This window comes from Schistocerca serialis, chromosome 3 (genome assembly GCF_023864345.2).
Source record: "Schistocerca serialis cubense isolate TAMUIC-IGC-003099 chromosome 3, iqSchSeri2.2, whole genome shotgun sequence".
NCBI lineage: Eukaryota > Metazoa > Arthropoda > Insecta > Orthoptera > Acrididae > Schistocerca > Schistocerca serialis.
Window position 1 is genome coordinate 833,942,099 of NC_064640.1, and position 144,179 is coordinate 834,086,277.

Sequence of the window (144,179 nt, forward strand, 5' to 3'; positions counted from 1 at the left end):
AACTCAGAATCCCAGAAATTTCACTGCATTACCACCGATGGTGCAAGCACCCAGATTGATGTGGATTCTGTAGTCATCAAAACTTGGGAAAAGTGTAAGTAGATGTCTTTCATATTTTCCTGACGATGACGATGTCCGTGTATGCAAACCAGAAGCCTAGTCCCCACAAAATCTCATCGGTAAAGTGTTAGAAAGTCTGTGCTGTATTCCATAGGCCATATGACATTTATGGGAAGGGATGTAGTAACTGAAGTTTTATGGGCAGTCTTCGTTGCCACAGATGGGTTTTAATAAGTTGGTACTCAAAATCTTTGATGTGGTGCACAGGTTAGAGGTCGGCAGTTGTCCAAGCGTTAAGTCCTGTGTAGGTGGCACAGGGGCGTCAGCTGTTCGGTTTATTTGGTACTAGATGAAAGGGAGAAGCCCATTTGCAGTCTGATGGTCATGCCGTGCTTGCCTGGATCATTGTGTCGAATTCCGCTTTTGTGATGAGGAGTTTGTTGTGAGCCAGTCGTTTGGACCGCGAGAAAACAGGAGGCCCCTCGCGTTGTCCTGATGTGATGCACTGTAGAGTGGTGTGGCGGCGGGCGGCGCGTTGGGGAGGGGGGGGGGGGGGGTTGTGTTTGGGGGGGGCAATGACTCGTTTTTGGCGGGTCGCGTAACTGATGCAACTTTCAATTACGTGACCAGATCCAAAACAGACATGTTCCTCACATCATGGTTGAAGTCACAGGAAGACAGGAAAAACACCCTGATGGTAGTGTGGGTCTCATCTACAGCTACAAATCGCCACTCGAAATACTTCTATAGATCGATATTCAAATTTAAAGTCACGAACCCATATGTAGGTATGAGTGAACCATTTGTGCGTGACCACGTAAGCTACAGCAGGCACCTGAGAAACACACAAATATCTGTGACTGTAACCACCAGAAACTGCATCTTAGTGGTTCTAACTGTTATCAATACACGTTGCGATAGTTGCCTGGGCTGATGTTGCTGGCAGAATTGCCCGCCAGGCGAGTGAGGCTACAGTTCGCTTTTCGTAGCCAGGAAAGCGGCGATTGCACCTCTGTGTTCTGTCGCCAAAACGACAGAGGAAAAAGCACTCATGCCAGTCTGGCGAGAGTGAGGTGCGCACGCTGTGTTGTTCATGTAATGGCGTGCTATCTTGTAACTGCCGCCTGCCGAGTCAGCCTGTCTCTGGCGGGCGTTGCAGTAAACACCTGAGGAATAGCAGCCCCGGATACCTTGTCCGTGATCTCTGTCAACTTGCAGAACTTCACCTCTTGAGTTACAGAGAGAGACTTTGATACTTTACTTTCCGTGCCCAGGAGAAGGACATCACACTTTTCCTCTCCAGAATTCCACAACCTTTGTGTGATCTACTGTGGCATTTAAAACATATTTCTGAGTACAGGCTGCGTCTGTGTCTTAGCATACTAGTAGTTGCTCCGCAGCTCTATATAACGTCTTCCTCATTCCACATGAGATCAAATTTTTTCCTTTCTGTGAGACTCCTGTTCTTAATCTATTATGGGTTCTCCAAGTAATTTAGAGTAGGTGGTGAGCACAACTCATTTATTCATTTTGAGTGTAGCCCTCTTGCTTAGGAGCACTTTACTGTCACATGTATAAAGTCCGGCTTGATGTCTAATGGGACATCTAATGGTTGAATTCGCTGCAAAAGCTTTTTCTTGACTTCAGTGGACGTAGTGTAGGTGTGTAACTGTACATCAAGTGTTTCGGGTTTTCAGTCTGCTTCTTCTGTTCTATTTCTCCCCCCATTCTGTGTCTTATGGGTGGGGATGCAATGCCGACTGAGTGGTTGATCTTTGGGACTAGGACTGGTTTAACACACAAAATAGACTGACTTTTTTATGCAACGACCACATGCCTGGTATGGATTGATGGTCCACAAAACTGTGCTCTATATTCTCCCACAAAGAAACAGAGACCAGCGCTATTGACTGGAGAATGTGGGGAATTTTTTCCTGTGTAAATCTTGTCGACTGTCTCAAGATGTTGTTTCTGCTGCAGATTTTTGCTTTAAAACCTATACAGTACGTTATAAAAAAAAAAAGGATGCGATCCAGAGTAAGTCTCAGGCATATTAGGACCTCACAGGGTTGAATAACCCATAGTCTCCACTTAGTATTCAGTTTTCTTTCAGCGTCTCTGTTTCTTAAGTGGAAAGCACATCCTTGAGTCTTCTCTAGATTGAGCTTGAGATGAGTCTCCCCATTCTCAACCATTCAAGTGCGTTGCTTTTTTTAACTTCAACTTTCCATAGGTCCTCCCTTGGGTCGTCACAGCTGTTATCTTCATACATAATTGCCTTGGATCTGGAAGGTCTTGTTGATCAACATTTGCATCATACTCCGCAAGCCACCTAACGGAGTGTGGCGGAGGGTACTTCTCGTACCAATAACTGATCCGCCTCCTCTGCTCCACTCGCGAATAGCGTGTGGGAAGAATGATTATCGGTAAGTCTTTGTAGTTGCTCTAATCTCCCGAATTTTCTTGTTGTGATCATTTCGTGAGATGTATGTGGGACGAAGTAATATGGTTTCCGACTTTTCCCGGAAAGTGTCTCTCCTAATTTCAATGCTAAACTTCTCCGTGATGCACAACGTTTCTCTTTTAGCGTCTGCCACCAGAGTTTTTTGAGCATCTCTATATTATTCTTGCACCGACCAAACGATCCCGTGATGAAATGTGCCGCTCTTCGTTGGATCTTCTCTCTCTCTTCTACCAGTCCTAACCCAGCAAAGGATCCCAGACTGATGAACAATATCCAAGAATAGGTCGATAAAGCACCTTGTAAGCCACTTCCTTCGTCGATGTGTTACATTTCCTTAAGATTTTTCCTGTGAATCTCAGTGTGGCATCTGCTTTTCCTCCGATCTGTTTTTTGTGTTCATTCCAGTTAAGGTCGCTCTGGATAGTTACTTGCACATATTTTACAGTAGATATTGTTTCCAGCAATTTGATCTTTCGTATAGATGTTGTGGTCTAGGCGTAGCGTCTTTGATTCATAATCGAATACGTCTTCTATCCCGGGTTCGAATCCTGCCGCTACATTAATTCTGATTAACAATCAGCAGTGACAGCCGAAGAATTCCGGCATAAAAAGTCACCCTAATTCTGCCAACGGCCTTACCAAAGAGGGCGGAAGAGCGGACAGAGGTTCAGAGCACTCTCTGTCCTAGGGATTGGAAACTGCTGCCAAGGTCGGAACAATCAGCAATGATCAACGGCATGAGGATGCAGAAGGCATTGGAAAACACTGCATTCAAGACGCGTAACATGTATCCACAGGACATGTGGCCTGTAATTGAAGAAGTGTCATGATGATCTCTCCAGTGGCAAAAGATTCCGGAATAGTCCCCCATTCGGCTCTCCGCGAGGGGACTGCCAAGGAGGAGGTTACCATGAGAAAAAGGCTGAATAATTAACGTAAGGATAACGTTCTACGAGTTGGGGCGTCAATTGTCAGAAGCTTGAACGTGGTAGGGAAACTAGAAAATCTGAAAATGGAAATGCAAAGGCTCACTCTAGATATTGTAGGGGTCAGTGAAGTGAAGTGGAAAGAAGACAAGGATTTCTGGTCAGATGAGTATAGGGCAATATCAACAGCACCGGAAAAGGGTATAATGGGAGTAAGATTCCCTATGAATAAGAAGATAGGGCAGAGAGTGTGTTACTGTGAACAGTTCAGTGGCAGGGTTTTTCTTATCAGAATCGACAGCAAACCAACACCGACAACGATAGTTTAGGTTTACATGCCGACGTCGAAAGCAGAAGATGAAGAGATAAAGAGTATGAGGATATTGAAAGGGTAATAAAGTATGTAAAGGAGGATGAAAATCAAATAGTCATGGGGGACTGGAATGCAGTTGTAGAGGAAGGAGTAGAAGAAAAGGTTACAGGAGAGTATGGGCTTGGGACAAGGAACGAGAGAGGAGAAAGACTAATTGAGTTCTGTAACAAGTTTCAGCTGGTAACAGCGAATACTCTGTTCAAGAATCACAAGAGGAAGAGGTATACTTGGAAAAGGCCGGGTAATATGGGAATATTTCAGTTAGATTACGTCATGGTCAGACAGAGATTCCGAAATCAGATACTGCATTGTAAGCTGTACCCAGGAGCAGATATAGACTCAGATCACAACATAGTAGTGATGAAGAGTAGGCTGAAGTTTAAGACATTAGTCAGGAAGAATCTATAGGCAAAGAAGTGGGATACGTAAATACTAAGGAATGACGAGATATGGTTGAAGTTCTCTAAGGCTATAGATACAGCAATAAGGAATAGCTCAGTAGGCAGTACAGTTGAAGAGGAATGTTGGTTCAAATGGCTCTGAGCACTATGACACTTACCATCTGAGGTCATCAGTCCCCTAGAACTTAGAACAACTTAAACCTAACTAACCAAAGGACATCCATGCCCGAGGCAGGATTCGAACCTGCGACCGTAGCGGTCGCGCGGTTCCAGACTGAAGCGCCTAGAAACGCTCGGCCACACCGGCCGGCGAGTAGGAATGTGTATCTCTAAAATGGGCCATCACAGAAGTTGGGAAGGAAAACATAGGTACAAAGAAGGTAACTGCGAAGAAACCTTGGGTTATAGAAGAGGTACAAAGAAGGTAACTGCGAAGAAACCGTGGGTAACAGAAGAAATACTTCAATTGATCGATGAAAGGAGGAAGTACAAAAATGTTCCGGGAAACTCGGGAATAGACAAATACAAGTCGCCGAGGAATGAAATAAATAGGAAGTGCAGGGATGCTAAGACGAAATGGCTGCAGGAAAAATGTGAAGACATCGAAAAAGAAATGATTGTCGGAAGGACAGACTCAGCATACAGGAAAGTCAAAACAACCTTCGGTGACATTAAAATCAAGGGTCATAACATTAAGAGTGCAACGGAAATTCCACTGTTAAATGCAGAGGAAAGAGCGGATAGGTGGGAAGAATACATTGAAAGCCTCTATGAAGGGGAAGATTTGTCTGATGTAATAGAAGAAGAAACAGGAGTCGATTTACAAGAGATAGGGGATTCAGTATTAGAAACAGAATTTAAAAGAGATTTGGGGGACTTAATATAAAATAAGGCGCAAGGGATAGATAAGATTCCATTAAATTTTTAAAATCGTTGGGGGAAGTGACAACAAAACGACTATTAACATTGGTGTGTAGAATGAATGAGTCTGGCGACATATCATCTGACTTTCGAAAAAGCATCATTCACACAATTACGAAGACGGTAAGAGCTGACAAGAGCGAGAATTATCGCACATTCAGCTTAACAGCTCATGCATCCAAGTTGCTTACAAGAATAATATACATTATAATGCGCTAGATGATGATCAGTTAGGATTTAGGACAGGTAAAAGGCACGAGAGAGGCAATTCTTACGTTGTGGTTAATAATGGAAGCAAGACCAAAGAAAAACCAAGACACGTTCATGGGATTTGTCGACTTGGAAAAAGGGTTCGACAATGTAAAATGGTACAAGATGTTCGAAATTCTCAAAAAAATAGGGGTAAGCTATAGCGAGAGAAGGGTCATATACAATATGTACAACAGCCAAGAGGGAATAATAAGAGTGGATGACAAAGAACGAAGTGCTCGTATTGACAACGGTGTAAGACAAGAATGTAGCCTAAAGCCTGTACTGTTCAATCTGTACATCGAGGAAGCAATGATGGAAATAAAAGAAAGGTTTAGGAGTGGAATCAAAATTCAAGGTGAAAGGATATCAATGACACTATTTGCTGATGACATTGCTATCTTGAGTGGAAGTGAAGAAGAATTACTTGATCTTCTCAATGGATTGAACAGTCTAATGAGTACAGAGTATGGCTTGAGAGTAAATCGAAGAAAGACGAAGGTAATGAGAAGTAGTAGAAATGAGAACAGCGAGAAACTTAACATTAGGATTGATGGTCACGAAGTAGATGCAGCTAAAGAATTCTGGTACCTAGGCAGTAAAATAACCACTGACGGACGGAACAAGGAGGACATCAAAAGCAGACTAGCAATGGCAAAAGGGTATTCCTGGCCAAGAGAAGTCTACTAGGATGAAATATCGGCCTTAATTGGATGAAGAAATTTCTGAGAATGTACATCTGGAGTACAGACTTGTATGGTAGTGAAACATGTACGGTGGGAAAACCGGAACAGAATTGAATCGAAGCATTTGGGATGTGGTGCTACAGACGAATGTTGAAAATTAGGTGGACTGATAAGGTAAGGAATGAGGAGGTTCTGCGCAGAATCGGAGAAGAAAGGAACATGTGGAAAACACTGATAAGGAGAAGGGACAGGATGATATGACATCCGTTAAGACATGAGGGAATGACTTCCATGGTACTAGAGGGAGCTGTAGAGGTCAAAAACTGTAGAGGAAGACAGAGATTGTAATACATCCAGCAAATAATTGAGGATGCAGGTTGCAAGTGCTACTCTGAGATGAAGAGGTTAGCACAGGAGAGGAATTGGTGGCAGCATCTATGACAACACACCGCCTTAGGTAATCCACTCTTCTGGTTTCTGCAGCAGCTCTTCTTACCTTTTAGCGTTTGTCATGTCATCTCTGTTTCACCATTCTTATGTAGTTGATGAGCTATTTCATTCGGCGTTACTCTCGTGAATTCCTCTAGTGACTTTTTAGGGTCGTTGCTTAGATTTTTAATTAGTTTCCATGCCCTCCTACCGTTTTGATCCATATCTAGATCAGCTAAAGGATCTTACCCTTTTTACCTTCTGTGATATGTCAACAGTTTCACCTGTTGAATGGTGTTTTCAGCTAGTGGATATCTTTCATATTTATCTTGATAGGTCTCAAGTAGGCTAAGTATGTCTGGTTTAAGGCCTGTATGCTATTGAGTTCGGCACCCACGAGATATGTGTTTCTGAGCGATCTTTTTTACTAGGGCTGCGAAACCCTCATTCGATTTAGCAGTCGCTTTAAGTTTTGGAGCTGCACTATCGAGTCCTTTTCAAAAAGTTTCCCAGCGCGCCTTTTTCAAATTGAATTGTCATTTAAAGGAACTTCTTCTGGGCTGATAACTCCAGCCACTGTACAGATTATGGGATTTTTTTTGGTTTCCATTCCTCGACTGTTGTTACCAAAAGTTGAGCTGCTTGCGCACTGATAAAACATTATCCGGATTATAGCCCTTGCGCCATCTTCCACTTCGAAAAGAAGGTTTCAGTTTTGGGTCATGTATGAGTCTCAGGCTTTCCCTTTCCACCCAGCTCTCCAGCTCAACTCCATTGTTGTCTGTAAACCCAGCTTGAGCGTCTGCAATTGAAATCTCCCAACACAATCTTGATACTCTTTGAGTTGCATTTAATGGGTTCATCGAAACTGAAGTCTGCATTATGTGTTTTGTAGACAGATGTTATTATGCAGCTTACTAGCTCTGTTGTTAGCAGTTCTATATTGTCCCAGCATGTCAGACTTTCAGATTTAACGAACCCTGGCATTATAGACTCATCTTCCATATTGTTCATGGTGACTTTCTAGGACAAATCAAGTTCCTTCAATTTTTGCGGATCTCCACAGAGGCAGGTGGAGGCAGGGTGACGACTGTGGCTCTGGTAGAACTGATGTTGACAGTTGGTGAGCGATCAACAGGCAGGATGCCTGGGCACGCACTTCCCTAGAACAACTCTTGCAGATAAGTTCATAGTTGTTCCTAGTGCCGCTGCTGCAGCGTGCCCATCTCTTTCATGTGCTGCACCTACAGTAGCAGCTGCTGTTGCCGTACAGTTGTTCCTGGTGTTGCAACTGTTGCTTTACTTGTTGCATTGTTTTTGTTGCTGTTCTAACTGTTACACGATACTGTCCTCGAAGTGACCCCTTTTTAGGACATAATAAATGGCACTCTTCACCTAAAGATAAGTTTCTTTATAGATCTGCCAAATAACAAGATAGATGACAACTGTTACATAAAATAAAATTCCCGACAAAAATAGTGAAGCACCCAGAAGGCATGGTTAGATCTCAGCAGGGCCGACGCAAGCCCAAGTGCCGCTCCGTGCGAGCTGCTAAATTGCCGCCCCCCCCTTTTTTTTTTCTTTTTTACAAAACGTGTGTGGTATTTTATTTAAACAAATCTGTAGGAAATGTCAGCAATCAATAGCAATTTTTGTTTGTACTTTTCAGATCTACCTAGATTTCGGCCACTGAGTGACCAGTCTAAAAATGGTTCAAATGGCTCCGAGCACTATGCGACTTAACTTCTGCGGTCATCAGTTGCCTAGAACTTAGAACTAATTAAACCTAACTAACCTAAGGACATCACACACATCCATGCCCGAGGCAGGATTCGAACCTGCGACCGTAGCGGTCACGCGGATCCAGACTGAAGCGCCTTTAAACGCACGGCCACACCGGCCGGCAGTGGCCAGTCTCAAACCTTTTAATATGTGCTTACATCCAAACCGTCATGTTGACAGTTACGTTCAGCATGACAGTATAGATGTAAACATAACTCAAAGCATTGAGAATAGCCACACTGTGCCCGAAATCTATGTAGATCTGGAAAATAAAAACAAAAATTGCGACTGATTGGTGACATTCTCTACAGATTTGTACAAAACAGTCGCTGGGCACCAGTTCAAAAATGGAGTCAAACCTGATTGAAGAAATCTAGGTTATTTTAATAAGCCTTGTGAATTTACAAAAATGTTCAAATGTGTGTGAAATCTTATGGGACTTAACTGCTAGGGTCATCAGCCCCTAAGCTTACACACTAGTTAACCTGAACTTGAACGAAAGCATATTTTGAAACCTGCAGAACAGAAGAAAAGTTTGTGTCTTTCTTGACGGATTCCAAAGAATTGGCTACAGAGTTAGAGCTAGACGATCTAACATTACCACGGATAAGTGTTTCCCGGCGATGAAGTAAGAAGTCAATACACTTTACCTATGAAGGAAGGCATGAGACAATAGATGACCCAACAAAACGTTACAAGATTGAATTTTACTATTATCTTTTAGATATAATAACCACATCTTTGGATGAAAGGTTCAATCAACTGAAATCTCATCGTGATTATTTTGATTTTTTCTACGACATCGGGGAGCTGAAGAATGCACCTCCTGACAGCCTGGACACAAAGTGTAGAAACCTCGCAGCAATTTTGCAAGATCATGAGTCAAGCGACACTGATGCATTGGAGTTGAGGGAAGAACTAAAAGTGCTTTCAACATTGTTGAAACCTGGAATAGGTCCAAAAGAGACTCTAAAGTTTATAGAAAGATATAATTTTTGCCCTAATGTTAACATTGCTCTGAGAATTCTCCTAACACTCCCAATGACAGTAGCGAGTGGAGAGAGGAGTTTCTCAAAACTGAAATTGATAGAGAATAACGATGATGTGATGTTGGGCTTATAGATTTGAATGATGGACGTGGATCGGTAGTACTTGTATGTAGTTTGGGAACGCACAACAATGCGAGCATATCCGCTGCATGGTCAAAACACAGTCCTGTCACAGTAACTCAGTTCACTCTGTTTCTAGACAGGCTGCAGAAGGTGGCGGATATGGCTTTGTCCGACTTATGCTCAGTTCCGACTTAAAATGTCATGATCACATGCGCAAAGCTGTATAAATGGGAGCAGTTGCAAGATGTGTAGGGACTAACTAAGACCTCGTTGGATTTTTACTGCAGCAGATAGGTTCGAGAAAGGTGGCTCATTTCGAGATATGATTCAATTGTGGCTGTGATCCTTCTCAATGAGTCATCGCGTTTAACTCAGTGGATATATATAACGGAACATCTGACATGGTATCGAGGCAGAATACGTTACACATACTGGATAAATATCTAGCGGCGTGAGGGAGTTGCAAATACTGGTCACATGCTGTGTTCCTTAGCCGAATGACTTTCAAAATTCATCGGGCGGGTGTGTGATATGTCCACATTTGAGGATCAGGTTTATAAAATATATCTGTTTGCGTAAAGGATATGTCTATGTGCTGTTGTAGGGAGGGTGTGGATTTGACTTAGGGTACTGTGATAACGATGGGAAGAGTATGTCTAGTGCTAAGGAAGGTACAGGTATTTCCAGAGCCACAGCATTCAACAGAGAGTATTTCCAATACTTCGTTCATTGCTGAATACCGTACATTTTAGACCTAGATCGTAAGACTTAATTGTAAGTATAATGATAGAAGAAATATGTGAGGCATTTTATAGAATCTGTTCGCGTATGCAAAGTCTGTGGTGGTACTGATTCGCGTTCCCACGTTAATGATAGTGGTCTTCCGATGCAGAGGCCTGTTGGAGTGTAGGAATGTATGATAGTTAACTTTACCATGTTCTAGACGACTGAATAGCGAACTAAGTATGTGCTAGGATGCTTTCGTGATCAAGTGTAACTTTGAGAAGATGGCGCGTTTGGGGTGGAGCGTTATTCCCTCCCATGTAAATTGTTCAGTCAACTGCTTCTGCACATTTGTTGCCTTTATTTAGTTGAGGGAATATGGATTGTGGTGTGTTGGACACACGTTTGCCTGTTCTCTAGACGTGGGAAAGACCGTAATTAGTTTGTAAACAAAATTGATCATGTGGAATCTGTTAAATCACTGACGTCGGTATGCGAGAGTGCGAATATCAGTTTACTCTACTCGTTTCTAGTTAGTCAATGGTTTACAGCACACTGCGCCTCGCTAATGTTTGGTGTTTATGGAGAAATAATTTACAGTCTACATCTGGCGCATTATGTTGCGTTAGCGATCGGGTGGCTAGTGCTGTGTGCTTGATATCGAGAAGAATGGTGGAAATTGTATAATATTATGGCTAAAATACTGGTGTTATTGTAATCGACTAGTCTGGAGATGACTGTAGAAATGCGAGCAAGAAAGCAGAAAGAGTAGAGCGTTTATGCCAAGGGGAAATGAGCATGTCTTTGAACGTCAGTTCTGAGAGTGCCTTCAGTTCGCTGATGTAAAGGGGGTGATTTGATATGGTTGGGGATATGAATTGCTCCAGTATTCTTGCTAGTATAGTACCTATTTGATGACTTGTAGACAAATTTCCCATGTTTAGTTGTCGGTGCAAAATGGTGATCAGTGTAAAATAGTTTATTACTACTGAGTGTAGCATCTGTAGAAAGAATGAACAGGTTGGGGGTGTATAGATTGAGGGAACTGTCTGTGAAATTCAGCAATCTTTGCAAAATAATCGCTGGAAGTCCGAGAAAGAAAAGGTGGATGATGCTTCAATACCTGCGGCATAAATAATTCTACTGGTAAATTCGATAAGAGCAAATGAGAATGCTCGATTGATTGTGGTGGGATATAGAATCGGTGAGAACATTTGTGTATGTTGAGAGCAGGAAGGCTATCACGTTATGTCCGGGAGGAAGACTGGATTAGGCGATATTTTGGTAAACAGGTTCTGTTAGGGTGAGAATTTCCGTGCATATAAGCTGAGGCATGATGAAAGTGGGCGTTAACTGTTTCTGGGACACTATACAATTCCTGAGAGGAAGACTTGGCTTTTTTTTTTTTTTTTAATTATATGAAGAGATGAGACGTAAGATTGGGAAGGTTGTTACATGAGTTTGTAATTATGCACGTGCACTTGGTGGTGTTGCGTCGGTCATGCTGGGGGGGGGGGGGGGCGGGGGGGGGCCGGTACTTGCAGTTGATCGCATCTGTCAACACACTCTATGCTCTTGTGCATTCAATGGTAAAGACAGGTGGCGCCTGAAGATGCCTCGAATATGAGACTGGTGTAAGCGCTGCTTGGAATGCAACTTTCACCGGTGTTCGGTGGCAGTGGCTGGCAAATGCGACGGAGCGGATGGGGCCCGAGCTGTGGCTGCCTCCCTACGTGGGGATTTGTGGCGCACAAGATGAAGCGTCAGTCAATCGTCACTTACGGTCCGTTAGAATCGCTAAGGGGGGAAAGCAGGTTCTGCTATTGTGGAATGGAATTCTGAAGTGTCTTCGCTGGACCGTAGTTAGACTGAGGGTAGCAAGGAAGGCCAAATGCATGTGGCTCTGCTTGGAGTGCGCATTGTGTAAATAAACGCCTGGTCATTCGCAGCGCCTACATACAACTCTGGCCTGCGTTCGGTTGCAGCTCACGGTTGCGCTCCCACCCAATCACATCAACATGTGTGTGTAGTCAAACACGTATTTGGATAGGAATTTCCCAGGTATTATGTATGAATGGGAGGTGTGGCCACCTCATGCTTGCAGAAGCCAAGCAGGGGCTGTGCGTGGTTTGACATCTGAGGTATATGTCACTTATCACTACTTCCTGTGTACTCAATGGACTGGGGGGTGTGGACTGTCCTTGCGTGTGTTGATTGCATTATTTCAGGAATGGGTCTGTAGGGCTTCATATGCGCTATTTGAATAGTTTACGAGTACTTAGCATGTCTACACATCATTGTGCTGTATTATTTCGGAGCAGTTTGCAGGTCTGCACTGAAATTATTACTGAAAATTAAGAGTTGTTTGGCTATTTGGACGTAAATGTTTTGCATTATTTACGAGCAGTTCGCGTGTCTGTAGGCTGTGCGATGTGTTATTTTTAACTGTTTACAATTAGGAAGCGTGTGTATAGAGCATTATACATGAGTTATGTAGGAGTGGTTTGCAGGTCTGTATGGTGTGGGACATGTCAGTGCATGTGTTCTGTGATACATCTACTCCATCCCTAAATAAAGTACATTTGTTCGAACATTCATGGGCCTAGTGCAGGCTGAGTCCTTTTACCAGAAACCCTTGGGAGAGGTTGCATCCTGGAGGCTTAGTTTAGTGGTGATGAGCTTTGTTTGCAACCATTTTCTTAGGTTGGTGGCAGAAGAGAAAGTGACCTTTCTTTACTGGCAGAATTCGAACTTGATGCTGGTTCCTAGGCGGAAGTGGCGGTGGGGTGGCTGAGGTTAGTACAAGTGTCCCTTCTTTCCAACAATTTTCTTAGGTTGGCAGAGAAAGTGCAAGTGACCTTTCTTTACTGCCAGAATTCAAACTCAGCGCTGGTTCCTAGGAAGAGGAGGCAGTCTGCACATTGAAAAGTAGTTGAACGTCTTTTCATACTTATATGAATCTGTAAATTGAATTATTTAATATGATTAAAACTGAAATGCAATTAAGTACTTCGGCAATTGATAGCTTAGATACACAATGTGGGTGTTAGCATATTTACAGAAGACTATGTCCGGCACGTGTATGGAGGTGGCAACTGATGGTGTGTGGCGTAAGCGGTCGGACGCCTGTAGGGTGGCGGCACGGCAGGTGTCTGGTTATAATGCGCACGCGAGAGAGAGGGAGAAGATGATCTTGAGTCAGTTAACTTAGCGAGAGCCTTCTTTGTCGAGCACTCCACATGGTGGACCAGTGGTTGTGTGACGTCTGGGCAGATTCCACTCTCCAGCAAACAACTTTGGCGCCAAGTGTGTTCTTTGTCAGCCATGCAACCACATAGTGGATCGCTAACCGACCACTGTGATGTCGTCATTGGCAGGTTCAAACCTGTCCAGGAAAACAATTTTTGCGCCATAATTGTGGCAGGGCGTTCTTTTGTCCACCAAGTGCTGGACCAACAGACTGACCGTTATGTGACATTGGGGGAGATTCCACTCTTGGGTGACCAATTTTGGCGCAAAACATGTGGGAGGGACGAATACACTTGATGAACGGACAACCTACCATTGTGATGTCAGAATCGGGAGGTTCGAACGAGCAGAACATTTTTACGCCACTGGACCCACGCTGTCCTAGTGGCCACTTGACCAGTGACATGCGCGTGGGCTGCCGCCGACTGGTGGCGCCAGGGGTAGCCTCCTCTGCTGGCGACGATTTGAACTAAGTCAATTGGAGTTTGGACCTAGTGGCAAGCGCACTGGATGTTGGCATCTCAAAGAAGTGTACTAAGTCTGTTGGAGGACAAGTGATGACAGAACTGCTTGAAATAAAGACATCAGTCCTTTTTCCCTGTAAAATCAGAGGATGTGAATTACGTTAGTACAAGTGCAGTTTATTATTTGACGCAATTTTGATAGGTTAGCAGTAAAAAAACATAAGTGATAGTCAAAGTTCATAGGATATGGACTATTTCATATGCATGATCGATGATGGTGTTGGAGATTTTTGTTATAGATGTAAGGCAAATGGTTTTCTTCGTGCCGAAATTGTACATCTTAATTAAATAATAAATGGTAATAATAAATAGAAGTACAGTTTTCCAGACATTATCGTGTTGGAATTTGAATTTGGCCCAATTTTCTAGTGGAGGTAGACCAATAATAATAATAATAATAATAATAATAATAATAATAATAAATAATAATAAATGATAATAAACAATAATGAATAATAACGAATAATAATAAAGATAAGTATGGTTTTGCAGCCATTATCCAGTTGGAATTTGAATTTGGCGCCAATTTTTTCTGGAGGGTTTGGTTAGTGGACATAGGACAATTGATCTACTTTCCCGCCAAAATTCGAATTACGCGCCAGTTTTGTGGGGGTTAGGTTAGGGGATGTAGCCCAATTTTCCCTGCCAAAATCCGCCATCTTCAATAACATCACGGCAGCGCTCTCTGGTGGCAGGGGTATGAACTAACACAGTTGTACTCTGGTCCTCGTAGTGAACACATGTGCATGGTGTAAATAATAATAATAAATGATAATAAATGATAATGAATAATAATGAACGATAACAAATGATGATAAATGATAATGGATAATAGTAAAGACAACTATGGTTTTCCCACCATTATTGTGTTGGAATTTCGAGCCACTTTTTGCTACCTTAGTGGGCATAACCCAATTGACCTATTTTACCACCAAAATTCATATTTCTCGCCATTTTTCTGAGGTTTAGGTTAGTGAAAATACCCCAAATGACCTATTTTCCCGCCATAATCCGCTATGTTGAATGACGTCATACACCATTACCAAATCAACACGCCACCATCTTGGATGACGTCATCGCCGCCATCTTGAATAAATTTGGCAAAAATGCAGAGTGGAACAGAATGAAGGTAGTCCCACTACTGGCACAGTCCTTTCAATGTTCGTGGTAGGGGAAGCTGTTGGCTGTAATTCACTTTTCTGGACAGAGGTATGATTACAGCTTTTGAGACATTGTATCCCAGGAATGGTAGTTCTTGCTTGGCAAAAAAACGTTTATCCAGATTTACCATGATTCCAAAATCTTGTAACTTGTAAATAGTGACAATGGTGTTCGAGGCTGCGGGGAAAAATCAGAATATAATCCATGTAACAACATGAAAACATATGGGAACTGAGGCTCCGATAATCACCACCTGGGCGGGATGTTCCGTTTTTCGTCTCGAGCATGTGCAAAGTAGAAGCCTATGAGGATTGAGATCTAGATACTGAACCATCTGATAGCATTTTACTGAACTCAGACTGAGTTGCTTGTAATTTATCAGGAGGTAGGCATCGTGGGTTTGCGGCCACTCGATGCCCAGTAGTCGAGGGATTGAAATGTCGTGTAGAGTGGCAGCGGTTTTTTCAGGCGAGCGCTGGATCAGTAAGCACAGGATACTTGCTTAGCAGCTGTACACCAAGATCGTTGGCCTCCAGCGCGCGGGCAAGCGAGGGAGGGACAGCGGAGCAAGGGTTCCTCATAGCGGTTGCACGCTGAAGGTCATGAATTGAGGCGTGTGTGGTCGATAAAGTCTTCAGCCATGGCAGGCAATTCGCAGCGTAATTCTGCATTACTGTCGCGCAAGCTAGCCCTGGCACTCATTATGGCATTGCTGTGGGATTATATTTCAGATATTTGAGCTACTCACATATGACAGTCCTTCTGTAGCTTTGTTGTCTCAGTGGAAGAACGAATCGACACCTTCCTGCATGCCACGTGGATGTGTGGTCTGAGTGGATATGGAAACGGTAACGAATCCTGTTGATGCACTAAGTCTGGTGGGGTTGTTGTGGTCGTCTTCGAGTGATGGGGCTTGGTGGTATCACTCAACAATGCAATCTGATTTGGCAGAGGTAGGAGGAGAGTATGACACTTTGTAGAGACATTGATGCACTACATCTAGAATGACAGAAAAATGACGCTAAAAACCCGCGCCTAAGATTGCGTCTATGACATCAGCGACCACAAAAGTCCAGGTGGATTGTAGCTTACCGCCAAAATCCAAAGTCAACTGCACTTTTTCAAATGTTCCAATGTGTGAGCCATCAGCTGCTGTGAGAATAGGTACTTGTTCACTAGAATGGCACACAGTATGTGACTTGTGCTAAACGCTAATTTCAGAGCCTGAATCCATCAAGAAAGTGTCTCCAGTGCACCTGACCATTAGGAAAAGTCTTTGTGATCCTGTCACCTAGGATACTTTTCTGTCGTGTTTGACTTGCAGGTGCTTTAACTGACCTCGAGAAGTATGTGCACCTACTGGCATTCGTCTGGGAAGTTTGGGTAATCATATGGTTTGGTACAATGTTGAGTTGCTTTTCTGAACCGTTTGTGAAACCAGCACCACCTGAATAAACAGCTATTATTAGAAGGTGGGCGAGTGGTATCTTCATGTCGCTGCAACTAGGCGTTAAGACCGGCGAGTTCAGTGATGAGATGGGCCATAGACAGCATCAGAGTGGATAGCAGCGGAGAAACAGTGCCCCTTGAAACAAATGAGGCCACAATGCTTGGTTCAGGGCTGCCACCATAACTTCAGAGTTCATTCACACAAACTGGATCTGCATAAGCAATCGCCACAGAGTCTGCTTTTCACGCTAGTTCACCAATGGGAAGGTCAGGGAAAAGCTGATAATATTATCCGAACATGTGGAGGCAAATACTGGAACCCGAGAGGCTTCAGTGATTGTTGAGATTTCAGGCCTTGTCCTGCCAACGTGTGTAGGGAACAGAGCACTTTGAAGGGGTAAGTACCAGCTACTACCTCACTCTCCGTGTTTTTTTGTAAAACGCAATTCTGCAGATGGCATAAAATGTTCCAAATTAGCATCCTGAAAAAAGGCAAAAGATTGTTTGTCAAATACATCCGCCAGTTGTTCACTATATAATCATAAGATCTACTTGCCAAATAACAATTATAAATTTCTGCATGTCAGAATCGACACCGCAGAAGCAAAATATGGCGGTGACTTGCATTAAGCACAACTGTGCGATGTTTAGCCAGGAAAGTGGAATTTTTATATTCCTGATTCTCATGCGAATACTGTTATAAAGAACTGTAACTGGTGGCTGAGTTAATCCCTATTGTGAGGTCTGAGGCTCTTCTTTCAAAAATATGGTTCAAATGGCTCTGAGCACTATGGGACTTAACTGCTGTGGTCATCAGTCCCCTAGAACTTAGAACTACTTAAACCTAACCAACCTAAGGACATCACACGCATCCATGTCTGAGGCACGATTTGAACTTGCGACCGTAGCGGTCACGCGGTTCCAGACTGTAGCGCCTAGAACCCCACGGCCACTCCGGCTCGCAGGCTCTTCTTTAATAGAGATGGTGGGCTCCACAGTGGTGCATAGTATGTATCGGAATGCATGTAGAAAGTAAACCGATGAACTTGGGGTCACCACTTGTGGGAGGAAGGAAAATTGGGTTTAAGGTTCTGTCGTCTTTGTCCTCATTAGAGATGGCGCACAAGCTCAGATTGTGTCAAAGATGGCGAAGGAAATCATCCATGCCCTTTTAAAGGAACCATCCTGGCTTTTGCCTGGAACGATTTAGTGAAATTGTGGGAAACCCAAATCTGGATGACCCAATGGAGGTTTGAACCGTTATTCAAATGGTTCAAGTGGCTCTAAGCATTATGGGAATTAACATCTGAGATCATCAGTCCCCTAGACTTAGAACTACTTAAACCTAACCTAAGAGCAACACACACATCCGTTCCCGAGGCAGGATCCGAACCTACGACCGTAGCAGTCGTGTGGTTCCGGACTGAAGTGCCTAGAACCGCTCGGCCGCAATGGCCGGCTGAACCGTTGTTCTCCTGAGTTCAGTGTGCTAGCCACTGTGACACCTCGTTAGGTACGGTACCACTTGTGCATTCCAGTGGTATACTATTCATTCGAAGTATGCACACAATTTAATTACTCACTAAATACACTGATACAGAAAACACCACACATGAGACACCCATGTAATAGTGTGTCCATAATCCAGTCTCAAAGAACACAAAACAGAAAAGATAATACACTTTATGCAATAGTCTAGCTTTTGATGGTCCATCATGTCAAATCAAGCATGCTGCAGTAGCTAATAGCAATCGTCAAGTACTGTTCACAACAAAATGTGCAAATTCTAAAACTTTCACGTACAGAATGTCACTTGAATTCAATTATTTCTGTCAATAACAAGTTGCTAACTGTAACTCTTCAAGTTAATGAAGTGCCAATAAATTTTTAAATTGAGCGGGGTTGGCAATTTCAATTGTTAACCTGTAGGCATACTATAAGTTAGGAATGTCATTATTAGCAGACTTTCAGTGTTTCACTCAGGCTATAGCAGTGAAAGGACTGTTTACATCTGATGTTGTATATAAACAGTACATGAAACAGGCTTCATTCGTAGTTGTACAGTGTGTAGGTTCCTGGAGTATAGAATACATCTTGTGTGTTTGTCATACTATATGAAGTTGCAACCTAACGATAAAGTGGTGGTTTACATGCCTCATTGATTTGAAGGATAGATATACTAGCTTGTTATCATCTGAGCATTCATCTTAATTGATTCAGGGAGTTTGCAAAGAATTTCAGTCTAAATATGAATGTGAATACAATGACTAAACAGTTTAGTAAAACTGTTCTAGGGAGGTACTCCTAAACACCTGATGGCTCTGACTGATTCTAGAGACTAAATGCCAGTCTCATACTGACACAGTATCCAATATATTTCACATATTTACATGTAGTATGCTTCATTCACGTTGAGACTCAACTGATAATCTTCGCATCAATCTCTTACCATCTATAGTTCTAATAAATTTGTAACAATATCATTTCTGTGTGTACAAGTATGTTATCTGCAAACAGCCTCATGTTTAACTATTAGGTCAAGAAACATGGCACAAACCTCATCACTATTAACTACTATCTTCTGGATTTCAAGAATGAACAGAGGGAGCTGAATTTGAGGAAACAAATAAAATCCCACCAGATGACTGAAAATCTTGACTCTGAAGATGAATTTGCAATTGACCACCTGTTTGAAGCTCTATTATATAAATTAATAAATAATAGGTATATCATCTGATATATTTCTTCTTAGAATTAGCATGAATTGGAAAATTTTCCTATGTTTTATTAGAAAAAATTCAATATGTCATCAATCTGAAAACTGATTTGAACAGCACAGTGTTTTGCTGGGTAAATATGGTACTATTAGAACTGCTACCTTCCTCTGACCTTTAAACTGACTTAGTATGTTATAGGGGGACCTGCAGTACAATTCTGACTTCAAAACACATAGCAACTTGGCAATTTTTGTATGTACATTTCATTGCCAGAGATTAAAGATGAGGCAAGCAACAGAAAAAACCTGAGTACCAGCAGAAGTTTGAACCTTGGAGCTTCACCTCTGACACTTACCCAGTTCCTCATCAAGCCGCACCTCTTACATTTATTTTTTATTTATTCATCCAAAATGTCTTTTTAGATTGTTGGATAAACTATTTACATACTTGTTCAGTAACCCCACAAGATGTGTGAATGGAATAGACAGACATACTGATATGTGTAACATTGCCCATGTCCAGCAGTGGTGCCTGTGATGTGAAAACTGATGATATCACAAGCTAGTTACACAGATTTCCTGACAAGACACATGTAAGGCCTCCTGACCACAGATTTTTTCTCAGTTGCTGTTACCAGACTTTGCTCACACAGGTGAACTATGACCACTACTGATGTTTACTTGGACTGATTTAGATTTATGTTACATAGTGCTTTTCTTATGAACATGTGGTTTTACACCACCACCAGGCTTCATGGAATTTTGTTGAATATCATACTTACAGAATGTATGTGCAGCAAAATTAATAGTACTTGGATTTATTTTAATTTCAATCATGATAAATCACATATTAATTTCTATCTGGAACTATGGCTTATAATAATTTCTCTTGTAACACAAGGCGCTTGTGCTCAATAAATGTTGCTGGCTTAGAAGTGAGGATTACAAGAGCTTTCAGTGGCACACCTTTCATAGTCTTGTTTCAAGTTTCCTGTATTTCAAGTATGCCAAAAATTCTGCTGCTGAATGGGAGTGATCTAATAACATTGTTCTTATGGTTTTACAAAGAATTATTATCTCCTGTAGAAAACTATTGTAAACTTGTATCACACTATTTCTAATGGAAGTTTTAAAAGCTGATCTCCTTACGGACTCAACACAAAACCTTTTTTACTGCCTTGTATTATGTTCATAGATATTAAAATATTTACTTATTTGTTTCAAATTCCTTCTGATATATTTACAAGTTTCTAGTATATACATAGATAGGAGTGGGAGGATTGACAACTTTTGAAACAGGGGCTTGCAAGGATCTGTTTGGCTTGCATGTTACCTTGCTCTTAAAATTCTCTTCCGAATTAAAAAAATGACTGTACTAGAGGGCATATTACCCTACTCCAATCACCCTTATCCATACGTAATTACGTGCAGTAGGATGTTGTGGAACTAGGGAAGCAGGCAATTCAGACAGTGTGAACACTTATTTCAACAGAAAGTTGGGGCTGTTCCGGTTGAACCGCCTCATGTATGGCATCACTAGTGCACCGGTCATCTTTCAACTTTACTTGGAACAGCTCTTGTGGGATGTTCCCAGATGTATGAACTACCTCAACAACATCATCGTCACCGGCTGTACTGTGGATGAACATCACAGTCATCTGCGACAATTATTCCTGCGCCTCTGGACTGCAGGCCTAAAATGCATCCTTGTTAAATGCTCCTTTTTTCAACCTGCTATGTCCTACCTGGCTCACATCATTTCCCAGAATGGCATATCTCCTACCTCCTGCCACGTCGCCACTATAGAGGCCCTTCCTTGTCCGAGTGATGTACACCAATTGCGGTCTTTCCTGGGTAAAATTGTGTACTGTCGAAAGTTCACATTGCGGCGACCTTCTATCGCCTATGCTGAAATACGGTGCCTTTTCATGGGTCCTCGGCTTGTGTCTGCTTTCTCAACCTTAAAGCGAGGATTGCACTCGGCAGAGAGTCTCATGCTGTATACCCCCTCTCTTCCTCTTCTCTTGGCTATGGACACCTCAGACTTTGGTATTGGGGCTGTCCTTTCGCACCATCTACCGGATGGATCAGAATGCTCGGTGGCGTACATATCTAAATCCCTTACCGAGGCCCAAAGCAAATATTCCCAAATTGAGGAGGAGGCCCTCACCATCCTGTTTGCCTGTACCAAATTCCGCCTGTACCTTTATGGTACCTATTTTCGTTTCATCATTGACCATAAGCCCCTTGTGGCCTTATTTTCACCAGCAGCCCAGTTACCCATGAAGAGTTCCCACCGTCTGCAGCGATGGGTCCTATTCCTTTAACGTTTTAGGTACACCATCCACTTCAAGCCCACTGCCCAGCATGCCAACATCGAAGCCTTGTCTCGACTCCCCTCCAGCCAGGATTTGACGTTCGATTCATTGGACATCCTAATTTTTCAAGTCGATGAAGACATACAGGCAGCGTTGGCGGCATTCCCCATCACAGCTACACAGATGGCCCCCACGACGGCCACAGATTCACTCCTGCAACTGGTGCAGAGCTATATTCTCTGCGGCTGGCTGACGCTTCCTCTGCCTCACACCCAGGCTGACCTCCGATTCTTTTTCTCCATCTGCCATCAACCGGTAGCCATGCTCCTCCATGTGGAACATGACACCTATCCACAAGTCATCATACCAACATACCTGTGGTCCCAGATTCTCAACATCTTACATCAAGGTCAATGGGGTATTGTCCGGACGAAAACCCTCACACCTTGCCATATCTTCTGGGTTGGCATGACAGTAGACGTGGAGAGCATGGTCCAGGGTTGTCAGCAATGTACAAAGGGCCTTCCCGCTCTGTGCTAGTCATTCCAATACTGGCCTGCGGCTTCCCTCCCATGATAACGCATCCAGGTGGATCTTGCGTGACACTTCATTGGCGCTTACTGGTTGCTCATCATGGATGCCTACGCCCAATTCCCTTTCATTGTCCAATGCTCCTCTATCATCACAGAGACTACTATCATGGCCCTGTGCAAAATATTTTCCATTGAAGGCCTATCAGTCACCTTGGTCACTGATAACTGCCCGCAATTTCGCAGTCAAGAGTTCGCCAAATTCTGTCACGATAATGGCATCCACCACGTCTTTACCTCGCCTTTTCATCCACAATCCAATAGCAGGGTAGAGAGCCTTTTTTGCACCTTTAAAACTCAGATGCAGAAGTACACAGAGGACCATTCTCCGGAAGACGCTCTGACGATATTTCTCAGTTTCTACAGGACCACGCTTGTGAGTGACAAGCCTACTGCTCCATGGTCACCAGCCATGAACCCTACTCCATCTCCTCCTGCCTTGCGCCCGACCCAACGCTTCCAGATATTCATCCGGCTCCAAGGTGTGGGCATACGGTTTTGGGTCCCAGCCCTGCTGGCTGCCAGTGGTCATTCTCTGGACCTGTAGTTGACAACTGTTCGATGTCTGTCTGGACGACAGGGTGGTTTTGCATCACCGCAACCAATTCCGTCCTCATTGCCTCGACCAGCCGCAGCCCCAATCACAGGATTCTCTCTCTCTCCCATTGCCGTCCTCTTCCGTGAGGCCTATGTTGCTGCCCTCTCCTCAGTTAGTGGGGGATCTTTGAGGAAATGGCCAACAGTTGCGGGCAGCTAGCCCCACATTGCCACCACCTCCTCTGGACCTGGGACAACCCCGAGACCATTCCCGGGATCCACTTCCTGGCCCCTCTTCGGCGCCGCCCTGGTTGGACAACACAGACGTTCCCATGCTGCTTGCCCAGCCCACTGTTGCCTCGCAACTGCCATCTCTTCGACATTCCCTCAGCATCATGTGGAAGGCGGTGTCCTACGCACCAGCACTCGGTTTTCACTGCCTCTGTCAGGACGACTTTACTACCGATCAGCCTATGGCACCAGGCCACATTGGTGCTCTCTCCCGCACAGTCACCCCTGCTGCACCAGATCTTCCAAGGGGGGACAGATGTTACGCTGTCGTCACGGTAGCCCGTGGAGGCTGGCAACACATCTAACACCACACAGGACTGAGGTTGTCCATGCCCAAGGCGTAAGCAATGGCAAACATTGGCTGTGATTGTGTCTTTTAGCTGTTATTCAGTCATTTCCATTTAGACTCCCATAAATAAAAGTTGTTTTGTAACAACTTTCGAATTGTCAGTTACAACAGTCTGAAAAGCGGATGATGATGTAGTATACAGAGACGTTGGAGCATTAGAAAATTGCAGCAAAATGCAGGAAGATCTACAGCGGATAGGCACTTGGTGCAGGGAGTGGCAACTGACCCTTAACATAGACAAATGTAGTGTATTGCGAATACATAGAAAGAAGGATCCTTTATTGTATGATTATATGATAGCGGAACAAACAATGGTAGCAGTTACTTCAGTAAAATATCTGGGAGTATGCATACAGAACGATTTGATGTGGAATGATCATATAAAATTAATTGTTGGTAAGGCAGGTGCCAGGTTGAGATTCATTGATAGGGAGAGTCCTTAGAAAATGTAGTCCATGAATAAAGGAGGTGGCTTATGAAACACTCGTTCGAACTATACTTGAGTATTGCTCATCAGTATGGGATCCGTACCAGGTCGGGTTGACAGAGGAGATAGAGAAGATCCAAAGAAGAGTGGTGCGTTTTGTCACAGGGTTATTTGGTAAGTGTGATAGCATTACGGAGATGCTTAGCAAACTCAAGTGGCAGACTCTGCAAGAGAGGCGCTCTGCATCGAGGTGTAGCTTGCTGTGCAGGTTTTGAGAAGGTGCATTTCTGGATAAGGTATCGAATATATTGCTTCCCCCAATTTATACATCCCGAGGAGATCATGAATGTAAAATTAGAGATATTTGAGCATGCACAGAGGCTTTCTGGCAGTCATTTTTCCTTTGAACCATACGCAACTGGAACAGGTAAGGGAGGTAATGACAGTGGCACGTAAAAAGCCCTCCGCCACACACCATTGGGTGGCTTGCAGAGTATAAATGTAGATGTAGATGTAGAAAAGTCAGCAAACTGGCAGGGAGAGCAGTATTGCTGATTGCATCCCTGTCTGCACTGCATCCACATGACACTGCATTACAGAGACAGTTACAGATACTGGTCAATGTCCTTTGGAACCCAGGGCCTGGCTCAGGAGCTGATTTTTTTTATTATGCTCTTGGCATACAACAAAAAAGTAATTGATATTCTTGTAATTTGGAATAAGACAGTCAGAGTAATGACAAGGGCTGATAAAATTATAAAGTGTATGATTTTGTTCGTTAATATAAAATCTTAATAGTGATCAATTTATACATTTTGGGAGTTTTAATTACATATGTCTTGAACTACCTAAAATGATTGTAACAATTCAAAGACATGAGTACAGTGCCAGATCATGTACATCTCTACTCTTACCGCAGAAAATATTAGCAAGACCTAAAAACAGCACAGGTTATACGGCAACTGAAATAGTCCATAAACCACTTTTTCTAAATACAAAGAATGGCAATAAAACTGTTAAAGAAAATGCTGCACTGTCTCTCATTAGAAACCTCATTCTATTCACCAGAAGAATTCTAAGAAATGTCCAATAGAACATAACCACATCAAACTATGTACATAAAATTTTGCATTAAAAAGATTTAATATTTCAAGCATTTACATGAAACCGTACTTATTCCAAATGACTAACCTGAAATCTGAATAGTTGAAAAAAAGTATCAGTTATCACATTACTCTCCTCTTAAATGTTTTGAGAGTAACAGCAAGGGCATATAACAGAACATACTGTAAGTTTTCATTCACTAAATTCAGTTGCAAACCCGAAGGAACCACCTCCTCTTCTCATACTGCACCCATATGTTCAGAGAGAAGAATATCGAGGGAATAAAATTTGATTAAGTAGAGTTTGGGCAGAAGTATAGTTCATCCAGATGTTCCTTTTGTAAGATGAGCAGCAAGAGTACTTCAGGTAAATCTTACTCTGGCATGCACAGTGACAGAGTTACATGTTACGAGTGTTGTGTCTAGTAATCCTGCATATTCGGTTCACTAGACAAACAGTCAAACAACTTGCATTAATGAGTTTTATTTACAACAAGACAAGTACAAACACTTAACTTCGATCTGAGAATTCTTGTAATGACTGCTGATCTCTATCTGTGTGAAACAGAGTTTGCTAATAAAGAGGCTACAATGTGATGGCTAACAAAGTGGCTAATGTTGAAGCTACTATCAAAGTAGTTGCCACCAGTCGGGCCTTCCCTTCATTGTCGTTTCAGACTGGCACTGAATTTACACCATAACAATGAGCATCTTCACTAAATGCAGAATGACTTCTTTTCATCTCATCCAGTGCACACATAGCAGTGAATCACAGTGCCATGCAGAGAGTGAATTGTACCAATTCTGCAGTAAGATGTTCAGCCGAGGTGGATACGTTACTGATGATAATGCTGTGACTAATTGAGTAGTATGGAACTGTACACAGTTCCTTTTACTCCACAGATATATACAAAACATTATAGTTCACATACAAATTGTTGCTTCTCTCAGACTGGGAAAGCACATAGTGACACTAATACATTGATAAAATGTAACTATATACGTGCATAATGATCAGGTTTTTAAATTACTAACAAGGGAACCTCCCCATCGCACCCCCTCAGATTTAGTTATAAGTTGGCACAGTGGATAGGCCTTGAAAAACTGAACACAGATCAATCGAGAAAACAGGAAGAAGTTGCGTGGAACTATGAAAAAATAAGCAAACTATACAAACTGAGTAGTCCATGTGCAACATAGGCCACATCTAGGCTAACATAAGGCAAGGACCGCTGTGGTCCCGTGGTTAGCGTGAGCAGCTGCGGAGCGAAAGGTCCTTGGTTCAAGTCTTCCCTCCAGTGAAAAGTTTAATTTTTTATTTTCAGTTTATGTGACAAACTCTTATGTTTTCATCACTTTTTGGGAGTGATTATCACATCCACAAGAAAACCGAATTCGGGTAAGGTAAAAGAATCTTTTTACCCATTCGCCAAGTGTACAAGTTAGGTGGGTCGACAACATATTCCTGTCATGTGACGCACATGCCGTCACCTCTGTCATTTAGAATATATCAGATGCAGTTTCCTGTGGAGGAATCGGTTGACCTATGACCTTGCGATCAAATGTTTTCGGTTCCCATTGGAAAGGCACGTCCGTTCGTCTACTAATCGCACGGTTTACCGGTGCGGTCGCAAAACACAGACACTAAACTTATTACAGTGAACAGAGACGTCAATGAACGAACGGACAGATCATAACTTTGCGAAAATAAAGAAATTAAACTTTTCACTGGAGGGAAGACTTGAACCAAGGACCTCTCGCTCCGCAGCTGCTCACACTAACCACGGGACCACGGCACTCCTGAGCTCATGTTAGCCTAGATGTTGCATATCTTACACATGGACTACTCAGTTTGTATATTTTGCTTATTTTTTCGTAGTTCCACACAACTTCTTCCTGTTTTCTTGATTGATCTGTGTTCAGTTTTTCAAGGCCTATCCAGTGTGCCAACTTATATCTAAATCTGAGGGGGGTGCGATGGGGAGGTTCCCTTGTAAGAAAGATGATCAATATCACTCTGTATTATTTTTTTAATCACTTTGCTGATTACTAATGACTGAAAGACTATAAGCTAAGGTGGACTTTGTGGGGCCCTCAGCTATGCACAGCAAAGGATGATGAGGAAAGTCTCACAGCATCAGAATTTCTACTAATCAAAGCTGCATTCCACACTATCTCTGAAAAATGGTCATTTGAAAACAGCTGACATATTATTCATTGAGTATAACACAATACCAAACTCATATTCAGTAGAGGGATCAAAATCTAAGACCAGTCTTCACAGTTTATGGTAACATGGTTTTCTACTCAGCACTCTGCAAGGTACAGTATCGAATGTGGGATATGGTACACAGTATCATTATAATTCTCTTCTGGCACTCATATGTATAATTATACACAGACACAGAATTAGCAGTTGTTCCTTGTATCTTTACAAGGGTTCACTAATGTTGGTAAATTCTGTGTAGCATTTCTTATACATTACAGATTATGTACATGTGTGTGTGTGTGTGTGTGTGTGTGTGTGTGTGTGTGTGTGCGCGCGCGTGTGTGTGGGTATGCGTGCGTGAGTGTGTGTGTGTGTGTGTGTGTGTGTGTGTGTGTGTGTGTGTGCGTGTGTGTGTGAGTGTCTGTAAAGGGGTGGGGGGGCTGTTCATAGTAGAAAAGAGTAAGCAATCATAACAGTGTCATGAACTCACCTTTCTTTTACCATTTCTTATCAGACCTTGTGAAGAAAGTGTATATTATACACAGTTCTCTTTTAAATTTTATGGGGGAATGACGGGTAACTACAAGTGATGAAGATATGAATAGCTGAAGGAATGTTATTTTGATTGCAATGTAAACTTTAATCAGCTTCCTGACAAAGGAGCCATAGAGAAATTTCATAAGCACAGGATGAACAACTATGTATCACTTAATTATATTTAAGAGCTTTACGTGACTGCAATGGATTCTCATGGTATAGAGAAGCCATGTGGAGCTGAAAATTGGATTATTTGTAAGTTTGCAGTACAAAATTTATTACATGCATCGGCCAGTGCATATGAAGTATTTATTGGCAATGTAGAAAAACCGGCGACTTTGCCAGCAGATGCAACATCGGCACAAATACATGTGTTTTCCACTTCTTATCAGACCCTGCAAAGAAAATGTATGTTATACACAGTTCTCTTTTAAATTTTACAATGGAATAAGGGGTAGCAACAAGTGATGAAGATATGAATAGGTGAAGGAATGTTATTCTGATTGCAATGTAAACCTCAATCAGCTTCCTGACAAAGAAGCCATAGAGAGAATCCATAAGCATAGGATGAACAACTATACATCACATAATTATATTTAAGAGTTTCAATTTGAAATTTTGAATGTTCTGATTATAACAAACCACTGATACTCCACACAGTGATATAATAATCATTATTCAATGAATTGACATTGTCCTTATAGCAAACTCATTTATTTTATTATTACATTTTCTTTACATAACATTAAACCACCTTTCAACACACATTACGTAGAATTGACATAAAGGGAAATCTCTTTGCCATCGAACTGATTGACCCGTACTAATCCACCAGTAAGTAGATAGCTTCCTGTGTACCTGAAACACGAAACAGTATTGGAGCTTTCTCACACACAAAGCACTTGTTCTATATTTCATTTTTAAAAACACAAGAATTGGGAAATAGGCAACAACTGAAGAAACCAGAGTGCCTTACTGAAATGATACTGGCTAAAATAAATGAGTCAAAGTATTATACAGAGGCTATTAATTCTGTAGACCATGAACACTGGAGAAGAGCAATGGAGGAAGAAATGAGTTCATTGCTCTTCTCCAGTGTTCATGGTCTACAGAATTGAGAAACTCTGTATAATTCTTTGGCTCATTTATTTCAGCCAGTATCATTTCAGTAGGGCGCTCTGGTTTTTTCAGTTGTTGCCTATTTCTCAATTCTCCTTCACTACAACTTTCTTTTGTTGAAGTTAATTGTTTATACTAATCTCTCGGCTGAGTACTATATCTATATCTTTGATTGGAGTCATAAAATAAAATACATGAGTCTTATTATAGCAACTACGTCATGTGTATGCTTTATGTAGTGTACTTTAGTTCTTGGCTCTGAGCACTATGAGACTTAACATCTATGGTCATCAGTCGTACTTTAGTTCTTTCCTGAAGTTTCTGCAGCAGGTTATGGGCCCAGTACATGATTCAAGAAAGGAATTGAGTATTACAATTTTACATTTCGTGGCATGAGAAATGTGTTAGCGTGTGTTGTGTGCTATAAATAGTTTGTATTGTATATATAAGAACAACTGCTGCATTTTCCTTTTGTGGAATTTTTGGGCTTGTAAATCTGAACTGTTTTAAGGGACTGCAAAGGATTGTCATGGTATAGAGAAGCTGTGTGGAGCTAAAAATTGGACTATTTGGAGGTTCACAGTTCAAAATTTGTTATGTGCATCAGACAGTGCATACAAAGTGTGTATTGGCTTTGCCAGTGGATTCAATATCAGCACAGATAGATGTGTTTAATGCTGCACTAAAAACATGGGACAAAGCTGATAGTGCAGTGAATCAGGTTATTGTTAGAACTGTGGAAGAAAAAGTCATGGCATTGTTGGTTGCATGTGAGACTGCATGGGATAAGCTACATCCCATGTTTGAATGGAAAACAAAGCAAGCTGCGTATTCTGTTCATCAGAATTCCTAAATTTTTACATGAGTTCAGGCGATGACACGGTGACACATCTCACTTGCTATGAAAACTTGGTTCTTCGAATGCAACAACACAATGTGAAACCTGATGAATCATTGTTAATGGTTTGACTACTTGACACACTGCCTGACAGTTATGAAAGTCTGTGACAGTCATGGTGAACAAGATCTGAAGATCAACAAACACTAAAACATTTGATGGACATGTTAACTTCTGATGACAGTCCTCTGCTTGTTGGAGGGAGAAATGAGACAAGGTAGTTGCACTTTCTGTTACCAAAGCAAACATTAAAAATGCAGACTGCACCATTATGACGAATGTTACTTTGTCAAACAAATACGAAAAGTCTACAAACAAAAAGAAGCTCAATGTTTCAGTTGTGGATTTCGCCATATTAAAAAAAAATTTGCAAATGGGAAAAACATGCAAAAAAAGAATCCACAACCAAAATAAAAGTGATTTGCCTAACCAGGCTTTGATTGGTGAAGTAATAAATGCAGAATAGGGTGAGGGCTCATGGATCGCTGATTGTGGAGTGACGAATCACATGCTAAGAAAATTGAGTGGTATACATCATTTACTAAGTTAGCAACACCACTGCAGATATGCATGGGCAAATATTCAACTATGAACACACTAGGAAAAGGGACTATTTATTTTGAAGCCTTTGTCAATGGAAAATGGAAGTTATGCCATATGGATAATGTTTTGTATACTCCAGAAGGGTGAAGAAATCTCTTTTCTGTACCATCTGCTATGGACAAGGAATTGGACTTTTATTCATCGAAAGACAAGTGTGAGTTCTGAAACAATGGCATTGTAAATGCATGTGGCATACGTAGTGGCAACCTATTGAAGAAGTTGATTCAAGTGACAAAACAAATTCAGCCTTGTGATCCTGAGATAAGTCTTGCATCAAAGGACTCTCTGCAAATTTGGCATGAACACTTGGGTCATCGAAACAAATGTCATGTCCAACAATTCTTGAAGCAGTGTGGTGTTGAAGCTGAAGATGTTGGTGAAGAATTTTGTGAGGCATGTGTTAAGGGGAAGCAGCATCACAGCAATTCTCAGTTAGGACAGCAGCGTGCCACACAACCTGGAGAAGTGACTCATGCTGATCTGTGTGGACCTATGGAGTGTAAATTGCTGAGAGGAGCACAATATTTTCTTTGCTTCACTTGTGACTTTTCAAGATTATGCATGATATATTTTCTCAAGCAGAAGTCTGAGACTGCAGAGAAGATTGCATAAATCGTGAGCATTGTGAAAAATTTTTGTGGTCAACTACCTAAAGCATTTCAATGTGATGGTGGACGAGAATTTGATAATACTGAAATTAAGATTTGATGAAATTAAATGGCATACAAATCATCATCACAAATCCTTATACTCCAGAGCAGAATGGATGTGCTGAGCGCACTAACAGAAAAGTTGTCGAACTGGCTCGAACCGTGTTGCAAGCTCAGGGCCTGCCTTAGTTTTTGTGGGCAGAAGCAGTAAAAACAGTTGTTTATGTGTTAAGCAAAACTGGCACAAGTCATGTGCATGGCAAAACACCTTATGAGGTATTCTCTGGAAAGACAATACAGCTAAATAAACTTCATATTTGTAGAATGAAGCGTTTTGTCCATATTCTGATAGAAAAGCTAAAGAAATGGGATCGAAAGGGAAAAACAGGAATCTTTGTTGGTTATTCTGATGGCATTGATGGCTTTTGAGTGTGAATTGAATCAGAAAAACGGATTATTTGGAGTAAGGATGCTGGCCAATGTGGCCGAACGGTTCTAGGCGCTTCAATCTGGAACCACGCGACCGCTACAGTCGCAGGTTCGAATACTGCCTTGGGCATGGATGTGTGTGATGTCCTTAGGTTAGTTAGGTTTAAGTAGATCTAAGTTTTAGGGGACTGATTACCTCAGATGTTGAGTCCCATAGTGCTCATAGCCATTTGAACCATTTTTGGAGTAAGGATGTTATTTCTTAACCTGAGAAAACTGGTAAGACAATGGTGTTACTCCAAAGTGAAGCAAGCAATGAAGGACTGAAGAATCATGAAGACACAAGTGTGTTAAAGGAACCTACAAAAGAAAGTTCTAGGGAAAGAAAATTGAGAAACAAGCAACTACTGTAGAAACCAGAGTGTCTTATTGAAATTATGCTGGCTGAAATAAATGAGCCAAAGAATTATACAGAGACAATTAATTCTGTAGACCATGAACACTGGAGAAAAGCTATGGAGGAAGAAATGCCTTCATTGAAGGAAAATGCTACGTGGACTTTGGAACCTCTGCCGCCAGACCATAACCCTATTACAAACCATTCGGTTTATAGAATTAAACATAAGACGGTTGGTAAAATTGACTTTAATGAAATGTTCATTCCTGTTGCTAGATACAACACAATCAGAGCAATTTTGAGTGTTTCTGCTAGTGAGCAACTTCAGTTGGCACAATTCAATGTAAAATCTGCTTTTTTGAATGACTTCTTAAAAGAAGAAATATATATGGAGCAGCCTGAGGGATTTAGTGATGGACCAAATCAGGTATGCAAATTTCATAAAAGTTTATATGAACTCAAACAATCTCCAAGGTGCTGGAACCAACAGTTCAAGGACTTCCTAATAAATCTTACGCTTGTGAAAAGTAAGGCAGACCTGTGATTGTTCTATTGAGAAAACTGCAATGACAAGTTGATGGTAGTTCTGTATCTTCATGATGGATTAATATCTGCAAGTAAGAAGAAGCATACTGAAGTTTTCCTAATAGAAATTCAACATGAGTTTAAAATTACTGTTGAGCCAGTAGGGTATTTCAAAAATATTAATGTTGTATGTCATGATAATGGACCAATAGAGATTAATCAAGAAAGTTATGCTAAATATATTCTTAGACGGTTTAACATGACAGAGGGAAATCCTGTGACAACTCCAACTGAGCAGTATCTGCAGCCAAATGAGTTAACCAGTGATAAAGCAACTAACACTCCATATTGAGAAGCAGTTGGCTGTCTATTTTATTTATCTGTTGGTACAAGGCCCGATACAGCATTTGCAGTGAGCTATGTGTCAAAATTTTTAGAGACTCCCTGAGAAAATCACTGGTTTGTGGTAAAAAGAATCCTAAAGTATATAAAATTTCAGTGTCACTGGGTATAACATGTGATGCTAGCCATGCAAACAGAAGCTGGAGATATATACTGATGTTGATTATGCCAGTGATCCAACAATCTGACGCTCAGTTAGTCGAGTGGTTGCAAGATTTTGCGAAGGAGGAGTTGCCTGGGCTAGTAGGTGGCAACATTGCACGTCAATGTCAACAACATAGTCAGAGTATGTGGCTGCCAATGAAGGGGCAAGAGAAGGAATATGGCTATCTAAGCTCTATGAAGAAATTTCATCACTGGAGAGTGTTCCTGTTCTTCTTGTTGATAATGCAAGAACTATTAAACTGGCCAAAAATTCTGAATTTCACAAGAGGTCAAAGCATATTGACGTTCACGTGCACTACATCCTTCAGAAAATTCTAGAAGGCCAGCTAGCCATTGAGTATGAACCAGGCAATCAGCAAGCTGCAGATATTTCCACCAAACCATTGCCACATGTTCAGCTTAAATATTTAAGATCATTATTTGGAATGTGTTAAGTACTGCATTTAGCAAGAAAAACATTTAAGGGAAGTGTTGAAGTGAAACGTTTATATTAATCTCTCTTCTGTGTACTATGTCTTTGTTTGGTGTCATATAATAAAATACATGTGTCTTGTTATAGCAACTATGTCATGCGTATGCTTTATGTTGGGCCCTTTAGTCCTTTCTTGAAGTTTCTACAATACTGTACACAGTACCTGTAATATCAGTTAGAAATTTTGAAAATTTCCAACCCACACATTAAATTTAAACTACTGTTGGTATCTAGTATCACTGTCCCATGCAGGTTTTAATCTATCCACAATAATGAGTTTTGAAAATTTGCTGCTTTATATCTTTAGAAATTTTCCTTGTCTGCAATCAAGTTGGAGTATACAAACAATGGATTTTCACTTTTGTAGCAAACCTTAGGCAAATGTTCTCCTATAGTCTAGTTGCTGCAGATCCAAGTGAGACAATATCATAAGGTCATAAACACCCCCACACCCCCCGCCCCCCCACCCCCACCCCCACACAAAAAATAGATCAGTAAAGACATTTATATTTTTACCTATACTAATTTCTAAATTTCTCGGGAAACTTTCAGGGAATAAATTAGAATGACAACCAAGCACCTTGAAAATTACAAATAAGGCTAGGGAATGACAAGCTTCATTTAACACAGACTGTTCTTTTGTTGTTAGCCTATAGAAATGGGATGTAGGTTTGACCAGAAGCAGAGAACATTCCAGTTGGATAAACAGGCCCATTCACAAAATGACTTTACCTGGTGCCAACATGAAACCTGACATGGTTTGTTAGCACACAAGTAGAGCCAGCGAACTGGAGGAAAGTAAGGAAGGCAAGACAGAAATGGAAAGGTGCTCCTCTGAGTGTGTGTGTGTGAGAGACAGAGAGAGAGAGAGAGAGAGAGAGAGAGAGAGAGAGAGAGAGAGCGAGAGAGAGAACATATTGAAACAAATGAAAGAAGCAGCTTTCCAATTATTTACGTGCCTGTATAGCTATAGTCTCAAGAGTTTTGTTCAAAGTAAAAATGCTAAGTGAAATACTGTTAATGGTGGGTACAGGCTACAGTTTCATATTACATAAAATATCACACTGTTAAAGTTGTGAGATTTTGAAATAATATCATCACTGACATGTAGTGACAGCAATATTGATTTTAATTAAAAAGCTACCACCTGATATACAAAGCATTTTTATTAACGTATGACTAGTTTCAATAATTGAAGCACCATACTCTGACATAAAATACTTGACTATCAGTACCCCATCAATGTGAACTGTAGTATAATACGCATATCATACTATAATTCACATTGCTTTGCTTCTGTCATGTGAAAGACATATATCTTCTCCAGCAAGCTTCCTTTTCAGGTCTACAAGCAAATTTTGGCCTACTTATGTTTTAAATTATACAGGGTGAGTCAAAAAAAAATCCAATTAAAAAAAACCATGACTGTTATGTTATTTGAGATGTATGCATGAACAACTTACCATTTAAAGAGCAAATTCTCTCGAGTTTCACATGATTCCTGCTAGCCCCCCCCCAGTTCTGGTAAAATGTTATCAGGACAACAGCAAGTGTTTTCTGTTCTATGATTTGCGCAGTGCCAGTCAATAATAACGGTTCACCATGACTTCTTTTGTATTATGTATGGTGTGGATCCTCTTACAGTACAGAGCATTAGATGATGGCATGAACAATTCCAAGGAACAAACTGTTTGTGTAAAGGTAAATCACTGGACATTCCCAAGTGTTTGAGACAGATCTCGAACACATCTGTCATAGTTTCCCAAGGAGTTCATAGAAATCAGTTCACCTTGTACCTCAACAGCTCGACGTGTCCCCAGTGTCCATCTGGCATGTGTTGCGTTGATGTTTACACATGAAACCACACAAAATTCAGCAAAGTACAAGCCCTTCTTGATGGTGACAAGGCATTTACTTAACGATTGAGAACAGCATTGTTTGCTTATAGTTGTCAGTGCTAGCAGACAAGCAACACTGCGCAAAATAACTGCAGTAATGCTTGTGGGATGTACAACAAACTTATCTGTTAGGACAGTGCAGCAAAATTTGGTGTTAATGGGTTATGGCATCAGACAAACAACACGAGTGCCTTTGCTAACAGCATGACATCAACTGGAGTGCCTCTCCTTGGCTTGTGACCACATCAGATTATTGTAAAACTATGATCTGATCAGATGAGCCCCAGTTTCAGTTGGTAAGGGCTGATGGTAGTGTTTGAGTGTGACATAGATGCCACAGAAACCATGGATCCAAGTTCTCAATAAGGCACTGTGGAAGCTGGAGGTGACTCGATAATTCTGTGGGCTGTGTTTACATGGAATGGATTGAGTCCTCTGGTACAACTGAACCGATCATTCACTGTAAATGGTTATGTTTGGCTAGTTGGAGGTCATTTGCTGCCATTTGTGGTCGAATTTTTATGGGTAACAATGCACCATGTCATTGGGCCACAATTGTTCCAAGTGGTTTGAAGAACATTCTGGACAATTTGAGCAAATGATTTGGCCACTCCAATTCCTCAACATTAATCCCATCAAAGATTTATGGGACATCATTGAGAGGTCAGACCATGCATAAAGTCCTGCACAGGCAACATTCTCACAATTATGGCTATCTATAGAGGCAGCATGGCTCAATATTTCTGCAAGGGACTTTCAATGAGTTCTTGAGGTCTATGTCATGATGAGTTGCTGCACTATGCAGGGCAAAAGGAGGTCCAACATAGTATTAGGAGGTATCCTTTGACTTTTGTCACCTCAGAATAATTAGCTTCTCACAGTATGGGCTCAGGAATATCTGTTTGAAGCACAATGCAGCTGAAAGCATGAGACTGAATGTGCACAACTGCTTTTAAAATAAAGAGATCTATGTATACATCTGTAATCTCACTCTGCAAAATACTGTGAAGTACATACCAGAGGGTACTCCCATTATGCCCCGTATCTGGTTCTCCTACCATTCCTTTCACTTACGTGTCTGTGTGCTCTGTAATAAGTCTGATTTGGGCTATAGGCCCCCTCAGGAACAATGCACAGTCCCCGAACTAGCTCTCTACACTTCTCGCTTAATACTGTTGCCTGAAACATGATAAGTAGGCTTTTATAGGATAGTTGATGTCTATCTTCAGGCATCTGTCAGGTCAGATTTTACAGCATTTCCATTATGTAACTACAGAAAACATTTTAATGGAGAATAGAACCGTGATTTTCATGGAGCATGTTAAAACAGTTTTGATAATAACCGAACATTTTCTAACAAACTTCAACCAGTTTCAGTCAAATAGCAATCACCTTCAGATACAATAAAATAGGTACAAGGTATATTTACTTCTATATCTGAATTGTACTTATGTATCAGTGTATATGGTCATCAGACTGTCTTCCTTTCAGTCACTTTAAGACTGAATTCAGAGTCTTTTAATAAATATTCTATTCTGATCAAAACAGTTTTAAGTTTAATTTTAAGAACTTTTTGTGATTCTCTCTTGTAAGTCAAAAATACCTGGCACAATTAATGCCATCCTTCTCTGTAAACAATCAGTATTCCCATATATATGTGAGTGATTTCAGTTGTGACTCATTGAATTTGTTGTTATAGGATACTATGCATTTGCATTTCTTATCTCTCCTCCTCTTTCCTTCCCCCCTGCCCCCCCCCCCCCCCCCCCTCCCCAACATATCCCGCCAGAAATTTGCTTTTTCAGGCTAAGCAGGCTGCACAGAATAATATGACAATTAAGAGCCACACTGCACATACTGGTTCATTTGAAAAATCAGTCACCTAATTATAATTTTCTTTCCTACTTTACAAATACTGTAATTCACTTGTACCAAGGCTGGGATTAGAACCCAGGTCACCTGCTCACTAGGCAGACATGCTACCTCTTCACCACCTCGGCACAGTGAAATTTCCCAACTGTGTGGGCAACCCTGCAAGCCTCCATACTCAATCCTAATTCCCGTTCACTCCTCAACCACCTTGGTGTTCCTACTTTAGGGGGAATATTACGTAGGCTGAGGCATGATAGGGAACTGGGATTGAGGAGGGAGGCACGCCAGGATTGGGTGAGCAGCTGTGCAAAGGCACTGTACCAGTGTGGCATAGCGGTAAGTACATCTGCATAGTGAAGAGGAGACCCAGGTTCGAATCCCGGCCTCAGTACAAATTTTCAACCTCAAATCATGTCACATTCCACATCTGATGCCATCACTATATCCTATAAACTTTCCTAAGGATGTAAAAGCTGTACAAAAATTTCAACCAGTGCCTCAAAAATGAAAGATCTTGAGAGTATGGTGTTGACTAGTATTTCTTATAAGAAAAAGTTGGAACTCTTTAATGCTTCTAACGGCACAAACCGTTCAAATGAGGCTTCAAAATATGAAGCAACATGAAAGAGTAATGCTACCTGTTGTATTGTGACAAGAACGGTTGCGGAGGTGCAGCTAACAAAAACGTAGCAGGACGGAATGGGAGTGGCCCGCGAACAAAGAAGATGTACGAACGGGAATGGAAGGAGAAACACGATGACAGACAACCAAGCAAGACACCAAGATCAAGAACACAGTAGTAAGCAATGGGGTCACAAGAGATAAACTCACAAAATCAAAGCAATGCCCACTCATAAATGGGAAGTAAGCACACGCAACATTAACACGATGTCTGTACGCGAGATATCAACCGACTCAAGGCGAATACCAGGCTGCCTCACTAAGTGAAAGGAAGCCACCTAAATACACAACAGGTTATGTTCATATTGGCCGCTGGGACCACGGGCTCTACAGTGGCACCCTCACGTTAGAGTCGGGCCAGAAACACGCACAGCCACGGCTTACGGTGCGACTGCTGCAGAGACCTCTAGTGGGCATCGAGTTAAATGCTATCTGGCGTGGATTTGAAACCCATGGCGCTCGGTACCAGATCACCAACACTAAGAGGAAATTTAAAAGAAAGTATAAAATCTCTAGTTCTGACAATGACGTGGCTAGTGAACCTTCACAAGTGGACACCAAAGATGATATCAATCTGGATCTTGATGACGATTCTGTGGACGTTATCTGTGCACTTTGCCATAAGAAGTTTTCTGACAATTTCAGTGGAGAACAATGGCTTATGTGCTATTTGTGTTTCAACTGGAATTACAAATTTTGTGATGCAGTGAATAGTGAATGGAGATGGTACACATGGTATTTCTGTCTGAATAACTAGCTATTAAATTTGTTTTACATAATTCTGGCATAAATAAGCTCATCTGATTAAGGAACCGTGTATTAATTTTCCAATAAATTCTAAGTTTTTGTCTTATTTTTTATTTAAATCCACTTACAAAAGCTAATTGAAAATGTGCTCTTCCATTTTCAAACAGGTGCTCCTATTGCCTGGAGCAAAAGTAGGAATGTGCATTCATAATATTTAGAACCCAATCTTGAAAAATTTTTGGGTATTACGGTTTCCTAGTTTATTCAAACTAGCATAGCTTAAGAAGGAATATGGCTAATGCAATCCAAAGGAGGATAATTTATAGAAATATGCATTAAGTTTTTGACCTCTATTTCACAAAACAGGAGGCTGATAAACAGAGTAATAATTATGGTAGACAATATTTGAGGCTCAATACACTTTTAAATCATCTTTCTTCTTGATTTTACTGTGAATCATAGTGACTATTTCCAGTCAGACAACTATCTGAATGATGTTTAGTTTACTGTCACTTCTTCCCTGACAAACTATGTAGAAATAATTTGCCAGAGAATTGCTACTGAACTGCATTAAAAATATTTTGTTGTAAGACCACAGTAACATTGTTTCCAGAAATTAAATTTATAAACTGGGCTGTGAATCGTAACATTGCAGTTCCATGCATGATGATTTATTTTGCAGGTTCTAATAATACAACAAAAAACAGCAACAACTAAAAAAGATCACTATAGGTTAAAGTCTAACAACATAAAAGACACTGGATATGCACGTTAGGCAGGACAAAAAAGAAAGGAGGAATGAGGATTTGCCTCACTGAAAGGAAAGTCTTGACAAACCCTGAAAGTAAGTTAGGTAAACCTAAACTAGGATAGAACAGCTGGCATATGAACTGCACTGCTACTAAATATGAATCCAGTGATGTGACCACAGTAACACAGATCTAAATACAGCTTGAAATAAATAAAGTGGCAGTCGACCAAATATCCAGTCTGATAAAACAAAGCTGGCATGGGTGTCCGAGCGGTTCTAGGCGCTACAGTCGCAGGTTCGAATCCTGTCTCGGGCATGGATGTGTGTGATGTCCTTAGGTTAGTTAGGTTTAAGTAGTTCTAAGTTATAGGGGACTGATGACCTCAGCAGTTAAGTCCCATAGTGCTCAGAGCCATTTGAACCATTTTTTGATAAAACAAAAGTGAAGCACCCACAGGATATGGTCAAATATAAATGTAATTTCATACGCACAAACACCATTGGCTGGTATGTAAGTGATTAGAGTTGTAGTTCTCTGTAACTAGCAGAAAGGCCAATAGAGTGCATTAGTTTTGTCACATTCAGTGTTGTTACCTACGCTGCTAGGATATATATGGGGAGTGAACAGCATCAGAGGTTTAGTTATTCCTGTGAAGGACATGGAGATGCCACTCACATTAGACAGAATTATTAGCACCTGACAGAGTTAGAATGTGGTCTCATTGTGGGTTCTCATCCAGCCAGCTCAGTAAGCTGAAGATTATCCAGATTTGTGGGGCATTTGGATGTGGCAATGGGCCATTATTGGACTGCATGGGAGTGTAAGGGAATGCATACTCATCATCAAGGTTCCTGTCAACCACATGTAACCACCACAAGAGAGTATCACCATATTGTACGTGAAGCACTTCATAACCCTGTCACATATGCACCTGCCATTTGAGAACAAGCAAGAGACTACCTGCACCATCCTGTGTTATCCTGCACCATTGATCAGAGACTAGTAGCAGCTGGATTAAGCAATTACTGTCCCATTTTTAGGCTGTCAGTAAACATCACAACACAAACAGCTGCATTTGGAATGATGCTGTGCACAGGAAGACTGGAGTACTGATGAACAGCATTGAATTGTGTTCAACAATGAATTGTGGTTCTGCACTAATCTAGATGATCACTGTTACTGAGTATAAAGGCAACCTGGAGAGAGGTCACTTTCTTTTAAGTGTTTTACTCATATAGAGCCACAGCACTGTTATTCCTGGCATCACGGTCTCGAGAGCCATTAGGTATGACTTCTGGTTACAGCTGGTAGTCAGTGAGGGAATTCTGATTTCACAATATTTCAGCAAGAACTTGCTGCCTCTTCATGTGTTACTTCTCAGGCAACACTACTGTGGTGCCAATTTTCAACAGGATACTCATCACTCACACATGGAACATGTCTCTATGAACTGGCTGCATGATATTGCGGTAGGCTACTCTTTTGGCCAGCAAGATTCCAGATCTCTGCCCGACGAACAAGTGTGGGATCAGGTCGGACATCAGTTCCATACCAGTTCCAGTATCAACGATACCAAAGGCTAGTTACAACTGTTGTCCAGCCCTTCCCAGGAGAGGATATAACAGGTTGTATGCACTATTCTAAACATAGTCAATGCATACATGCAGGCCAGAAGAGATATAACGTCATACTGATTAGTGAGCTCTATTTCAATTTGAACTCCTATTGTAATATCTGAAATAACATCACTTACTGTATTAATCCATGAAGTTTCATTTTGTTTCTTTCGCTCATTCTGGGTGCTTTACACTTTTTGTCAGGTAGTGTATACTGTTTCCAAATTAACAAAGAACATGGGCCACGTGTTTTAATAAACAATCTTTCATTTTTTGCACTCATGTCAGAGTTATATGTTAAGAATAAAAGTGTTTTTTACTTTAATGCAAATGGTGAATATAATACATCATGATCACAAACTGTCATTTTGTTAGCAAGCTGATGTGGCCGAGCGGTTCTAGGCGCTTCAGTCTGGAACCGCACGACTGCTACGGTTGCAGGTTCGAATCCTGCCTCAGTCACGGATGTGTGTGCTGTCCTTAGGTTAGTTAGGTTTAAGTAGTTCTAAGTTCTACGGGACTGATGACCTCAGATGCTAAGTCCCATAGTGCTCAGAGCCATTTGAACCATTTTTTTGTCAATTTGTTGGTATCTCTTCATAACATATATTCACTAATGACATCTGTCTTAAGTAATCCATCACTGTTTGAAATGGATATTAATACTCAAATCTTCATCACCACAAGAAACAGTTCAACTTTATTACTGACAGCTAAAGCCTTCAACAGCTCAGAAACATTTGAAATATGCTGCCATAAAACTATTTTACCACTTACACCAGAACAACAGGTATATCAAGTGTCAATATAAACTTAAATTGTTTCTTCTCCTTCTATTCTAGAAATGAATACCTATTTACAAACTAGAACCACCTTGGAAGAGAAGAGAAATATGAATTTGTTGTTGCAGTACCATGCTGTTGTTCACTTAAACTAACTTACTAAGTGACAAGGCTGAAATGGAGATACAATGAACCAAATATTGCTGATTAAGGCCTTGTTTTAAGTTTCAGATTTTTAAACTGGCCTGATAGTATCTTAAGTTTTCTGGAAATTTCTGACATTATCAACTCAGCTGAGTATTAGATCAAATGACTGTACAGCTTACTGAAATGCACACTTGATGCACTTTACACAATCTCCTTCTTCATAGCATTAAAATTAATCATAACATGCACTAGAAGAGAAAGTAGAAGGTACAAGAGTTAAGAACATGTTTCTCATTTCTCAGAGTCTGGTACTCAAGGATATATGAAGTTGGTAAGTCAAAGTCTTGCCTTATACAAGAAACTAAAAACTGAAAGAGCATTTGTGATTGAAATAAATAAAAAAATTAACAGCCTGTCATTGTCTGAGGAGACATCAAACATAGATCTGAAAAGTAACTAGCAAATTAAATTAAATTATACACTTAATGTTGAAAATAACTAATTTCAGAAAAAAGCTTACTACATGAAAGTCACCATCCCTAACACCATCACAGTAGGTATTATGTAAACCAGATTCAGTAACACTGTAAATTGTTCCTTTTCATTCTGGTCATATATATGACAGATAACTACTAAGTACAAGGGTCTTCTGACAAGACAGGTAAATCTCCATGAAAGAATGGAACATTTTTGTTGAGCTTTCATGACTGATAAGCCTGATTATTCCAAGGGTTGTATAAAGAAATTAAACAATCTATAGTGTACAGTACATTGTTGACATCTGTCTAAATTGGTCAGTGCGTCGACTATAATTAAAAATGGAGAACACTGAGTTTTGTGCTGCTATTAAACACTTCCATTTGATGAGATGGACTGCCGCACAAATCAAAACGGGATTGGATGAAGTCATGTAGTCTCTGCACCATCATAGGAGACAATTTATTTTTGGATTAATGATCTTAAATGCAGTCGAATAAGCACTGAATATGAAGTACGCTCCTGCTGTCTAATGGAGGTCTCAACAAAGGAAGACATTGATAAAAGCCATGATATGGTAAGGCAAGACCAACTACTAAAAATTTGTACGCTTTCTGAGCTTTTAGGCATCTCAACTGAGCAAGTGCATAATGTTCTGTACAGAGAATTACCTATGAAGAAGCTGTGTGTGAAGTGGACTCCGCAATTGTTCACAGTTGAGCAAAATTGCATTTGCCACAACATCTCAACACAATGTCTGTTGATGTCTGCAAGATCTTTTGTGTTGATTTGTGACTGTTTATGTAACCTGGATCCCACATGACACACCATCAAAACAACGAATGAAGGCTGGTGAAAGCGCGTCAGAAAAGGCAAAAACAATTTTGACAGCTTGTATGATGATCGCCTCTGTTTTATGGGATTACCAAGGAATAATCCTTATAGATTAATTGTAAAAAGGCATTACCATAACTAGACCCTATTATGATTCATTGTTGGACCATTTGAGTCTTGTAGAGGCTGAAAAAAAAAAAACAAGGTCGGCATGCACATTAGTGGTGTTTCACCAGGATAATGCACCATCCAACACAGCAGTGGTAACAATAGCGCAAGTGCTTGAATTGGGCTTTGACATAATTCCTCATCCACCAGACTTAGCTACAAGTGACTTCTTCCTGTTCCCTAACTTGCAACTTTGGTTTGCTAGGGAGAAATTGTCTTCAACTGAAGAAGTGATAGTTGTCGTCAGTGAGTAATTTGCAGATTTTGACAAAACATATTTTTATTATGGAATGATAAAGTTGGAGGATCACTGGACCAAGTGTATATCCATCAAAGGAGACTAAGTCCAGAAGTAAAGTGAGTTGCTCATGAAACAAACATTTTTTCTCAATTTTTTACCAGACATACCAAAACACCATCTCAGATTCTTTTCATATTTTTTATTTAGGGTGTAGTGCTACATCCTTCTTATCAGATTATTTTGGAACAGTTCTATAGTTCAGATGACAGCCCTTTGACATATCCTCAAATGTGGATCCTACACTTGTATAATGGTCCTGTTGGGTTGTTAAAACATAAACAGAAGTAGATGTACCTTAACCATTGCTAACAGGAGTTCCTTGTGAAGTATATCTCACAGTGCCCTTACTCTCAACAATCCTCATGATACACTATCCTGTAGGAATATTTTAAATATGGTAAACAACATTGTTTTTTCAGCAGGCTGGTTTTAATATTTGGTAGTTATTTTGTTTTCCACAATTACCTTTTCTACTTGTACACAGCAGTTTACCTCATTAACACTTAGCATTTTTATAAGAATAATAGTCTCCAGTTATCATTTGCCATGATGATGTGTAAATTATATCTGAGGCTCCAAGGCCAAGGCCAAGGCCGATCCGTACCAGATCGGTCTGACGGAGGAGATAGAGAAGATCCAAAGAAGAGCGGCGCGTTTCGTCACAGGGTTATATGGTAACCGTGATAGCATTACGGAGATGTTTAATAAACTCAAGTGGCAGACTCTGCAAGAGAGGCGCTCTGCATCACGGTGTAGCTTGCTGTCCAGGTTTCGAGAGGGTGCGTTTCTGGATGAGGTATCGAATATATTGCTTCCCCCTACTTATACCTCCCGAAGAGATCACGAATGTAAAATTAGAGAGATTAGAGCGCACACAGAGGCTTTCAGACAGTCGTTCTTCCCCCGAACCATACGCGACTGGAACAGGAAAGGGAGGTAATGACAGTGGCACGTATAGTGCCCTCTGCCACACACCGTTGGGTGGCTTGCGGAGTATAAATGTAGATGTAGATGTAGATGTAAACAGGTGCAACTGAATAACTATTGAACATTATAGTCTCTGCTGCTCCAGTGCTTTCTCAATCATTCATTGTTTATGACTGCACACCAAGAATAGTCTTATTACATTTTTTAAATTATAAAACTGAAGAAAATGACAAACTACACTGCTGAAGTGCTTCTAAAATATGACTAACTTGACTGCATATATTTCTGTACCTTATTATTTTAATGTTAAATTTGCCATGGCAAGCATCCAAGGAACATATAGGGCCCACACTCACTATGAGACTGAAATATCTACACTACTGGCCATTAAAATTGCTACACCAAGAGGAAATGCAGATGATAAATGGGTATTCATTGGACAAATATATTTTACTAGAACTGACATGTGATTACATTTTCACACAGTTTGGGTGCGTAGATACAGAGAAATCAGTACCCAGAACAACCACCTCTGGCTGTAATAACGGTCTTGATATGTCTGGGCATTCAGTCAAACAGAACTTGGATGGCGTGTACAGGTACAGCTGCCCATGCTGCTTCAGCACGATACCACAGTTCATCAAGAATAGTGACTGGCGTATTGTGACGAGCCAGTTGCTCAGCCACCATTGACCAGTCATTTTCAATTGGTGAGATCTGGAGAATGTGCTCGCCAGGGCAGCAGTCGAACATTTTCTGTATCCAGAAAGGCCCATACAGGACCTGCAACATGCATTCATCCATTATCCTGCTGAAATGTACAGTTTTGCAGGGATCGAAAGAAGGGTAGTGCCACAGGTTGTAACACATTTGAAATGTAACATCCACTGTTCAAAGTGCCGTCAGTGCGAACAAGAGGTGAAAGAGATGTGTAACCAATGGCACCCCATACCACCACAATGGGTGATAAGCCAGTAGGGCTATGACGAATACATGCTGCCAATGTGCGTTCACCGTGATGTCACAGAACACGGATGCGACCATCATGATGCTGTAAACAGAACATGGATTCATCTGAAAAACTGACGTTTTGCCATTTTGCACCCAGGTTTGTCGTTGAGTACACCATCGCAGGAACTCCTGTCTGTGATGCAGCATCAAGGGTAACTGCAGCCACAGTCTCCGAGCTGATAGTCCATGCTGCAGCAAACATCGTTGAACTCTTCGTGCAGATGGTTGTTGTCTTGCAAACGTCCCCATCTATTGACTTTGGGATCAAGACGTGGCTGCATGATCCGTTACAGCCTTGCGTATAAGATGCCTGTCATCTCGACTGCTAGTGATACAAGGCCATTGGGATCCAGCACGGCATTTTGTATTACCCTCCTGAACCCACGGATTCCATATTCTGCTAACAGTTGTTGGATCTCGACCAACGCGAGCAGCAATGTCATGATACGATAAACCACAATTGCGATAGGCTACAATCCGACCTTTATCAAAGTCAAAAACCTGATGGTATGCATTTCTCCTCCTTACATGAGGCATCACAACAACATTTCACCAGTCAACTCCGGTCAACTGCTGTTTGTGTATGAGAAATCGGTTGTAAACTTTCCTGATGTCAGTACATTGTAAGTGTCGCCACCGGCGCCAACCTTGTGTGAATGCTCTGAAAATCTAATCATTTGCATATCACAGCATCTTCTTCCTGTCAAATAAATTTCGTGTCTGTGGCACATCATCTTTGTGGTGTAGCAATTTTAATGGCCAGTAGTGTAGTACATCAAGTCTTTATCAGTACGAGCATGGTGAGCCAACATTCACCATATCCCTCATCAAGGAAACCAACATTATATCCACAGCAACAACCTCACTCCATCACTTAATATCTGATCCCAAGCTTATGATCCTACCAGCCAACAAAAGCTCCACCCCTCTGGTTATGAACTGCAGGGATAACCTAGCAGAGGGGTTCCACCAGCTGTCTGATATACCCACCTAAAAACCCTGTCACAAAGAGTCTATTCCAGAAATACAGCATGATTACTAGTCCCTCCTAATATCCTTAAGTCCATCTCAGAGGCTCTCCGTTGAGTCTGTCTCTCTCCTCAACACCACCACTCCCCACAGTGCTACCTTCTACATGCTTTCTGAAGTCCATAAACCCAACCACTCAGGATGCCCTACTGCCACACTGAGGGCACCTCTCCTCTTGTGCAGCACTACATGCAGCCTATAACCTGTAACCTACCCTCTAATATAAAAGACACTAACCACATCCACTGCCGACTCTGCACAGTTCCTTTTCCTTTACCACTCAGAGCCCTGCTCAACTCCATCAACGCCACGTCCCTCTACACTAACATCCCAAATGACAATGGCCCTGCTACCATTTAACATTGACTTTACCAATGCCAAACCAACTCCAAACCTGCAATCTCCTTTCCGGTCACCGTGATCAATTTTATTCTCACCCACAATTATTACTCCTTTGAAGGGATCAACTACAAATGAACCTGTTGTACAGCAATGAGCAACCACAAGTAAGCATTCTATGCCAACCTATTCACAGGCTATCAAGGGGAGTGCATCCTAACCACTCAGAATCTAAAAACAGTCACCTGGTTCAGATTAACTGATGACATTTTTGTGATCTGGACCAAGGGTGAAAAAAACCCTGTTCACATGCTTCCAGAATCTCAACACCACCTCTCCAATCATTTCACCTAGTCCTCCTCAATGCAACATGCCAACTTCCTTGATGTTGACCTTCACCTCAAGGATAAATCAGTGGCTCTGTCTCCATCAGATGTGTCAACCACAACCAATACCTCCATTCTGACAGCTGACATCCATTTCATACCAAGAAGTCCCTTCCATACAGCTTCAGTACCACTGGTCCTCACATCTTTAGTGTCATACAGTCACTCTCCAAATATGCCAAGAATCTCACTGAGGCCTTCACAGACTGAAATTAATCTCTCAACCTCACCCAGAAACAGATCTCCCATACGTCGTCTCTCAACTTACCTAACATCTCTCACACATCCATTGTGTATGAGGATGGATCCCACAGTGGAAATAACCATCTACAACTTAAGCACATCAAAATAAATTAACGAACAGACAACAGATTCTGTAGGGTTTAAAGTAGTATTAGTTGTTGGGTAACTCATTAAGAGATTTTTTTGTAGTTTTTTTATTAGCAGACTTAGTTGTGGTACTAAAAGAATTAAGTACTAGAAATACATAGTTAATAAATATATTGCTATTGAAGTAAATGTGATTTATGTGCCCTGTTTTAGTTTTTCAGGTAATATACTGTAATTATGAAGAAAAAAATATCCACTGTCTGGCCATAATGGAGAGCTATCCTCGAGGCTCAATACCACTAAGGGCTGGAGCAAGTCAATCACATTCTCTGCCAGTGTTCTGAATACCTCTAGCCATGACTAGAAAGGAGAAATATCCTACCTACTATACCCACCATCCCTTCCACAGTGGTATCCTGCTGCGTGTCAACCCTACGCAATATCTCTGCCCATCCGTACTCCGTTCCTTGTCCCAAACCCTTGCATCAAGGATCATATCCCTGCAATAGACCTAAATGCAAAACCTATCCCATAAATCCTCCCTCTACCACCTACTTCAGTCCTGTCACAGACATCTTCTGCATCGTAAAAGTAAGGACTACTTGTAAAAGGAGCCATATCATTACAAACTATGATGCAACCACTCTGCATGGGCATGAAACTACCAAGTTGTCTGCATGAATGGCCACCGCCAATCAGTGGCTAATGTGCAGCTGGATCACTTTGTTGCTGAGTATTCTGCTCAGTATGATGTGCTTTACTTTAATGACTACTTCACAGCTGGCACCCTCTGAATTATTTCCACCTACTACAGATTTTTGGAACTGTGCAGCATAACCTCCCCCTAAAACATATACCTTTTTCCACGTAAAGTCCTTGGCCTCAGTCTCCAGTAGTCCCTGTCCTAAATCTAGCAATTAACTTCTCCGCTTCCCCTCCGATACTGCACATGCTTCCTAATCCACCAATCCAGCTTCCAGTCTTTTCCCCTTCCCTATTTGTTTGTGGTGCTGTAGTGCTAACAAGAAGAGACTCTGACATTTTACGTATCGCTCCACGTAAAGCACTAATGGATCCTCAGTCTCAGCAACTTAAGAGTAGAGTAGTGATTTGTTCAGGAAAAAGAAATAATGTTCACACAACAAGTTGTGACAATTTATACACTATGCAGCTGAAGTCAACTAAAAATTTTCTTCTCATTACATTTAATAATTTGTTTTGCCTGGGCTCTGTTGCATACTGGTTCATACTTAGACTGTCCATTTATCAGTAAACAGAAGAAACTTTACACAAGATAGAAGAAAACTGCATTTGAAAACATTGCAAACAGTAGTGTCAAAATGCTGTAGAATTTTATCATGAAGACGATACAATACACTTGCCACATGCACTTTATTATTCTGTATCAGAAGAACAAGAAAAAACCAGTTTTCTTCTATTTTAACATATTATTATAATATTATTCTTAATGTGGCAATTATTACTGACAACAAATTTGGCACAACTACTGTATTATTGTAAATAGTTAACGATCCTGAATTAATAGGCAATGTCTTAAGTATTGTCAGTATTCTATAAATTAAATGAAATCTTAAAATTTTGTTAGTAATTTGATTTCAGACAGTGATAGTAGTAAACTATGTTGTGAGACATAACAAATTGTTTTCATAACTTCAAACAGCTCATTTAAAATACATTTCAGAGCACTGTAACCTGTCCAGATAAAAGAGCATGTTAAAGCACTCACTTCCAGGACACATAAAGGCACATCAGCTAAATGTCAAATCCACCTCATATATTAATAATGCGGTTTATGGGCTATTCTGGCTATGATTTTTAGCCAGTTCTCATACTTTACCTTGTATATAAAACCATTTAAGAAGATAGGGCAGACTAACAGCAGCCTCTCAGCACATTTACTCTCTCATATGAAGTTTGGTATGAGGAACCAGTAACACTTTTGGGAAAAAAAATTGGCAGCATTTTTAAATATAAGTGTAGGATCAAAAGTACCTGTAGCACTTATTATAAGCAAATTTGCCTACTCAAGTACAGAAGGAGGGAATGCACAGCCCTAAAAATATCTGAGAGAGTTCTTTGTGAATTAAATGTGCTGGCAGCTAATGAAAGACTGAAATAGACATTAAACTCATTTTTCACTTGGAATCTTCTCCTATACCACCATCTAAAAGATGCTCTGAGTGAACACTCATGTTATGTCACTGGAGCCATTCCTAATCAGAACATATCTGGTGCCAGGACGTCATATTATGTACAAAAAAATTCCTACACATTTAGAAGAAAATCAATGTAGTGGGAATTCCTCTGCGGTATACAATGGGTTTTTATGGATAAACAACTCTAATATATATCTAAGAACACTTATGCTATTTGTCAGACATTTTATATCTTTGTATAAAATATCAAAGAGTTTTATGGCTGAGAATCGCATTCCTTTCTGTGCCACAGTTAGATTCACCAAGGGGAAGTGCAGATCACTTTTTATTCTGGCATTGTATTGGCGAATATCTCTGTTACTTTCAAACTACAGTGAGTTGAGAATGAATGTTCAAATAGTTCAAATGGCTCTGAGCACTATGGGACTTAACATCTGTGGTCATCAGTCCCCTAGAACTTAGAACTACTTAAACCTAACTAACCTAAGGACATCACATACATCCATGCCCGAGGCAGGATTCGAACCTGCGACCATAGCAATCACAAGAATGAATGTAATGAGGTAATAAATGTGCTGCAACGATGTGTTTAAAATTCCCTATTGCTTAACAGATTTCTAAAAAATTTATATGTGTTGTCATCACATTTAATTCTAATTACTTCCTTTTGTGTAGAGGTTACTTTTTGCTTAAGTGGTGAGTTATCCTGGGATAAACTGATTAATCACTAACATTTGACGTGAACAGCAATGGACCCATAATAGAACTCTTTGGATTAATCAGTGTATTTTCTCTCCATGAAGGTGAAATGGTGTCCCTCTTTGCAATTTCAATACAACAAATAACCAAAATTGCAAAATATCTCTATTACTTGATCGTGTCTAGTTTTGGGTTTTTATTCATAATTCATCCTCAAATCATCCATCCAATCAGAATAAATGTTACTCCAGACACCAAAAATTCATTACAGTCAGTTTGCACAGAAGTACAAAGAAAGTGATCACAAAACTGGATACACATTTCATGATCATTTGCACTGCACTCCATTTTGCAAATAATTGTCATGATTTTTTGCTGTGTGGAATAATATTCGTTCTGCTTCGATGGATGATCTGAGAATGAGTTATGAATAAAAACCTAAAACTGGTCATCATCAAGTAATAAAAAGAGCATTTTGCAACTTTAGCTGTTTGTCATATTGAAATGGTATCACAAGTTGCTGGCCCTTCAACAACCTAGCATGCTGGAAGCCTGTGTCCCTCTTTGTATTACCCACAAGCCTAGTGTAACATTTTTCATCCTGATTCATAAATAGGAACTAAATCTGGCATGTGCTGAACAAGCTACCACGTTGTTGTTGTTGTTGTGGTCTTCAGTCCTGAGACTGGTTTGATGCAGCTCTCCATGCTACTCTATCCTGTGCAAGCTTCTTCATCTCCCAGTACCTACTGCAACCTACATCCTTCTGAATCTGCTTAGTGTATTCATCTCTTGGTCTCCCCCTATGATTTTTACCCTCCACGCTGCCCTCCAATGCTAAATTGGTGATCCCTTGATGCCTCAGAACATGTCCTACCAACCGATCCCTTCTTCTGGTCAAGTTGTGCCACAAACTTCTCTTCTCCCCAATCCTATTCAATACTTCATCATTAGTTATGTGATCTACCCATCTAATCTTCAGCATTCTTCTGTAGCACCACATTTCAAAAGCTTCTATTCTCTTCTTGTCCAAACTATTTACCGTCCATGTTTCACTTCCATACATAGCTACACTCCATACAAATACTTTCAGAAATAACTTCCTGACACTTAAATCTATACTCGATGTTAACAAATTTCTCTTCTTCAGAAACGCTTTCCTTGCCATTGTCAGTCTACATTTTATATCCTCTCTACTTCGTCCATCATCAGTTATTTTGCTCCCCAAATAGCAAAACTCCTTTACTACTTTAAGTGTCTCATTTCCTAATCTAATACCCTCAGCATCACCTGACTTAACTCGACTACATTCCATTATCCTCGTTTTGCTTTTGTTGATGTTCATCTTATATCCTCCCTTCAAGACACCATCCATTCCGTTCAACTGCTCTTCCAAGTCCTTTGCTGTCTCTGACAGAATTACAATGTCATCGGCGAACCTCAAAGTTTTTATTTCTTCTCCATGGATTTTAATACCTACTCCGAATTTTTCTTTTGTTTCCTTAACTGCTTGCTCAATATACTGATTGAATAACATCGGGGAGAGGCTACAACCCTGTCTTACTCCCTTCCCAACCACTGCTTCCCTTTCATGTCCCTCAACTCTTATAACTGCCATCTGGTTTCTGTACAAGTTGTAAATAGCCTTTCGCTCCCTGTATTTTACCCCTGCCACCTTTAGAATTTGAAAGAGAGTATTCCAGTCAACATTGTCAAAAGCTTTCTCTAAGTCTACAAATGCTAGAAACGTAGGTTTGCCTTTCCTTAATCTTTCTTCTAAGATAAGTCGTAAGGTCAGTATTGCCTCACGTGTTCCAGTATTTCTACGGAATCCAAACTGATCTTCCCCGAGGTCGGCTTCTACCAGTTTTTCCATTCGTCTGTAAAGAATTCGTGTTAGTACTTTGCAGCTGTGGCTTATTAAACTGATGGTTCGGTAATTTTCACATCTGTCAACACCTGCTTTCTTTGGGATTGGAATTATTATATTCTTCTTGAAGTCTGAGGGTATTCTGCCTGTTTCGTACATCTTGCTCACCAGATGGTAGAGTTTTGTCAGGACTGGCTCTCCCAAGGCCGTCAGTAGTTCCAATGGAATTTTGTCTACTCCGGGGGCCTTGTTTCGACTCAGGTCCTTCAGTGCTCTGTCAAACTCTTCACGCAGTATCGTATCTCCCATTTCATCTTCATCTACATCCTCTTCCATTTCCATAATATTGTCCTCAAGTGCATCGCCCTTGTATAGACCCTCTATATACTCCTTCCACCTTTCTGCTTTCCCTTCTTTGCTTAGAACTGGGTTTCCATCTGAGCTCTTGATGTTCATACATGTGGTTCTCTTATCTCCAAAGGTCTCTTTAATTCTCCTGTAGGCAGTATCTATCTTACCCCTAGTGAGATAAGCCTCTACATCCTTACATTTGTCCTCTAGCCATCCCTGCTTAGCCATTTTGCACTTCCTGTCAATCTCATTTTTGAGACGTTTGTATTCCTTTTTGCCTGTTTCATTTACTGCATTTTTATATTTTCTCCTTTCATCAATTAAATTCAATATTTCTTCTGTTACCCAAGGATTTCTACTAACCCTCTTCTTTTTACCTACTTGATCGTCTGCTGCCTTCACTACCTCATCCCTCAGAGCTTCCCATTCTTCTTCTACTGTATTTCTTTCCCCCATTCCTTTCAATTGTTCCCTTACGCTCTCCCTGAAACTCTGTACAACCTCTGGTTCTTTCAGTTTATCCAGGTCCCATCTCCTTAAATTCCCACCTTTTTGCTGTTTCTTCAGTTTTAATCTACAGGTCATAACCAACAGATTGTGGTCAGAGTCCACATCTGCCCCTGGAAATGTCTTACAATTTAAAACCTGGTTCCTAAATCTCTGTCTTACCATTATATAATCTATCTGATACCTTTTAGTATCTCCAGGGTTCTTCCATGTATACAACCTTCTATCATGATTCTTAAACCAAGTGTTAGCTATGATGAAGTTGTGCTCTGTGCAAAATTCTATCAGGCGGCTTCCTCTTTCATTCCTTTGCCCCAATCCATATTCACCTACTACGTTTCCTTCTCTCCCTTTTCCTACACTCGAATTCCAGCCACCCATGACTATTAAATTTTCGTCTCCCTTCACTATCTGAATAATTTCTTTTATTTCATCATACATTTCTTCAATTTCTTCGTCATCTGCAGAGCTAGTTGGCATATAAACTTGTACTACTGTAGTAGGTGTGGGCTTCGTATCTATTTTGGCCACAATAATGCGTTCACTATGCTGTTTGTAGTAGCTTACCCGCATTCCTATTTTCCTATTCATTATTAAACCTACTCCTGCATTACCCCTATTTGACTTTGTGTTTATAACCCTGTAGTCACCTGACCAGAAGTCTTGTTCCTCCTGCCACCGAACTTCACTAATTCCCACTATATCTAACTTTAACCTATCCATTTCCCTTTTTAAATTTTCTAACCTACCTGCCCGATTAAGGGACCTGACATTCCACGCTCCGATCCGTAGAACGCCAGTTTTCTTTCTCCTGATAACGACATCCTCTTGAGTAGTCCCCGCCCGGAGATCCGAATGGGGGACTATTTTACCTCCGGAATATTTTACCCAAGAGGACGCCATCATCATTTAATCATACAGTAAAGCTGCATGCCCTCGGGAAAAATTACGGCCGTAGTTTCCCCTTGCTTTCAGCCGTTCGCAGTACCGGCACAGCAAGGCCGTTTTGGTTATTGTTACAAGGCCAGATCAGTCAATCATCTAGACTGTTGCCCTTGAAACTACTGAAAAGGCTGCTGCCCCTCTTCAGGAACCACACGTTTGTCTGGCCTCTCAACAGATACCCTTCCGTTGAGGTTGTACCTACGGTACGGCTATCTGTATCGCTGAGGCACGCAAGCCTCCCCACCAACGGCAAGGTCCATGGTTCATGGGGGGGGGGGGGGGAAGCTATCACATAAAAACTTAATTTCTCTTATGGTACATTGTGATTGAACAATAGAAACTCTTTAATAAGTCAGAGACAATTCCAGCTGATGATCCTTTACCATTTAAAAATTTTACTATCTGTTAAGTGAAGGCATTATCAGCTTTATCAATAGAGTGATTCTTTTGAGATCCCAACGGTGATTTTATAAGTATCTCATTACTAGTCAGAGGGATGACAACAATTAAGAAAGTTACATAAGAGGTAGGAGTTGTCAATATTTAGTAACATCTGTGAAGTCAGCTTTCTTATAAAATATGCCCAACAATGGTGTACATTAACATGTATGAGAAAGTTCACTCTGAGCTAATCAAATAACTGCAGCCACAAAACTGAATTATGTACACAATACACAATGGATCAGAAACATATGATTAATACAAAGAGAAAACACTCACCAAATGAAACAACCACACTGATGGTATGGATGGCAACTGTAAATGAGATTTTTTCATGTGTTCAATAACAGATTAACCACATTCTAGGAAAGGGTATGGGCATTTCTGGTATCAGACAGTAAGGGCTACACAACAGAAAACCTATATTTCTAATAGTTTATGAAATTTTAAGAGAGTCAAGGAGAAAAAGTAAACAAGTAGCTTTCCTTTATGAATTTTGGCAAGAATTAGGATTTGGTAGTGAACATTTGACTAGAGAAAATTCTGTGTTACAGTACTACAGCTATCATTCTTGCACAGTTGGAGTTTCACATCAAGTCATGCAAATGAGTGCTCACACTGATGGGTATACGAGGGTGTCCCTTAAATACCAGAATAACAATACTGTGGGCAGATCTTGTGTCATATGTATTTCTGCCACTAGGCACATATAGTGCAACGTATTGCTAGTGCAGTGCACCTGTGTTGTCATTTGGCTTGTTCTGTTCATCTGCAGTGATTGTTTTTGCTGGTACTGTTTTATTCTTGAATGAGATTTTCACTCTGCAGCGGAGTGTGCGCTGATATGAAACTTCCTGGCAGATTAAAACTGTGTGCCCGACCGAGACTCGAACTCGGGACCTTTGCCTTTCGCGGGCAAGTGCTCTACCAACTGAGCTACCGAAGCACGACTCACGTCCGGTACTCACAGCTTTACTTCTGCCAGTACCTCGTCTCCTACCTTCCAAACTTTACAGAAGCTCTCCTGCGAAACATGCAGAACTAGCACTCCTGAAAGAAAGGATATTGCGGAGACATGGCTTAGCCACAGCCTGGGGGATGTTTCCAGAATGAGATTTTCACTCTGCAGCGGAGTGTGCGCTGATATGAAACTTCCTGGCAGATTAAAACTGTGTGCCCGACCGAGACTCGAACTCGGGACCTTTGCCTTTCGCGGGCAAGTGCTCTACCAACTGAGCTACCGAAGCACGACTCACGTCCGGTACTCACAGCTTTACTTCTGCCAGTACCTCGTCTCCTACCTTCCAAACTTTACAGAAGCTCTCCTGCGAAACATGCAGAACTAGCACTCCTGAAAGAAAGGATATTGCGGAGACATGGCTTAGCCACAGCCTGGGGGATGTTTCCAGAATGAGATTTTCACTCTGCAGCGGAGTGTGCGCTGATATGAAACTTCCTGGCAGATTAAAACTGTGTGCCCGACCGAGACTCGAACTCGGGACCTTTGCCTTTCGCGGGCAAGTGCTCTACCAACTGAGCTACCGAAGCACGACTCACGTCCGGTACTCACAGCTTTACTTCTGCCAGTACCTCGTCTCCTACCTTCCAAACTTTACAGAAGCTCTCCTGCGAAACATGCAGAACTAGCACTCCTGAAAGAAAGGATATTGCGGAGACATGGCTTAGCCACAGCCTGGGGGATGTTTCCAGAATGAGATTTTCACTCTGCAGCGGAGTGTGCGCTGATATGAAACTTCCTGGCAGATTAAAACTGTGTGCCCGACCGAGACTCGAACTCGGGACCTTTGCCTTTCGCGGGCAAGTGCTCTACCAACTGAGCTACCGAAGCACGACTCACGTCCGGTACTCACAGCTTTACTTCTGCCAGTACCTCGTCTCCTACCTTCCAAACTTTACAGAAGCTCTCCTGCGAAACATGCAGAACTAGCACTCCTGAAAGAAAGGATATTGCGGAGACATGGCTTAGCCACAGCCTGGGGGATGTTTCCAGAATGAGATTTTCACTCTGCAGCGGAGTGTGCGCTGATATGAAACTTCCTGGCAGATTAAAACTGTGTGCCCGACCGAGACTCGAACTCGGGACCTTTGCCTTTCGCGGGCAAGTGCTCTACCAACTGAGCTACCGAAGCACGACTCACGTCCGGTACTCACAGCTTTACTTCTGCCAGTACCTCGTCTCCTACCTTCCAAACTTTACAGAAGCTCTCCTGCGAAACATGCAGAACTAGCACTCCTGAAAGAAAGGATATTGCGGAGACATGGCTTAGCCACAGCCTGGGGGATGTTTCCAGAATGAGATTTTCACTCTGCAGCGGAGTGTGCGCTGATATGAAACTTCCTGGCAGATTAAAACTGTGTGCCCGACCGAGACTCGAACTCGGGACCTTTGCCTTTCGCGGGCAAGTGCTCTACCAACTGAGCTACCGAAGCACGACTCACGTCCGGTACTCACAGCTTTACTTCTGCCAGTACCTCGTCTCCTACCTTCCAAACTTTACAGAAGCTCTCCTGCGAAACATGCAGAACTAGCACTCCTGAAAGAAAGGATATTGCGGAGACATGGCTTAGCCACAGCCTGGGGGATGTTTCCAGAATGAGATTTTCACTCTGCAGCGGAGTGTGCGCTGATATGAAACTTCCTGGCAGATTAAAACTGTGTGCCCGACCGAGACTCGAACTCGGGACCTTTGCCTTTCGCGGGCAAGTGCTCTACCAACTGAGCTACCGAAGCACGACTCACGTCCGGTACTCACAGCTTTACTTCTGCCAGTACCTCGTCTCCTACCTTCCAAACTTTACAGAAGCTCTCCTGCGAAACATGCAGAACTAGCACTCCTGAAAGAAAGGATATTGCGGAGACATGGCTTAGCCACAGCCTGGGGGATGTTTCCAGAATGAGATTTTCACTCTGCAGCAGAGTGTGCGCTGATATGAAACTTCCTGGCAGATTAAAACTGTGTGCCCGACCGAGACTCGAACTCGGGACCTTTGCCTTTCGCGGGCAAGTGCTCTACCAACTGAGCTACCGAAGCACGACTCACGTCCGGTACTCACAGCTTTACTTCTGCCAGTACCTCGTCTCCTACCTTCCAAACTTTACAGAAGCTCTCCTGCGAAACATGCAGAACTAGCACTCCTGAAAGAAAGGATATTGCGGAGACATGGCTTAGCCACAGCCTGGGGGATGTTTCCAGAATGAGATTTTCACTCTGCAGCGGAGTGTGCGCTGATATGAAACTTCCTGGCAGATTAAAACTGTGTGCCCGACCGAGACTCGAACTCGGGACCTTTGCCTTTCGCGGGCAAGTGCTCTACCAACTGAGCTACCGAAGCACGACTCACGTCCGGTACTCACAGCTTTACTTCTGCCAGTACCTCGTCTCCTACCTTCCAAACTTTACAGAAGCTCTCCTGCGAAACATGCAGAACTAGCACTCCTGAAAGAAAGGATATTGCGGAGACATGGCTTAGCCACAGCCTGGGGGATGTTTCCAGAATGAGATTTTCACTCTGCAGCGGAGTGTGCGCTGATATGAAACTTCCTGGCAGATTAAAACTGTGTGCCCGACCGAGACTCGAACTCGGGACCTTTGCCTTTCGCGGGCAAGTGCTCTACCAACTGAGCTACCGAAGCACGACTCACGTCCGGTACTCACAGCTTTACTTCTGCCAGTACCTCGTCTCCTACCTTCCAAACTTTACAGAAGCTCTCCTGCGAAACATGCAGAACTAGCACTCCTGAAAGAAAGGATATTGCGGAGACATGGCTTAGCCACAGCCTGGGGGATGTTTCCAGAATGAGATTTTCACTCTGCAGCGGAGTGTGCGCTGATATGAAACTTCCTGGCAGATTAAAACTGTGTGCCCGACTGAGACTCGAACTCGGGACCTTTGCCTTTCGCGGGCAAGTGCTCTACCAACTGAGCTACCGAAGCACGACTCACGTCCGGTACTCACAGCTTTACTTCTGCCAGTACCTCGTCTCCTACCTTCCAAACTTTACAGAAGCTCTCCTGCGAAACATGCAGAACTAGCACTCCTGAAAGAAAGGATATTGCGGAGACATGGCTTAGCCACAGCCTGGGGGATGTTTCCAGAATGAGATTTTCACTCTGCAGCGGAGTGTGCGCTGATATGAAACTTCCTGGCAGATTAAAACTGTGTGCCCGACCGAGACTCGAACTCGGGACCTTTGCCTTTCGCGGGCAAGTGCTCTACCAACTGAGCTACCGAAGCACGACTCACGTCCGGTACTCACAGCTTTACTTCTGCCAGTACCTCGTCTCCTACCTTCCAAACTTTACAGAAGCTCTCCTGCGAAACATGCAGAACTAGCACTCCTGAAAGAAAGGATATTGCGGAGACATGGCTTAGCCACAGCCTGGGGGATGTTTCCAGAATGAGATTTTCACTGGCAGAAGTAAAGCTGTGAGTACCGGACGTGAGTCGTGCTTCGGTAGCTCAGTTGGTAGAGCACTTGCCCGCGAAAGGCAAAGGTCCCGAGTTCGAGTCTCGGTCGGGCACACAGTTTTAATCTGCCAGGAAGTTTCATATCAGCGCACACTCCGCTGCAGAGTGAAAATCTCATTCTGGAAACATCCCCCAGGCTGTGGCTAAGCCATGTCTCCGCAATATCCTTTCTTTCAGGAGTGCTAGTTCTGCATGTTTCGCAGGAGAGCTTCTGTAAAGTTTGGAAGGTAGGAGACGAGGTACTGGCAGAAGTAAAGCTGTGAGTACCGGACGTGAGTCGTGCTTCGGTAGCTCAGTTGGTAGAGCACTTGCCCGCGAAAGGCAAAGGTCCCGAGTTCGAGTCTCGGTCGGGCACACAGTTTTAATCTGCCAGGAAGTTTCATATCAGCGCACACTCCGCTGCAGAGTGAAAATCTCATTCTGGAAACATCCCCCAGGCTGTGGCTAAGCCATGTCTCCGCAATATCCTTTCTTTCAGGAGTGCTAGTTCTGCATGTTTCGCAGGAGAGCTTCTGTAAAGTTTGGAAGGTAGGAGACGAGGTACTGGCAGAAGTAAAGCTGTGAGTACCGGACGTGAGTCGTGCTTCGGTAGCTCAGTTGGTAGAGCACTTGCCCGCGAAAGGCAAAGGTCCCGAGTTCGAGTCTCGGTCGGGCACACAGTTTTAATCTGCCAGGAAGTTTCATATCAGCGCACACTCCGCTGCAGAGTGAAAATCTCATTCTGGAAACATCCCCCAGGCTGTGGCTAAGCCATGTCTCCGCAATATCCTTTCTTTCAGGAGTGCTAGTTCTGCATGTTTCGCAGGAGAGCTTCTGTAAAGTTTGGAAGGTAGGAGACGAGGTACTGGCAGAAGTAAAGCTGTGAGTACCGGACGTGAGTCGTGTTTTATTCTTGTTTCACTTTTATGATGACAAGTTTAAGTGAACAACACCTACCTGTGAAATTTTATTTTCTACTTGGTAAATATGTTGCTGAAACTGTTTTAATGTTGAAAACAGCTTACCAAGATGAAGCTATGGGAAAAACTCAAGCATACGAGTAGTTTGCTCAATTTAAAACTGGTGACATGTCAATTGATATTAAACCTTTTTCTGGACATCAATCAACTGCCCAAATCAATGATAGTTTGTGCCATTGGGTCAGACCATCAATTAAACCTTTACTTGGAAGTTTTAAACACAACAGTGTTTATCAAAAAAGACTTGATTTGTAGAAGACAGGAAATGGTTCTACCAACACGACAATGCACCTGCACACACAGCCATCTCTGTTAGACAGTTTTTGGGTAAAAATAGCATGCACCTTACTCACCGGACTTGGCTCTCTTCAACTTTTTCTTATTTCCATGCATGAAAAGGTGCATGAAAGGACACCAATCTGACAACATTAAAGAAGTCAAAAAAGGAGGTAGAAGCTTTCGGCTATTTCTAAAGATGACTACAAAAAATGTTTTGAACATTGGAAGTGCCAGTGGGAGAAAAGTATTAGTTATAATGGAAAGTATTTTCAAGGGGATCAGGTCATTTTGTACATAGTTTGAAAATATATAGCTTCTAAAAAATAATTCCAGTTTTTCTTTTTGGGTATCCCATAATATTAGATGGAATAAGTATTAACTTGCACTTTGATCATATTTGTTGGATCCTAAAATTGATGAGGTTGTTGTCTTTGATACATTTAAGTGCGTTGAAAGAGACATTAACATCCAACATTTAAGTATTTGTGCATTTATCTTCAACAAAATATAGAGCTAATAAGGAAATTAAATTTCTGAAATAACACAGTTTTTTGAATCATGAAATTAAACACAAACACAATTTCCAAATATATTTTGTCTCATTCTTCTCTAACATTTTACTCTAGTCACTAGTGTATAAGTTGTCAGAAATACATTATTTTGTCTTCTGACATTCAGAACCAAAATAAAACCATATGTTATAGCAAACTCCAGGAAGAGAGAGAGATTTGAGTGCTGAAGGTTAAAAAAGGAAGGCAGTTCACCCAGGCCCCAACATCAGATTAATTCACCTGTAGGAGATCCTCATCATGAGGTCATAGTGACCTGCCTCTACTTTCTAACCCTCTACATCTACTTTTATTTCACAATCCACTATGGTGGAAGGTACCTTGTACCACAACTAATAATTCCCTTTCCTATCTCACTCACAAATCGAACAATGGAGATATAAATGTCTGTTTGCTTAAATATGAACAGTAATTTCTTTTTTCTTCTTTTCATGATCTTTACTGTGGCAAAAGTTGTTCTGTGGTCTTTCACAGCGGCTTATTCTCCAATTTTTTTCAATAGGTGTTTCATGACAAGAACATAAACTTCCCTCCAGAAAATTGCCAGCATTGAGGATATGAATTCAACAAGTCATTGGAAGTCACAAGCAGATATACTGAGCCATCCTGCCTCTATTCCCATTCTTAATTGTGAAAGAGTTGCTGATGCAGGATTTTTGTACATGAACTGACCTCTCAATTATGTCCCATAAACGTTTGACAGGATTCATATCAAGCAGTCTGGATGGCCAAATCATTTGCTCAAATCATCCAGAATATTCTTCAAATACAAACAACTGTGGCCCAGTGACATGGTGCATTCTCATCCATAAAAAATTTATCATTGTTTGGGAACATGAAGTCCATGAATGGCTGCAAATGCTCTCAAGATAGCCAAACAAAACCATTTACATTCAATAATTCGTTCAGTTGTACCAGAGGACCCAGTCTGTTCCATGTACACCCACCCCACACAATTATGGAGCCGCCAACAGCTTGCACACTGCCTTGTTGATAACATGGTCCATGGCTTCGAGGGGTTTGTGACACACTCGATCCCTACCATCAGCTCTTACAAAGTGAAATTAGGACTCATCTGACCAACCCTTGGTTTTCCAGCCATCTAGTGTCGAAAGGATATGATTATGAGCTCAGAAGAGGCAATGCAGGTGATTTAGTGCTGTCAGCAAAGGTATTCACATTGGTCATCTCTGCCAGAGCCCAATAATAGCAAATTTCACCACACTGTCCTAACAGATACGTTTCTCATATATTCCATATTCAATTCTGCGTTTTTTTTTTTTTTTTTTTTTTTTTTTTTTTTTTTTTTTTTTTTTAATGCAGTGTTGCTTGTCTGATTAGCACTGACACTCTACCCAAAAGCCACTGCTCTCCATCATTAATTGAAGGCCATTGGAAATTGTATTTTCTGAAAGGTGATGCCTGAAATTTGGTATTGCCAGCAAACACTTGACATTGTGGATCTTGGAATATTGAAGTCCATAATGATTTCCGAAAAGGTTTCCCAAGCCCCAGATTTGTAGGCTGTCTCACTCACATATGATAGGTGTGTTGTGGGAGTAGTATCGACCTGCTTTTTTGACCTGTTATACAGGAGCCATACATTCGGATGGGCACACATGGGAGAATGTCGAAATGAATAGAGTAGGAGATGGACAGAGAGAGATAGCAGGAGAGAATAGGTAAGGACGGAGGGAGCAGGAAGGGAGAATGAGGTGGACACAAAGACAGGAGGATGAAGAGTTAGAGGTGGGAAGGGGTGTGGAGGAAATATATGCAATATATGTGTAAAATGCGTATATGGTCAAGGCCACAGGGGAAAGGCTAGTCATAAAATACTTTCATTACATTGCATTTTTCATCAAGTATTGAGTAGTCCGCCCCTGGTAGCTGAGTGGTCAGCACGACGGAATGTCATACCAAACTGCCCGGGTTCGATTCCCGGCTCGGTCGGAGATTTTCTCCGCTCAGGGACTGGGTGATGTGTTGTCCTTATCATTATCATTTCATCCCCATAGACACGCAATTTGCCGAAGTGGCGTCAACTAGAAAGCCTTGCACCAGGCGAACGGTCTACCCGACGGGAGGCCCTAGCCACACGACATTTCCATTTCCATCAAGTATTGAGTGCAAATGGTGCACCAGAGTAACATTTACATAATTCCTTAACACTGATTAGCCAGAACATTATGACCAATAACCCACTATCGATATAAACCCTTCCAGGTGACAGCAAAGTGATGCGCAAGGAATGACTACTAGTCAGACACACACACAGTGCATGTAGTATCAGTGAGTGTGCTGACCATGTTCAGAATGAGTAATGCACACCACCTGTCTGAGTTTGACCAAGGGCAGATTGTGATAGCCTGGAAGTTCAGCATGAGCATTTTAGAAACTTCATAACTTGCCGTGTGTTTGAGGAATTCTGTGGTGAGTGTCTTCAACATGTAGCAAAACCAAGGTAAAACCACGTCCAGACACTGTGCAGTTGGGCGACCACCCCTCATTACAGGTGTCAGATGTCATAGGCTGGGCATACTCGTAAAATAGGACACATGGTGGACTGTGGTGGAACTAACGTCAGACTTTAACACTGGGCAGAATACAAGTGTGTCTGAACACACAGTGCACTGGACACTCCTAATGATGGGAGTCTGCAGCCGACAACACATACATGTGCCAATGTTAACATCATGATGCCTACAACTGAAACTGACATAGATGCGTGACGATTGGTACTGGATGGTGGGGCAGTAGCAGAGTGCCACAAGGTCTGATGCTGATGAATCCTGATACCTTCTTCATCATGCCAATTGGAGGGTGCAAATCAGTCATCTTCCAGGGGAACAGCTTCTTGACAGCTGTACCATAGGATCAAGACAGGGCGGTGAGATCTCCATTATGCACTGGGGTACATTCATGTGGGCATCCATGGGTTCAGTTGAGCTGGTGCATGATGGCCAAGGATTAACGTACACTGGTTGCAGACCATGCACACTGCTTGATGAGGATGATGTTTCCTGACAGCAGTGGCATCTTCCAGCAAGATAATGTGACATGTCACAATGCCAGGAGTGTGACACAGTTGTCTGAGGAACACAGTAGCGATTTCCAGTTAGCATGCTGCCCCCCCCCCCCCCCCCCCCCCCCCGGCCTCCTCCCCAACTTGCCAGCTTGCCAGATCTGAGCCTGATCAAACACATCCGGGATGGGATTGAACGTGGCGTCGAAGGACATCGCCCCACCCCATGCCAGTAATTTACGGGAATTAGGTGACTTGCGTGTGCAGACGTGGTGCCAGCTCCCTCCAGCGATCTAGCAAGGCCTGGTTGATTCCACACCACAATGCATCATTGTTGTTATCAATGCCAAAGGTGGACATACCGGCTTTTAGGCAGGTGGTCATAATGTTCTGACTGATCAGTACATGTCAGTAATGTCAATTTGCTTCCAAAATGGGTGCCTAACAAAATGCATTACTGTAAAAGTAACTTTCATCATAGGATGCACTTCAGCTGAACACTTCATAAAAATGACTCTCAATTTGGAGTACCAATAAAAACAAAATAACTCACTGTAGGTTGACACATAAAGTTGGTTTTCTAAGGTCAGTCACAGTTAAAAGAAATGATAAAAACCTATGTATTTGTGAAAGTTTTGGAGGATCAGCAGCAATTTCTACACTCTCAAATTAGTCATGTTCATATTAAAACATGTAAAGCAGTTTTTATTTACTTTAGCATCCTTCATTAGAAAAATTGCTAAGAAAACGATAATGAAGCCTCTACCAGATTACTGCACAGTGTACAATGTATCCAGATGAGCTGATAATGGATAGATGAAATGGGAAAATAGGTTGTCTTAGTGGTGATGCTTTTGTTTCCCTGCAAAAAAAATCATGTCTAGTAGTAGATGCATGGAAATGTGACCAATTATCTGTCTATAATAAATTTGTTTCAGTAAATTCTAAAACTAATTTTCACTGAATATGCCAATAACATCCGAAAGTTCCTCACGTTACACATTGTTGGGGGATGTGAACATAAAATTATTTCAATTAAACTTTGAACTGATGGGTATTATCATTCATTTCTTTCATAATCTGCCCTTAGCTGGCTAAAGAAGGACATTTATCATTAGGAAGATATTCAGATGTCATAATTCATACATTGAAGTGTTGGAAGTCTATACCAATAAAAGAACAATGTCACCCCCATATGTAAAAGGCACATAACTGTGTCATAGCAATAGTTTATTTAGGAAGGACTACTTAAGGAACATGTAGCATCATGAATGTAACAGAACTGCAGTAAAATCTCCATTTACAGGGTTTAATGAATCTGTCTCATCAAAAATAAATAAGTTAAAACTGTTGATCATTAAATAAACTGACAGAGATTCTGAACATTTCCTTGGGCAGTGCCATCAACATAATGCATTAATTGCTTTAGCAGCACCTACACTGTCAGAAGCGCACTTGTTCAATATTAGATAAGAATGGGGTTTGATTACAGGCTACTTATAGCTGAAATTGGTTAGAATTCTCTCACTCCCACTACTATAAGTGTTGAAAGTGGCCTTTATCATTACCATTATGCCTATAAAAACAATAATGAAGACACAAATTAGACAGCATCTGATTTTCCATCAGCTTTGAGTGGCATAAAATCACATTTCTAGCATTCATTTCCCCACAACCATTGGTTAAAATATGACAGAACATGTAACAGTGGCGAAACTTAGGGGCAAACATCTATGTCAGTATCTCACACTGAGAAATCCATCATCTAAGCTATAGTTGTTCTCTTTCTCCACGCTTCTACAACTAAGCTATGACTCCTTTTCGAATGAACTCAATGACAGTGGGATGCTAAATTAGCTTCTCAGTGTTAGCTGAAACGCTGTTGAAGATGATTTTAGCAATGTTTTGAAGTAAATGACACATATCAGATTATTAAAATGGAGAGTTACAAGTCTGCAAGGTATGGTGCTGCATATTAGAGATGGTGTCTGCCAGGGAGTTATCATGTAAAAGTGTATTTCTTAAACAGAAATGAATATGTGTATTTGTTTGTAAGTGTGTGGGACTGGATTGTTCAAAAACAGTGCAAATGGTTCTGAGCACTATGGGACCTAACATATGAGGCCATCAGCCCCCTTAACTTAGAACTACTTAAACCTAACTAACCTAAGGACATCACACACATCCATGCCCGAGGCAAGATTCGAACCTGTGACCTTAGCAGCAGCGCGGTTCCGGACTGAAGCGCTTAGAACAGCTCGGCCGCAAGGGCCGGCTGGGACAGGATGAGTGGTGGTAGTATGTGGTGAGAGAAAACTATATATGCCATTCATCCCCTCACTGAAGATAGATTCTCATGATCTGAAAATACCTCGTATATTGATCAGGATGATCCATATTTGCTCTAACTCCATTGGCTACCTCTGTAAAGCTCACACACTGCTTGGATTGTAAATAAGGGACAAAATATCGTAACAGATATTGGATGCCAATAATAAATTAAAACTTTTCAAAACAGTTAAAGTAAATCATAACTTTAAACAATAATGGCAGCAGGATCCTGGTGTGTTAGAAGCAGTACTGTTATGACATGAAGTGGCCATTGACACGATCAAATATTATTAAGTTCCATGTCAAAGACAGTAATGAAAATAATTTTTTTTTATATTACTGAACAATTAAACAAATAAGTGTAAAGACATATGCATGATGTTCTCTTCTGCTTTTGATGCACTGCATCTAACTGGCTGTGAGCCTGTTGTGGCATAATATTTAATATCTGTAGTTAGATTAAAATTTGCACCTATATATGGGCAGCAGAATTGTATGGTACTAAAATCTATATTCATACTCTGTAAACCACTGCTAACTGCATGGCATCGGGTATGTCCCATCATACCAACACCAGTTACTAGGGCTTTTGACTGTTCCACTCACATATGTAATGTGGGAAGGATGACTCTTGAAATGCCACTGGGTGTGCCGTACTTAATCGATAAGTTTGTCCTAACGATCACTATAGGTGTGATAAACAAGGGATTGTAGTATATTCTTCAGGCCATCATTTAAAGCCTCTTCTCAAAACTTTGTAAGCAGACTTCTGTGGGCTAGTTGATGTCTATCCTCAAGGATCTGCCATTTCAGTTCTTTCAACATCTCTGTGACATTCATCCAGAGATAAAGCAAATCTGTAACCATTCCTGCTGCCATCATCTCTATACGTTCATTATCGCCTGTTAGTCCTATTTGGTATACAAGTTCCATACACATGAGTAATATTCTATGATGGGTTACACGAGTGATTTATAAGCTATTAGTGTTTCCTTTTTAGACTTACTGCATTTTCCTAATATTCTACCAATAACCAAAAGTCTGCCACCTGCTTTACCCATGACTGAGCTTACGTCGTCGTTTAATTTCGTGTCACTACAAAGAGTTACACCCAAGTATTTGTATGAATTGACGGATTCCAACTGTGACTGATGGATGTTAGTGTCAAAAACTGCTTCCAAGATCATGATGAATACATGATGAAACTACACATAAACATCTGCAGTAAACAGAAATCCCATAAATACATATCCTTGAAGCTTCTGCAACTAGGTGAACTTACCTGGCCCTATTTCAAACAGGAAGAGTACTTGAATGTGAGTGAGAAGTACAGCAGCGAATGTTTTACTGATAGGACTGTGTCAATTGTGCGGTTTTTTATAGACCTACATACCTTGCATAGCGTAGTAGTAAAAGAAAAACTCGTTCCCTTTTTTCTTCTTCATTTGGATGTCTGTGTTCTTGAGGCTTTTGGTCCCTTGGCTGACCCAAGAAATATTGGAGAACGATTTTAAATCTTCTGCACGAAAAGAAAACTCCCCAAGCAGTGACAAACAAAGCCATTGCGTACATAGTTATTTCCATAAACATGGTTCTACGTTACGTAAGTAGCACCTGTCCCAGTACGAGTACCAAAGGCCTACCGCTGGAGTGGTGAATGTCGGTTGCAATTTTGAAACAGTTGACAGCAGTCTGCGATAGTAAAGGGTCAGAAAAGTAAAAACATTTTGTGCGATCGATGGACTCGAAAGAAAATACAGTTTTCACATTCATTTAATGAAAACCACTCCAGATGCTATTGGAAACTACTGCGTCCACGTTGTCCCTCTGCACAAAATTTTTCCGAAGAACTTAAAAATGGCCTGCTGCAAAATACGAAACCAGTAGTGGACGCAATAAAGTTCTCAATGCCAACTTGAGCGATCTTCAATAAAAAAGGAAGAAGGTTGCGGATTCAGCACATCTTCCGAACATGGAGTAACTAATTGTTTTATTAGTGCAGACCCATCTCTCTTTTGATGTACCGGTAACATAGTAATTGTAGCCATCTTTCCTGAAGCAGCTGTTTTGTCAGGCTGATAAACAGAGTAATAATTATGGTAGACAATATTTGAGGCTCAATACACTTTTAAATCATCTTTCTTCTTGATTTTACTGTGAATCATAGTGACTATTTCCAGTCAGACAACTATCTGAATGATGTTTAGTTTACTGTCACTTCTTCCCTGACAAACTATGTAGAAATAATTTGCCAGAGAATTGCTACTGAACTGCATTAAAAATATTTTGTTGTAAGACCACAGTAACATTGTTTCCAGAAATTAAATTTATAAACTGGGCTGTGAATCGTAACATTGCAGTTCCATGCATGATGATTTATTTTGCAGGTTCTAATAATACAACAAAAAACAGCAACAACTAAAAAAGATCACTATAGGTTAAAGTCTAACAACATAAAAGACACTGGATATGCACGTTAGGCAGGACAAAAAAGAAAGGAGGAATGAGGATTTGCCTCACTGAAAGGAAAGTCTTGACAAACCCTGAAAGTAAGTTAGATAAACCTAAACTAGGATAGAACAGCTGGCATATGAACTGCACTGCTACTAAATATGAATCCAGTGATGTGACCACAGTAACACAGATCTAAATACAGCTTGAAATAAATAAAGTGGCAGTCGACCAAATATCCAGTCTGATAAAACAAAGCTGGCATGGGTGTCCGAGCGGTTCTAGGCGCTACAGTCGCAGGTTCGAATCCTGTCTCGGGCATGGATGTGTGTGATGTCCTTAGGTTAGTTAGGTTTAAGTAGTTCTAAGTTATAGGGGACTGATGACCTCAGCAGTTAAGTCCCATAGTGCTCAGAGCCATTTGAACCATTTTTTGATAAAACAAAAGTGAAGCACCCACAGGATATGGTCAAATATAAATGTAATTTCATACGCACAAACACCATTGGCTGGTATGTAAGTGATTAGAGTTGTAGTTCTCTGTAACAGGCAGAAAGGCCAATAGAGTGCATTAGTTTTGTCACATTCAGTGTTGTTACCTACGCTGCTAGGATATATATGGGGAGTGAACAGCATCAGAGGTTTAGTTATTCCTGTGAAGGACATGGAGATGCCACTCACATTAGACAGAATTATTAGCACCTGACAGAGTTAGAATGTGGTCTCATTGTGGGTTCTCATCCAGCCAGCTCAGTAAGCTGAAGATTATCCAGATTTGTGGGGCATTTGGATGTGGCAATGGGCCATTATTGGACTGCATGGGAGTGTAAGGGAATGCATACTCATCATCAAGGTTCCTGTCAACCACATGTAACCACCACAAGAGAGTATCACCATATTGTACGTGAAGCACTTCATAACCCTGTCACATATGCACCTGCCATTTGAGAACAAGCAAGAGACTACCTGCACCATCCTGTGTTATCCTGCACCATTGATCAGAGACTAGTAGCAGCTGGATTAAGCAATTACTGTCCCATTTTTAGGCTGTCAGTAAACATCACAACACAAACAGCTGCATTTGGAATGATGCTGTGCACAGGAAGACTGGAGTACTGATGAACAGCATTGAATTGTGTTCAACAATGAATTGTGGTTCTGCACTAATCTAGATGATCACTGTTACTGAGTATAAAGGCAACCTGGAGAGAGGTCACTTTCTTTTAAGTGTTTTACTCATATAGAGCCACAGCACTGTTATTCCTGGCATCACGGTCTCGAGAGCCATTAGGTATGACTTCTGGTTACAGCTGGTAGTCAGTGAGGGAATTCTGATTTCACAATATTTCAGCAAGAACTTGCTGCCTCTTCATGTGTTACTTCTCAGGCAACACTACTGTGGTGCCAATTTTCAACAGGATACTCATCACTCACACATGGAACATGTCTCTATGAACTGGCTGCATGATATTGCGGTAGGCTACTCTTTTGGCCAGCAAGATTCCAGATCTCTGCCCGACGAACAAGTGTGGGATCAGGTCGGACATCAGTTCCATACCAGTTCCAGTATCAACGATACCAAAGGCTAGTTACAACTGTTGTCCAGCCCTTCCCAGGAGAGGATATAACAGGTTGTATGCACTATTCTAAACATAGTCAATGCATACATGCAGGCCAGAAGAGATATAACGTCATACTGATTAGTGAGCTCTATTTCAATTTGAACTCCTATTGTAATATCTGAAATAACATCACTTACTGTATTAATCCATGAAGTTTCATTTTGTTTCTTTCGCTCATTCTGGGTGCTTTACACTTTTTGTCAGGTAGTGTATACTGTTTCCAAATTAACAAAGAACATGGGCCACGTGTTTTAATAAACAATCTTTCATTTTTTGCACTCATGTCAGAGTTATATGTTAAGAATAAAAGTGTTTTTTACTTTAATGCAAATGGTGAATATAATACATCATGATCACAAACTGTCATTTTGTTAGCAAGCTGATGTGGCCGAGCGGTTCTAGGCGCTTCAGTCTGGAACCGCACGACTGCTACGGTTGCAGGTTCGAATCCTGCCTCAGTCACGGATGTGTGTGCTGTCCTTAGGTTAGTTAGGTTTAAGTAGTTCTAAGTTCTACGGGACTGATGACCTCAGATGCTAAGTCCCATAGTGCTCAGAGCCATTTGAACCATTTTTTTGTCAATTTGTTGGTATCTCTTCATAACATATATTCACTAATGACATCTGTCTTAAGTAATCCATCACTGTTTGAAATGGATATTAATACTCAAATCTTCATCACCACAAGAAACAGTTCAACTTTATTACTGACAGCTAAAGCCTTCAACAGCTCAGAAACATTTGAAATATGCTGCCATAAAACTATTTTACCACTTACACCAGAACAACAGGTATATCAAGTGTCAATATAAACTTAAATTGTTTCTTCTCCTTCTATTCTAGAAATGAATACCTATTTACAAACTAGAACCACCTTGGAAGAGAAGAGAAATATGAATTTGTTGTTGCAGTACCATGCTGTTGTTCACTTAAACTAACTTACTAAGTGACAAGGCTGAAATGGAGATATAATGAACCAAATATTGCTGATTAAGGCCTTGTTTTAAGTTTCAGATTTTTAAACTGGCCTGATAGTATCTTAAGTTTTCTGGAAATTTCTGACATTATCAACTCAGCTGAGTATTAGATCAAATGACTGTACAGCTTACTGAAATGCACACTTGATGCACTTTACACAATCTCCTTCTTCATAGCATTAAAATTAATCATAACATGCACTAGAAGAGAAAGTAGAAGGTACAAGAGTTAAGAACATGTTTCTCATTTCTCAGAGTCTGGTACTCAAGGATATATGAAGTTGGTAAGTCAAAGTCTTGCCTTATACAAGAAACTAAAAACTGAAAGAGCATTTGTGATTGAAATAAATAAAAAAATTAACAGCCTGTCATTGTCTGAGGAGACATCAAACATAGATCTGAAAAGTAACTAGCAAATTAAATTAAATTATACACTTAATGTTGAAAATAAGTAATTTCAGAAAAAAGCTTACTACATGAAAGTCACCATCCCTAACACCATCACAGTAGGTATTATGTAAACCAGATTCAGTAACACTGTAAATTGTTCCTTTTCATTCTGGTCATATATATGACAGATAACTACTAAGTACAAGGGTCTTCTGACAAGACAGGTAAATCTCCATGAAAGAATGGAACATTTTTGTTGAGCTTTCATGACTGATAAGCCTGATTATTCCAAGGATTGTATAAAGAAATTAAACAATCTATAGTGTACAGTACATTGTTGACATCTGTCTAAATTGGTCAGTGCGTCGACTATAATTAAAAATGGAGAACACTGAGTTTTGTGCTGCTATTAAACACTTCCATTTGATGAGATGGACTGCCGCACAAATCAAAACGGGATTGGATGAAGTCATGTAGTCTCTGCACCATCATAGGAGACAATTTATTTTTGGATTAATGATCTTAAATGCAGTCGAATAAGCACTGAATATGAAGTACGCTCCTGCTGTCTAATGGAGGTCTCAACAAAGGAAGACATTGATAAAAGCCATGATATGGTAAGGCAAGACCAACTACTAAAAATTTGTACGCTTTCTGAGCTTTTAGGCATCTCAACTGAGCAAGTGCATAATGTTCTGTACAGAGAATTACCTATGAAGAAGCTGTGTGTGAAGTGGACTCCGCAATTGTTCACAGTTGAGCAAAATTGCATTTGCCACAACATCTCAACACAATGTCTGTTGATGTCTGCAAGATCTTTTGTGTTGATTTGTGACTGTTTATGTAACCTGGATCCCACATGACACACCATCAAAACAACGAATGAAGGCTGGTGAAAGCGCGTCAGAAAAGGCAAAAACAATTTTGACAGCTTGTATGATGATCGCCTCTGTTTTATGGGATTACCAAGGAATAATCCTTATAGATTAATTGTAAAAAGGCATTACCATAACTAGACCCTATTATGATTCATTGTTGGACCATTTGAGTCTTGTAGAGGCTGAAAAAAAAAAAAAACAAGGTCGGCATGCACATTAGTGGTGTTTCACCAGGATAATGCACCATCCAACACAGCAGTGGTAACAATAGCGCAAGTGCTTGAATTGGGCTTTGACATAATTCCTCATCCACCAGACTTAGCTACAAGTGACTTCTTCCTGTTCCCTAACTTGCAACTTTGGTTTGCTAGGGAGAAATTGTCTTCAACTGAAGAAGTGATAGTTGTCGTCAGTGAGTAATTTGCAGATTTTGACAAAACATATTTTTATTATGGAATGATAAAGTTGGAGGATCACTGGACCAAGTGTATATCCATCAAAGGAGACTAAGTCCAGAAGTAAAGTGAGTTGCTCATGAAACAAACATTTTTTCTCAAATTTTTACCAGACATACCAAAACACCATCTCAGATTCTTTTCATATTTTTTATTTAGGGTGTAGTGCTACATCCTTCTTATCAGATTATTTTGGAACAGTTCTATAGTTCAGATGACAGCCCTTTGACATATCCTCAAATGTGGATCCTACACTTGTATAATGGTCCTGTTGGGTTGTTAAAACATAAACAGAAGTAGATGTACCTTAACCATTGCTAACAGGAGTTCCTTGTGAAGTATATCTCACAGTGCCCTTACTCTCAACAATCCTCATGATACACTATCCTGTAGGAATATTTTAAATATGGTAAACAACATTGTTTTTTCAGCAGGCTGGTTTTAATATTTGGTAGTTATTTTGTTTTCCACAATTACCTTTTCTACTTGTACACAGCAGTTTACCTCATTAACACTTAGCATTTTTATAAGAATAATAGTCTCCAGTTATCATTTGCCATGATGATGTGTAAATTATATCTGAGGCTCCAAGGCCAAGGCCAAGGCCGATCCGTACCAGATCGGTCTGACGGAGGAGATAGAGAAGATCCAAAGAAGAGCGGCGCGTTTCGTCACAGGGTTATATGGTAACCGTGATAGCATTACGGAGATGTTTAATAAACTCAAGTGGCAGACTCTGCAAGAGAGGCGCTCTGCATCACGGTGTAGCTTGCTGTCCAGGTTTCGAGAGGGTGCGTTTCTGGATGAGGTATCGAATATATTGCTTCCCCCTACTTATACCTCCCGAAGAGATCACGAATGTAAAATTAGAGAGATTAGAGCGCACACAGAGGCTTTCAGACAGTCGTTCTTCCCCCGAACCATACGCGACTGGAACAGGAAAGGGAGGTAATGACAGTGGCACGTATAGTGCCCTCTGCCACACACCGTTGGGTGGCTTGCGGAGTATAAATGTAGATGTAGATGTAGATGTAAACAGGTGCAACTGAATAACTATTGAACATTATAGTCTCTGCTGCTCCAGTGCTTTCTCAATCATTCATTGTTTATGACTGCACACCAAGAATAGTCTTATTACATTTTTTAAATTATAAAACTGAAGAAAATGACAAACTACACTGCTGAAGTGCTTCTAAAATATGACTAACTTGACTGCATATATTTCTGTACCTTATTATTTTAATGTTAAATTTGCCATGGCAAGCATCCAAGGAACATATAGGGCCCACACTCACTATGAGACTGAAATATCTACACTACTGGCCATTAAAATTGCTACACCAAGAGGAAATGCAGATGATAAATGGGTATTCATTGGACAAATATATTTTACTAGAACTGACATGTGATTACATTTTCACACAGTTTGGGTGCGTAGATACAGAGAAATCAGTACCCAGAACAACCACCTCTGGCTGTAATAACGGTCTTGATATGTCTGGGCATTCAGTCAAACAGAACTTGGATGGCGTGTACAGGTACAGCTGCCCATGCTGCTTCAGCACGATACCACAGTTCATCAAGAATAGTGACTGGCGTATTGTGACGAGCCAGTTGCTCAGCCACCATTGACCAGTCATTTTCAATTGGTGAGATCTGGAGAATGTGCTCGCCAGGGCAGCAGTCGAACATTTTCTGTATCCAGAAAGGCCCATACAGGACCTGCAACATGCATTCATCCATTATCCTGCTGAAATGTACAGTTTTGCAGGGATCGAAAGAAGGGTAGTGCCACAGGTTGTAACACATTTGAAATGTAACATCCACTGTTCAAAGTGCCGTCAGTGCGAACAAGAGGTGAAAGAGATGTGTAACCAATGGCACCCCATACCACCACAACGGGTGATAAGCCAGTAGGGCTATGACGAATACATGCTGCCAATGTGCGTTCACCGTGATGTCACAGAACACGGATGCGACCATCATGATGCTGTAAACAGAACATGGATTCATCTGAAAAACTGACGTTTTGCCATTTTGCACCCAGGTTTGTCGTTGAGTACACCATCGCAGGAACTCCTGTCTGTGATGCAGCATCAAGGGTAACTGCAGCCACAGTCTCCGAGCTGATAGTCCATGCTGCAGCAAACATCGTTGAACTCTTCGTGCAGATGGTTGTTGTCTTGCAAACGTCCCCATCTATTGACTTTGGGATCGAGACGTGGCTGCATGATCCGTTACAGCCTTGCGTATAAGATGCCTGTCATCTCGACTGCTAGTGATACAAGGCCATTGGGATCCAGCACGGCATTTTGTATTACCCTCCTGAACCCACGGATTCCATATTCTGCTAACAGTTGTTGGATCTCGACCAACGTGAGCAGCAATGTCATGATACGATAAACCACAATTGCGATAGGCTACAATCCGACCTTTATCAAAGTCGAAAACCTGATGGTATGCATTTCTCCTCCTTACATGAGGCATCACAACAACATTTCACCAGTCAACTCCGGTCAACTGCTGTTTGTGTATGAGAAATCGGTTGCAAACTTTCCTGATGTCAGTACATTGTAAGTGTCGCCACCGGCGCCAACCTTGTGTGAATGCTCTGAAAATCTAATCATTTGCATATCACAGCATCTTCTTCCTGTCAAATAAATTTCATGTCTGTGGCACATCATCTTTGTGGTGTAGCAATTTTAATGGCCAGTAGTGTAGTACATCAAGTCTTTATCAGTACGAGCATGGTGAGCCAACATTCACCATATCCCTCATCAAGGAAACCAACATTATATCCACAGCAACAACCTCACTCCATCACTTAATATCTGATCCCAAGCTTATGATCCTACCAGCCAACAAAAGCTCCACCCCTCTGGTTATGAACTGCAGGGATAACCTAGCAGAGGGGTTCCACCAGCTGTCTGATATACCCACCTAAAAACCCTGTCACAAAGAGTCTATTCCAGAAATACAGCATGATTACTAGTCCCTCCTAATATCCTTAAGTCCATCTCAGAGGCTCTCCGTTGAGTCTGTCTCTCTCCTCAACACCACCACTCCCCACAGTGCTACCTTCTACATGCTTTCTGAAGTCCATAAACCCAACCACTCAGGATGCCCTACTGCCACACTGAGGGCACCTCTCCTCTTGTGCAGCACTACATGCAGCCTATAACCTGTAACCTACCCTCTAATATAAAAGACACTAACCACATCCACTGCCGACTCTGCACAGTTCCTTTTCCTTTACCACTCAGAGCCCTGCTCAACTCCATCAACGCCACGTCCCTCTACACTAACATCCCAAATGACAATGGCCCTGCTACCATTTAACATTGACTTTACCAACGCCAAACCAACTCCAAACCTGCAATCTCCTTTCCGGTCACCGTGATCAATTTTATTCTCACCCACAATTATTACTCCTTTGAAGGGATCAACTACAAATGAACCTGTTGTACAGCAATGAGCAACCACAAGTAAGCATTCTATGCCAACCTATTCACAGGCTATCAAGGGGAGTGCATCCTAACCACTCAGAATCTAAAAACAGTCACCTGGTTCAGATTAACTGATGACATTTTTGTGATCTGGACCAAGGGTGAAAAAAACCCTGTTCACATGCTTCCAGAATCTCAACACCACCTCTCCAATCATTTCACCTAGTCCTCCTCAATGCAACATGCCAACTTCCTTGATGTTGACCTTCACCTCAAGGATAAATCAGTGGCTCTGTCTCCATCAGATGTGTCAACCACAACCAATACCTCCATTCTGACAGCTGACATCCATTTCATACCAAGAAGTCCCTTCCATACAGCTTCAGTACCACTGGTCCTCACATCTTTAGTGTCATACAGTCACTCTCCAAATATGCCAAGAATCTCACTGAGGCCTTCACAGACTGAAATTAATCTCTCAACCTCACCCAGAAACAGATCTCCCATACGTCGTCTCTCAACTTACCTAACATCTCTCACACATCCATTGTGTATGAGGATGGATCCCATAGTGGAAATAACCATCTACAACTTAAGCACATCAAAATAAATTAACGAACAGACAACAGATTCTGTAGGGTTTAAAGTAGTATTAGTTGTTGGGTAACTCATTAAGAGATTTTTTTGTAGTTTTTTTATTAGCAGACTTAGTTGTGGTACTAAAAGAATTAAGTACTAGAAATACATAGTTAATAAATATATTGCTATTGAAGTAAATGTGATTTATGTGCCCTGTTTTAGTTTTTCAGGTAATATACTGTAATTATGAAGAAAAAAATATCCACTGTCTGGCCATAATGGAGAGCTATCCTCGAGGCTCAATACCACTAAGGGCTGGAGCAAGTCAATCACATTCTCTGCCAGTGTTCTGAATACCTCTAGCCATGACTAGAAAGGAGAAATATCCTACCTACTATACCCACCATCCCTTCCACAGTGGTATCCTGCTGCGTGTCAACCCTACGCAATATCTCTGCCCATCCGTACTCCGTTCCTTGTCCCAAACCCTTGCATCAAGGATCATATCCCTGCAATAGACCTAAATGCAAAACCTATCCCATAAATCCTCCCTCTACCACCTACTTCAGTCCTGTCACAGACATCTTCTGCATCGTAAAAGTAAGGACTACTTGTAAAAGGAGCCATATCATTACAAACTATGATGCAACCACTCTGCATGGGCATGAAACTACCAAGTTGTCTGCATGAATGGCCACCGCCAATCAGTGGCTAATGTGCAGCTGGATCACTTTGTTGCTGAGTATTCTGCTCAGTATGATGTGCTTTACTTTAATGACTACTTCACAGCTGGCACCCTCTGAATTATTTCCACCTACTACAGATTTTTGGAACTGTGCAGCATAACCTCCCCCTAAAACATATACCTTTTTCCACATAAAGTCCTTGGCCTCAGTCTCCAGTAGTCCCTGTCCTAAATCTAGCAATTAACTTCTCCGCTTCCCCTCCGATACTGCACATGCTTCCTAATCCACCAATCCAGCTTCCAGTCTTTTCCCCTTCCCTATTTGTTTGTGGTGCTGTAGTGCTAACAAGAAGAGACTCTGACATTTTACGTATCGCTCCACGTAAAGCACTAATGGATCCTCAGTCTCAGCAACTTAAGAGTAGAGTAGTGATTTGTTCAGGAAAAAGAAATAATGTTCACACAACAAGTTGTGACAATTTATACACTATGCAGCTGAAGTCAACTAAAAATTTTCTTCTCATTACATTTAATAATTTGTTTTGCCTGGGCTCTGTTGCATACTGGTTCATACTTAGACTGTCCATTTATCAGTAAACAGAAGAAACTTTACACAAGATAGAAGAAAACTGCATTTGAAAACATTGCAAACAGTAGTGTCAAAATGCTGTAGAATTTTATCATGAAGACGATACAATACACTTGCCACATGCACTTTATTATTCTGTATCAGAAGAACAAGAAAAAACCAGTTTTCTTCTATTTTAACATATTATTATAATATTATTCTTAATGTGGCAATTATTACTGACAACAAATTTGGCACAACTACTGTATTATTGTAAATAGTTAACGATCCTGAATTAATAGGCAATGTCTTAAGTATTGTCAGTATTCTATAAATTAAATGAAATCTTAAAATTTTGTTAGTAATTTGATTTCAGACAGTGATAGTAGTAAACTATGTTGTGAGACATAACAAATTGTTTTCATAACTTCAAACAGCTCATTTAAAATACATTTCAGAGCACTGTAACCTGTCCAGATAAAAGAGCATGTTAAAGCACTCACTTCCAGGACACATAAAGGCACATCAGCTAAATGTCAAATCCACCTCATATATTAATAATGCGGTTTATGGGCTATTCTGGCTATGATTTTTAGCCAGTTCTCATACTTTACCTTGTATATAAAACCATTTAAGAAGATAGGGCAGACTAACAGCAGCCTCTCAGCACATTTACTCTCTCATATGAAGTTTGGTATGAGGAACCAGTAACACTTTTGGGAAAAAAAATTGGCAGCATTTTTAAATATAAGTGTAGGATCAAAAGTACCTGTAGCACTTATTATAAGCAAATTTGCCTACTCAAGTACAGAAGGAGGGAATGCACAGCCCTAAAAATATCTGAGAGAGTTCTTTGTGAATTAAATGTGCTGGCAGCTAATGAAAGACTGAAATAGACATTAAACTCATTTTTCACTTGGAATCTTCTCCTATACCACCATCTAAAAGATGCTCTGAGTGAACACTCATGTTATGTCACTGGAGCCATTCCTAATCAGAACATATCTGGTGCCAGGACGTCATATTATGTACAAAAAAATTCCTACACATTTAGAAGAAAATCAATGTAGTGGGAATTCCTCTGCGGTATACAATGGGTTTTTATGGATAAACAACTCTAATATATATCTAAGAACACTTATGCTATTTGTCAGACATTTTATATCTTTGTATAAAATATCAAAGAGTTTTATGGCTGAGAATCGCATTCCTTTCTGTGCCACAGTTAGATTCACCAAGGGGAAGTGCAGATCACTTTTTATTCTGGCATTGTATTGGCGAATATCTCTGTTACTTTCAAACTACAGTGAGTTGAGAATGAATGTTCAAATAGTTCAAATGGCTCTGAGCACTATGGGACTTAACATCTGTGGTCATCAGTCCCCTAGAACTTAGAACTACTTAAACCTAACTAACCTAAGGACATCACATACATCCATGCCCGAGGCAGGATTCGAACCTGCGACCATAGCAATCACAAGAATGAATGTAATGAGGTAATAAATGTGCTGCAACGATGTGTTTAAAATTCCCTATTGCTTAACAGATTTCTAAAAAATTTATATGTGTTGTCATCACATTTAATTCTAATTACTTCCTTTTGTGTAGAGGTTACTTTTTGCTTAAGTGGTGAGTTATCCTGGGATAAACTGATTAATCACTAACATTTGACGTGAACAGCAATGGACCCATAATAGAACTCTTTGGATTAATCAGTGTATTTTCTCTCCATGAAGGTGAAATGGTGTCCCTCTTTGCAATTTCAATACAACAAATAACCAAAATTGCAAAATATCTCTATTACTTGATCGTGTCTAGTTTTGGGTTTTTATTCATAATTCATCCTCAAATCATCCATCCAATCAGAATAAATGTTACTCCAGACACCAAAAATTCATTACAGTCAGTTTGCACAGAAGTACAAAGAAAGTGATCACAAAACTGGATACACATTTCATGATCATTTGCACTGCACTCCATTTTGCAAATAATTGTCATGATTTTTTGCTGTGTGGAATAATATTCGTTCTGCTTCGATGGATGATCTGAGAATGAGTTATGAATAAAAACCTAAAACTGGTCATCATCAAGTAATAAAAAGAGCATTTTGCAACTTTAGCTGTTTGTCATATTGAAATGGTATCACAAGTTGCTGGCCCTTCAACAACCTAGCATGCTGGAAGCCTGTGTCCCTCTTTGTATTACCCACAAGCCTAGTGTAACATTTTTCATCCTGATTCATAAATAGGAACTAAATCTGGCATGTGCTGAACAAGCTATCATGTTGTTGTTGTTGTTGTGGTCTTCAGTCCTGAGACTGGTTTGATGCAGCTCTCCATGCTACTCTATCCTGTGCAAGCTTCTTCATCTCCCAGTACCTACTGCAACCTACATCCTTCTGAATCTGCTTAGTGTATTCATCTCTTGGTCTCCCCCTATGATTTTTACCCTCCACGCTGCCCTCCAATGCTAAATTGGTGATCCCTTGATGCCTCAGAACATGTCCTACCAACCGATCCCTTCTTCTGGTCAAGTTGTGCCACAAACTTCTCTTCTCCCCAATCCTATTCAATACTTCATCATTAGTTATGTGATCTACCCATCTAATCTTCAGCATTCTTCTGTAGCACCACATTTCAAAAGCTTCTATTCTCTTCTTGTCCAAACTATTTACCGTCCATGTTTCACTTCCATACATGGCTACACTCCATACAAATACTTTCAGAAATAACTTCCTGACACTTAAATCTATACTCGATGTTAACAAATTTCTCTTCTTCAGAAACGCTTTCCTTGCCATTGTCAGTCTACATTTTATATCCTCTCTACTTCGTCCATCATCAGTTATTTTGCTCCCCAAATAGCAAAACTCCTTTACTACTTTAAGTGTCTCATTTCCTAATCTAATACCCTCAGCATCACCTGACTTAACTCGACTACATTCCATTATCCTCGTTTTGCTTTTGTTGATGTTCATCTTATATCCTCCCTTCAAGACACCATCCATTCCGTTCAACTGCTCTTCCAAGTCCTTTGCTGTCTCTGACAGAATTACAATGTCATCGGCGAACCTCAAAGTTTTTATTTCTTCTCCATGGATTTTAATACCTACTCCGAATTTTTCTTTTGTTTCCTTAACTGCTTGCTCAATATACTGATTGAATAACATCGGGGAGAGGCTACAACCCTGTCTTACTCCCTTCCCAACCACTGCTTCCCTTTCATGTCCCTCAACTCTTATAACTGCCATCTGGTTTCTGTACAAGTTGTAAATAGCCTTTCGCTCCCTGTATTTTACCCCTGCCACCTTTAGAATTTGAAAGAGAGTATTCCAGTCAACATTGTCAAAAGCTTTCTCTAAGTCTACAAATGCTAGAAACGTAGGTTTGCCTTTCCTTAATCTTTCTTCTAAGATAAGTCGTAAGGTCAGTATTGCCTCACGTGTTCCAGTATTTCTACGGAATCCAAACTGATCTTCCCCGAGGTCGGCTTCTACCAGTTTTTCCATTCGTCTGTAAAGAATTCGTGTTAGTACTTTGCAGCTGTGGCTTATTAAACTGATGGTTCGGTAATTTTCACATCTGTCAACACCTGCTTTCTTTGGGATTGGAATTATTATATTCTTCTTGAAGTCTGAGGGTATTCTGCCTGTTTCGTACATCTTGCTCACCAGATGGTAGAGTTTTGTCAGGACTGGCTCTCCCAAGGCCGTCAGTAGTTCCAATGGAATTTTGTCTACTCCGGGGGCCTTGTTTCGACTCAGGTCCTTCAGTGCTCTGTCAAACTCTTCACGCAGTATCGTATCTCCCATTTCATCTTCATCTACATCCTCTTCCATTTCCATAATATTGTCCTCAAGTGCATCGCCCTTGTATAGACCCTCTATATACTCCTTCCACCTTTCTGCTTTCCCTTCTTTGCTTAGAACTGGGTTTCCATCTGAGCTCTTGATGTTCATACATGTGGTTCTCTTATCTCCAAAGGTCTCTTTAATTCTCCTGTAGGCAGTATCTATCTTACCCCTAGTGAGATAAGCCTCTACATCCTTACATTTGTCCTCTAGCCATCCCTGCTTAGCCATTTTGCACTTCCTGTCAATCTCATTTTTGAGACGTTTGTATTCCTTTTTGCCTGTTTCATTTACTGCATTTTTATATTTTCTCCTTTCATCAATTAAATTCAATATTTCTTCTGTTACCCAAGGATTTCTACTAACCCTCTTCTTTTTACCTACTTGATCGTCTGCTGCCTTCACTACCTCATCCCTCAGAGCTTCCCATTCTTCTTCTACTGTATTTCTTTCCCCCATTCCTTTCAATTGTTCCATTACGCTCTCCCTGAAACTCTGTACAACCTCTGGTTCTTTCAGTTTATCCAGGTCCCATCTCCTTAAATTCCCACCTTTTTGCTGTTTCTTCAGTTTTAATCTACAGGTCATAACCAACAGATTGTGGTCAGAGTCCACATCTGCCCCTGGAAATGTCTTACAATTTAAAACCTGGTTCCTAAATCTCTGTCTTACCATTATATAATCTATCTGATACCTTTTAGTATCTCCAGGGTTCTTCCATGTATACAACCTTCTATCATGATTCTTAAACCAAGTGTTAGCTATGATGAAGTTGTGCTCTGTGCAAAATTCTATCAGGCGGCTTCCTCTTTCATTCCTTTGCCCCAATCCATATTCACCTACTACATTTCCTTCTCTCCCTTTTCCTACACTCGAATTCCAGTCACCCATGACTATTAAATTTTCGTCTCCCTTCACTATCTGAATAATTTCTTTTATTTCATCATACATTTCTTCAATTTCTTCGTCATCTGCAGAGCTAGTTGGCATATAAACTTGTACTACTGTAGTAGGTGTGGGCTTCGTATCTATTTTGGCCACAATAATGCGTTCACTATGCTGTTTGTAGTAGCTTACCCGCATTCCTATTTTCCTATTCATTATTAAACCTACTCCTGCATTACCCCTATTTGACTTTGTGTTTATAACCCTGTCGTCACCTGACCAGAAGTCTTGTTCCTCCTGCCACCGAACTTCACTAATTCCCGCTATATCTAACTTTAACCTATCCATTTCCCTTTTTAAATTTTCTAACCTACCTGCCCGATTAAGGGACCTGACATTCCATGCTCCGATCCGTAGAACGCCAGTTTTCTTTCTCCTGATAACGACATCCTCTTGAGTAGTCCCCGCCCGGAGATCCGAATGGGGGACTATTTTACCTCCGGAATATTTTACCCAAGAGGATGCCATCATCATTTAATCATACAGTAAAGCTGCATGCCCTCGGGAAAAATTACGGCCGTAGTTTCCCCTTGCTTTCAGCCGTTCGCAGTACCGGCACAGCAAGGCCGTTTTGGTTATTGTTACAAGGCCAGATCAGTCAATCATCTAGACTGTTGCCCTTGAAACTACTGAAAAGGCTGCTGCCCCTCTTCAGGAACCACACGTTTGTCTGGCCTCTCAACAGATACCCTTCCGTTGAGGTTGTACCTACGGTACGGCTATCTGTATCGCTGAGGCACGCAAGCCTCCCCACCAACGGCAAGGTCCATGGTTCATGGGGGGGGGGGGGGGGGGGAAGCTATCACATAAAAACTTAATTTCTCTTATGGTACATTGTGATTGAACAATAGAAACTCTTTAATAAGTCAGAGACAATTCCAGCTGATGATCCTTTACCATTTAAAAATTTTACTATCTGTTAAGTGAAGGCATTATCAACTTTATCAATAGAGTGATTCTTTTGAGATCCCAACGGTGATTTTATAAGTATCTCATTACTAGTCAGAGGGATGACAACAATTAAGAAAGTTACATAAGAGGTAGGAGTTGTCAATATTTAGTAACATCTGTGAAGTCAGCTTTCTTATAAAATATGCCCAACAATGGTGTACATTAACATGTATGAGAAAGTTCACTCTGAGCTAATCAAATAACTGCAGCCACAAAACTGAATTATGTACACAATACACAATGGATCAGAAACATATGATTAATACAAAGAGAAAACACTCACCAAATGAAACAACCACACTGATGGTATGGATGGCAACTGTAAATGAGATTTTTTCATGTGTTCAATAACAGATTAACCACATTCTAGGAAAGGGTATGGGCATTTCTGGTATCAGACAGTAAGGGCTACACAACAGAAAACCTATATTTCTAATAGTTTATGAAATTTTAAGAGAGTCAAGGAGAAAAAGTAAACAAGTAGCTTTCCTTTATGAATTTTGGCAAGAATTAGGATTTGGTAGTGAACATTTGACTAGAGAAAATTCTGTGTTACAGTACTACAGCTATCATTCTTGCACAGTTGGAGTTTCACATCAAGTCATGCAAATGAGTGCTCACACTGATGGGTATACGAGGGTGTCCCTTAAATACCAGAATAACAATACTGTGGGCAGATCTTGTGTCATATGTATTTCTGCCACTAGGCACATATAGTGCAACGTATTGCTAGTGCAGTGCACCTGTGTTGTCATTTGGCTTGTTCTGTTCATCTGCAGTGATTGTTTTTGCTGGTACTGTTTTATTCTTGTTTCACTTTTATGATGACAAGTTTAAGTGAACAACACCTACCTGTGAAATTTTATTTTCTACTTGGTAAATATGTTGCTGAAACTGTTTTAATGTTGAAAACAGCTTACCAAGATGAAGCTATGGGAAAAACTCAAGCATACGAGTAGTTTGCTCAATTGAAAACTGGTGACATGTCAATTGATATTAAACCTTTTTCTGGACATCAATCAACTGCCCAAATCAATGATAGTTTGTGCCATTGGGTCAGACCATCAATTAAACCTTTACTTGGAAGTTTTAAACACAACAGTGTTTATCAAAAAAGACTTGATTTGTAGAAGACAGGAAATGGTTCTACCAACACGACAATGCACCTGCACACACAGCCATCTCTGTTAGACAGTTTTTGGGTAAAAATAGCATGCACCTTACTCACCGGACTTGGCTCTCTTCAACTTTTTCTTATTTCCATGCATGAAAAGGTGCATGAAAGGACACCAATCTGACAACATTAAAGAAGTCAAAAAAGGAGGTAGAAGCTTTCGGCTATTTCTAAAGATGACTACAAAAAATGTTTTGAACATTGGAAGTGCCAGTGGGAGAAAAGTATTAGTTATAATGGAAAGTATTTTCAAGGGGATCAGGTCATTTTGTACATAGTTTGAAAATATATAGCTTCTAAAAAATAATTCCAGTTTTTCTTTTTGGGTATCCCATAATATTAGATGGAATAAGTATTAACTTGCACTTTGATCATATTTGTTGGATCCTAAAATTGATGAGGTTGTTGTCTTTGATACATTTAAGTGCGTTGAAAGAGACATTAACATCCAACATTTAAGTATTTGTGCATTTATCTTCAACAAAATATAGAGCTAATAAGGAAATTAAATTTCTGAAATAACACAGTTTTTTGAATCATGAAATTAAACACAAACACAATTTCCAAATATATTTTGTCTCATTCTTCTCTAACATTTTACTCTAGTCACTAGTGTATAAGTTGTCAGAAATACATTATTTTGTCTTCTGACATTCAGAACCAAAATAAAACCATATGTTATAGCAAACTCCAGGAAGAGAGAGAGATTTGAGTGCTGAAGGTTAAAAAAGGAAGGCAGTTCACCCAGGCCCCAACATCAGATTAATTCACCTGTAGGAGATCCTCATCATGAGGTCATAGTGACCTGCCTCTACTTTCTAACCCTCTACATCTACTTTTATTTCACAATCCACTATGGTGGAAGGTACCTTGTACCACAACTAATAATTCCCTTTCCTATCTCACTCACAAATCGAACAATGGAGATATAAATGTCTGTTTGCTTAAATATGAACAGTAATTTCTTTTTTCTTCTTTTCATGATCTTTACTGTGGCAAAAGTTGTTCTGTGGTCTTTCACAGCGGCTTATTCTCCAATTTTTTTCAATAGGTGTTTCATGACAAGAACATAAACTTCCCTCCAGAAAATTGCCAGCATTGAGGATATGAATTCAACAAGTCATTGGAAGTCACAAGCAGATATACTGAGCCATCCTGCCTCTATTCCCATTCTTAATTGTGAAAGAGTTGCTGATGCAGGATTTTTGTACATGAACTGACCTCTCAATTATGTCCCATAAACGTTTGACAGGATTCATATCAAGCAGTCTGGATGGCCAAATCATTTGCTCAAATCATCCAGAATATTCTTCAAATACAAACAACTGTGGCCCAGTGACATGGTGCATTCTCATCCATAAAAAATTTATCATTGTTTGGGAACATGAAGTCCATGAATGGCTGCAAATGCTCTCAAGATAGCCAAACAAAACCATTTACATTCAATAATTCGTTCAGTTGTACCAGAGGACCCAGTCTGTTCCATGTACACCCACCCCACACAATTATGGAGCCGCCAACAGCTTGCACACTGCCTTGTTGATAACATGGTCCATGGCTTCGAGGGGTTTGTGACACACTCGATCCCTACCATCAGCTCTTACAAAGTGAAATTAGGACTCATCTGACCAACCCTTGGTTTTCCAGCCATCTAGTGTCGAAAGGATATGATTATGAGCTCAGAAGAGGCAATGCAGGTGATTTAGTGCTGTCAGCAAAGGTATTCACATTGGTCATCTCTGCCAGAGCCCAATAATAGCAAATTTCACCACACTGTCCTAACAGATACGTTTCTCATATATTCCATATTCAATTCTGCGTTTTTTTTTTTTTTTTTTTTTTTTTTTTTTTTTTTTTTTAATGCAGTGTTGCTTGTCTGATTAGCACTGACACTCTACCCAAAAGCCACTGCTCTCCATCATTAATTGAAGGCCATTGGAAATTGTATTTTCTGAAAGGTGATGCCTGAAATTTGGTATTGCCAGCAAACACTTGACATTGTGGATCTTGGAATATTGAAGTCCATAATGATTTCCGAAAAGGTTTCCCAAGCCCCAGATTTGTAGGCTGTCTCACTCACATATGATAGGTGTGTTGTGGGAGTAGTATCGACCTGCTTTTTTGACCTGTTATACAGGAGCCATACATTCGGATGGGCACACATGGGAGAATGTCGAAATGAATAGAGTAGGAGATGGACAGAGAGAGATAGCAGGAGAGAATAGGTAAGGACGGAGGGAGCAGGAAGGGAGAATGAGGTGGACACAAAGACAGGAGGATGAAGAGTTAGAGGTGGGAAGGGGTGTGGAGGAAATATATGCAATATATGTGTAAAATGCGTATATGGTCAAGGCCACAGGGGAAAGGCTAGTCATAAAATACTTTCATTACATTGCATTTTTCATCAAGTATTGAGTAGTCCGCCCCTGGTAGCTGAGTGGTCAGCACGACGGAATGTCATACCAAACTGCCCGGGTTCGATTCCCGGCTCGGTCGGAGATTTTCTCCGCTCAGGGACTGGGTGATGTGTTGTCCTTATCATTATCATTTCATCCCCATAGACACGCAATTTGCCGAAGTGGCGTCAACTAGAAAGCCTTGCACCAGGCGAACGGTCTACCCGACGGGAGGCCCTAGCCACACGACATTTCCATTTCCATCAAGTATTGAGTGCAAATGGTGCACCAGAGTAACATTTACATAATTCCTTAACACTGATTAGCCAGAACATTATGACCAATAACCCACTATCGATATAAACCCTTCCAGGTGACAGCAAAGTGATGCGCAAGGAATGACTACTAGTCAGACACACACACAGTGCATGTAGTATCAGTGAGTGTGCTGACCATGTTCAGAATGAGTAATGCACACCACCTGTCTGAGTTTGACCAAGGGCAGATTGTGATAGCCTGGAAGTTCAGCATGAGCATTTTAGAAACTTCATAACTTGCCGTGTGTTTGAGGAATTCTGTGGTGAGTGTCTTCAACATGTAGCAAAACCAAGGTAAAACCACGTCCAGACACTGTGCAGTTGGGCGACCACCCCTCATTACAGGTGTCAGATGTCATAGGCTGGGCATACTCGTAAAATAGGACACATGGTGGACTGTGGTGGAACTAACGTCAGACTTTAACACTGGGCAGAATACAAGTGTGTCTGAACACACAGTGCACTGGACACTCCTAATGATGGGAGTCTGCAGCCGACAACACATACATGTGCCAATGTTAACATCATGATGCCTACAACTGAAACTGACATAGATGCGTGACGATTGGTACTGGATGGTGGGGCAGTAGCAGAGTGCCACAAGGTCTGATGCTGATGAATCCTGATACCTTCTTCATCATGCCAATTGGAGGGTGCAAATCAGTCATCTTCCAGGGGAACAGCTTCTTGACAGCTGTACCATAGGATCAAGACAGGGCGGTGAGATCTCCATTATGCACTGGGGTACATTCATGTGGGCATCCATGGGTTCAGTTGAGCTGGTGCATGATGGCCAAGGATTAACGTACACTGGTTGCAGACCATGCACACTGCTTGATGAGGATGATGTTTCCTGACAGCAGTGGCATCTTCCAGCAAGATAATGTGACATGTCACAATGCCAGGAGTGTGACACAGTTGTCTGAGGAACACAGTAGCGATTTCCAGTTAGCATGCTGCCCCCCCCCCCCCCCCCCCGGCCTCCTCCCCAACTTGCCAGCTTGCCAGATCTGAGCCTGATCAAACACATCCGGGATGGGATTGAACGTGGCGTCGAAGGACATCGCCCCACCCCATGCCAGTAATTTACGGGAATTAGGTGACTTGCGTGTGCAGACGTGGTGCCAGCTCCCTCCAGCGATCTAGCAAGGCCTGGTTGATTCCACACCACAATGCATCATTGTTGTTATCAATGCCAAAGGTGGACATACCGGCTTTTAGGCAGGTGGTCATAATGTTCTGACTGATCAGTACATGTCAGTAATGTCAATTTGCTTCCAAAATGGGTGCCTAACAAAATCCATTACTGTAAAAGTAACTTTCATCATAGGATGCACTTCAGCTGAACACTTCATAAAAATGACTCTCAATTTGGAGTACCAATAAAAACAAAATAACTCACTGTAGGTTGACACATAAAGTTGGTTTTCTAAGGTCAGTCACAGTTAAAAGAAATGATAAAAACCTATGTATTTGTGAAAGTTTTGGAGGATCAGCAGCAATTTCTACACTCTCAAATTAGTCATGTTCATATTAAAACATGTAAAGCAGTTTTTATTTACTTTAGCATCCTTCATTAGAAAAATTGCTAAGAAAACGATAATGAAGCCTCTACCAGATTACTGCACAGTGTACAATGTATCCAGATGAGGCTGATAATGGATAGATGAAATGGGAAAATAGGTTGTCTTAGTGGTGATGCTTTTGTTTCCCTGCAAAAAAAATCATGTCTAGTAGTAGATGCATGGAAATGTGACCAATTATCTGTCTATAATAAATTTGTTTCAGTAAATTCTAAAACTAATTTTCACTGAATATGCCAATAACATCCGAAAGTTCCTCACGTTACACATTGTTGGGGGATGTGAACATAAAATTATTTCAATTAAACTTTGAACTGATGGGTATTATCATTCATTTCTTTCATAATCTGCCCTTAGCTGGCTAAAGAAGGACATTTATCATTAGGAAGATATTCAGATGTCATAATTCATACATTGAAGTGTTGGAAGTCTATACCAATAAAAGAACAATGTCACCCCCATATGTAAAAGGCACATAACTGTGTCATAGCAATAGTTTATTTAGGAAGGACTACTTAAGGAACATGTAGCATCATGAATGTAACAGAACTGCAGTAAAATCTCCATTTACAGGGTTTAATGAATCTGTCTCATCAAAAATAAATAAGTTAAAACTGTTGATCATTAAATAAACTGACAGAGATTCTGAACATTTCCTTGGGCAGTGCCATCAACATAATGCATTAATTGCTTTAGCAGCACCTACACTGTCAGAAGCGCACTTGTTCAATATTAGATAAGAATGGGGTTTGATTACAGGCTACTTATAGCTGAAATTGGTTAGAATTCTCTCACTCCCACTACTATAAGTGTTGAAAGTGGCCTTTATCATTACCATTATGCCTATAAAAACAATAATGAAGACACAAATTAGACAGCATCTGATTTTCCATCAGCTTTGAGTGGCATAAAATCACATTTCTAGCATTCATTTCCCCACAACCATTGGTTAAAATATGACAGAACATGTAACAGTGGCGAAACTTAGGGGCAAACATCTATGTCAGTATCTCACACTGAGAAATCCTTCATCTAAGCTATAGTTGTTCTCTTTCTCCACGCTTCTACAACTAAGCTATGACTCCTTTTCGAATGAACTCAATGACAGTGGGATGCTAAATTAGCTTCTCAGTGTTAGCTGAAACGCTGTTGAAGATGATTTTAGCAATGTTTTGAAGTAAATGACACATATCAGATTATTAAAATGGAGAGTTACAAGTCTGCAAGGTATGGTGCTGCATATTAGAGATGGTGTCTGCCAGGGAGTTATCATGTAAAAGTGTATTTCTTAAACAGAAATGAATATGTGTATTTGTTTGTAAGTGTGTGGGACTGGATTGTTCAAAAACAGTGCAAATGGTTCTGAGCACTATGGGACCTAACATATGAGGCCATCAGCCCCCTTAACTTAGAACTACTTAAACCTAACTAACCTAAGGACATCACACACATCCATGCCCGAGGCAAGATTCGAACCTGTGACCTTAGCAGCAGCGCGGTTCCGGACTGAAGCGCTTAGAACAGCTCGGCCGCAAGGGCCGGCTGGGACAGGATGAGTGGTGGTAGTATGTGGTGAGAGAAAACTATATATGCCATTCATCCCCTCACTGAAGATAGATTCTCATGATCTGAAAATACCTCGTATATTGATCAGGATGATCCATATTTGCTCTAACTCCATTGGCTACCTCTGTAAAGCTCACACACTGCTTGGATTGTAAATAAGGGACAAAATATCGTAACAGATATTGGATGCCAATAATAAATTAAAACTTTTCAAAACAGTTAAAGTAAATCATAACTTTAAACAATAATGGCAGCAGGATCCTGGTGTGTTAGAAGCAGTACTGTTATGACATGAAGTGGCCATTGACACGATCAAATATTATTAAGTTCCATGTCAAAGACAGTAATGAAAATAATTTTTTTTTATATTACTGAACAATTAAACAAATAAGTGTAAAGACATATGCATGATGTTCTCTTCTGCTTTTGATGCACTGCATCTAACTGGCTGTGAGCCTGTTGTGGCATAATATTTAATATCTGTAGTTAGATTAAAATTTGCACCTATATATGGGCAGCAGAATTGTATGGTACTAAAATCTATATTCATACTCTGTAAACCACTGCTAACTGCATGGCATCGGGTATGTCCCATCATACCAACACCAGTTACTAGGGCTTTTGACTGTTCCACTCACATATGTAATGTGGGAAGGATGACTCTTGAAATGCCACTGGGTGTGCCGTACTTAATCGATAAGTTTGTCCTAACGATCACTATAGGTGTGATAAACAAGGGATTGTAGTATATTCTTCAGGCCATCATTTAAAGCCTCTTCTCAAAACTTTGTAAGCAGACTTCTGTGGGCTAGTTGATGTCTATCCTCAAGGATCTGCCATTTCAGTTCTTTCAACATCTCTGTGACATTCATCCAGAGATAAAGCAAATCTGTAACCATTCCTGCTGCCATCATCTCTATACGTTCATTATCGCCTGTTAGTCCTATTTGGTATACAAGTTCCATACACATGAGTAATATTCTATGATGGGTTACACGAGTGATTTATAAGCTATTAGTGTTTCCTTTTTAGACTTACTGCATTTTCCTAATATTCTACCAATAACCAAAAGTCTGCCACCTGCTTTACCCATGACTGAGCTTACGTCGTCGTTTAATTTCGTGTCACTACAAAGAGTTACACCCAAGTATTTGTATGAATTGACGGATTCCAACTGTGACTGATGGATGTTAGTGTCAAAAACTGCTTCCAAGATCATGATGAATACATGATGAAACTACACATAAACATCTGCAGTAAACAGAAATCCCATAAATACATATCCTTGAAGCTTCTACCCAGTGGCGTAGCGTGGTTGTAAAGGTTGGGGAGAGACTATATTTATTATAGGTAGACAAAATAGTACAATAAACTATAATTTCAACAAATGAAACAAAATGCATCAAATAAAACAACAACAACTACTACTACTACCACTACCGCTGCCACTAATAACAATAATAATAATAATAATAACTAACTTGTTCAAGAAACGATGACAAAATTGTAGAACTCCAGCAGCAAGAGAAGAAGCACTTACATTTTCTTGTATATAGGCGCAATGCGCCTGTCTTTTCTTCGCACAAATGAGTCTATATCTCGGTCTACAAAGATCTGATCACTGGATAGCTCACCAATTAGTGTCTTTTCTATTGCTAACGTGCTCAAACACGACAGCTGGGTGTTGGACATTGAATTCCTTGAATAATTCTTCACTCGTTTAAGAGTACTCATGCTTCGTTCACTGCTTGCTGTAGTTGCAGGTAGGATCAAAACCAAACGCAGGAATTCGTTGTTTCTTCATAAACACAGTCTAAATCATTGTTGACAGTGTACTTTAAGAGGATTCTTGGAGATAGTTGTTTTTTTCACATCAGCATATATGTTACAGAGTGCATTTTCAAGTCGTTCTTGTTTGAAAAAAGGGTACTGTTCTAATAACTGAAGCAGTTTCAACTTTGGGAATTCTTTTTGATAGTTCGAGAAACACTTTTCGTTCTAAAGTTCACAAATTGAATTTGGGGAAACTCTTGAAATCTTCTTTCCATCTGAACAATTTGCAAATGCAGTATCTCGTAAGTTAGTGCCCTGAGAGATGTCTTTTGACTGTCACGGGATGATAAGTTGCCATTCAAACACAAACTGCATTTAATGCATTCATCAACGAATGTTTCCGTTCTTAATTGCCGTAAGTTTCTCAAAACAGTTCTTATTTCGTCGTGGCAAGCAGTTATACAACATAAACAAAGCAGTCTCGGTAGAAACAAAGCAAGTAGACAAACGTAGGATCATCCATCCGTCGTTTCATTCTCACAGCACAGCTCAAAGATTCAGGGTCCACTGAGAGTCTGTATCATCAATTGTATAATTTAAAACACTATATAGCTCTGAGAAATGAGTAGATATTGTTCAAACTGCCCTGGAATGAAAGTTCCAGCGAGTATTGCTTGCATGTGGCAGTTTAAATCCTTTCTCTTAGCAATACAGTTCGTTTTGATGATTTGCTGTAAAAAGCAGTTATATCTCCATTAACATCGTAAAATCCAACGAATCTTTCCTCAATTTTGTCTGTAATGCAGTATCTGAATATTATACTCATTTGACTCTTGCATGACATGTCTAATATGTCATCAGCTTCAATCGAAATGAAATTGCAGTTCTGAATTTCAGACCTTATTTTCTCATTAACTGCCAGAGTTATCATTTCTATTACATCATTCTGTATATCTGGAGAAGTTCCTTTAAAGGTTGAAGAGATGACAAATGGTTTTGGATTAACTGCTCTCCTTGAGCTAGTAAATGCAACAATTCCAGATAGTTATCTTTGTAGCTGGAGGATTCATCCTCTCGATGGCTGCGAAAGGTTAGTTCTTGTTTAGAAAGAATTACAATTGCCTGAATAATACAAGCCAATACTCTCCTATTGGATACAACTTGTTCGTTGTATTTTATTGCTGTCAGCCGAGCGGCTTCAGAAAGGGCGTGCTCAATTCTACTTTTGTCCAATAACAGAAATGATTCTTTGTTCTGCAGGTGATGTTTTGATATCTGGTGCTTTGGTGCATTCCGGTCAAAGTTTTTTATTGTACAAATGCCCTCATTGCACTATTCCTTTTCACCACCAAACAGAAGACATATATAACAATATAATCTGTTATTAACTGCAATCACAGTCAGACAAGTATACTTTTCGTACCAGGCTGTCTGAAAAGTGAGTTTTTGTTTGGCTTCACTTAAAAACTACACTGAGTATACGAGTAGGTCGTTTGCCCTTCAATTCGAACTTTTATTCGTACGGTATGTTAATGTAGAAAAGGCGTTTTTAATAAAAATTCTGTAAGGTGTTCAGTTGCTCGCTCACTCATGTTGGTGACACAACGAAATTATGCACTAAAATCTCACAAGAATGACTACGAACACAAACCGCGCAACTGTTCACTTCTGTGTTAAAATCCTGCATAGAAGCGGCAGAGACTAGTCTCGATGCCTGATAGCAAGTGCAGCGCACCGGTCTTCGTGGAAGAGAGGAAGTGGAGGGGGCGCAGGTGCACACAGCCAGGTAAGGGAAGGTAAGGGAAGGGAGGCAGAGCAGTCGAGTCTCAAGCAGGCAAATACGCCAATACCCAGGGTGCGGCGCGGGCTACAAGACTGATGTCACATTTAGAGCTCTTAGCAGAAAGTTATATATATTTTTGTTATGAATTACTATTGAATCTTTTTTAAGCACAAATACAGGGGAGACTAAGTCTCAAAGTCTCCCCTCACGCTACGACACTGCTTTGGACATGTCTGAAAGAAGAGACACCACATAGAATTCGCAGCTGTGAAACACATTATGTAGAAGAGAAAGGAAAGAAACTATTGATGTCAGCTGCATTAGGGCTTTATGCGGAATCAGCAGTGATGAAAGAAAATGTGTGCCAAACCAAGATTCAGCTGCTTACTAGGCACTTGCTTTAGAAATTGCGCCACCTAGACGCATTGTTCATCGCGATTGCGTGGCTGTCTCAGCACACATACCGGCTGACCCACACTGCCATGGAGTGCCACCTAACTGCAGTCCCCCTCCATGTCATCCTTGCTCGCTACTCGTAGATTTCCGCAGAAGGTTGAACGTAATTGTGCATCCACACTGAAGGTAGAAGACTCATTACCTATCAAGTGAATCAGTTATATGAATGCATAGTCTCCATTCTTTCGGACACATTGAAAACGACAGACACCACGCGGGATCTGCAGCTGTAAAACACATTATGTAAATTGAAGGTAAAGGGACTTTTGGTGTCAGCTGCATTGGGAATTTATGTAGAATCAGAGGCGATGATCGAAAATATGTGCTGAAAAAGTCAACATGGAATGTTCTGCTGACTAGGCAGTTGGATTAACAACTGCACCACGCGCACACAGTGTTTATCATGACGACACAGATTATCTTGGCACATCTTCTGGCCAAACCACACTCCCACACAGTGTCACCTATATGCAGTCCCTGTCCATGTCCTCCATGCTCGCTACTTTGAGATTCCTGCAGAAGGTTGTGCGTAACTGTGCATCTGCACTGAAGGTGATGGATACGAATCAGTTATATGAACGCATGGTGACTGTTCTTTCAGAAATGACCAAAATGACAGACACTAAGTGGAATCCGCAGCTGTAACAAATATTATGTAAACTGAAGGTGGAGGGGGTAGAAGGAAAGAAAAGAAAAGGAACTATTGATGTCAGCTGAATTGGGACTTAATGTTGATTCAGTGGTAATGAGCGAAAGTGTGTGCCAGACTCGGATTCAACAAGGGATCTCCTGCTTATTAGGCAGTTGTGGTAACAACTGGGCCACCTTCTTTTTTTGTTTTCTTTTTTGCCCCTGGACAAGAAAGGGATAACTACAAAAATATCTACTTGCCATCGCCACTTGTCCCCAACAAAAAAAAATTCACCTCTTCAGGCGTTGGCGCCTATCTAGGCCTATCCCAAAACAACTACCTATTACTACAAGGGTGTAGGAAAAGAAAAAAGTAAGGGGGAAGAACATAGAGAGTAGCGATGAAAATGAAGGTAGTTGTGTATGGGCTTGTTTTTGTTTGTTTATTTTATTGCATTTTTATGTTATTTTTTGTTGTCTTTATGCTTAGATACAGGGTGGTCCATTGATAATGACCGGGCCAAATATCTCACGAAATAAGCGTCAAACGAAAAAACTTCAATGAACGAAACTCGTCTAGCTTGAAGGGGAAAACCAGATGGCGCTATGGTTGGCCCGCTGCCCTAGGTCAAACGGACATCAACTGGTTTTTTTTAAAATAGGAACCCCCATTTTAATTACTTATTCGTGTAGTACATAAAGAATTATGAATGTTTTAGTTGGACCATTTTTTTCGCTTTGTGATAGATGGCACTGTAGTAGTCACAAACGTATTAGTATGTGGTACCATATAGCTTTCCGCCAGTGTGGACAGTATTTGCTTCGTGATACATTACTCGCATTGAAAAGGACCGTTTACCAATTGCAGAAAAGGTCTATATCGTGTTAATGTATGGCTATTGTGATCAAAATGCCCAACGGGCGTGTGCTATGTATACTGCTCGGTATCCTAGACGACTTCATCCAAGTGTCCGGACCGTTCGCCAGATAGTTACGTTATTTAAGGATACAGGAAGTGTTCAGCCACATGTGAAACGTCAATCACGACCTGCAATAAATGATGATGCCCAAGTAGGTGTTTTAGCTGCTGTTGTGGCTAATCCGCGCCGGCCAGAGTGGCCGAGCGGTTCTGGGCGCTACAGTCTGGAGCCGCGCAACCGCTACAGTCGCAGGTTCGAATCCTGCTTCAGGCATGGATGTGTGTGGTGTCCTTAGGTTAGTTAGGTTTAAGTAGTTCTACGTTCTAGGGGACTGATGACCTCAGAAGTTAAGTCCCATAGTGCTCAGAGCCATTTTGCTAATCCGCACATCAGTAGCAGACAAATTGCGCGAGAATCGGGAATCTCAAAAACGTCGGTGTTGAGAATGCTGCATCAACATCGATTGCACACGTACCATATTTCTATGCGCCAGGAATTGCATGGTGGCGACTTTGAACGTCGTGTACAGTTCTGCCACTGGGCAGAAGAGAAATTACGGGACAATGACAGATATTTGCACGCGTTCTATTTGGCGACGAAGCGTCATTCACCAACAGCGGTAACGTAAATCGGCACAATATACACTATTGGGCAGCGGAAAATCCACAATGGCGGCGACAAGTGGAACATCAGTGACCTTGGCGGGTTAATGTATGGTGCGGCATTATGGGAGGAATGATAATTGGCCTCTATTTTATCGATGAAAATCTAAATGGTGCAATGTATGCTGATTTCCTACATAATGTTCTACCGATGTTACTACAAGATGTTTCACTGCATGACAGAATGACGATGTACTTCCAACATAATGAATGTCCGGCACATAGCTCGCGTGCGGTTGAAGCGGTATTGAATAGCATGTTTCATGACAGGTGGATTGGTCGTCGAAGCATCATACCATGGCCCGCACGTTCACAGGATCTGACGTCCCCGGATTTCTTTCTGTGGGGAAAGCTGAAGGATATTTGCTACCGTGATCCACCGACAACGCCTGACATCATGTGTCAGCGCATTGTCAATGCGTGTGTGAAATTACGGAAGGCGAACTACTCGCTGTTGAGAGGAATGTCGTTACACGTATTGCCAAATGCATTGAGGTTGATCGACATCATTTTGAGCATTTATTGCATTAATGTGGTATTTACAGGTAATCACGCTGTAACAGCATGCATTCTCAGAAATGATAAGTTCACAAAGGTACATGTATCGCATTGGAACAACCGAAATAAAATGTTCAAACGTACCTACGTTCTGTATTTTAACTTAAAAAACCTACCTGTTCTCAACTGTTCGTCTAAAATTGTGAGCCATATGTTTGTGACTATTACAGCACCATCAATCACAAAGCGAAAAAAGTGGTCCAACTAAAACATTCATATTTCTTTACATATTACACGAATATGTAATAAAAAAATGGGGGTTCCTATTTAAACAAACGCAGTTGATATCCGTTTGACCTATGGCAGCGCCATCTAGCGGCCCAACCATAGTGCCATCTGGTTTCCCTCTTCAAGCAAGACAAGCTTCGTTCTTTGCAGTTTTTTCGTTTGACGCTTATTTCGTGAGATATTTGGACCGATCACAATCAATGGAATACCCTGTATATATATTTTTATTTTCTTTTACTTATTTACTTTTTTTTAATTTTTAAATGTTTTAAATTAAATTAGTCTATGTACCAGAATTCCAGGAGTCACTAACGCCTTCTGATTGGCGGAACGTCCAAATGTGTCTTCTCGAAAATTTAATGGAGATTCTGTTTGTAGTGGCTTCAGAACATAATGTCGGGAAAAAGGTATCAGCATCTCATGGCTTGGACGTTTCGGCTGGAAGGCGGGTCATGAAAGGCGCTCCGTAGAAAACTGGAAAAGAACATGTTGTATCTGGGGTTGTGAACAAGTGTACAATGTCGATCGTTAAGGTACGTCCAGTAACCTAGTTCTTAATTCTCGTCAGGGCCAAAAATGTAGCGGACCGTATGGCAGCGTATCCAATTCACAGCAATAGCTTTTGGTGCAGGATAGTGAATCACATCCAGGAATAAAAGCATCAGGAAAATTATCTGAGCAGGTGTCTGTTGGGTAAGGAAAGCTAAGATATGCTGCACGAGCCTCCAGACGTCAGACAATGGACCACATGAGAACTGAGGAGCGTCTGTGTCCTCCACACCACAGTAAACGCAGGTGGGTGTGCAGTGAGGCGGATGTGGTGCAAATGAAACTGGTTGACCTGTTTGCCATTGATGGTGATATACCAGGTGGACTGGACGCTGATATCAATATAACCAGAGTGTTGCGCTTACCACACACGACGCCATGTGATCTGGGGAAACGTGTTCAATGAAGTTGGGGGATCGACAAATTTGTAATGTGTCATCTACAGTCTTTGTCCAGAGTATACATAAAGGGGTAAGGAGTGCAGGATGTAACTTAATTCAAGAAAGAAGTGTCGAAAGTGATAAAAGGGGGTTGTAATGTCTTATAACATGACTGGGACTGACATGGAGACTGGCGTGCATTCATGCAAAAACAGTCCGATCAGGCTCGTCAGGCAGCGACACCAGACTTTCAGTCGGGAGTTAACAAAAAGTGCCATAACTCTGCCTGGCACATGGAATAAGCCCACTCCACCATCCTCCTGTGGGAGGGCAAGGATGAATACTGAACTTTAAATAACTTCCCGGTACAAACAAAGGATTCCATCGTCATCAACTTATGACGTGTGAGGGTAATCGGGACCAGAAACTTGTGCCACATAGGGAGGGGATGTGTGAGGCGTGGTAAACATTTACTTACTGCCCATGCTGTACAATGTCGAGGGATTTAAACCAGTGGTCCACACGGTTAACCCTGATCATTTGGAGGAGACGTCTACTATTGGTTGCCGCTGAACACCTGGACAAAGTGTTTATCACAGTGTTTATTGCAGTTGCATGACTATCTCACAGTATCTCATAGCCAAGCTACTCACCCATCTAGTACCACCTATCCACAGTCCCCATCATATCCTCCATGCTCATTATCTTGAGATTGCTGCAGAAGCTTGAACATAATTGTGCATCTGCTCTGAATGTGGTGAATTGGTTGCCCATCAAGGTGAATAAATTATACAGATGTCAAAAGAACAGACACCACACATTCATTTAACTTATTTACCTCAATAGAGAATGAATCCACATCTTCAGTGTGGATGCACAATTACATTTGTCCTGCAGAAATCTCAAAGTAGAGATGGAGAGTGTGGAGGACACGAACAGTGACTGCTGATAGGCTGGTTCTGGTGGGAGTGTGGGTCAGCCATGGTGGAGGGGGAGGGGGGCAAGATAGTTCGCCCAGTTGCCAGAAACACTGTGTACAGGTGGTGCAGTGGTTAATGCAATTTCCTAGTAAACAGTAGATCCCTGATCGAATCTCTGTGTGACACACGTTTTCACTTGTTGCTGCTGATTCTGCATGAACTCCCGATACAGCTGCCATCAATGGTTCCTTCCCTTTTCTTTCCTTTCCTCTCCATCTACCTTCAGTTTACATAATATGTATCATAGCGGCATATTCCGCATGGTCTGTTCTTTCAGACATGGGCGGGGGTTTTGGTCAGATGGGAGGCATGGCGAGACAGTCCATGCAATTGTGGTAAACAGTGTGTCTGGTTGGTGCAGTGGTTAATGCAACTACCTCTCCTCTCGTCATCGATAGTTGCTAGTAAAGCTAAAGCAGCCAGTTTAGGCGTCTTCGTTTCGTAAACACTTGTCTATATGTTATTTAGCTCGCGCGCGTCAACTGCAGTCACAACTGCCGCTGGAGCGCGCTGCCGTCGCATGTGAGCACGCTGGGTCGCGCGTACCGTATGCACGAGTCGCATCGTTTCTGAGCGTTCAGCAGCACGGTGGACTCGGCACACTCAACGCTCAACGTTGGAATGCACGGCCCGTGTGCCGACGGCTTTAGGCGTGTTATGGGGTCCTTTAGGGACATGGCTGCCAAGGAGGGAAAGAACCAATGTGCACTCCGTGTGCATACCGGGTAGAGTGACTCCAGATGTGGAAAGGATATTTCCGGATGACATGAAGAGCACAGGATGCAGCAAACTACAGGTGGTTGCTCACGTCAGTACCAAAGATGCGTGTCATTTTGGATCAGAAGAGATTCTCTCTGGTTTCGAGCGGCTGACAGAAGTGGTAAAGGCTGCCAGTCTTGCTTGAAAGATGAAAGGAGAGCTCACATTTGCAGCATAGACGACAGGACCGATTGCGGACCTCTGGTACAGAGCCGAGTGCAGGGTCTGAGTCAGAGACTCATTTGGTTCTGCGACCATGTAGGCTGCAGATTCCTCGACTTGCGCCAAAGGGTGGTTGGGTTTTGTGTTCCACTGAATAGGTCAGGTGTCCACTATACGCAGGAGGCGGCTACAGGGTAGCAGGGGTTGTGTGGCGTGGACTGGGCGGTCTTTTAGGTTAGAGGGTCTCGGGAAGACACAAGAAGGGCTTCAGTCACAGAGGGTGCACGGTGAACACAGGAAGAACGTAGATACAGGAGCCATAGGTATAACAGTTGTAAATTGTCGTAGCTGTGTTGGGAAAGTACCAGAGCTCCAAGCGCTAATAGAAAGCACTGATGCTCAAATCGTTATAGGCACTGAAAGCGGGAGAAGAAGCTCAGCCGAAATTTTTGCGAAGAACCTAACGGTGTTCCGAAAGGATAGGCTAAACACGATTGGCGGTGGCGTGTTTGTTGCCGTTAGAAGTAGATTATCTTTTCGCGAAATTGAAGTAGATAGTTCCTGTGAGTTGGCAACCGGAGTGGAATGATAATTGGATCCTTTTACCGACCTCCCAATTCGGATGATACAGTTGCTGAAAGATTCAAAGAAAACTTGAGTTGGATTTCAACCTGCACCTGACTCATACGGTTATAGTTGGTGGTGGCTTTAATTTACCTTCGATATGTTGGCGAAAATACGTTTTTAATACCGGAGGTACACATAAAACATCATCGGAAATTGTGCTAGACGCATTCTCTGAAAATTATTTCGAGCAGTTAGTTCCTGAGCCCACACGAATAGTAAACGGTTGTGAAAACACACTTGACCACATAGCAACAAACAATCCTAAAACCGAGGATCAAAACCGATACAGGGATTAGCGAACACAGGGTTGTCGTAGCGAGACTGAATATTGTAACCCCCAAATCCTCCAAAAATAAACGAAAAATATACCTATTCAAAAAAGCAGATAAAAATTCACTTCCCGCCTTCCTGAGAGACAATGTCCACTCTTCCAAATTAATAATGTAAGTGTAGACCAGATGTGGCTTGAATTCAAAGAAATACACTCCTGGAAATTGAAATAAGAACACCGTGAATTCATTGTCCCAGGAAGGGGAAACTTTATTGACACATTCCTGGGGTCAGATACATCACATGATCACACTGACAGAACCACAGGCACATAGACACAGGCAACAGAGCATGCACAATGTCGCCACTAGTACAGTGTATATCCACCTTTCGCAGCAATGCAGGCTGCTATTCTCCCATGGAGACGTTCGTAGAGATGCTGGATGTAGTCCTGTGGAACGGCTTGCCATGCCATTTCCACCTGGCGCCTCAGTTGGACCAGCGTTCGTGCTGGATGTGCAGACCGCGTGAGACGACGCTTCATCCAGTCCCAAACATGCTCAATGGGGGACAGATCCGGAGATCTTGCTGGCCAGGGTAGTTGACTTACACCTTCTAGAGCACGTTGGGTGGCACGGGATACATGCGGACGTGCATTGTCCTGTTGGAACAGCAAGTTCCCTTGCCGGTCTAGGAATGGTAGAACGATGGGTTCGATGACGGTTTGGATGTACCGTGCACTATTCAGTGTCCCCTTGACGATCACCAGTGGTGTACGACCAGTGTAGGAGATCGCTCCCCACACCATGATGCCGGGTGTTGGCCCTGTGTGCCTCGGTCGTATGCAGTCCTGATTGTGGCGCTCACCTGCACGGCGCCAAACACGCATACGACCATCATTGGCACCAAGGCAGAAGCGACTCTCATCGCTGAAGACGACACGTCTCCATTCGTCCCTCCATTCACGCCTGTCGCGACACCACTGGAGGCGGGCTGCACGATGTTGGGGCGTGAGCGGAAGACGGCCTAACGGTGTGCGGGACCGTAGCCCAGCTTCATGGAGACGGTTGCGAATGGTCCTCGCCGATACCCCAGGAGCAACAGTGTCCCTAATTTGCTGGGAAGTGGCGGTGCGGTCCCCTACGGCACTGCGTAGGATCCTACGGTCTTGGCGTGCATCTGTGCGTCGCTGCGGTCCGGTCCCAGGTCGACGGGCACGTGCACCTTCCGCCGACCACTGGCGACAACATCGATGTACTGTGGAGACCTCACGCCCCACGTGTTGAGCAATTCGGCGGTATGTCCACCCGGCCTCCCGCATGCCCACTATACGCCCTCGCTCAAAGTCCGTCAACTGCACATACGGTTCACGTCCACGCTGTCGCGGCATGCTACCAGTGTTAAAGACTGCGATGGAGCTCCGTATGCCACGGCAAACTGGCTGACACTGACGGCGGCGGTGCACAAATGCTGCGCAGCTAGCGCCATTCGACGGCCAACACCGCGGTTCCTGGTGTTTCCGCTGTGCCGTGCGTGTGATCATTGCTTGTACAGCCCTCTCGCAGTGTCCGGAGCAAGTATGGTGGGTCTGACACACCGGTGTCAATGTGTTCTTTTTTCCATTTCCAGGAGTGTAGTATCGGCAGCAGTTGAGAGATTTATACCAAATAAATTAACAAACGACAGAATTGATCCTAATTAGTACACAAAACCGGTCAGAATACTGTTGAAGAAACAATGAAACAAACATGTCAAATTTAAACAGACGCAAAGTCCTCAATATTGGCGATCTTTTACAGAAGCTCGAAATTTAGCGCGGACTTCAATGCGAGATGCTTATAACATTTTCCACAACGAAACTTTGTCTCGAAACCTGGCAGAAAATCCAAAGGGATTCTGCTCGTATGTGAAGTATGTTAGGGGCAAGAAACAATCAAAGCCTTCTCTGCGCAATAGCCATGGAGATACTATCGAAGACAGTGCTGCCAAAGCAGGGTTACTAAACACAGCCTTCCTAAATGCCTTCACAAAACCTTCCAAAATGCCTTCACAAAAGAAGACGAAGTAAATATTCCAGAATTCGAATCAAGAACAGCTGCCAACATGAGTAACGTAGAAGTAAATATCCTCGGAATAGTGAAGCAACTTTAATCACTTAATAAAGGCAAGTCTTCTGGTCCAGACTGTATACCAGTTAGGTTCCTTTCAGAGTATGCATTAGCTCCATACTCAACAAGCATTCACAACCGGTCGCTTGACGAAAGATCAGTACCCAAGACTGGAAAGTTGCACAGGTCACACTAATATGCAAGAAAGGTAATAGGAGTAATCCACATAATTACTAGCCCATATCATCACCGTCGATATGCAGCAGGATTTGGAACATATATTGTGTTCGAACATTATGAATACTTCGAAGAAAACGGTCTATTGACACACAGTCAACATGAGTTTAGAAAACAGCGTTCTTGTGAAGAACAACTAGCTCTTTATTCGCATGAATTGTTGTGTGCTATTGACAAGGGATTTCAGATCGATTCCGTATTTCTGAATTTCCGGAAGGCTTTTGACAGTGTACCACACAAGCAGGTTGTAGTGAAATTGCGTTCTTATGGAATATCGTCTCAGTTATGAGATTGGATTTGTGACTTCCTGTCAGAAAGGTCACAGTTCGTAGTAACTGACGGAAAGTCATCGAGTAAAACAGAAATGATTTCTGGCGTTGAACAAGGTTGTGTTATAGGCCCTTTGCTGTTACTTATCTATATAAACGGTTTGGGAGACAATCTGAGCAGCCGTCTTCGGTTGTTTGCAGATGACGCTGTCGTTTATCGACTAATAAAGTCATGAGAAGATCAAAACAAATTGCGAAACGATTTAGAAAAGATATCTGAATGGTGCGAAAATTGGCAGTTGACCCCAAATAACGAAAAGTGTGAGGTCATCCACATTAGTGCTAAAAGGAATTCGTTAAACTTCGGTTACACGATAAATCAGTCAAATCTAAAGGCCGTACATTCAACTAAATACCAAGACATTACAATTACGAACAACTTCAATTGGAAGGAACACACAGAAAATGTGTGGGGTAGGCTAACCAAAGACTGAGTTTTATTGGCAGGACACTTAGAAAATGTAACAGATCTACTAAGGAGACTGCCTACACTACGCTTGTCGCTCCTCTTTTAGAATACTGCTGCACGGTGTGGGATCCTTACCAGATAGGACTGACGAAGTACATCGAAAAAGTTTAAAGAGGGCAGCAAGTTTTGTATTATCAAGAAATATGGGAGAGAACGTGACTGAAATGATACAGGATTTGGGCTGGACACCATTAAAAGCAAGGCGTTTTTCGTTGCGACAGAATCTTCTCACGAAATTCCAATCACCAACTTTCTCCTCCGAACGCGAAAATATTTTGTTGACACCGACCTACATAGAGAGAAACGATCACCACGATAAAATAAGGGAAATCAGAGCCCGTACGGAAAGATATAGGTGTTCGTTCTTTCCACGCAATATACGACGTTGGAATACTACAGAATTGTATAGGTGGTTCGATGAACCCCCTGCCAGGCACTTAAATGAGATTTGCAAAGTCTCCATGTAGATGTAGATGTAGATGTAGATGACGAGGTGTGCGTCCAGCGACGGAAGGGCGAGGGTGACAATTTGTGTGAGGTCAGATTTAAACTTTTCGAAGGCCGTTTTCATTTCAGGCGTCCACGTCATGCTCGTTTGCCGGGATGCCTGTAAAAATTAATGACTCCGTGGAAATTTTGTAGGTGTTGATGGTCCAAGGGATGAGGGAGGAGGCGAATTTGTTTCTTTTCTCCAGCGTGGGGCATATCCCCAAAGTGTCAACCAAATGTCCAACGAAGTTGACACAGTTACTGTAGTTGTCATATGTTGTTATTAATTGTGCCACTAACTTCCCAACATGGTGCGTAAATGAATCTCATGTTCATCAGGAAACTGCGAGAAAATTATCACGTCAACTAGGTAAGCATAACAGATATTAAATAGCAGGCTGTCAGTAAACCTCTGCCAGGTCCGAGCCGCTTTTTTTAACCTGTAAGTCATAAATAAAAAATAAAAACGACCGAATGACGTGATTATTGTAATTTTTGGTATATCCTCATCAGCCATAGGTATCCGAAAATAGATCCTTTTACATTCAGTAACACTGACTATGGTAGTACCAGCAAGTTCGGCCGGCCGGAGTGGCCGTGCGGTTCTAGGCGCTAAACTCAGGAACCGCGCGACCGCTACGGTCGCAGGTTTGAATCCTGCCTCGGTCATGGATGTGTGTGATGTACTTAGGTTAGTTAGGTTTAATTAGTTCTAAGTTCTAGGCGACGTGTGACCTCAGAGGTTAAGTCGCATAGTGCTCAGAGCCATTTGAACCATTTTTTGAACCAGCAAGTTCATGTGCGAAGTCTTGTAAGTTCAGTACAGGGCAGCTGTCTATTACAATCAGGGCGTTGAAGTACAGATAATCGCATAACAGTCGCCAAGTACGAGGGTCGGCACTTTAATAATGGCAATTATTTATTTACAGCTCGTGCAAAATAGATACGTGTTTCAAAGTTTTACTGACCTTCAGAGTAGTCACCAGAATTGTGTATAACCCATTGCCAGCGATGTGGAAGTCGTAGGAGACTCTTAGCAGTGCCAGTTGTGTTAACTGCTCGAGCGACACAGTCTACTGCCCGACGAATTTGTCGCAGTTCTGAAGTGAATGCTATGAAGTGTTTCCTCCAGTTTAGAAATCGAGTTGAACTTACGAGGGCTTAAGTCAGGGGCATGCAGTAGGTGGCACAGCACTTAGCAGCTCCATCAGTCAAACAAATCAGTAACAGCTTGCACTGTACATGCTTGAGCATTGTCCTGCAAAATGATGGTCACGTACTGCAGAAAGTGTCATCACTTCTGTCTCTAAGCTGGTCGTAGGTTGTATTCCAAAAACGAACAGCGAGCTTGATAGGAGAAGCCCAGGCACTGTTGGATGGCTCTGTACAATACCAGCATGCAAGAGTTTGTCCATGGTGGCTTTTGCCGCTTTCAGTTTGTTGGGAGGTAGGAAACGAAGATGATGGCAGACTAGCAGGCTGGGGTTGTTGTTGATGCAGTGAACTATCCTGTCAGAGATGGTACAAATAGTCTGTGGCCAGATGGTCTGGCGTGATGTGGGATCTGAGGACATAGTGATAGGTGTTATTGTAACACCATCATCAACAGACAACCTGGTCGCAGAGGCACTGTCAGTAACACTGAGTGTGGTTGGGCGAGGACATTTAGGTAATGGAAATTGAATGAACTGTTTCGAGGCCAACGCAATGTCTTCATCATCAGGCAATGGGTGTAGATGTGGCAGAGCAGTGAGTTGTTGTTGTGCTGTATGAAGCTCACTAAATGTCTTGACGATGCATAAATGGAGAATGTCATTGGCTGCTCGCATATCTCAGTTGGAACACCACAATTCAGAGTGCATGACAGATGTCATGTGGAGCTCACCAGTAAGCATTTGGCATTTCAAGATAACATCGATTGGCGTCTCTGACTGCGAAGTAGGACATGATGGCATATCATTCGCAGGAAGCGAGTCACTGGACTTGCTGCTGATCAGGTGTTGGCCATCGTGGTGCAGGAGCAGAGCACAGTTCAGGTCTGGGAGTAAACAGTAAGGCCTGAGGAAGTCAACTACTAAGATGGGTTCCACCATTTCAGCCACCAAGAACTTCCAGGGCATAGGTGATGGAGGTGGTGCCAACCACCAGTATTCCAGTCATTAGCTGTGCAAAGTTGCATGGGTGAAGGTGAAAATGTAGCAGGAGTGAGAGATTGTGTAATCAGCTGACATCAGCTCTGTTGATTAGAAGGAAAGAATTTAGTTGTGCATCTTAAACAAAGAGGCGAGAGCCATCTGGTAGTAGATGAGACCAGCAGATGGTGTTAAAAGTGATTATTTGTGGAGACCTGAAGTGGACGAGTGACCTGATGCACTGGTACCAGGCCGTGAGATCAGTTTGGGTATGAACAAGGCTGTATGCAAAGTAGTGTGTCAGAGCTAAAGTGAGGGTGGAACCAGCAGAGGCAGAACATGCTAGCGGGTGTAGTGTCCAGCCGACCCGCACTGTTTTTACTGGCAGGTAAGGATCAGTGACTGGGCGGAGGCGCACCAGTGATAGTCTGCACTGTAGGCATTTTTTTATGTTGGTCACCCAGAAAACCTTATGGAGCAGTAGTGAATGTAAGGTTCAGCGAGTCCAGTAGACGTTGGGTGGCTGGCTTCTGCGTGGTAGGAAGTGCACAGTGGTGACCAAGATCACAGGCAGTGTGTTGGCTAGGCTCAGCTGGGTTCTTTTGTTGCCGCAATTTAGGTGGGGATGCTGTCAGCTGTAGCGCATTTACAATGAGAATTAATGAAGAGGCAGCTCTGTGCAAGCGCTAACATTCTGTCAGCCATGCATAGTTTGAAGTATGGTGAAGCATCCTTGTACATGAGCATCGCTGATTGAATGCTCTCCAGCAGTTTTAATAGTCACAAATTCCACAGGGCATAATCCAGGGTAGGCTCATATCAGTTTGCAGGTGAAGCTTGTGCCACAGTGTGAAAGGCCTTCTGCGATAGAGTGAGGTTCAGTTATCACTAGATGAAGTTGTTCCTCTGCTGAGTGGGATAGGCGTTGAAACAGTAGGGCCTTGACAGGCTTGTATTTGTTTGTTTGTGTTTGGACATCAAGCAGAAAGTCACTAATGGGATCGGCGTTATCACTGAGGTGCTTAAGAAGTACTGCAAATTTGTCAATGTCCTCAGTGATGCCTGTGGACTGCATTATGCACTCACTAAGAGTGAACCACAGCATAGGTGAGTCCATATTCAACAGATGGAGTCTTGCTGAGGATATGCAGAATGATAAGGGTCATGGTTATGTGAGGCTGGCAGCAACATGAGGTAAGCACTGCATGACACGGTAGATGCAGCATGAGCAGAGGTGTCATGGAGTAGCGCATCATAAAGTGGCAAAGAGATACACAGCACTGTAGGCACAGTAGGCATGGAAGCATTGGGAAGCAGCACATCATAACATGGGAAAGAGAAATTGACACAATATGCGTGGCAGGTATGGAAGCGTTCGGACGGATTGTGTCATGAGGAGATAAATGAATATGCGTTGCAATAGACATGAGCCAAATGTGGAGGTGGGCGTGACCGGCAGGTGCACGGGAGCTGCTGGATGCTGTGAGTACATGGTATGCTCATGAGGTAATGAATCTATTAAGGCAGTTTGTTGAATCTGGACGTTACACATGCATAGAGTAGTTGCAGTGTGTGAGCATCATGTGTAGCGCTAGTGGATACATGTGAACGTGGGTGAGGGGTGGAGATGTGATGTTACTCAGGTGACGTGGCAGCAATTGCGATGCAGATGATATGGGCGAATGCTGCATGAAAACATAGTATGTGTCGGATAGTTTGCTTTTATGTCCACGAAGATCACTTGAACCCATATTATTTTGTCCATGAGGCAGTAAAGTGTTGTAAATTGGTTTGGACTTACAGAGTGTATATGGGGATAAGTGTCATTATTTCCCACATGGGAGCTCAAGTACTATTTGTACTAAGAAATGGTACAGCAGGAAGCCATTGTTCAGCTGGAATCACATTCATTGTCATAGCCGAATTTCTAGGCAAATAGTAACCTGGCATCATTACAGTGCTGTCCCTGATAAGGCACACTGGGAAATCAAAATATTTCATTGGCCAGTTTGGTGTGAAGTGACGTGAGTTTGGCGTGGTAGATGTGGAAACAATGGAAGCATTGTCATCGGTTCACTACACACTGCTGAATTGGATAATTTGCCCAGGTTTTGGCGAAATTGTACCATACTGAAGCACGGAAAGTTCATGGAATTCACAGGCTTGACAATGAGGCGAGATTGATGTCCCTCAGAGTAGGAAATGGTTGAGCTGAAGGGATCTGCTGCATTGTAGGACAACAGACTGGTGTGGGGAATTTTACATTTTAAATGCAGCGTGGTTGAAATTTCTGGGGCACTACGTAGGAAGTACAGCAATGATGATAGTAGTTACATATAATAACAATTAACAGGTCGTATGATTCCATTTAAATATATTTTATTGTTCTACAAGGTACAAAGCATGTTGTCACAAACACTCATCAGAGTGAACTAATTGAAGGTCCGTTGAGGTTAGATGAGCTAACTCAGGGCAGTGATACTGTTCCGGACAACTCCACGGAGTTTCTACCCCCCACACTTTTATGGCTGCTCTCTCATAGATTAGAGGTTTATGAATTCTGAAAAAGAGATCTACCCTAACAAAGACATGACTGTACCCTCATTTTGCATTTGGTATTTGCCCATATAAATCAATGTCTACTAGTTCCATCTCTTTCTTTGGGATGGTATTCTGTTGAGTCCTCTGCTAGTTTTGTTGTTGACTTTTACATGTTGACATCTATCGCAAGTGGTTAAAATATTTCTGACTCTTCTCGCTAAGTTATAAAAATATATACTTTCCTGGCTCTTCTGGATGCACTTCCAACTTCCACAGTGTCCATGAACTTACACGTACATATTTAAAAACTGTCAATATACTGTTCAGGTCAGCTCATCTTCCGCCTATTACTGTCTGGACTATTTCTGTTCTGCGTTAATTTCCGCACCGTGTAGCCACGTCATATACTACAACACTGGGTCCATATGCTTTGCCTTATTTGTCGCACAAAATTTGCATTAAAAGACGAACATTTAGCCTTAGGCTGCGATCACAGTGGCGCCGATATCGGTGGATTCCGCTGACTACCGACATCGGACGAATATGTCTGATCTTTTAAAATCAGCCGGCCGGGGTGGCCGTGCGGTTCTAGGCGCTACAGTCTGGAACCGCGTTACCGCTACGGTCGCAGGTTCGAATCCTGCCTCGGGCATGGATGTGTGTGATGTCCTTAGGTTAGTTAGGTTTAAGTAGTTCTAAGTTCTAGGAGACTGATGACCTCAGAAGTTAAGTCCCATAGTGCTCAGAGCCATTTTTAAAATCAGTACGCTACTATGTGCACAATCACAATGTAGCTGATCGAACGTACAGACTTAGGACGAAAACCGATGAAATACAAATCAAAAAAATGGTTCAAATGGCTATGAGCACTATGGGACTTAACTTCTGAGGTCATCAGTCCCGTTGAACGTAGAACTACTTAAACCTAACTAACCTAAGGACATCACACACATCCATGCCCGAGGCAGGATGCGAACCTGCGGCCGTAGCGTCGCGCTGTTTCAGACTGTAGCGCCTAGAACCGCTCGGCCACTCCGGCCGGCCTAAATTCAAATCAGTTCGTTTTCTTAAGTAATACTGGCTGACGTAACACGAAATATAGACTGTGAAAACTGACGATTTCATTCAAAGATGGAGATTGTGTTATCCTGAGGATGACATATATAATCTGGATATAATTCAGAATATATGTGTGGCGGCAGCACCGTCCAACGCACAAAGGGCTGAACTACGGCACTGCCGACACAAGTAGGGGCAGCTGTACCGTTATGCGGAATTTCGGCAACGGTGCGTCGCACACCGGACCGCACGGGAACAAAGCTGCCATCAGTGCGAGCTAGTCGACGCGACGCGACACACGTCTCCCCAGTTCTTCCGCCGCGGACCACGTGCGTCGAGTCAACGTGACTCCGCCGTAAATGCGTACGCGCGGTCGTGAACGCAGTCGCCGTTAAATTGTCTTTCGCTTCTTCGCGGACGTTACGGCGCCTCCGGTCGCGCCAAGAGCAGAACATTCTGTGACGCGGCCTTTTGTCTCGCTCGGTCCACGCGGTCGCGCCACGGCTCGTCACTGGAGTGTACACCCTCCGGGATCGGTGGCCGAGCCGTGCCGCCGGTGCAACGCGCCTATATAGGCGGACATTAGCGAAGTATATTATTTGTCATTTATTGTAACGGCAGGAAAAATAAATGTGTCCTGTCCAGAAACCGCTCTAGTCATTTATTGCCACAAAGCCTCTCCCATGAGCATAGTGCGTGGGCGCGGCGATAAATGCCGGTTCACTGCACATGAGCGACTGTAAGCGGAGATACAACACGTTCCCGCTTCACTGGTGACCCCGACGTGATCTGAGGCTAAAAAAACACGTGGTGACAAACGTTCGTCGGTACGAGAGACGTGGAACCGCGAGTAGGCTTGCGCGCATACGCCCGCGCCGAACAGTGCTCCGTAGTAATTTTTTTTTAACTTACTTTTTTTTGTATTGTCTTTGTGTGCGTATATTTTGATCGCGGACTGCTTAGTGTTATTTTTTTTTTCTTTTCGTGTGTTTCCCTTGTGTTATTTTCACTGTGTACTTTCCTCTTGTACGAGGATTCGACTCTGAACTAAGATGGCGACACTAGAGGAGTTGCAAAAGACCGTCGAGGAACTGCTCGCACGCAACACGAGGCTAGAGAGTGAGCTACAGGCACGGACTAAACGCGCGGACGCCGTCGCTAAGGCCGGTATTACACTATCAAATTTCTTTGTCCAATATCTTTGTCCAATATCTTTGTCAAAGATTTTTGATAGTGTAATAGGGATCTTTGACAAATGTCGTCCAATATTTGATCAAATCTAGGCCGAGGCCGTATATTTGATCAAAGAAATCGCTTGTCTTCTGTTCACTGCAATGCGATATGTTACCACGCGGAGCGCTAGCATCGCTGCAGCGTTCTGTCGTCTGTAGTGTTTTTATAACCATTGCCGGTAAATACAATTGGTGTGTGCCGACAACTACAGAATTAATAGAGATGTCTGAAGCTTATCAGGCGCTTTACAACGTGAGGCACCCTGAATAAAAAATAGATTAAGAAGATTGGAGACCTAACCTGACCTAACCTAACCTAACATAACACAACCCTCTCCTGTAGCAAGGAATCGGAGTGTTATAGTGAGCCTGTCTTCTGAAGATGTAGCAGTTCTTAAGTGAAAATTGTGCTTTGTGATATGAGGATACACTTCATTGAGCACATACAGAAATGTATGCTCATCCATTCTTAAGTAATTGATGTACGACTTGACGTCTTCCACTGTAAGCTCACGTAACAAGTTTTGTTGAATGCTTTTATCGTGTCGTCGTAAAACCCACGGCTTCACCCAGATTAGATTAGTTTTTCGTTCCATAGATCCGTGCTGAGGAGATCCTCGTGGATGTGGAACATGTCGATTTTTTTTAAGCTGAAATAAAAATACTAATAGTATGAATAAATACATCATTTGTTTCTATTAAAAATTTCGCCAGTGGAGTAGAAGGAGTTTGCCAGTAGTAAGTCTTTCAGGCTCCTTTTAAACTGATCTTTATTTCTAACTAAATTTTTTATGTTTCCTGGCAAATTATTGAAGATGAGTGTTCCTGAGTAGTGGACCCCTTTTTGAACTGAAGTAAGTGTTTTTAAGTCCTTGTGCAGATCATTTTTGTTCCTGGTATTGTATGTATGAACTGAGTTGTTTGTTGGAAAAAGAGATATATTATTTACGACAAATTTTATTAAGAAGTAAATATACTGAGAGGCAGTAGTTAACCTGCGAGCCGGAAGTATAGTGAGACTGTCATTTGGGCCTACGAGAGTTATAGTTTTTTTTGTTTGTTTCTCATGCCTAGATAACTGTACAAACATATCGTTGCATGTATTGTAATAATCATTACATATAATGATCCACATGCAACAATATCTCTACGGAAGTATCTAGGCATGAAATACAAAACAAAAAAGCTAACCTGCAAATCTCGTACGTCCAAACGACAGTCTCACTGTACTTCTGGCCCGCCAACAGTTTCATTTTCTTTCTTATTTTCCCCCGTACCAATGCAAGAATCTGAAGTACCCAGTTCTTTGAAGAGGTTTCTGCAGGAGGTCCGTGAATTTACTCCACAAATAATACGTATTACACGCTTTTGGACCTTGGAAACTTTTGTTTTGACTTCAAGATTTACCCCAAAATATTATCCCATATGACAATGAAAGTATGCAAGCTTTTTCATTTTTATGTTGCCTATGTCTGCTAACACTCGAATTGCAAATACAGATTTGTTAAGGCGTTCTGCAGTTCTGTGGTGTGCTCCTCCCAACTGAATTTATTATCAAGTTGTAATCCCAGGACTTTTAAGACTGTCAACCTCGTATGTATGGTTCCATTTTCTCCCCCCACTTCTTTTCCGCATGTGCACACAATGCAATTGGAGTACGTAGAACTGCTGCGGTTAATAACTTGTTGTCAGCCATCTTGAACTTTGACGAAAAATTTGATGACAGTGTAATACCCCTCGTAGCGCTACGTCAAAGATCTTTGTCCAATATATTGGACGGAATATTGGATCACATCTTTGATCAAATCTTTGACAAAGAAATTTGATAGTGTAATACCGGCCTAACTTGGCCGACAGGGTGCACGACGCGCTGACAACGGCGCCTAGCACCGCGGCTGCGGCAGCTTACGACTCCGTCCCCCCACCTCCGTGGCGGCCAGCGCCTCCCGCACTCGCATCGGATGCCGACCTGCACCAGCTAGTGCAAAACTTGACCGCGCAGGTGGCAGCTCTCTCGACGCAAGTCGACCGGTTGGCGCGCTCGCAGCAAGAGGGCAGCACGCGCCGCAGCGGCAGCAGACCGGGCGACAGGCGGCGTGGCTCGCGCAGGTGGCAACGCAGCAACAGCCGCTCCAACGGTACCCCGCCGACGTCACACCACGCACGAAGCGGCTACTGCTGGTACCACGCCCGCTTCGGCAACGAAGCAACCAGGTGCCGCGCTCCTTGCTCGTACCCAAACGCCAGCTGCGACCGGACCTAGGCGCACCCGGCTGCAATATGATATCGAAGCGTCTGTTTGTTGCGGAACGGGGGGCAGGCGTGAGGTACCTCGTCGACACGGGTTCAGACCTCTCGATCTTCCCCCGTTCTATGTTACGAGACCGCAGGCGGGCCGAGGCTCTCTGCCTTACAGCGGCGAACAACTCCACTATTAAAACTTACGGCACACACAGCCGCAATATAGATCTGGGCCTACGGCGCACGTTCTCGTGGACTTTTACCGTGGCCGACGTCAATGAGCCGATCCTGGGCGCAGACTTTCTCGGCCACTACGGGCTACTAGCCGACATCGCAAACGGCCAGCTCATCGACGCCACAACTAATTTAAAGATAGCGGGACAGCGCCGGCAGGCTGCATACTACAGCGTTAAACCCGTGGAGTGCCCCGGACCGTACGCTGACATTCTTGAACAATTCCCCGACCTCACCCGCCCAGCCGCTGCACCGAGAGACATCAAACATTCGACGGTGCACCACATAATAACCACACCCGGACCCCCCACATCGTGCCGCCCACGTCGACTCGCGCCGGACAGACTCGCAGCAGCAAAGGCAGAGTTCGAGGCCATGCTGCGGCAAGGCATCGTGCGACCATCGAGCAGCCCATGGTCATCGGCGTTGCATTTAGTGCCCAAGAAAGACAATTCGTGGCGCCCGTGTGGAGACTATCGCGCCCTTAATTCGCGAACGGTGCCGGACCGCTACCCAGTCCCACACCTTCAAGACTTCAGCTACGCCTTGGCGGGCTGCGCGGTGTTCAGCAAGATTGACTGCGCAAAGGCGTACACCCAAATTCCGGTGGCGCCCGAAGACATCGAAAAAACAGCCATCGTAACGCCCTTTGGGCTTTTCGAAAGCCTGTTTATGACTTTCGGTCTTCGGAATGCTGCCCAGACTTGGCAGCGGTTCCTGGACGGCGTCTTGCGAGGCTTGCCATTTTGCTTCGCGTACCTCGACGACATCTTGGTGTATTCCAAGTCGCCCGAACTCCACCGCCGCCACTTAACGACAGTCTTTCAGCGCCTGAGTGAAGCCGACATCGTCATTAACCCCGCTAAATGCGAGTTTGGCGTGACGGAAATTGAGTTCCTCGGCCATTTAATTACGCCCACCGGATCGACACCGCTACCGGAGAAAGTGAAGGCAATACAGAACATGCCGCGTCCGCAGACGCACAGAGAATTACGACGTTACCTCGGCATGTTGAACTTTTATCGACGACACCTGCCCAACGCTGCAGCCGTGCAAGAGCCGCTGACTAAGGCGTTACAAGGTCCTACCTCAAAAGGAAGGACCCTCGTGAATTGGACAGACGCAATGGAGCAGAGCTTCACGGACTCAAAAAGGAGTCTCGTGGAAGCGACGCTGCTCGCACACCCGGTACATGACGCGGACTTAGCTGTAGTCGTGGACGCCAGCCAGGCCGCCATCGGCGCGGCGTTACAACAGCGCGTCGGCGGGAGTTGGCAGCCTCTCGGTTTTTTGTCTAAAAAGCTTTCCGATTCGCAACGTGCTTGGAGCGCTTATGACCGAGAGTTGCTTGCGGTGTACGCGGCGGTGAAATACTTCCGACCGTCCATAGAAGCCCGACAGTTCATCATTTTCACCGATCACAAACCCATTACCCACGCGTTCGAGAACAACCACACTAAGTGTTCACCGCGCCAACTCCAGCAGTTAGAGTACGTGTCGCAATTCACGACTGACATTCGACACATTTCGGGGATAGACAATATCGTCGCCGATTGTTTATCCCGAGCGTGTGCCGTTATTTCACCCCCTGTGAACTTTGAGGACGTGGCCCAAGTACAGGAGAGTGACGAAGAACTACACCGATTCCGTCACGACACTTCCAGCGGCCTGCAACTGGAGCTGGTGCCTGTCCCCGGCTCCGCACGGAAGATTTGGTGTGACACCTCAACCGGCACGCACCGACCGTTCCTCCCGGGGAAATTCCGGCGCAGTGCCTTCGACCGTGTCCACGGACTGTCACACCCCGGCACCAACACCACTGCGACGCTCGTGGCTGCGCGTTTCGTTTGGCCCGGGCTTCGGAAGGACTGTCGCGAATGGGCGCGCACTTGCACCGCATGTCAGCGCGCCAAAGTCGGGAGGCACACCCACGCACCCGTGGGCACCTTCCCGGACGCGACACGCCGATTTGCGCACGTTCACGTGGACCTCGTCGGCCCGCTTCCTCTCTCACAAGGCAAGCGGTACCTCCTAACTATGGTGGACCGCTTCACTCGCTGGCCGGAAGCAACGCCCGTCGCGGACGTCACAGCCGAGACCGTCGCCACCGCATTCGTCGACACCTGGGTGGCACGCTTCGGATGTCCCAGTCACGTGACAACTGATCGCGGCCGCCAGTTTGACTGCGCGTTGTTCACGCACGTCGCCAGACTGTGTGGCACCCGGTTACACAGGACAACCAGCTACCATCCGGCGTCGAATGGCATGGTCGAACGGTTCCACAGGACTCTCAAAGCCGCTCTAACCTGCCACGACACCTCATGGCCAGAGGCGCTTCCACTGGTGCTGCTCGGCCTGCGAGTCACGCCGAAGGAGGAGATCGGCGCGTCACCTGCCGACCTCGTTTACGGGCAATCTCTGACAATCCCGGGCGATTTTGTCGAAGATGCAAGACTCCCACGCGACGCCGTGGCACCCACTCTGGCGGAACGTCTGCGCAGTCACATGGCCGGCCTCCGAGCGCACGCACCGACGCGGCACGGCACCGGGAAGATATTCGTCCACGCCGACCTGCAGCGCTGCACGCACGTCATGTTGCGTACCGACGCAGTACGGCCACCTCTCCGACCGCCCTACAGTGGACCGCACCGCGTGATCGCCCGAGGAGACAAAACGCTGGTCCTCGAGTGCAACGGAAAGCCGTCGACAGTGTCAGTCGACCGCGTGAAACCAGCCTACGTCTTGCCCGCTCCATCAGCCACGCATTTCTTCGACCCGGCAGAAGATCTGTTCACGGACGACACGCCCTCCGCCAGCGGTCAGACGGAACCCGCACCCGGAGCCGCCGGTGACGCACAGCTGCAGCCTGCTGTCATCGCGCCGCCACGTGCGCCTCCCTCCACCACGCCCAGGCAGCTGGTACGGCCGCCCGGACCGCGCCCACCACAGGCGCACCGGTCGCCCCCACCACAGCCGCCAGCGGACTACGTCACGCGCGCCGGCCGCCGCGTCCGATTCAAACGGCCGTGCTGCGTCGCCAGCGCACCACGACACCCAAGCCGGCAATCACGCGCCCGAGCCGCCGAACGCCGTCAGAATTCGGCGCCCACGAGCCGCCGTCCGCTGTAGAGACCCGACCTCCAGCTGCAAGTGCCTTCGGCCGGTAACTCCAGTCGAGCGTTCGTCACAGCTCCTGGACCCGCGTTCGCGTCTTTTGCCTCCGCCGCGTCGGGCGTTGAGGCCGGATCGGCACCCGCGCCAGCTTACCTCATTCGCTTCTCCGTCGAGCTCCGGACATCGCGCACCACACCGCCCGGCTTGTCCGTAGTAGCTCCCGGACCCGCGTTCGAGTTCCGACGGTACCGCACTCGCGCAAGCGCCTTCGAGACGTCACCACCAACGACCTGCAACGCGCGCCTTCACGCGCATCGCTACGGACAGTCGCAGCCAGTGCCTGCTGCCGCTGTCACTAGCCGCCAGCGCGAGGACACGCCCACCGCACGCTCGCCGGTCCGGCGCGCTGACGTCACGGGCCGCCGCCCTTCCGACGCCGACCGACCCCCGCCAAAGCTGCCTCACTGCCATCTCGCAGTGCGCGAACTTCAAACACACGCGCACCACCGAACGATCGCCGCGTTTTCGCAGCTACGGAGCTCCGCTCTCCAAGGGGGGATCTGTGTGGCGGCAGCACCGTCCAACGCACGAAGGGCTGAACTACGGCACTGCCGACACAAGTAGGGGCAGCTGTACCGTTATGCGGAATTTCGGCAACGGTGCGTCGCACACCGGACCGCACGGGAACAAAGCTGCCATCAGTGCGAGCTAGTCGACGCGACGCGACACACGTCTCCCCAGTTCTTCCGCCGCGGACCACGTGCGTCGAGTCAACGTGACTCCGCCGTAAATGCGTACGCGCGGTCGTGAACGCAGTCGCCGTTAAATTGTCTTTCGCTTCTTCGCGGACGTTACGGCGCCTCCGGTCGCGCCAAGAGCAGAACATTCTGTGACGCGGCCTTTTGTCTCGCTCGGTCCACGCGGTCGCGCCACGGCTCGTCACTGGAGTGTACACCCTCCGGGATCGGTGGCCGAGCCGTGCCGCCGGTGCAACGCGCCTATATAGGCGGACATTAGCGAAGTATATTATTTGTCATTTATTGTAACGGCAGGAAAAATAAATGTGTCCTGTCCAGAAACCGCTCTAGTCATTTATTGCCACAAAGCCTCTCCCATGAGCATAGTGCGTGGGCGCGGCGATAAATGCCGGTTCACTGCACATGAGCGACTGTAAGCGGAGATACAACACGTTCCCGCTTCATATGGACTGAAATCGCAGGTTTATTGCGAATCACAAGCAGGCAAAATTTGTGTTGGAAATTTAACCTCAAAAATAATTTGTTCACTTGAAAGGGATGGTGTCTTAAAGTCGCTGCAGTGAAACTGTTGTGGGTTGTAATAGGTGTACATTAATTGCCTAGAAATTATTACTTCAGCTTAGTGGTGTTTTTGTGCCAGTAGGATGGCGATTCTCTTACATGAAGTGGTTTGCAAATGTGGCATATCCTTTTCCACTTTTCAGTGGTTTAGGTGTTCAGAGTATCTTATTCGAAGTTTTATGTTTGTCTTTCACGAGTATTCTGAATGACAGCCGCTGAAGGTTAATTAACGTATGTCTGCACAACGTAAAATAAATTCAGCAAAACAGGGTGTTTTAATTATGCTTTTCAAGGCTACTACGAATCATCTGGAGTAAGTAACAGAAAATTTCTCATTTATGTAATATGTTTGTAAAACGTGTCTGTTAATTCCAGAAACTAAGGGCAGAGGATACAGTACTCGCCACGTTCTTTTCAAGACAGATATATAGCTCATGCACATGCATTCGGCATCTTTTTAATAGCAAAAGCCGCATTGTAGCACTCGTCTCCAAGCACACAGAGACGTTGTGGTATTCATCTCATCCTTGAAGGTTAAAATCAAACCTCTCCTTGGCCCCATCAAACACTGAAGTGGGAGATAGGACGCGCTGTGGCCAAGCTGTCGGCCGATGTTATCGGGCGACCTCTGGCCGTGGCATCTGACGATCGTTGTCGCTGCAACTGTGAACGTAACCTTAGGCTCAGGTACATCAGCGATTGTTAACGCAACTTTCGTACGATAAATAATGCAAGAAATACGGACCCAGCGCTGTGGTATATGACGTGATTACATGGTACGGATATTAATGCACATTGTAGATTATATGAGTACTTGTTCCATTGATCATGAATACGACACTTCGTAATGATGTGGAACGTGTCAGGTTAATAAAAGGTATCTATACAAGATATTACATTACACAAAATATTACATGACACTTAATATTTTAAATTATTTTTTTTTTGGGGGGGGGGGCAATTACCCACTTACTATACCCATAAATTCATCTAATGAGTATAAGGAGTTGCCATTAAGAAATTCTTTTAATTTCCTTTTAATTGCTATATGGCTATCTGTCAGACTTATGATGCAATGGTAAGTGACCAAAGACATTTGTGGCAGCATAATTTACCTCCTTCTGAGCCAAAGTTAGACTTAACCTTGAGTAGCGAAGATCATCCTTTGTCCTAGTGTTGTAGCCATGTACACTGCTATTACTTTTGAATTCGTTCGACTGTTAATAACAAATTTCGTAAGTGAATATACATATATATATATATATATATATATATATATATATATATATATATATATCCTCACTGTAGCCTCATATATATATATATATACATATATATATATATATATATATATATATATATATACACTCCTGGAAATTGAAATAAGAACACCGTGAATTCATTGTCCCAGGAAGGGGAAACTTTATTGACACATTCCTGGGGTCAGATACATCACATGATCACACTGACAGAACCACAGGCACATAGACACAGGCAACAGAGCATGCACAATGTCGGCACTAGTACAGTGTATATCCACCTTTCGCAGCAATGCAGGCTGCTATTCTCCCATGGAGACGATTGTAGAGATGCTGGATGTAGTCCTGTGGAACGGCTTGCCATGCCACATCCACCTGGCGCCTCAGTTGGACCAGCGTTCGTGCTGGACGTGCAGACCGCGTGAGACGACGCTTCATCCAGTCCCAAACATGCTCAATGGGGGACAGATCCGGAGATCTTGCTGGCCAGGGTACTTGACTTACACCTTCTAGAGCACGTTGGGTGGCACGGGATACATGCGGACGTGCATTGTCCTGTTGGAACAGCAAGTTCCCTTGCCGGTCTAGGAATGGTAGAACGATGGGTTCGATGACGGTTCGGATGTACCGTGCAATATTCAGTGTCCCCTCGACGATCACCAGTGGTGTACGGCCAGTGTAGGAGATCGCTCCCCACACCATGATGCCGGGTGTTGGCCCTGTGTGCCTTGGTCGTATGCAGTCCTGATTGTGGCGCTCACCTGCACGGCGCCAAATACGCATACGACCATCATTGGCATCAAGGCAGAAGCGACTCTCATCGCTGAAGACGACACGTCTCCATTCGTCCCTCCATTCACACCTGTCGCGACACCACTGGAGGCGGGCTGCACGATGTTGGGGCGTGAGCAGAAGACGGCCTAACGGTGTGCGGGACCGTAGCCCAACTTCATGGAGACGGTTGCGAATGGTCCTCGCCGATACCCCAGGAGCAACAGTGTCCCTAATTTGCTGGGAAGTGGCGGTGTGGTCCCCTACGGCACTACGTAGGATCCTACGGTCTTGGCGTGCATCCGTGCGTCGCTGCGGTCCGGTCCCAGGTCGATGGGCACGTGCACCTTCCGCCGACCACTGGCGACAACATCGATGTACTGTGGAGACCTCACGCCCCACTTGTTGAGCAATTCGGCGGTACGTCCACCCGGCCTCCCGCATGCCCACTATACGCCGTCGCTCAAAGTCCATCAACTGCACATACGGTTCACGTCCACGCTGTCGCGGCATGCTACCAGTGTTAAAGACTGCGATGGAGCTCCGTATGCCACGGCAAACTGGCTGACAGTGATGGCGGCGGTGCACAAATGCTGCGCAGCTAGCGCCATTCGATGGCCAACACCGCGGTTCCTGGTGTGTCCGCTGTGCCGTGCATGTGATCATTGCTTGTACAGCCCTCTCGCAGTGTCCGGAGCAAGTATGGTGGGTCTGACACACCGGTGTCAATGTGTTCTTTTTTCCATTTCCAGGAGTGTGTGTATATATATATATATATATATATATATATATATATATATATATATATATATATATATATATATATATATCTGAAGCTACAGTGAGGATCTCTAGCTCTTTAAATAAGTGTCTGCAGGATGATCTTGGATGCGCTCCAGAAATTATTCTGATGACACGCTTTTGTGCAATGAACACTCTTTTACCCCAGAATATGATGCCATACGAAAGCAGAGAATGAAAATAGGCGTGGTAAGCTAATTTACCCCCCATGAACCATAGACCTTGCCGTTGGTGGAGAGGCTTGCGTGCCTCAGCGATACAGATGGCCGTACCATAGGTGCAACCACAACGGAGGGGTATTTGTTGAGAGGCCAGACAAACGTGTGGTTCCTGAAGAGGGGCAGCAGCCTTTTCAGTAGTTGCAGGGGCAACAGTCTGGATGATTGACTAATCTCGCCTTGTAACACTAACCAAAACGGCCATGCTGTGATGGTACTGAGAACGGCTGAAAGCAAGGGGAAACTACGGCCATAATTTTTCCCGAGGGCATCCAGCTTTACTGTATGGTTAAATGATGATGGCGTCCTCTTGGGTAAAATATTCCGGAGGTAAAATAGTCCCCCATTCGGATATCCGGGCGGGGACTACTCAAGAGGATGTCATTATCAGGAAAAAGAAAACTGGCGTTCTACGGATCGGAGCGTGGAATGTCAGATCCCTTAATCGGGCAGGTAGGTTAGAAAATTTAAAAAGGGAAAGGAATAGGTTAAAGTTAGATATAGTGGGAATTAGTTAAGTTCAGTGGCAGGAGGGACAAGACTTTTGGTCAGGTGAATACAGGGTGATAAATACAAAATCAAATAGGGGTAAATCAGGAGCATCTTTAATAATGAATAAAAAAAATTGGAGTGTGGGTAAGCTACTACAAACAGCATAGTGAACGCATTATTGTGGCCAAGATAGACACGAAGCCCACGCCTACTACAGTAGTACAAGTTTACATGCCAACTAGCTCTGCAGATCATGAAGAAATTGATGAAATGTATGATGAGATAAAAAAAATTATTCAGGTAGTGAAGGGAGACGAAAATTTAATAGTCATGGGTGACTGGAATTCGACAGTAGGAAAAGGAAGAGAAGGAAATGTAGTAGGTGAATATGGATTGGGGCTAAGAAATGAAAGAGGAAGCCGCCTCGTAGAGTTTTGCACAGAGCATAACTTAATCACAGCTAACACTAGGTTCAAGAATCATGAAAGAAGGTTGTGTACATGGAAGAATCCTGTAGATACTAGAAGGTATCAGATAGACTATATAATGGTAAGACAGAGATTTAGGAACCAGGTTTTTAATTGTAAGACATTTCCAGGGGCAGATGTGGACTCTGACCACAATCTATTGGTTATGACCTGTAGATTAAAACTGAAGAAACTGCAAAAAGGTGGGAATTTAAGGAGATGGGACCTGGATAAACTGAAAGAACCAGAGATTGTAGAAAGTTTCAGGGAGAGCATAAGGGAACAATTGACAGGAATGGGGGAAAGAAGTACAGTAGAAGAAGAATGGGAAGCTCTGAGGGATGAAGTAGTGAAGGCAGCACAGGATCAAATAGGTAAAAAGACGAGGGCTAGTAGAAATCCTTGGGTAAGAGAAGAAATATTGAATTTAATTGATGAAAGGAGAAAATATAAAAATGCAGTAAATGTAGCAGGCAAAAAGGAATACAAACGTCTCAAAAATGAGATCGACAGGAAGTGCAAAATGGCTAAGCAGAGGTGGCTAGAGGACAAATGTAAGGATATAGAGGCTTATCTCACGAGGGGTAAGATAGATACTGCCTACAGGAAAATTAAAGAGACCTTTGGAGAAAAGAGAACCACTTGTATGAATATCAACAGCTCAGATCGAAACACAGTTATAAGCAAAGAAGGGAAAGAAGAAAGGTGGAAGGAGTATATAGAGGGTCTATACAAGGGCTTGAGGACAATATTATGGAAATGGAAGAGGATGAAAATGAAGATGAAATGGGAGATACGATAGTGCGTGAAGAGTTTCACACAGCACTGAAAGACCTAAGTAGAAACAAGGCCCCGGGAGTAGATAACATTCCATTAGAACTACTGACGGCCTTGGGAGAGCCAGTCCTGACAAAACTCTACCATCTTGTGAGCAAGATGCATGAGACAGGCGAAATACCCTCAGACCTCAAGAAGAATATTATAATTGCAATCCCAAAGAAAGCAGGTGTTGATAGATGTGAAAATTACCGAGAAATCAGTTTAATAAGTCACAGCTGCAAAATACTAACACGAATTCTATACAGACGAATGGAACAACTGGTAGAAGCCGACCTCGTGGAAGATCAGTTTGGATTCCGTAGAAATATTGGAACACGTGAGGCAATACTGACCTTACGACTTATCTTAGAATAAAGATTAAGGAAAGGCAAACCTTCATTTCTAGCATTTGTAGACTTAGAGAAAGCTTTTGATAATGTTGACTGGAATACTCTCTTTCAAATTCTAAAGGTGGCAGGGGTAAAATACAGGGAGCGAAAGGCTGTTTACAATTTGTACAGAAACCAGATGGCAGTTGTAAGAGTTGAGTGGCATGAAAGGGAAGCAGTGGTTGGGAAGGGAGTGAGACAGGGTTGTAGCCTCTCCCCAATGTTATTCAATCTGTATATTGAGCAAGCAGTAAAGGAAACGAAAGAAAAATTCGGGGTAGGTATTAAAATCCATGGAGAAGAAATAAAAACTTTGAGGTTCGACGATGACATTGTAGTTCTGTCAGAGACAGCAAAGGACTTGGGAGAGCAGTTGAACGGAATGGACAGTGTCTTGAAAGGAGGATATAAGATGAACATCAACAAAAGCAAAACGAGGATAATGGAATGTGGTCGAATTAAGTCGAGTGATGCTGAGGGAATTAGATTAGGAAATGAGACACTTAAAGTAATAAAGGAGTTTTGCTATTTGGGGAGCAAAATAACTGATGATGGTCGAAGTAGAGAGGATATAAAATGTAGACTGGCAATGGCAAGGAAAGCGTTTCTGAAGAAGAGGAATTTGTTAACATCGAGTATAGATTTAAGTGTCAGGAAGTCGTTTCTGAAAGTACTTGTATGGAGTGTAGCCATGTATGGAAGTGAAACATGGACGATAAATAGTTTGGACAAGAAGAGAATAGAAGCTTTCGAAATGTGGTGGTACAGAAGAATGCTGAAGATTGGATGGGTAGATCACATAACTAATGATGAAGTATTGAATAGAGTTGGGGAGAAGAGGAGTTTGTGGCACAACTTGACAAAAAGAAAGGAACAGTTAGTAGGACATGTTCTGAGGCATCAAGGGATCACACATTTAGCATTGGAGGGCATCGTGGAGGGTAAAAATCGTAGAGGGAGACCAAGAGATGAATACACTAAGCAGATACAGAAGGATGTAAGTTGCAGTAAGTACTGGGAGATGAAGAAGCTTGCACAGGATAGGGTAGCATGGAGAGCTGCATCAAACCAGTCTCAGGACTGAAGACCACAACAACAACAACAACAAGCTAATTTACTGAGATGTATATCGCAAAAATTTGCAATGACCCTAATAGCATAAGTAGCTGAACTCGAACGTTTCAGCAGACCTTTTTCCAGTTCAACACCTCATCAATGCATACAGCTAGAAATTTTGAATATTCTACCTTAGCTACCTATTTCTGATCGAAGTCTATATTTATTACTGGTGTCATTCCATTTACTGTATGGAACTGTATATACTGTGTTTTGTCGAAGTTTAATGGAGCCCATTTGCAGAGAACCACTTAATGATTTTCTGAAAAATATCGTTTACAATTTCACCAATTAATTCTTGTCTGTTGGGTGTGATAGCTATATTGTATCATCGGCAAAAAGTACCAGCTTTGCATCTTCGTGAATATAGAATGGCAAGTCATTAATATATATTAAGAACAGCAGAGGACCCAAGACCGAACCTTGAGGCACCCCATTCTCGACTGTTCCCCAGTTTGAGAAATCACCTATTTTTTGCATATTATGTGAACTGCTTATTTGAACTTTCTTCACTCTTCCAGTTAGGTATGATTTGAACGATTTGAGCGCTGTCCCATTAATACTTGAGCTTATCTAGAAGTATTCCATGATTTACACAATCAAAAGACTTTGAGAGATCACAAAAAATCCCAGTGGGTGATATCCGGTTACTCAGATCGTTTAATATAAGGATAGGCGTGTTCCCAAGGTCGTACCGCAGACGGATGGGTCCGGGCCCATTTTCTTACGTCTGAAGACGCAACTTGTAGCCGCTACATGTGCGTTAAATAACACAGTGTTGTGGCCATCGACTACCAGTGGCCACGGTTGTTGAGGGTTGCTTTACCTTCCCATTAGTACGCGTGGGTAGTCCGATACTCACAATGGAGTTTATTCACAGTCAAGTGCTTATAATGGAGGTTGAAAAGCTGAACTGTTTTGTGATGTTTGCCACACTGATTATAAAAATCGTTATAAGAAACAAGATGCATCGACGAGTGTATGTTAAACGCTTATCGGAGACCGACAAAGAAATGTGGAAGCAGAAGAAAGAAATGAAATAGGTAAGCATTTGTAGTATTATTTATTTATAGTTCTTAAAATAGTATAGCAATAACACTGAACACATCCTCTTTTTCCCTTAGAGATATTAATGATGGACCTAATGAACTCAGACATTCAGTAAAACTGCTAGGCATTCATCTTGATACCAAACTGTGCTGGAATACGCACACAGAAAAGCTGTACAGTAAGTTGGCAAGAGTTCTACAGGGTGTTGCAAAAAGGTACGGCCAAACTTTCAGGAAACATTCCTCACACACAAATAAAGAAAAGACGTTATGTGGACATGTGTCCGGAAACCCTTAATTTCCATGTTAGAGCTCATTTTAGTTTCGTCAGTATGTTCTTCCACCTACGCTCAATGGAGCACATTACCATGATTTCATACGGGATACTCTACCGGTGCTGCTAGAACATGTGCCTTTACAAGTACGACACAACATGTGGTTCATGCACGATGGAGCTCCTGCACATTTCAGTCGAAGTGTTTGTACGCTTCTCAACAACAGATTCGCTGACTGATGGATTGGTAGAGGCGGACCAATTCCATGGCCTCCACGCTCTCCTGACCTCAACCCTCTTGACTTTCACTTATGGGGGCATTTGAAAGCTCTTGTCTACGCACACCCGGTACCAAATGTAGAGAGTCTTCGTGCTCGTATTGTGGACGGCTGTGATACAATACGCCATTCTCCAGGGCTGCATCAGCGCATCAGGAATTCCATGCAACGGAGGGTGGATGCATGTATCCTCGCTAACGGAGGACATTTTGAACATTTCCTGTAACAAAGTGTTTGAAGTCACGCTGGTACGTTCTGTTGCTCTGTGTTTCCATTCCATGATTAATGTGATTTGAAGAGAAGTAATAAAATGAGCTCTAACATGGAAAGTAAGTGTTTCCGGACACATGTCCATATAACATATTTCCTTTCTTTGTGTGTGAGGAATGTTTCCTGAAAGTTTGGCCATACCTTTTTGTATCACCCTGTATATCTCCTTAGAAAACTGAAGGATTGTGTCAGTAAGGAGTGCATACTTATGGCATACCATGCCTTTTTCCATACTCATCTGTATTATGGAATACCTCTTTGGGGAAACTCTGCTGGGGCAAAAGATGTTTCCCTCTGGAAGAAGAAAGCCATTAGATGTATTTTTGGTGAGAGCAATTTAACTTCTTGCAGACAGTACTTCATGGAGCACAAAATTCTTACATTTCCCAGTCTATACATACTTAAAGCAATTATGCATGCCAAAGAGAATGCCCACATGTATGAAAGCAGGTCAGATGTGCACTCATATGAAACCAGAAATAGGAACTTATTAGACATTCCTTGGACACGTTTGAGTAAAATCCAGAATAATTTTTTACGTGGTGGCAAAACATTTTACAACAATACATCACATGGAACGAGGGAATTGCATGAGAATAGATTTAAAATGGTGGTACAGACATGGCTGAAAGAGAAAACATTCCATAGCATAAGTGAATTCCTACATAATGAAAAAATATGATTCTCTATTATTATAAATGTGAATGTGATCAAAGAAACTGTAATTTATGTCATACAACCATACTGACCTTTTATATAATCATATACCATATGTTAACTTTTGTGTAATCATTTGTACCAGAATCTGTATAACCATTTGTATAACCATCTAACGATGCCTATACAACACATCAGTTGTCTACAGGCAGCCAAATAAATATGAAATAAATATGAAAATATCACGAACATCGATTGGTCTCATTGTTATTGTGCGATGTTTGGTTCAATTATACTGTGCAATTATTTGCGGGTGGATATCGATCCATCTGCGTGAAACACAAAGATGAATTGCATCCACATCTGGGTTTTCACTGTTATGTTCAGACGTTCCACGATACTCGCCTTCAGGTGGATGAACGTCGAGTAGTGATGTATTCCATACCATTCCATCACAGCCTTGACATATTTATTGAAAAACTCAGCGCCGTGATCTGTTGGAAGGTTGTCTGGGCTTCGATTTGTCCCCGTCTGCAGCACTCCTTCAAACACATGCGCGACTTCCTTTCCTGTTTTCGCTGTCACAGGTAATGCCCAGGCATATTTATATTAAGTATCAATGACCATTAAAATATATTTGAATCCGTTATTCACACTTGAATATTCCCTCATGTCGACAAGATCCGCCTGCCACAGGTCGTTTGCTGGTTTGTGCAGTTGTCTAACTACTTATTCGATGATGCCTGTCTCTCTAAGCTCAGAAATTATTGAAAAAACTTCATTAGAATGAGCTATATTACCAGCGGCAGTTGATGCCATGAGCAGTCGTAGGCTGTCTATTAACTCAATGGCGTCGTCGTAATATACATACACTGTGGGCGTCGATTGCTCACTCTTTTATGCTGCATGTCAGTATCATCACCACTGCTATTTTTTCACCATCCAAAATAGTTCTTAAAGGGATCTCTATTTCACATTGCTTCGGCTTTTTGCATTCTTATGTAAATCAGTTAAAAGCATTATTTCGCGAAACATTTCCAGATCTAAGGCGAATAATTTACAGTTTTTGTGGGTCTTAGGAAAATAAGGTTCAGTATACTGGGTGTTCTTTGAAATTGTTTATCGCCGATTTGTATCGTTTTTTCATTTAAAGTTATAGGCTGTGTGCCGAACATGTATGGTTTCTCACCACTAATACCGAATGTTTTGTCTATCCTAGCGTCGCTGTGACGGTTAATGAAATCGGCAATAGCGTCATCGTCGTCGTAGCGGAATTTCGCTGAGGGTTCATCGACAGATTCAGTAACTGGTTTAAAGGTTTATCGCAGTGTCAGCTCTTGCTTCAAATGGCCTAACCTCAGCAACCGTAACTTGTCGCGAACGGCCTTCCGTGCATCGATGACTTTATGCTTAGTGAACTTCTCGGTGTATACTAATCGGACTTCTGTGCAGCGTGAGGTTGTATATATCCGCTCTTCTTCTTCTGTTTCGGCAACAGCTATTTTCCCTCCAGTTAAGTTGCCTATCTTCTTTTCAATTGCGTTAACCCGTTCGTACACTGTCCCGTTCTCAATGACAGCTATTCCCCCTCCAGTTAAACTGTTTACTTTCTTCTCTCCTCTCGGTTGCATTAACCCGATCATTCAGTGTATTGTTCAGCCTCAGAAGAGTTTGACAATACGTCTCTAGTACCTTGCGTACAGCTCCAACCTTATGTTCGAGAGTTTGAATTTTCGCGTCCACGTACAAGCGAAAGTTCTGTCTATGTACACCCTTCCTACCAAACTGAGCTCCCGGCATGCGTGCGAATTTATCCATGGTGATGCGTGTACTGATGTACTAAAGTCTTTGCATGGCTGTATATATAGCAACTCCTGGAAGTTCCGTCTGTACCTACCATCATTCAGTTTTCTTGTTTTATCAGTAAGGAGAAACCCATACTGTGGTTCCAGCAATCTGCGCATATCTTTACAAAATCATTGAACGACATGTCGGTTCCTACATGAGCCTGGTAAATGTGTTTGAAATTCAGATTGTCCTCTTTGAATGCTATAATTAGGTTTGCATTATCCCTCACCAGCTGTTTTGGGATTCTGGAATATGTCTTACTCAGATAAGATACATCAACAGCCATATGGCCACAGAAACAGAAATATCGCCTACCTTGATCTTGGTTTCCCACAACAACATCGTCAAATAGAACACTGTATTTGGCTTTACTTTTTCCGGTGGAGGGATATCTCTGCTCTCATTGAATGTCGCGTATGTCACACCCTGCAGAATCTCCTGTAATAGATGGTATTTGGGCTGAAACAGTGTTTTTGAAAATACCCATACATGCTCAAAGCGGACTCCATCTGGATGTGTTAGCAGCGACATGAGAACATGTGTCTTGCCACAGTTGGATGGACCTACAATTACAGCAGAGTCCCGCTAATCCGAACCCTGGTAATCCGAACGTTCGTTTAATCCGAACATTAAGAATGTTAGTCTAAGTATAGCAAACTGCTGTACATACACACTATTGTAATTTACACAGTATAGTAAATATGTATTAGAAAAATTGGCAAGAAAACATTAGATTTAAACAATGCATAACAATGAACGAAAAGCTATCAAACTTACTAAAATACAGCGGACACTTTATCCCTACTTTTTAGATGACAAAAACTCATTGTTTTTTGGCGTAATGAAGACAGTTTGTTATATGACACATAGTTGCGCCATCGTCTGTTAAACATCAAATCAGCAGGTGTAGCAGTGGGCTGGTGCTCCAAATAACGTAACGCGAGGTCGAGAACTTCTGCTGCGTCACTGTGTGGCACCGGCTCCCCTTTATCACTTTCAGGCTCGTTGTCACTTCCGTCACAGTAGTCCACTACTTCCTGGTCATGAGTCACAACAGCAGCTAAATCAGCGTCAGTAAGGTTGTGCCCCATCCGCTGCCATCCACTCATCTACGTCTCCTTCACTAGCTTCTTCACATCCAGGCATTGTCTGTATCATTTGTAGTACATCTTCCTCTTCATTTTCAACTAGGTTGTCCTGAAATTCGAGAGATGTCCACAGTTTTCTCCACGATTTTCTCAGAGTATTTTCTGAAATATTCTGCCATGCCTCAGCGGCCCAATAAACAACATCCTTCATACTGGTCTTTTTCATTTTGTCCAGTAAAGGAGTGCTATCATCTTGGATCAGCATTCTTAAAAATTGTTTTCTGTAAATCAGTTTTAATGCTAGCAGTACGCCCTAGTCCATCGGCTGTAGAAGTGGTGTAACATTCGGCGGCAAAAACTTCGCCACAATTTCTCCATCACATAGTTCCTCAGTGCTGGGGTGAGATGGCACTCGATCAATCAAAATAACTGCACAGGGAGACAAACGATTTTCCTTAGAAAACCGTCGAACAGAGGGAACAAACTGACCGCGAAACCATCCTTTGAACAGCTTACCATCCATCCGTGCTTTTTTCTGGTTGTATACTGCAAGAACTTCATGTGGCAGTTTTTAAAAGCTCGGGGCCTAGCAGATTTGCCGATCAGTATTAAAGGCAGTTTGTGATACCCAGCAGCGTTGCTGCACGTTAATAAAGTCACACGATCTTTGTACATTTTAAAACCAGGAGCATGGTCTTCTGCTTTTGATGCGAGGCTTTTTATTGGCAATGCCCTAAAATTAAGGCCAGTCTCGTCAGCGTTATAAATTTGTTGGGGAGAATACTTTCCTTCTCTTATCATTTTTTCAAACTCACCCAAGTATTCTTTCAATGCATCATGGTCAGAAGAAAGCTTCTCTCCACTAATTGTTAGCTGGCGGATTCAATGACGTTTTTTGAATCTGTCCAGCCAACCCGTACTCACACTAAAAGACTCATCACCTTTCATTAACTTGTTCAGGTAAACAGCCTTCTCCTCTCAACAGAGTTGTCGTTTCTCTTTCCTGCGTAAACCAAAGGAAAAGAGCTTCATCCAGTTTATCGTACTGGGACTGTTTCAAAGTGTGCCAAATGTGGAGTGTTTTTCTCGAAGACGTTGCACATGACTGTTCAAGCTTCACTCGGTTCTTCTTCCAATCACAAATGGTTGCTTTACCAACACCCAGTTCCGTTGCCAAAATGGTTCAAATGGCTCTGAGCACTATGGGACTTAACATCTGAGGTCATAAGTCCCGTAGAACTTAGAACTACGTAAACCTAACTAACCTAAGGACAACACACACATCCATGCCCGAGGCAGGATTCGAACCTGCGACCGTAGCGGTCGCGCGGTTCCAGACTGAAGCACCTAGAACCGCTCGGCCACTCCTCCGTTGCCAGTTTAGATACATTATCACCTTTGTCTATCCGCTTCAAAGCATTCAGTTCTTCTTTGAGAGCTAACGTTGTATGTTTCCGTTTACTCATGACGAAAATACGTACACCACTACACCTGAATGAATACAATACAACTGTTATGCGTGCCAGCGATCGATAACTAACATAACCAAGCACTTTGCGAGCCAGCTGACAGTGCACTGACCTCAGACACTACAAAGGTCTCAACAATGCACAACAACAAGGGCAGGGAGTGAGAGTGAGCCATTGTTCTCACACTTGTTCCCATTTGTTACCATGGTGTACCTATTATCTGCTTGGTATACTTCATTCTAGAAACTCGTCACCATAATTCCGGCTAATCCGAACAAATCGGTAATCCGAACAAGGTCCAGTCCCAATTAGTTCGGATTAATGGGTCTCTACTGTATTGCACTATGTTGTGGGGAAGGAGTGTGCCATTCTTCTCCATCCGGTCTTCTTGTGCACCGTCACAGCTCCAGTCGCTTACAACTAAGTCTTGATGCTTCACCCACTCTGCCATGATACCTACTACGTCAGGTACTGGCGTGCAATGCATTTTTACAGAAGATAATGAACACTATGCCCTTTCTATGATGCCGACCATTTCAAGTACTGGCGTGCAATGGAGTTTTAATGAGAATTTAGTTAAATGACATAACTTTCTGCTGTTGCATGTTTCCAGTGAAAATAGTGGGGCAATAGCTTTAGTACTTGCAATATAATAAGAGGTAAGAAATGAAAAACACATACATGGTCATATACATTTACTTATTCAGTAATCGTACACAGAATGCACTACATCAACTGGTTCTTTCTTTATCTTAACGCCATTACAGGATATAAAAAATAAAGCCTTCTTGTAAGCATAGAATTCAGCACGGTTTTCTCTCAAACTTATTGCCGGTACATTAGATTTCGCCGGCACCATACTGACCCACTGTTTGAAGTCGTCTACATGCACACTGTTCATACTTAGATACTCTGCAATATCTCTGTACACAGCTTTAACACAAGGCAGCCATCTGTTCAGTCTTTCCAACACACTAGATAGTACCATCTGTAGATCGAAAAAGTTTTGATTGGTGGAATGCTGTAGATAAATGGATGTGTTGCCTGATTTCACACGGAGTGCAGACTCATTGTATCTGTTGTGATGGATAGGGTTAGAGCAGTATTGTATGTTTCCAGAGGAGGACGGCTAGGGTGATAGCCTGCGGTCAACTGCTGCATGATATACGCTTTTGCATGACAGAGTTCATCCCATTCCACCTCCATAAACCGAACTCTTAATACTTTTAGCTGCATTCTCAATCTCTTTCAGAATACGCCACTCTCTGTCTGTGGTTGCTTCTGTACCAATATGTAAGCGTTTCGAACCGCTAGTGATTAAATTATACACTGAAAAGAAGAGTAGTGGTGCACAGGACTTAATTGGTATCTTCTCATCCACTACATCCTCATTCTGTCCATCCAGTACCACTGGATTATTCTGCGATGGCGCGTATGATAGAGGCCAGTACCGACCTGCCTCATGCTGATTAGAACCCCCGGTGCACTTCAGCGAGTCAGGGGCTGGCTGGGTGTCTTCAACCGACAATAACAGCTGATTGTCCTGCTCCATCAAGCTGACCAGGTGCGTGACAGGATCCCAGTATGCTGCCACTGCTGCGAGTCCCGACGGGCTGGGACATTCTGAGGTCCTGTGGCTTTCTGTTGTTCCCCTCTCAAATTCTGCTACAGAATGCCCAAAAGAAGTAATGCCAGAAAAAGAAAACAGTATGTTTCCAAAGAGTGGGTCTACACTGGTTGTACTACATAGCAAACCAAGCAGCTGATGTCTGTGCTCATTACAAGCAGGGTCGACAGAGTGGCACACAGCAGACAGAACTACAAGGTCAAGAACTGTTAATCAATGGTACCCAATGGGACATAATGGACCAACGTTCTGAATTAGCCACCATTGTGACAGGAACCATCACCCTGAATACAACCCACACATTGATTTATGTACCTGATCTTGCCTTTGATATTTTATCCACGGAAATCTAACCTTCCTTAATAACATGTTAGGCCTCACCCTGCTTGCCTCCTTAATTGAATGTTAACCAAGTAGCACGGCCGCATGTTGATGGAACATCTTTTAGAGCATATAACAGAAATACAACACCAAAAATCAGCTGTAATTACTGAAACTTCTTGGCAGATTAAAACTGTGTGCCGAACTGAGGCTTGAACTCAGGACCTGCAAGGTTTGCAGGAGAGCTTCTGTAAAGTTTGGAAAGTAGAAGATGAGGTACTGGCAAAAGTAATGCTGTGAGGATGGGGCGTGAGTCGTGCTTGGGTGGCTCAGTCGGTAGAGCACTTGCCTGCGAAAGGCAAAGGTCCCGAGTTCGAGTCTCAGTACGGCACACAGTTTTAATCTGCCAGGAAGTTTCATAACGGCGCACACTCCGCTGCAGAGTGAAAGTCTCATTCTGGGAGCTGTAATATCTGGTTATGGGATCGTCAGCCCCAAAAGTCTGATTTTCACAGAAACAGGAATCATATACCACAAATTCAAACAAAAAGCAAATCCTATCTCTGTCAACCTTCAACTTATGGGTTCAAACCAGTCACAACCAGAAGCAACTTGACATGGGACAAAGTTAGCCATAAATGAAGACCTCAATGTAGAGCCAAATGCTAGTGAAGTCAGACAGATAATATAAATAGTGCAAAGGACAAAGGGATACTGTGGGTGGAGGTGGAATTGTGAATAGTTGTAAATAAACCAGTACCTGTGTTTCTGCAAAATCTGAGGACAAATTTTCTCTGTAGGTGGGAGAAAATGTAATGGGTACAACTATAAACGAGACTTTGAAGTGCAGAATGAAAATATAGACACCACCAAGGTCAGTCAGTGATTGCCAGTAGACAGCGTGGTTGGCAGCTTTGCAACGCCTCCATGATGATAGGTCACGTGTGCTGACAGTGCACCAGCCTGCAGGGAGTATTGCAGCCTGACAGCAACAACTGGGCCATTGCCTGTTCTAGACTATTCTTTATAACACACTAATTCCACTACTAGTGTGAAATCAGCATGGGGCTGCGGTATTTAAGGGTGCACGAACCAGCTTGTCATCACTGAACAGCTAGGCAGTTATGTGATGCCACCACTCCACTGCTCCATGCTGTGCTGATGACGCAGACACCTTTGCCTCCACTGCCACACGAACCACTGCATCCCACCTAAGTGCCGGGCACCAAGGGCAGGCTCACACTTTGCTGTTATCCTGAAGTACAATGTGAGGGTCCAGGCTGCTATGCCCTTGCCAGGGTGCCCACACCCACGTGTACGTGCACAGATATATATATATATATATATATATATATATATATATATATATATATATATATATATATGATGTAACAACAAATCATCCAACAGGCACATCCACATGCAGTCCAGATTTCTGTCATCAGGGAATGACTATCCATAGATAGACCTCCTTATGCATGAAGAATGGTAATGATGGTGGAATAAAATTATACATGTATTGAAAAGTAGACATTAGTGATAACCTATGTTATTTAAAACTACATGGGGTGGAATCCAAAATTTCTGGGACTGGTGCTACCATCTGGAAAGTAAGAGTAGTAGATCTTTGCACTGCTAAGTGGCAACAGCTGGATATCTGATGAGTCTGTGCGGAGTGGCATTAAGCTGGGAGGATGTGTTGTGTGCCCACAGTGATTTCCATAATACTATGCGTTTGGTGTGTGGTGATTTTATGATGGATCCGTGAACAGAACAGCACGTGTGTATCAACTTCTGTGTGAATCTCAGGAAAAGTGCTACGGAGACCCTTGCAATGATTCAACAAGTGTTTGGGGGAAGAGCCCAGGCTCTCCAAGACACAAAAAAGCGAGACAGGTGAGTAGCGTGATCATTGTTTACTTTGATACCGAGGGAATTGTGCACAAAGTATTCGTCACATCCAACGAATCAGTGAATTCCATGTACTACTGGTACGTTTTGCGATGGCTCCGTGGAAACGTACGGTGACGATGGCCCAAAATCTGATGTCGAGGGAACAGGCTGCTGCATCACGACAACGCACCCTGTCACACGTCCTTGCTCACCAGGAACTTTTTTGGCAAAAAACAACACGGTGGTTTTACGCCACCCACCGTACTCACCAGATTTTGCACCTTGCGACTTCGCGCTATTGCTAAAACTGAAACTCAAGTTGACAGACCATCGGTTCGACACTCTAGAGAGGATTCGAGAAGCATCGCTGGCAGTGATAAACACTCTCAAAGAACAGGACTTCCAGGAAACATTTGACCAGTGGCAGAAGCGCTGGGACTTGTGTGTACGTGCGGACGGGAACTACTTCGAGGGTGATGGTGACCATTAGTCCAAAGGTAAGGTTTTCAACAGATGGCAGCACTAATCCCAGATATTTTGGGTAGCACCTCGTACTTTTACAACACACAGCTGTTTCGTTTCATCAACCATAATCCATTAACAGTTGCCTTCAGCCCCAAAACTTGATTACAAGAAATGCCTTCACAATGTTTACAGCAATGGTTCCTTTTTTTATTTTTAGTAGACACAACAATCAAATGCAAATACTCCTGTAATGCTACCCGTGTTCGCTATACATCTATGTAGCACAAGTCACAGGGCTTTATGTACCACTGTCACTTCCCCCTTTTCCTGTCTCCAGTTAGGAATGGTTCACAGGAACAATGACTGCCAGTAAGCCTCCACATGGCCCGAATCCATCTAATTTTTTCTTCACAGTATTTTCACGAGATATATGTATGAGGAAGCAATCTATTTCTCGACTCTTCTAGGAATGTACACTCTCGGAACTTCAACAGTAGACCACACCTCTCCAGCAGCATCTGCCACTGGAGCCAGTTGACCATCTCCAGGATGCTTTCATGCTCAGTAAACGAACCTGTAACACAGCGTGCTGTCCTCCAATGGATCTTCTGTATTTCCTTTATCAATCCTATCTGGTACAGATCCCACACTGACGAGTAATATTCAAGTATTCTTCGAACAAAGGATTTGAAATACTACTTCATTTGTTGACGGACAAAATTTCCCAAGATTATTCCAATGAACCTGTCTCACATCTGCATTTCCTGTGATTACTTTTATGTGGTTGTTTCACTTTAAATTGCTCCATTCACATACTCCTAAATATTTTATGAAATGATTGCTTCCAATGACTGTTCTGCATTTGCGTACTCATACATTAACCATTTAACTGCTCTGGATGTGTTAATGCACGTGCCTTTGTACCTGTCCGTGTGTGCTAGGAATGTCTTTGTGTGTGCCACCACTCGTCCTACCTGGTACTCTGAATGTGTCTACGCGTACTATTTAAATCAAAGCTGCAAAATTGAAGAAAATGTGGCTTCTTATTGGAAAATGAACAGGCAAAATTTTCTCACTCTTCAGAAGATCGCCAGCACAATATTGTGCGTACCAGCATCTACCTCTGACTCTGAAAGAAATTTTACTGCTGCTGGTTTCATTTTCAACACCACAGTCGCTTTTACACCCGCACAGTGCTTATGCTCTTCTTTTTATTCATAATAATTCTGTCAGAGACAAATGAGTGAAATATATGCTGGAACTCTTTTCAGACATTAATCTTCAGTTTCTGCTGTATGTAGTGGTGAAAGGTTTTTGTTTACTGCACATTTTGCTGCATATTTCTAAGTTACATGTGCAGTTTTTCATATTACTTTTGTTATTTGGTATGAAATAAAACTTAGCTTGTTTCCAAAATATTGTTGAGCAACAGGGCCAATGTTGGGAGCTTTACATCAGCCTTAGCTTATCATGTTTTGGTTGATTGGTTGGTTTGTTTGTTTGGGGTATAAAAACACCTAACCCCACACCTAAAAAGAAAACGAATGGAACGAACAAAAAACAGGGAAAACATACACCACAAGGAAAAGAAGAAGAAAGTCTTAAAATCTTAGAGCATATAGTCTGGGCTGGCTGATCACAATAATGAAAGAGGAGGCGCCAGCCACTCTGCAACACATTAAAATGTCCATCCCAAAAAGACAAGGCGAGATAAACATATATAGGGAAAACATGACCACCAAGACAAACAAATGCAAAGAAAGTGCGACAGAGTTAAAATGGAGGGAGGGTGGCGACCTTAGAGAGAAGGCTAAATGCCCACCCTTAGATGGTAAGATAAAAACCCCCCTCACGAATGAAACGCAAAACTAAATCTGCTGCTGAGACATTGTCACCCAACACCGAAGGTAGGGCACTGGGAAGGTTACAAGTCCGCCACAGAGTGGATAAACGTGGGCAATCCAGTAAAATGTGGACGACAGTCATATGTGAGCCACTGTGACACCAAAGTGAGGTCCACGCGACGGAGGAGGTAGCCATGTGTTACCCACGTATGGCCAATGCGGAGTCGGCAGAGAACCACAGAGTCCCTGCAAGGGGCCCGCATGGAGGTCTTCAACACATTCGTAGTCTCCTTAATCGCACGCAGTTTGTTGTGCGTACCTAGACAATGCCATTCCCCCTCCCAGAGGTGAAACACCTTGCGGTGTAATAATGATCACAGGTCAGTTACAGGGATGCCGATTTCCAGAAGCCGTTTCCATGTAGCATGTTGGCAAGTTCATTTCCTGGGATTCCGACGTGGCCTGGGGTCCACAACACCACAAGACGACTGGACCATTCCAGGTCATAGATGGACTCCTGGATGGTCACTACCAAAAGATCGCGAGCATCAATAGCTTGTAGGCTTTTCAAAGAGTCAGTACAGAGAAGAAACAACTCGTCAGGGCACAAGCAGATGCACTCAAGAGCAAGAAAAATGGCCACCAGCTCCGCAGTGAAACCACTGCAGCCATCTTGCAAGGAGTGCTGTTCAGTATGTCCTCCATGGACAAATGCGAAGCCAACGTGACCATCAGGCATTGAGCTGTCAGTATAAACCACTTCATGGTCCCGGTACATGTCAAGAATCGAGAGGAAGTGACAGCAGAGAGCTCTGGGGTTAACTGAGTCCTTAGGACCATGTGAAAGAGCCAGGCATAGCTTTGGCCTAGGTGTACACCATGGAGGTGTACGTGAATTGACCCTGAGAACAGGTGGTAAAGGCAAGGACTCCACTTCAGACAGAAGAGATTGGACGCAAACCGAAATCTTAAGCCCAGATCTGGGCCTTCAATGCAGGAGATGAACTGTCGTGGATGGGAAAATGAGATGGTGATTCGGATGCTGAGGAGAACTATGAATGTGCGAAACGTAGCTGGCGAGCAGTTGTGCACCCCTAACCTTTAATGGAGGGACTTGGGCCTCTACCAGGACGCTGGTCACCGGACTTGTCCTAAATGGTCCTGTTGCCAGTCGATTGCCACAGTGGTGTACTGGGTCGAGTAAATGCAACACTGAGGGCACCGCCGAACCACAAACCAGACTCCCATAGCCAAGGTGGGATTGAACAAGGGCTCTGTAGAACTGCAGCAGCATAGAGTACTATGCACCCCAGTTGGTGGTGTTCAGGCAGCAGAGGGCATTGAGGTGCTGCCAGCACTTCCACTTGAGCTGACGAAGGTGAGGAAGCCATGTCAATTGGGCGTCGAAAACCAGTCGTAAGAATCAATATGTCCCACTACTGTAAGTGGATCATCATTAAGATAAAGTTTTTGTTCTGGATGAACAGTAAGATGCCGACAGAAGTGCATGACACATGACTTCACAGCTGAAAACTGGAAGCTGTGGGCTAGGGCCCATGATTGTGCCTTGTGGATGGCTCCCTGTAGACGCCGCTTACCAACAACAGTACTGGAGGAGCAGTACGAAATACAGAAGTCGTCTGCATACAGAGAAGGTGAGACTGATGGCTCGACAGCTGCTGCTAGACCATTAATGGCCACTAAAAATAGAGAGACACTCAATACAGAACCCTGCGAAACCCCATTCTCCTGGATATGGGGAGAACTGTGGGAGGTGCCAACTTTGACACAGAAAGTGCGGAGCGATAGGAAATTTTGGATAAAAATCAGGCGGAGGCACCTGGAGATACCATTCATATAATGTGGCAAGGATATGGTGTTGCCAGATTGTGTCTTAAGCTTTTCATAAATAAAAAGAGACGGCTACCAGCTGTTGGCACTGGAAAAGGCTGTTCAGATGACAGACTAGAGGGAAACTAGATTATTAATGGTAAAGCGATACTGGCGGAAACCGCCCTGGCATGGAGCCAGGAGGCCCCTTGACTCCAGGACCCTACACAACCACCGACTTATCATACATTCTAGCAGCTTACAAAGAACGTTGGTGAGACTGATAGGCCAATAGCTATCCACATCAAGTAGGTTTTTACCAGGTTTGAGCACAGGAATGATGGTTATCTCCCGCCACTGCGATGGAAAGACGCCATCGCACCAGGTCCGGTTGAAGATGACGAGGTGATGTCACTTGTAGTCCAATGAGAGATGTTTGATCATCTGACTGTGGATCTGATCTGGCCCAGGAGCTGTGTCGGGGCAATGTGCGAGTACGTTGAGGAGCTCCCACTCTGTAAATGGAGCATTATAGGGTTCACTGTGACGTTCAGTGAACGAGATGGCTTTCTTTTTCATCCGCCGTTTGAGGGTGTAAAATGCTGGGGGATAATTCTCTGATGAAGAGGCTGGAGCATAGTGCTCAATAAAGCACTCGGCAACAGCGGTTGCATCGGCAGATAAGACGCCATTGATGTTAATGCCACTAACACCTGTCGGGGTCTAGTACCCTGATCTTCGTACAGACTTGGGAAGGTGACATATGGCACCCAATGGTCGAGACATACCTCTCCCAACATGCCCGTTTCCATCTTTTTATAAGCTGGCAAATGCAGGCACGGAGCCGTTTAAAAGTTATTAGGTGCTATAGGTACTGACTTTCACTGGGGAGGGGGGGGGGGGGGCGGGGGGGCACCCTAAGGAACAAGGGATCGTGTTTTCTGCCGCAGACACAATTGTTCTAGTGACCTGCTCAACTATCACATCGATGGTATCATGTGGAGGAGATTCAACAGTGACAGCAGAGGTGAAAGCTTCCCAGTCTGCCTTGTTTAAAGCCCATCTTGGTAGATGTCCGGGGCAATGACACTGGGGGAGTGACGGGAAGATGTGAAAGTGGTCGCTACCACACGTCATCGTGGGCTCTCCGGTGGACAGATGGGAGATGTCCTGCGCTGCAGAGGGGTAAATCAATGGCCGAGTTAAGGGCACACTGAAATGTGTAGGGACCCCAGTATATAAGAGGCAGATGTCAAGTTGAGATAGGAAAGTTCTGACATCTCTACGTCGGTCAGCAAGCACAGTGCCACCCCACAAGGGATTATGGGCATTCAAATCTCCAAAAAGTAGGAAAGTTTTAGGGAGTTGATAAATCAGTGCAGCCAACACATTCAGGGGTACTGCACCATCTGGAGGAAGATATACGTTGCAGACAGTTATTTCCTACATCATCCTTATCCTGACAGCCACAGCTTCAAGAGGGGTTTGAAGGGGCACAGGTTCACTGCATACTGAGTTTAGGACATAGACGTAAACTCCACCTGACACACTATTAAAGTCGCTACAGTTATTGTAATATCCCCTATAGCTGCAAAGGGCAGGGGTCTACATTGCCAGGAACCAGGTTTCCTTGAGGGCAATGCAGAAAGCAGGTGTGAAGCTTAACAGTTGCCTTAGCTCAGCCAGGTGGTGAAGAAAACCGCAGCAATTCCACTGGAGGATGACATTATCGTGAGGCTCGGAAGGCATGAAGCATGCAATGAGGCAGGTTGCGCCTCAGGGTCACCTGCTGCCACCGATTAAGTATTTGTATACATTCCTATTGTGGATGAGCCATCAGTGAGATCCAGGTCCACAGGGGATAGTGAGATCTCCACCTCATCTGCAGGTGCAGAATTGGTAGGAAGTTGTGGTGTTGGGGCCACCAGAGGGTCCTTTTTCTTAGCAGACTTCTTTGTTTGCTTAGCCTCTCAATTCTCATTAGGGGCTTGCTGGGAGGACTTCTCTGAAGTAGCTTCAGGCATGGAGGAAGACCGAGAAGCTCTTCGTCCAGCAGCTTTTGGCTCCTTTAGTCACTGGCGAGTGTCCACTGTGGCATTAGTGGACAACTTGGGAGAGAGGATACCAAGGGACCCCTTCCACATGACAGGAGCCGGAGAAGGCTGTTGCTCCTCCAGCTGGGTGGAGGGGACCAATGTCCCCTGCATTTGGAAGGGCCTTGCTCCCAAAGAAGGTACTTTGGGAGCAACGGAAGGAGATTTTTCCCCCTACCATCAAGGGCGCAGATGTAGTCTGGAGGCCCAGAGGGCCAACTGTTCATGGCACACAGTGTGGCACGACTGTTATTTGTGATGGTGATGTTTACGTAGCTGCAGCGTACGTGGATGTCAATCAAACGGGGTGTAATCGTTCAAATTTATGTTCAGCCTCTTGGTAAGTCAACCAGTCCAAAGTATTGTACTTCACAACTTTCTGCTCCTTTCGGAGTACTGTGCAGTCTGGCGGGCAGGGGGAGTGCTGCTCTCCGCAGTTGATACAAGTGGGAGGAGGTGCACAGGGAATATCTGGATGCAGTGGACGTCCACAGTCTCAACATGTGGCGTTGGAAGTTGCCGCAGGAAGACATGTGACCAAATTTCCAGCACTTAAAGCACCGCATAGGGGGAGAGACGTATGGTTAAACGTCACAGCGGTAAACCATCACCTTGACCTTTTCTGGCAATGAATCGCCCTCTAGGGCCAAGATGAAGGAATCGGTAGCAACCCTGTTGTCTTTGGGTCCCCTGTAAATGCGCCAGATGAAATGAACACCCTGACGTTCTAAATTGGCACAGAGCTTGTTGTCAGACTGCAAGAGGTAATCACGATGGAAAATAATCCCCTGGACCATGTTGAGGCATTTATGGGGAGTGACAGAAACAGGAATATCACCCAGCCGGTCACAAATCCGAATCAAGACTGCACCACTTCTGATCTTGGACAGTGCTGTCACTCAAGATGTTCAACAAAAAATTGAGGCTTCAGTGGTAGAAAGGAGTCCCCAACCATTCTGCTACAGACTAAATACTGAGGTGAATATGGCTCTCTTCTTACTGTAGCCCTACGTTCCTCCCATGGCATAGCGAGGGACGGGAACAATTTAGGGTCATATCTGTCAGCATTGTACTCAATCTTGTCCTTCTTGGAGACTGCCAGCACAATACAGTCGCCAGGAAGAGATGACTTAGTCCGGTTCATTGCGGGTCATCCACCCTGATGCCACCCACTCCGACCAAGGGCTTTCCCCACGGGCGCCATCCAGCCACAGCAAAGGCCACCTAGCATGATGGCCATTGCTGGGAGTCCTTATGCCCCAGGAAGACAGGCATCTACTCCTTGGCATACGTGGGGCATTTCCAGCTTAGGCATCAGTAGTGCAATCCCTGTGTTGTCAGGGGGCCACCACCAAATGGATACATGACGACCCCACCACAACGGACTGGTTACCGTGCTGGATATTGGGTACAGAGAAATCCAATACTGTCATGGGGGTGAAAGAGGACAGGAAACAATGGAAGAAGATGACATATCCCAGAAAGTGTCCTCATCCAAATAGTTGAATGGCAGGTGAAGATGCAGAGCCATGACAAGAGGTTCAGGAGATTGAATCTAAGGGCACTCATGCGCCACTTAAG